This window comes from Ammospiza nelsoni, chromosome 1 (genome assembly GCF_027579445.1).
Source record: "Ammospiza nelsoni isolate bAmmNel1 chromosome 1, bAmmNel1.pri, whole genome shotgun sequence".
Lineage (NCBI taxonomy): Eukaryota > Metazoa > Chordata > Aves > Passeriformes > Passerellidae > Ammospiza > Ammospiza nelsoni.
The window spans coordinates 18,776,153-18,898,048 of record NC_080633.1 but is presented as its reverse complement, the minus strand read 5'-3'; the positions used below and the strand labels follow the sequence as shown (position 1 = coordinate 18,898,048).

The window sequence follows — 121,896 nt, the reverse complement described above, 5'->3', positions numbered from 1 at the left end:
TCTGCTCACAGCTTGTGCCACTCATTTACTCCCTGACTTCGGTTCCTCTGATCCTATTATGTCCCAGCTGCATTCTTCACACTGTCTGCCTATAAAGCATGGATTAATTCAAGCTGATAATTTTGATCTATAAAGCATTTAACAGCATAAAGCTTGGCTGTTTGAAGATCATCTTCAGCCTTCACCTTCTGGGTATCTGTGGTCAGCCACGGTTCACTGTGTAATGTTTCCCAGCCTCTTGCTCTGAATTACAGATGTACACTTCCTCTTACTAGGGTGCAACCTGCTTTGTTTCTTTGTTTGAAAAAGCTTTTTTGTTTGAGAATGTAATGGAATTTGATTAGTTCTGTAAATTCTTTCTCCTCTGTGAAGCCATGTTTGTCTCAAGAATCCAACAAATCCTGTTTCAGTAATAATCTTGGTAGTAAATGTACAGTTGCTCAGTGGTCCACTGTGCATTTGGAGAGGGTCTGGATTATGAGCCCTGTTCACCAGCACAAGAAAATATATGACAGCAACTCTTCTCTGGATGTTTTTAAGTACAGAACCCCATTTCAGGAAAGCATTTTTTAATTTAAAACATTTGTATTCTAATTTTTCAGAATAACCACACATTTAAAGCACGAGCCTTCAGTTGCTCTGTATATATCAGACTAGATGACTTCTAGGGTATGAGCTGTGATCTGCTCTTCCACTGCAGCATCATCCAATGAATTGATGAGACACATGATGCACCTTCCCCGAGCAGGCAAGTCAGAGCCCTGTTTGCTACCTTAAAGGCTGAACTGAGAGTTCAAAACTAACTCCCAATACGTGAGAAGGAAGAGCTGCTTCCCAGTGGACCTTAAGAGAATGACAGCCTTTTCAAACCCATCTTCTCATCTTAAGACTGTTCCTCTCCTCTGTCTGCTCTCCCTTGCCCAAACGTGCCCATGAAAACAATTGTGCCAGGCCAGACAACTCAGCACTCTAAAGGAAGCCACAAAGTGTTTGTGGGGCTGTGTCTGATGGAGGGGCTGAGTTAAAATGGGGGGAGATGCAGCTACACAGGGCACGAGGAAATGTTTCTGTCCAAAGAACATCCCCTCCAAAAAAAGCATTTCCACAGCCTGGTTTGGGTCACAGAAAGAGCTTATTTGGATGATGGAAATGTTCCATGTAGCCATCTTCCTGCTCAGTCTTTTCTTTATCACCATACTATAATATGACCCAAGTCCAGAAGTTTAATTATGTTTTACAGGGGTATCTCCTTGAACCTTTTACTGCATTGCTTTTAAATATGCTGTGGGTTTAGGGGTTTTTTTTAGGGTCGCTATCATTTGCTCTCTAGGCTGATCAGTTCTCTCTACTGCTCTACTTCCAACCTTACACCACAGCACTGTTCCCATTATTTCAGGTGAGAAGGTAATTATTGTAAAATGCTTTTATGGTGTTGTCAACATAGTAATTTATGCCTTTCCTTTTGCATCATAATCTTTATGGTCTGAGATTTTTCTCTGCTCCCATAAGGGACTGTCCTCCCTGACCCCAGAGCAGAAGCAGACAATACCAAACCCAGGGCTGCTTCTTTGTATTTTGTTTCTTATTCTCAGCTTTATTTCTTTACCAGCCTCAATACTGTCTCTTCCTTGCCACTTCAGAAAAGGTTTTTTAGTTTGTGCTCTCCTCTTACCCTAAACCCTCGTTACTGCAATCTGTGGAACCCCCCTAGTGACAGATCACCAGTCTGATGTCACTCCATGCTCTGTAACCCTTTGTGCCTGAGCCATGAGCCAGCTGCTCACCCATCACAGGATGTGTTGATCCAGCTGTGAGCTGGACATCTTGTGCAGAAGGGCTCTGTGAGAGACAGCATTGAAAGCTAAACTGAAATCCAAAAATCTCATTACATCAACTGCCTCCCCTTGATCAGCCCCATGGGTTACCTTGTCACAAAAGGAAACCAGGTTGGATAAGCAGGACTTTCCTCTCATGAAGTTGTGCTGGCTGTGACCAGTGAGTGTGTTGTACAGAAAACACGTTTTCCTCCCTCCAGACCAGGACCTCCAAAAGCATCATTGTACTGCTGGGTGCAGTTTCAAGGCCACAAACACACTGAGCTTTCTCTCCTTCCACTGACTCAGTGCCACCCACTCTCCTGCATGCTGGGGTGACAGAGCAGCCCAGCACAGAGATGCTGCAGCCTGTGGCATGGGAAACACAACTTGCAAACCTCTGAGCCAGAGCCCTTCACAGTGTAATCAGGTCAAACACTGCAATTCCTGCCACACAGATCTTGGCTGACTGAAGCTACAGAGCAGTACCAAGCAGGTGAGCATGCCTATCACTGCTTAACTAAAAGCAGATTCTTTCCAGTCTACCCTATGAAGAGATGATCAGCATTGCACAGTACAGTTTGATATTTTAATATCTTAAATACAAAGTCTCTGGTGCAGCTGATGTACAAATAAATTTCTATCTAAGACTTACTTGGTTTTGTTATGCAATTCCACAGGTTGAAAGAAGATGGGGACCTGACCAGAGTGTAAAGTTCAATTTAGGATAACATGCCTGGCTGAAGTAGGCACTAATTAATCAGACCTCTTTGGCAGAAAGGATTCTTTTTGTATCACTTGAATCCAAGGTGCTGGGATAAACAGGCACATCTCAGGAACAGAGGACTTTCTCTTAAACTGATTCAAACGTGACCCTGTTATCCTCAGGTGATGGAAGACAAACCAGAATTGCTGCCAGCCCAGCCACTGCAAGAGGGAAGAGCCCTTCCCTCTGCCTTGGGAGGACACATGCTCTCTAAACATTAGAGTGACTGAGAGATTCTTGTAACAAAATAGCTTTATGCATCCACTTAAAAATACATAAAACTGAAAAGAAAGTAGAGTGCTTTGGCCTTGGGCAAGGTGAAACACCAGAAATGTAATGAGTTAAATTACCTTCCAGGCTTGTGTGGAAGTGCTAAACCTCTTCAAAACACAAGGTTCTTACACAAACACCATTTATTCCAATAGGAAACACATTGCTAAATAAAATGAGTCACTATGAATGAATCAGATTGAGTTGAAACAAAGTAGAAGCATTTTATGAACTTGAAGCATATGGGGAATAACTAAAATGCCTAAAAATATTCAGAGTACTGGGTAAGAATGAATTTATGCTGCCTTGCAAGAAGTATTTTTTGTACCTTAATACTTATGGCCAAATAATTATTTTATTTGATTATCACTAATGGAGATGAGACAGGAAGCTGTGAAAAGGGAATGCGATGAGAAAAAACTAAGATTGTGATATTGCTTAATTTGGGAAAAAGGAAAAGAAGCATTTTATTGCAGTTATAGCCACAATTACAGCCAAGGATTAGCTGTGCTCATTTTGAAACTGCACTTTGTGCACACAGCAATTATGACAAATTTTTTTTAGTAGATGGTAAATGAATGACTATGAAATTCTCAAATCAGAAATTCAAGAAGCACCATTTTAACTTTTTTTTTTTTAAATTAGGCATTACAGAAAATGGAATAGGCCATTCTGCCTTGCTCAAACCATTCTGATAATTTTGTTAAATAAGAGAGTGAATATTCAATTTAAAATGTGCAAAAGCTAATATTTGCATTGTTCAGTACACAGAGGCAGGATCACATTAAGAGAAACTGGAAGAGGAAGAGAATAAACTGTTCTTAGAGTCCTCTGTAGATAGAACAAATATTAATGAGCTTAAAGCATAGTAATGTAGTCAGGTAAGATTTTAGAAAAAAAATCTTTGTAATGATAGAGCTAGTGAGGCATGGGAAGAGAAAGCACAGGGAAGTCATGGAAGTAGCTCCCTGGAAAAGATAAACCCCATTCTCACCAATGTTTATTTACAGCTGAACTGCTCTGGGACTGACTATTATCAACTTTTCAAGTCCTCTCCAGACCTGTTTTTTAACAGTTTTAATAAAGCAATTTTTAAATTATTTAATCTCACACACAAGGCCTTTGTCACTTGGCATTGTAAGGGATGTGCTGACTGCCAGAAACAGCTCCTGCCATAGAGGAATCAGGGCAGACAGAGACGAAACAGATTTCTCCTGTAAGTTAACTGCTCTCTATTCTTGTATTTTTTCCCCCATTAAATACAAGAATTAGAGGGAGACCAAAAGGACAGCACATATAGAGAGCAGATACTGGATAAAGGCAGGCTTTGCATGAGAATGCAATGGTCCCACTTGATGCAGGGACTTGCTAACTAGTATTACTTTGGAAAAGAAGTGTGCACAAGGGAGGGAGCAGGAAATACAGATTATACATTTAGGTTATATAGTTAACATAGAAAATTATTGTTCAAGAACTTTAAATTTAATTATTTATTTTGTTGCAGTCCTTGCAGTGACAAGCCAGCTGGATCTCCTATGTGGAATATCATCACTGCCTTAAGGAAAGATAACATTTCCTTACACATTGCCATGTACACACTTGTGCCAAAGGCAGGGTCCTGCAGCTGCTTGCTGCCCACCGTGGCTAATGGTCCAGTAATCTGAGCAGCATTCCTTGGGCACCATGCTCACTCCAAACTCTCAGCAGCTGCAGCAGCTGTGTGAAGTGCAACCTTAAATTACCAGAGACATCATTAAGTGAGTAATTAAGAAGCTGAATCTCTCCAGTCTCTATCGTTTCACCTACTTTTAATAGAACAGCTCCTCAGCCCCTTGTCTTTGGGGTATATCTACTTTATCATGAATTCAGACATGTATTTTACACGTAATACTGCTGAAAATATTGTTGTGCTACATCTGTGCAATAAACTGAAAAAAACAGGAAGTGACAAATGTATTAAAATAATTAAAAGTTAAGTCAGAACAAAGACAAAAAGACACTTTTCTGTCACTTGCCCACAATGTGTAGCACAAGCTGTATCATGCACTGAAAGCCCCAACAATCAGTGTCTTGAAATTCGAGAATAGAAATCCCTCCCTCCTTCCCATGAAAGTTTGGACTTATTCCCAAATATTTTTAAAATGATTGGTTTAGTATAAGATCACAGCTAAAAAAGTTCTGCCAATCCTTCTATCAATTAACTATCATGGATGATCTTGCTGTTTTGTTATTAATACTAGGATTTAGACCACAGATTTGCCAATTACAAACCTCAGTATTTGTTCTCAGAGCCAGTCTCAGCCCAAAACCCCAGAGAGTAAATGTTGCAAGCCCCTTAAAGTAAGCATAGAAGAAGCATGTTAAAATCTAGTGAAAAATCTCAAGTTTAAATTTTGTCTTACTTTTTTTCCTTTGTGATACAGGCATTTAACATCCAAAATTCATCTGTAAGCAATGAAAACCATAGGTGAAACACAAGAACAAAGGATTTACCTAGTGAGTCATCAAAATGCTTTATTTTATAAAGCCTTGCTCATGTTTGGAGTGTAATCTAAGCACTAACATACACAATAATGAGTCTTCCTTGCCCTGTCCAAATAAACAGTTTATCAACAAGAGTGAGTGACAAAAATGCTACACAGACAAAAAGAATGCTTTGCTGTAAATGTTTAAAATGGTCTAAAATGTACACTCGTTGGCCGTAATTAAATATGTACTCTGAGTACCTTGTTTTTATTCCAGGGTCTCCCTGTGGCCTCATACCTTCAGAAGCTTCAGAAAACGAAACTTGGGTGAGAACATAGACAACCAGGGTGTTTAGGGAGAGGAGAAAAAAAAAAAATCAAGCCACAGTACCAACGTATTTAAATACATACAATACAAAAGTATACACATACATTACAGTGCTGCAGACATCACTAAGTCAAATGTAACAAAAATCCCTGTGGGAATGGTTGGGGAAAGGAAGAAAAATTAGTACACAGCAACAGGGATAGTATTGCCTTTGGCCACTGGAAGTGTAATTAAGGGGCTGCTGTTGCAGGGGCTCCTCTGAAGGGAACCACAACACAGGTTATGCAGAGTTGCAGGCTGAGCAGCACTGACACTGGTTATGGAGAAGGCATGCTGGCACTCCTGATCCCAGTTAGAAATGATGAGAGGGAGGTTTGACTTCTCTTATGTTGCCTACAAAATCTAACAATTTCAATAAAGAAATTTTAAAGGCACAGCTTTAGCACAGTGTATAGTGTATAAGTAGATAAACTTTTAAGCATATGTTAATTTGTCTCTTTCAAGCATGGAGTCTTTCAGGGAAAAATACAAGAGGAGAAGGAATACAATGTTGTTTAAAAATTTTAAACAAGTTAAACATGATCAGCACAGTTTCAGGCAATGTACTATACAATCAAAATTGAGTAAATGGTAGGACAGGTCATTTTGATGCTGAAAGACAACCTTGGGAAAAATCCCTCCAGAATATCCTTTCTCATTTTATTGTAAAAGAGTCTATCATGGAGGTGAGCGAGACATTCACTTTAGTACACTACTGCATATTACCTCTTGGAAGATGACAAACATTACTTCATTTGTACTGCAAAATAACTTTACATGTAAACTCAAAAGTCTTATATTGTACACGGCTCTGAAATTCAGAAATATCCCTGCTTTCCTAATAATGTAAACAGTAAAATTCAGGGTTCATTTTTCAAGGGATAATCTATAATAAAATACTGCTATTTCAACAGTACAACATAAGCATTTAAACTTCAAATTCCCAGTATATTACAAGGGAATGGAATTTCTATCAGTGTGCACATCTTTCAGGATGGGTAGAAGATGGAGCTACTATTGCCCAAAACTATGCACTTCTTCAGATAAGCTACTTTTACACTTGTAACATTATTAGTTCCTATATTGCAAGAATATAAAACAAATGAAAACTTCAGGTAACAAAGAGAAATAGCAAAGTTTTCCCTTAATGTAAGTTTACTATAGCAAAAATGTACACATAGCATGAATGATGTTAGCTCTTTGTAAGGTAAGAGATGCCAGCTCTCAGATGTCTGAGAGGCTGAACTTCCTGATGCAATGTGCTGAAAAAGAAGACAAAAAAGAGAGGGAGGAAAGAAAAGGACAAAACCCAACTGCTAGGAACCAAATGGGAAAAGCCTCCGGCACCAAGGGCTGTTGCAGCTGTGTGTTTAAGGAGTGCCAGTGTGCAGGGTGTAACATTCGCAGTAAGGTCTTCATTATTATCACCATCACCATCATCATGAAGAATACTGTCATGTATCCTTTTTCAAAATATAAACTGATCCACAGTTTACAGTTTGATATCAATATTGTAGATTTAACATGCATTTACTCTTCCCCACCCCCACCCCACACCTCTTTGCTCATTTATTCCATTTCAGCTGGTAGCATCAGAGTATTACTGTCACAGTGCACTCTGAGTAAGCTGTTCTATTTATTTAAATTATTTTAAATTTTTTTTGCACACACAAAAGAGTCAGAAATAGCTAGAACTATGCTGGGAATATCAGGCAGCTGTTAAAGCGAGTACTCCACCCCACTTCAGTCATCTTTGCCAGCAGATGTAAACAACGGGGTTGCTTTCTGTAAGATGAGTGCTTCTCTGAGTTCCTTTTTTTCCCTACAATGTAGCCATTGCTGCTGTCCCCAGGTCTCGTGTCTGTCCTATGTAACATGATAGGTTACGTCAAGATGTTGGCAATAAAGTCCAAGAAGCGCTTTGAATACTGTTCTGGATTAACAGTTGAAATTTCTGCACCAGCCTATACAGAGAATTGGGATAACAGAAGAAAGAAGGAAGAACCAGTGTTTTAGTTGATGTTTTTGTCATTGAAAATGTTAATAAATTTCATGTTTCAGTTTTCTAGAACCAGAGACTAGAAATGCAAACTGTAAATTGTGACCCACAAGCAGAATCTCACTGGTGCCTTTTTAGGCTTCACAGCAGGACACTGATAATCAGTGCTCATCCCTGTGACAGCTATCATCCATTTCTGAAAAATTTTCTTTTTACTTTCCATGCTTCTCTTTACTTTCATTGTACTTCAGTCTTCTATATGAATTTTTACAGCACATTAGCCATGCTACCCACTGATTCACCAGCAGATTCTGGTCCCTAGAGCAGCAGTGCCTTCACACAGAGAAGACTGAATTGCCATCCTTACACCTGGCATGTCAACAGTTGTGTAACACATATTGTTATCTGAATGCTACACAGCCTCGTTTGAAATACATGGTAAGAGTAACACTTTTTCAATGTTTATGCATTTAAATCTGGTCTCACTGAATAAGCCATACAATTGTTATTTCAATGAAGTAATGATTTCATTAATATTTTTATTTGAGTTTTTCAGAGCCTTACCCACGTTTTTATTTATATTTTTCCTGTTTTAGAAAAGAGACAAGTTGCATGCATGCAATTAATGAATTAACTTCAGTGTCATGTGGCTCAGGATGAAGACAGAGAATTAAACAAAATGAATGTATGAAAGTAATGAAGTTCTGCAGTAAGTTCTAAGCACAATCAGCTTCAATAATCATAGCTGTTGCTCACAAAATATTTCTATCTGTTATTTAAGCCAGAAGTGTGAATTTTTAAAGTCTGCTACTTTCAAAGTTCAGTAATAATTGCCAGATAATGGCTGCATATGATCTGCATCAACCTTCAGCTGCCCAGAAAGCAGAGAGTAATGAAAGCATTGCTTTAGAGAGACAAAAAAATACCTCCTACAGGCCTTTGCAGGTCATATCATTCTCTACTGTAACTAAAAAGCCCAGAGCCCTTTGCCTAAAATTTCTCACAATGCCCTGACCCTTTAGACACTTAGACACAGGAGGGATTTAAGCCTCATGAATGAATATGCTCTTTTTAAGAAGTTTATGAAATTTGAATGTTAAACACCACAGGAGTGATAACAGTAGACATAAATCATAAATCTGGAAGACTGGGCTGTTTCACCATGGTTCTTCGGTGTCTGCTGCTAAGCAGTAATTTCAGTCAAAATTAAATAATGGCAGTCAAGCAGAAGCCTTCACTGAACAGTCTCTGAGTATTTAATATGTAAATGAAATTTTCATGCCTGATTTTGTAAATTGCACTTTTTTTTCTGAAGAAGTCTTCTAGAGTGAGCCATGTTATATGTTGAAGAAGTAACTTTCAGCAGGCTGTACCAAACAATGAAACCATCACTAGGGCCCTGCATCTGAAATTAGATTCATGACAGCTTTCATAGAGTGGTGAACAGCTTTGTTTGCAAGAATAAGGTGCAAATCTCACAAATTTAGGACAGTCTTAAAAAGCATCTCACTAGAGTTCTCTGTGGGTGAGAAAGCTGGGCACACAGCTGAAAAAGGAGTTCCACTCTCAGTATGTAATGTAGGATTTATTTCCCCTCTCCTAGCTTTACTGAACTGTCGCCTACCAGGGCACTAAACAAAAACAGGAATATAAATGAGTAAGAGGAAGAAACCAACACAGATACTTACCCCATGCTTTACTGTCTTTGCAGCATGGGCAGCTTTCTTTTTTGCATCATAATGAGTAAGAATGTCAATAATGGCCATGAAGTACACCTCCTTCCTGGGAGCATCTGCCAACAGCAAACAGGGCAGTAAGAAGGACTTCCTAAACATCTTAACAACGAGTTCTAACAAAGGAGACTTGGTACAACTCAATCAGCAGCTAAGACAGGTCAATGTCAGTCATAATCAAGATGTGTAAAAAGCACAAGCTTAAGCTGTCCTTAATTCAGAGTTTAACTGAACTCATATATAATGCAAAATCCCCTAAAGGAGTGTAAAACAAAAAGCTAGCATACAGAAATAGAAATTATGGCTCAGTTAAGGTAACATGGATTTAATCTTTGTGGAAAAACTATGAAGTTTTATATGAAAGGTAATGCTTCTGTGTCAACAGAGAATTACAGAATAAACTAGGCTGGAAAAGGCCTTTGATATCATCAAGTCCAACCTATGACCTAACACAAGGCACTGAGTGCCATGTCCAATCTTTTTTTAAATGTGTCCAGGGATGGTGACTCCACCATGTCCCTGGGCAGACAATTCCAGTGCCCAATCACACTTTCAGTGAATAATTTTTTCCTGACATCTAACCTAAACTTCTCTTGGTGCAACTAAAGATCATATTTTCTTTATGAATCAAACCACTCTTTGTCAATGCTTATAAACAAAAAGAAAAGGTAACTTTCCTATATTGAACAGCCACAGGTACCCAGTTATACTTAATTTTACACACTAACATTAAACTCAGTTTTAAGCTTCTTACATACTCCTTATGAAGACTTTCTTAGTTGCAACATAGAAATTGGGTATGACTGCACAAATTTTCAAAAAGCAGCCAAAAAAAAGAAATATAACTTGGAACACTGCTTTTCTCATTCTTTTTACACTGTGTTTAACAGTGTTATCTGCCAGAAAAGACCAATTATAGTTACTAGACTTTCTGAAAGGGATGAAAACCCCATGAATTAAATGCTGAAGAACTGGTGAACCAGAACAGCTAAGCATTATGGAAATCTTCTTCTTTCTGCTACTACCAAAGAGCAAATTTCCTTTTCCACATAGTCAACCTGTTTTTCACTTTATATTTGCCTTTACATGTTTGTGAAGACTTTAGAATTCTGATGCAAGGATCAAACCACCTTAACATAGAAATATTTCTTACTGCTTACTTTCATGGGATTTTATTCCATAAACATCAATAGCTGGATCAAACTCCCCTGGCGCCAAAGGCAGTGAGCTGTTCAGTGTATTTCCTGGACTGTCTGGAGGGGTTCCAATAGGGTGGGTCCCATCACTTTCACCTTCCTCTTCTCCATCATTCTCTTCACACTCTACTTCTTCCTGTTCAGCTCTTTCAACATCATGAATTCCAACCAGCAAGCTGTAGTCCATGAGTTTTAACTGAGCAAGGAACTAGAAAGTGATAATAAGCATTCTATCAATATTGCTGAAAAACATAAGCTCCACTTACAAAAAGGTGTCACCAATTGAGAATAACTTCTAAGACAATTCTGAGAGAGAGCAAAGGGAAGATTAAATGATAAAGCTGGCAAAGAGATAAAGCTGGCTGATTTTACTAAAATTTATTAGCAGCACAGAAATTACCCGAAACTTATTCTGTAGCCCACTCTTCCAAAAGCCTCAGGGAAAACAAATCTGTGATTAGTGAAGACCAGTGTGCCTGCAAGCCAACAACTGTTACTCCAGACTCATGTTTCAGTTCAATTAGATTCATAGAATAGCCTGGGTTGGAAGTGACCCCCAATGACCATCAAGTGAACTCTTGGCCCTGCTGTACAGAAACGTCCCCCAGAGTCACACCTTGTGCCTGAGAATATTGACCAAATGCTTGTTGAACTCTGTCAGGCTTGGTGCTGTGGCACCCCCCTCTCTGGCCTCCTTGGACAACTGCCTTGTGTTGTGGGTGTCCAAACCACACACAGCACTTGAGGTGGGGACTGCTCTGTCACTGCTCAGTGTCCAGAGCAGCCTCTGTGCTATCAGGTGTAGAGAATGCTATGATCTGATGCTGAACCCAACCTCTTAATCCCTTTTAAGTCTTATTAAAGAATCATAAAAAACGTTCAAATATTCTTGCAGTGGAAAGCCGTGAAGTTTCACACCCTGAAGACATGAAATGATGCTGTGTTCTCTTCACAGTGACAGGCTCATGATTCACATCATGAAAGCAAAACATGTATGTGAATGAAAGGGTGGTTTTGAATAAAGAATAAGGATGGGAGATTTTAGGAAACTGAAAGATAAATTCAAACAAAGAGTATGTACAAACAAAGAGTATGTACAAAGAGATATGTACAAACAAAGAGTAATTTTAGTTGAGGAGAACAGCATAAGGCAGAAAGAGGGGGATGGAAATAAGGAAAGTATAAAAGCAGAAAAATGGGGTAAACAGCTCAAGGGGGCAAAGGACAGGCAGCACAGAGCTGTGCTGCAGCTTAAAAGCAGCACTGTGATTTCAAGCTTGTGAAACCCATGCTTATGGTATGCAGAGAAAGTGGCTGAAAATAAAAATTGCTACAGTTTTTATAAACTCTAAGTGGTTACAAAAAGGAAGTCAGAGCAGACCAGGACAGAAGGCATTCGAGCTAGACTTTGGCACAGAGAGAGTGATAGGGACGAAAAGGTAAAATACTGGGCAATGAGAAACTCCAGTTTGTCAAAATCTGATTCTGAGGAAAGAGATGAGCTGGAGATAACTGTAAATTCAAGTGCTGGAAGAAATATTGTGAGATTGAGAGGAGGTTTTAAGAAGAAGAAGAAACTGATTTATAAAGATTTCAGTATAATTTGTTTCAATATAATGAAACAATAGATTCTCACAAGACTGGAAGAGATCTAAGTTTGAAGAGATAACACACAACAATATACAATACAAACAAATGAGACTGGCCAAAGGCAATGGGGTGGAAGAACTCCAGGCATATTATTCACTACTTGATAAATACAGGGAAAAAAAATCTACTAATAATAATACAGAACAGTATGAAAGAGAATGGACTCTTGGGAAAAAAACAGTGAGTACAAATTAGAAGAGAATGGCTCTTGGAAAAAAAATGTGCTGCTGCTAATAACAAAATGACTTAGGGAGATCAGCACAAGGAAAAGAAATCTGATTTTAAATGGAAAATAAATATGTAGTTTTGCTCAGGACACCTGCAATGGAATAAGGAGATGGGAAAACAGACAAGGGAACACCAAAACAGCAGTAATGACTTGTGTTTGAACATAGGAAGGGGACACAGGACTTGATTAGGAGAGAAATATTGAAACAAAGATTAATAAAAAACAAGAACAGATATAAAGCTATATAGCTGAGAATGGTATCCCATGATATGTTTAACTATAAATACTGTCTGATAATCATATACTAAGTTTTGTGCATTTCTTCTCATTGTAGTGAAATGTGAGCTTTTACACACTGGTTACAAAGTGTGTCTATCTGTTATCTAATAAGGGCAAAAAGAACCAACAAAAGAAAAGCAAGGTTAAAGAATAGCTTGCCATTGTCAAAATCAGGAGCCAGATCACTTCACACTAGTGGTTTACATGGATATTAAACATTTCTCTGTATAAACTTCAAACCCATAAAACCAACCTCTCAAGTCATAATCTGGAATCTGCCATTATATTCCCAGTCTGGTAAATGATATAGATCATACACAACCTACTTTTCAGGGTAAGAAAGTATCTTACACATTCCTTCCACACACTTAAGATATTATCTACAACCTACTTGCTGTAAAAGCAGTAGTCAGCAACAGCAGTACATGTTAAAAGAGCACAAAATTTTAACCCAAATAAACTTATCTCTAGAGCTGTGAAATCAGTGGAGCACAGTATTTTAAATATAAAATAAACACACATTGATATTTCACAAAGTATTTATGTTTTCATCATCCTCACCACCATAAATTTCCCATTGTTACTATGACGGGAAATTATATTTCCTCAGAAGCAAATTATTAGGTAAATTCTAAAGTAACAGTATTTTGTTTTGTACAACTAATGAGATAAAATCTGAAGAATTTGGAAAGTCAATTCACAGAGCTCTTTTGATATAAATAGCTGAAAGTCTTATTAAGTCACAGACACATTTTGCTACCAAGTCTTTTCCAAATCTGTCTTTTTACTTGAAAACAGATTTTAATTTTTGAGTATAAAGCTGCAAAATACTGTGTTTAGGAAAAATATTTTAAATTATGCAAACTAATGGCAAGTTGTGTGAACAAGTTAGTCTGATATTTATTATTTGAACAAAATCAGTGAAAATGTTTCAATAAATTCATACATTAACACTTTTCTTTCAAGTATTTACTATATTCAGCCAAGTAAAATACAAATTTATATGAAAGACTACATTAGGGTAATGAGAATCCAATTACTGTATTTAGATTATCGAAGCACTCTACTGTTGTGATACTTAGAATTATTTAAAACTGGATTACTAACATGAAACAAAAAGGGCATGCACAGCTGTGAGCAGGGCAGATGCCCCTCCTCTGTTATGGACTACAGCTCACATTTGGCCTTAGCTCTGGTGGAGCTCCACCTGTAAAATACAACTAACAATACTCACCTCTCTCTCAGGGGCATTGGGAAGCACTAGGCTTGTAAAGCATTAAGTACTAAGCAGTACCAGCGTTTTAACATCACATCATCAAGGCAGGAACTATGGCAACCAGCTATGGCAGCAAGCCATTTATCACATCAGCAAAGCAGTGATCAACTCCTGAAAGTTTAAATTGTGTTTCATTTAAAACAGTCAGTTTTTACAGTTTTATAAACAAGAGCTTTTATTAATGAATTACAGGTATGATTTCCTGGGATATCCATAATTTGCCACACATTTTAATTACATGTAACTGAACAGGCACATTCTTACCTCAACATCCTTTTTGAGTTTCTCAAGGAACATCTTTTTGTTATTCTCATCAATATGAATCTTTTGGCCATCATTAATAAAATCATTGTCTTTGAACGTCGGCAGCTCTTTGGCCTGAAACAAACCAAAATTCCTGTATGAGCACAATTATAAAGAGGAGTGCAGTGAAGCTGCTGGCCCGGTGCCTCCATGGCACACAGCTCTCCATAACTGCACCTACAGAGCTCTTTGCTCACCTTACCCCTCCTGGAACGGCCTAGAAGGAATATGTTACCTGGGCAGCAAATGCAGCCAGGAAAAAAGCTCCACTCAATACCACATTTACACCAAACACTGATTTGCATCCAGCTTCTTCCAAGATGTCATTTGTCAAAGGAACGGGCAGTAAGTGAAGTTAAAACAATCCCTCATAACAAAGGGCCTGCATCAGGTCTTACAGAGGAAGTCAGACAGGATTGCATTTTGCACAACCACTGTGAATATTCACAAGTGCCTAATACCAAATAATCATTGGAAAGCATCAAATGAATATTGAATTACGAAATTCTGCTTAAAAGCAGCAAATGCCAGAGAAGACCACTGCCTCTTCAACATGTAATTAATAATCCTGATGTTGGAGCAACTTGATTACCTTCATCTTCAACTCCCTCATGAAGTGATTAGCAACACCTCAAACAGGCTCTGTTTTTAATGGACAGTGACTGGAAGTCTACTCAGAAAGCCCCAGCAAACTGACAAACAAAAGAGCAGTTCCTTCAGGACATTTGGTCAAGCAAGCTAGAAGTAATACTTACTCCTGCAATCAGAGCTTTTAAAAAATTGGCCCATTAAGAGCAATGAACAGCCTTTCTCCCTGCCCCACCTTTAACCAATAGTATGGAAGAACAGGTTTCCTTTACAAGGAAAATGTTACAGAACAACCGGTGCTGCAATTCCTGTGAACTGTCAATGGTCAAGAACTAGCGAGTACCCTGAATAAAACAATTTCCCCTTAATCTGAAAGTCCTTCTCCTAGGAATAAAAGGCAGCTAACAGCCTGCAGGAATGTCCTCCATAAGTTTAACTAGTCAGACATTGCTTATAATCTTACTGGAGATGGTATTTTTCATGAAGTTTATTTTCTTCCTATGAAACAGCAAGGAAAAGAACCTGAGAGCTTCTTTCCTCTACTCCCAACAGGTATATCTTGGAAAGCACAGCATTAAAATGTGAGCACCACAGCAGACTCTGGGAGGTCCTTATAGATCTTCACAATGGCTAAAAGTTTTTTTTGCTGTTGGGCTGCGTGCACTGAGGTGGCCAAAATATTCAGTTCCCCAGCTGTCCAAATTAATTTTTTTGACCTAGAATTTGTGAATTGCTTGAGATCCCACAATGCTACTTTTGTTTAGAAAAATGATCCTTTTCTTCCAATAACTGCTCAAAACCACTTGAGAAATTAGTAACATTGTAACAGTTACAAATCCATTATTAAATTCATAGCATCCCGATATCTATGAAGTTTGAAAAAAAAAAAAAAAGGTCCTAGTCTGGCTGAACTGAATTATTATTGTCTTGCATTTAGAACACTCTGATACATTAAAATACCCTCTAATAGTGATCCTCTATTTATATTTAAAAAAAACCCAACAAAGCAAACACCTAAGCTGCTGAGATGGAGCTAGAACCATTCATCTGTCCCAGAGTCATTCAGCAGTTCTCTCCTGCTTTACTCAAAAACAGTGCTGGACACTTTCTGAAGCTCACAATGAATTGTTTACCACAACTGTTTACCACAATATGACTGCACAGTGCACCATGATGTTCTTTCTGGCCTACTCAGTAAGAGGTTTAGGACAAAAAGGAGCAGGGGTAACATCAGATAAGCATTCCAGGCTAACAGCTGTAGAGATTACCATACTCAATTGAGCAGAGTGTCCCATGGACAGGGCTAATTGCACAGAGTCAGGACTGTGGATCCAGGGATGTTGCCAACACTGGAGGATGGAATCCAGCGCGTGGGATGCTTAAGAATGGAGAGGAGATTTGGATGAAATAATTTAAGATGAAGCAATAATGAAAAGAATGCAGGAAACCAAGCTTCCTTTATTTTTAGCGCAAAATCGCTTTAAAAAATCCCCCAGATTATTTTTCCACCTAGTATATCCAAGTTATTGATTAAATTAGGCAGAGGTTAAAGTGAAACAAACCCATTAACACAGAACCCCCCCCTGCTAGTGCTGTAGTGCTGTTTAAAGCTAGAGGGTGAGCACAGAGGGAGGATGTGCTGTGGTTAAGATGCTGAGATGCTTGTTTGCCTCCAGGCTGTGCCGCAGGCTGCCCGCAGAGCACAGCACAGCCACACCGCGGGGCTGCCAGGGGAAGCTGCCTCGCCACTGAGGACAGTCCTGTGGTGGCAAAAATAAACTCAAATTACAAGCAGCGTCTTCTTTGGAAGATGCTAAGGCTGGTAAGCCAGTTGTGCAAGTGCCATACTTCACTTTAACCTTGTCTCTAACCTATTTTTAATAGAAGTGAACTAGTAAAGCTGATCTGCTGCAGTTCTTGCCTGCCAAGACCCAAGGGGCACTCCCAAGGGCGTTCTGGGCAGTGAGTCAGCACTCCCAAAAAGCCAGACTTCACTGCCATGGATGCAGGTTCCCCCAGACCACGATCATCCCTCTGACAATATTTATCTGAGGTAATCTTTATTCACCCAAATACCCATAGTTATAAAGACTTGGCAAGTGTAGAACCATGCAAGTTAAAAGGCAGTTCTGAAGCAAGTGAAGAAGAAGGACAAAGTAAAAGCAGTGGATCCCATCTAAGCAAATGAAACTAAAAAGCCCTGTGTCAGTGGTTGCCCTCACTACATTATTGGCATGATGCCTCCCAGCCTATTCTCTTCCCTCTTTCTAGGTGCTACTAGACAAACCCCTTTTTCTGGTGTACTAGGCAATATTATTCTCCTTATTTATTTGAAACTGAATAGTCCCAGGATACTGGTGAAGTCCCACATATTACTAATGACAGACACTGGTAGAAGTGCTTCTAGTAGCACTTTAAATGAAATTTGTCTTAAAATTGATTTGTGAATTTAAGAACCAAAGCCTATGAAATATTCAACTAGGAGGGGCTCTTGTAGTTATGCTGAATTAATAACACATTCGTTCATGCTGAAAAATCCCACTATGTAATTTCTTACATGCTGAAATAAACACAAATAGAATCACATTGTGGCAGTTTAGAGTATTATCTGAATTGAAAAAAATTGAGGTTTTGCTTTAATGAAACAATTGATATGGTTAATTTTTTATGATGTCTCAAATATTTCCAATGAAGCAAAATCCTTGTTGGAAAATGATTCTCCTAGAATGTAATTCATTATAATGAACATATTACTGTCATTAAAGAACTAAATATTTTAAGAGCTGCACAGGAGATGAGCATCTAACTACTTCCACTAAATTAATAATAGATTTTCTTTCTGAACCACCTCCACTGTTTTTAATCTCCTACTTAAAGATGCAAGAAAGGCACAAGAGATTTTACAAATATAAAATATCTATTAAAAAAGCATGTTATCAGCACACTTCAGGTTTGCATTCCAAAGTTTGCCATGGTCACAGAGAATTTTAATGGCAGGAAGATTTCACTGCCTTTGAAAGGCTGAAAAAATCAATAAAGATTTCTTAGTAACTAAGATGACAGAATGTGCAAAGCCTCATTCAAAATAAAAGTATAGTGTAAGAGCTGATACTGTTTTGAGTTTAAAAAAAACCCTTGAAATGTAAGAACCAGGTGAAGTTTTATTTCTATGAACATGGTAACAGTTTTTATTTATTTCTTAGGACATCTCAATTCAGCATTCTATCCTAATGAGTTGAAATGAATATTAGCAGTTTTGTTTCCCCCAAAGAGATTTTGCATACCTCATGACAACAAAAATAATGGTCACAGCTAACATTAATGCTGGCAATTTTGGAAGCAGCTTGATAAAACAGCTGTAGGTCAGGTAAGTTTCCAAATAAGTGATTGAAAAAGGAAAAAAGACTAATTGTCCTCATGATTTGGCAGCAATTTCTTATCTAACAAAGACAAGATTTAGATTTTAGGAGAAATGTTGCATAGCAGCCTTATTTTTTCCTCTGGAACTAGCCACAAGTCACATTATTCATGCAGCTAATCATGGAAAAATTTGGCTTACAACTTATAACTTTTGAAAATTATGTAAAACATCTGCCAAGAGTGAAGGTCCACACCCTGGGCTTTTTTAACAGCAAATTACCCACATACACCTTTGTTTTTAAAGTACTGGGCTCACCAGCAGATATGGAAGGCAGTGTTTGGGAAAAAAAGGCTATACTACTAAATATAGTTTGTAATAATTTGGAACAGGTGATTTTGAATTGAATCAAAACTCTGGAGTCACTAGATCTACAAGAGAGAAGAATAACTTCCTTTAGAATTACTCAGTTTCTTGCCTCCAATAGTTCTGTGAGCTGGATCCCAACTTTCGTTGTACAAATTGCCTTGCCCTAGACAGGGGCTCCCATATGAAGTGTCTGCAGCTCAACTTACAAGTCTGTAAAAGGCAGTGGAAATACAGCTGTAACCCCAAAATAGTGTTTGAGGGTAAACACTGGAATGACTTTAGCCAGTACAACAAGCATTTTCTGGAGAAAAAAAAGAATTGTGCAGGATGCTGTAGAAGGGTTAAGTACTCAAGCATGTACCAAAATAGAAACTGTCTTTTCAATGCTCAAGGAAATGCATCCAGAATTATCCCTAGCATTAATGTCTTCCTGCTGCAAAATGAACATGTAACATATAAAATGCAACACAAAATTCCCCTGTTATTTTTTTAAATTCTTTTAACATATGGAAAGCAGACTTCTAAACAAAAATGAAACAAAACACTCCCACCCCTCAAAACCATACAAGGGGAAACTAGTGATTTATTTTGAAAAACTGTAATGGGGTTGGTGTCACAATAAGGCTAAATGCTGAAATCAAAACCCTGAATGTCTCTCCCTATCTTTGGAGTATGATGTTTTGAAAAGTATAATATCTGTACATTGCAATGTTTAGATTTATTTCACAGATAAGTGTCAGACACTTCACAAGTCTCTTGTGTGAGATCAGCACAAAAAGTGGACTGAAATCACTAATTAAAGTACAAAAATGTTCTGAAATTAGTAATTCTAAAACAGCAGGAAAAAACAGGTCAGATGTTGGAATGATCTCCCTTAAATAATGTTTTACATAGTGACACGAAAAGTAAAAAAACCTGAGTGAAGACTGAATGATCTTGTTCCTAACTTCCTCTACTAAAGCCCCTCTTCCTTAGGTTATACTTTCCTCTCAGAAATCAGTTAATTACTATATGCTGTAATATATAAAGTTAAACACAAAGTTAACATCCAGTGATAACTTCCAATCTAATTATCACAGCTATGTACTTTGCATACAATTTAATTTAGATGTAACATAGCTATCAACTATGGCAATCTTTTTCTCAAAAGAAACTTGAATAGAAAATCCTTTATTTAATTGTATTGACTATAATTTTACTGCACTTATGAATGGTGATTTATGAAACAGCACATACTACAGAGGTGGCAATGCAACCAGTTTTAGATTGATTTAAAAACACATGATAATCTCTGAAATTGCTTGAGAAAGATGAAATGTGGTGGGCACCAGTTCAGTTAGGATTTATTTTTCTTCTTCAAATTTCTTTCTGAACTGCTCACTCAGAAGCAAGAGCTTAGATTCTTTTATCAGTGCAAGTAGACTCAGCTGTTACTGCTAATTTGATCTTGTACTGCAAGTATGGCATAATTGTGAGCAGCTAGACTGCCTGGGGAGTTCTGCATTATCCTCATTTCACTTGAGAGGGCAAAATTGTCCCAAGAATGAATAGAAAATGTCCACTGTTAAAATAATAAAAATTTTAAAAAGAGTAGTAAAGCCCTAAAGGTCAAAAGGAGCAGCTGTCAGAATTTGACAACTGTTGAAACATCCTGTTCTTTTAAAATCCAAGGCATCTGTACCTGTATGTTATGATACATGTTGCCAAGAAAGTGATGTCTTTATTATTAAAAGTATCATTTGTAACACAAATGAAAGGCATTGTGTGTTAAGGTGAAATTTAAGGGATTGGTGCTTGTTTCTGCACTGATTATCACAAAACATTGAAATGACAGTTTTGGAACTGCTCATCCATATGTTAGGATATTAAACAGCTGATGACAGTCAAACAGAAGGTAAACTGCAAACAGGATGGAAAAGTACCACTCTCAATCAGGCAACTTTTCATCCTAAAAAACTGATTTAAAACATGTTTGAATAGTAATATCTCTTTTACACTACTAAGCTAATGAAGAATTATACTATTTTCTCTGATTTCTTATCCATTAAATCTTTTTGCATAATGTCTCTTCTTTATTAATTGAGTAAATAACTTTTAGTTTGATAGGAAGAAGATTCAAGTACAGAAATTTCACCAAATTTGCCTTTACAAAGTAATTTATTTACAGTCTGCATTAGAATGTGACTGAAAGACTTGCTCTTCTGTTTTCTGTCTTTTGCAGCTTTAAGAGAAGTAAATATATCATGCTTAATATTCTGAAAACCATTTGATTACTTGAATGTTGTAATTTGAAACTTGATATGAATGACTTAAAAGCCCATTTAAAAACCAGACATTGACAGACAATTTAGCCATACATTTTAGTACCAAAAGCTTCCTTTATTACTCTCACATGTGAATAGCCATACAGTTACAATAACTAATTATACTGCCACTAATTGAAATTTATTAATAGTAATGTCATTTCAAGATAAAAATAATAAATTGATTATTTAGCTTGCATCTGGCTAAAAATTAGCTAATAATTTACTACACAGCTCAGGTTTTCAGATTGTCTGGTTTTGTTTAATCCCTATGGGCAATTTGTTCTATGATAGGAGATACCAAAATCTCTTTGGGGAATTTGTTAAAACACCTTCCCTCCTTCCCTCCTTGTCAAACCTTTCTAGTTGTTTTCAAATCTTAAGATTGATTTGAGATTTTCACAGATGACAAGAAAAAGTTTGAAACACTGACATCTATTTAAGAAAAAAATGGAAGTAAAAAACCATGCTACAGGGCTCCACTTGCCACTCAGGAATAATGGATCATCTACATATTCAGGTCAACAGAGTCCTCAGGCCCTGGAATCAGTGGCACATGTGCAGAGATACCTCTCATGACAGCAGCTTTTTGGCACTGCTCAGAGTTTCAGAACCAAACTTCCCTTGTCTATTCATATAAATATACAACACCCTTTTTATCTAAACCTAAAAGCTGTGTGTTAGATTTGAGTACTCTAAGTGAGTAAATCTGTTGTCATGCCTACTGCAGGAGATTCAGATCATAGTGATGACAAACCTTCTGAACATCTCCAATGCACAGGGAAAATGTATCCTGGCCCTTTCAAATCAAACAGCAGACTCCAGAACTTAAACAAAACCCATGAAATAAACAAAATACTAATTCTCCCTTGTTTGAATCCCTAAGAGTCTCAAAGTCTAAAATGATGTTCCCTCTATGAATGTAGAAGGCTACCCAATAATTTCCTTTCTTAGCAATCTTTTTTTCTGAATGCAAGCTTGTCACTTCCATGCTGCATTGCACTGGCTTTGAGGGGAATGCTGAGTGACAGAAAGCTGCTTCCAAAGTCTCAGACTGTGTGCTGACAACATCCATAGCCTTTGTGCAGCTCCATCCCCAAGAAATCACACCATTAAAATAGCGCAATAAGAATTAGGGGGATAAGGCTTTTATACATTATTTTCAGAGAAGTATTCACAATCAAAGGAAAAGTTCTAGATGTGAAGTTGATAAGAATTTTTGTTATCTGCCTCATGGAAGTTATGATTTCACATTAGATTTACAGCATAATTGTTTTATGCGGTTATATAAAACAACACACATTTGTTTCATTTTATCTATAGCAAATTCTATAGTAATTCTGCCATGAACTTACAAAGGAGCAAAATTAAGGCACTGTTTCTTTAAGGTTCTCACTCAATGTATTAACTACAATATACATGTACTATTATTAATCTATCTATTATTATGAGCCATATTCCAGAGATTGCTCAAAACTACTTTGCTAAACATCTGAATAGTATCAGATCCTGTATAGTGACCACACATAATATTTTTAAATTTTTATGTTACTAGTCCAAGCATTTATGTTGCAACCTGAAGCAGTCCAATCCAAATAATTTGTCGTCATCCTTTCTATCAGATTATTTTAATAATACAGCAGAGGTTTTCAGTGACATGAGGTATTGTTTCTAAGACACTGAAGGGTTACTTCCTGCACATTTAAAACACTACAGTTGCCACTAAACAAGAACAAAAACAGATGACAAAAGAAAGAAAAGAGAGCATTCAAGATATGATCTCGAGGGCCTGGTACAGCAGAAGAGAGCTATTGCTGGCAATGGTAACTGCAGCTCACAGGTGGGGCTGTGGTACTGCCTAATGCTCAGAAGAATTTTAAGTGTTCCATCATGCCTTAGGAAAGGTGAAAAAACCTGCACAGAGTTTTTCATGCAGTGAGAACTGACAGCTACTGCACGTCCCTTACTCCTTTAGTGCAGCTGTGTGAACTGTAGAAGCCTCAGAGAGGCAGGTATGGCAAAACTACTGCTTAGGAGAAAAACAAATGATCTGAATGAAATTTGGGAACAACAGAAAATGAAGTCTCTTAAGAGAACTATTGAATGAGCTCATGCTAATTCAGGAGGAATGTGCTTGAACAAATTAGGAAAACAAGGGCCATGGGTTGTTAGAGCTTGCCCAAATTTGAAATCTAAAACGTCTCAGATGATGGAGACTATGTTACACTTCCAATTATCTGTAGAATCTCCAGAGAAACCTCTCCTAAAATGCCATCTGGCTATTTTGCTAAAACCACAAAGAAAAACTGAGAACATTAAATTTTCCAAAAGAACTGAAGTTGGAGGTGAAGAAAAATAAAGCAATCTATTTCTGTTTAGAGCAAAGTTTCAGCCCAGAATTTGAGGGAGACTGTCTCTCATTACAGCTACATGTACATCTAAGTCTTCAGTCACTTGCTTATTTGTATGAGCTTTACATACCCAAGGGTTCTTATAATTCAAGGTTTGGTTCATCCTTGCACTCAGTTTAGAAGGGGTGTCCCATCACATAATTCCATTACTTCCATTACTTGAGTATTCATAAATCTCAATATTAAATAGGAAGAGAAAGAAGATGAAGAAGGAGAGAAGGGAACATAGTTCAGATGTTTTCCTAGCACAAGGCAGGCCCTGAAGAAACTAAGAGAAGACAAAAGGAAAAGGAGGAGGTAGAGGATTGGTTCACTTACCTCTGAAATTACAACACCTTTGCAAACCAATATTCAAAGGTCTGCAGGAAATAGAGGACAGATAAGGGAGGGATAAGGTAGAACTCAAGAGGGAAGAATATGGCAGAAAAAAAGGAAAGGATCAGAACAGCACTGGTTATGTTTGTTCTGACTCTGGCTAGAAGGTTAATTAATTGAAAAAGAAACAGAAATGCACCATACCTTTTCTTTGTCACTGGCTTCTCGAGCCACAGTAGAGCCCTGAAACAGAAAAAATGGATCTAAAAATGTGCATATGTCAGAAACTAATTTGAAAATGTTATAACAGGTCAAAAAGAGGATGAACTGTATCCTTTTGAACTTGAGAAATGATTTAAAGAAAGGTGATATGGTAGGTAGAATGTCCAGGACTGCTGAACTGCTGCAATTATATGAAGAAGATGAGAGAAGAAAGATGGATTAAATCCTAAAATGCTCTACTTCTATTGTCCTCCTAATTCTTGGAGCTTTTCCTCATCTCTCATCCTCATTTTGAGTGTACCATGCTGGAAGTTCAGTTTGCTTGGCAGACTTCTCATCTTTTTTTTTGGTGCCAATTTAGCTGTATGGGTATGGACTAGCCTATTCAGTCTAACTGTCTGAACATTTGTAACACACATTTGAAAAGGATGTCACACAATATAAACACAAAAAGTATTTAAAAGATCATAAAGTACAAACAAGAAAAAAAGCATCTCACAGCAACATGGAGTAAAAAGAGAAGAGACCAACTGTGCATTCACAGGACTTACAGTGTTTGCCAAAGACATTTTGGATTTTCTTTTTAAATTTAGTTTTTTGATTAAAACTAGTGAGCAATATGGTGCTTTCTGAATGACCTGGAGCTGACAAAAAAGAAGACTGTATATGTTTCCTTAAAAATTTCTTGGAGCAAGACCACACTTTTAAATGCCCAGCACGTGTTTATCACGTAACAGCACTGCAAGAAATAACTACAAATATGGTAACTGGGCATTGAAGGATGGGTAAATTAACTCTGCTGTTTGTTAAAGGGTGAGCATTGGGTAAAGAAGTGCTGGAGTGGAGTCCTAATACCTTAAAGAATGTGAGGATCCCCAACCACACCCTTTTATAGCATGTTTTATTCTGTTTATAGAAAGAAACTTAGAAAACTCAGAAGTGATGGAGAGAAAAGATATATGGGCCAGATTATGTATGGCCCTGAAGCAAGGACTTCATTGAATTATTCTTAACTGATAATAAAGCCTGGTAAAAGCCTAACATTTCACTTTACTCAGGAGAAATCTTTTATATTGCATTCTGTGCTCCAACAGATTATTAGGCCAGAAAAAAGATCAAGTGAAAACCAAACTGAAGGAAAAGGAAAAAAGAGTCACAATAGAAAAAATTAGGGAGGATGTCAAATTTGACATTTGGTAAAAAAATTACATTGAAATAATTTTAACAAAATGCATCCATGGCCAAAAACCCCTTGAAATCCTATGCTAATTTGTGGTCTTTTTTCCTTGTATCTACAGAGGTAAGACTCCTGCTACAAAGTGAGTTCTAAACTGGTGTCAAAAATATTAATGTACAAAAAAGGACTCTGAATCTACAACTGCAGATGACATAGCAAAGAATATCAAGAAAAAGTAATTTATAATAAATTCAGTGTCACTATAAATCTGTTCAGTGAAGGAGTTTGTTTTGAGGAATATGATATTGATGTTAAATTTGAATTGCATGAGAAGTTAAAGCAATGCTGTCCAGCTGGACAAACTGAACAGACTACAGAAGCATTCACAGAGGTAAATAACATAAAGAGCTGTTGACACCAGTGTTAAGAACATAGTGTATATAATTATTTTTTCTTTCTGTTGTGCTTTCATGCCCTTTTTAATGCATCTGTACATTATGATGCTCTAAGTCACAGTTCTCTCAAATTAAAAAAAACAAACTTTCTCTGCTAACAACTGCTGCCAATATTACTGAACATCAGAAAGTAAATTGTTGACAATCTGGAAATCAGTTCTTATAAATCAAGTTCAGTCAACTATCTAAGCAATGCTAAGGAGACTTGACAGTAGGAAAGGATGGTCCATCACACAGCATTACAAATCTCCTAATACAGAATGATAAATGAACATCTTAAAGCAAGCCTGCAGATGCACTTAGTGGTTCAGCACATAGAAATTAAACATATTAGAAAGAAGTAGGTTTCTAAGGGGATACTTTGCAGAGGAAATTAAAATACCATCCCTTGGGTAGAAAGACTAAGACTGCATTTTGGGTATTCGTTGTAAGCCCTGTATACTAGCTACTGTCAAAATTACAATGATAGGTAAAACTTCTGAAACAAAACTAAAACAGATCTTATGATAAAAGCAGATGTTTTGGTTTTGCAAAGACTCTTCTCCTTTTCACTTGAGGTTTATTTTTTAAATATTGGATAAATTATTAAGCTTTGGCCATAGTGGTGTGCTTTGTTAGCAGCATTTATTGAAATGATGCTATTTAATTGTTTTATAAATGCCCTCTGCAGAATCAACTGTGGCTTTCCATAATGTTGATAAAAACCTGTAAGAAGCAGAATTATTATCGTACTAGTGTGAAGAGTTTTACCTCTAACTACTAGCAACATTTAGCAAACATACCTGGCTAAATTGCTGCACTTAAAAATGCACAAAACAGATAAATTTCTATAATGTCTATAAAAACACCCTTTAGTTTTGCTAAACCTAGGTGTAGAATGAAATAAGTTACGCAGGCTCTTGCATGACACAATTTTAAATTAATTAAAATTCTGAGCAATATTCAAGCATCAGCATAATCTAACATTTATAGTAAAGATTTTCAGCTACTCTGTCAGTTATTTAATCAGCAGTTATTTCTCACCTTTAAATCATATTTTCTATAAACAGATAAACGATGGCTGAACACATTCCTTGTAACAACCATATATACTTCAACTCCATCCACAGTAAGCCGGTACATGCCCAAAAACTGGGGAAGAAGTGTATTCCCATGACACTCCACAATAAACTGCAGAATGAAAAGAAAACAGAAATTAGGATTGACATATATCACATAAATATATATTTAGATTTTAGATATAAAATACTAAGAAACAATTTTTTTTTTCGTAATATTTGTGTGGCGACAAACTTTCAAAAAATTATGCAAAAGCAAACCCCATCATGAGGAAGTTATTCTGCTTTGAGGCCAGTGTTTAAAACTTAAATCATAAACTACTGAACTTATAACTCTTGACTTCCCCAGACAGTCTCCTAGAAAGAGGAGACTCCATTAGACAGACCTTTTAACCTTTATGTTAACACAAAAAGCAAACCTAAGCAGACAGCATATATTTGGTTGTTATGTCAAAACCCAAATATTTTTTGAACATCACACTGCTGTAAACCCATACTGTGTTGTCCCAGATCATATTTAAATTGTATGTGTCTTCATTCTCAGTATTTGCTTATGATGAACACTCATGGTGCTGTCACCAGCAAGGGGTATTATTTATTATCACCAACTTTCTGTCAGTTCCTATGTGGTGGTTGCATTTTGGGGTCAATAGAGGACGTGCAAATTCCCTGTATTTATGAATCCTTATATTTCCTTAAGGCCACAATACTCCATTACAAATGGGCTATTAACCTTGAAAAAATTTGCCACCTGCAACCTGCCTTTTTTAATCTAATCATTTGCCTTACAAGTAATTGTTCTATTAGAAAGACCACTGGAGGAAGCAGTAAAAGCAGACACACACTGATGATGAGAACTATTGAAGGATGAATTTTTATTCCCAGAATAAAAATGCCCATACTATATTAATCCTACTCAGAAACATTCACTCATATATTTTGTGGAACCAAGGAAAAGTTAAGCCACAATGATACAAACCAGAAAGGACTTGCCAGCTTTCCTCTTTCTGTTAGTACCAAGTCTCAAACAGGAACTTGGAGAAAATGTAAAAACCCAAGGCCCACATAGGAAACATGAAATCTAACCAACAGCCAGCTTTTAAACATTAATTGCATTCTGAAGCTGCTGTTCCTTTATGCCAAAGTGACCCACTTATTAGAAACACAGATTTTAGAAGAATTTAAAACAAGCCAACTGAATAAGCAATTTCATTTGTTTAACAAAGGCAGGTAGTATTTGGTAACAAATACTGTAACAAAGCTCTTGAAACCCCTGAGATTTTGCAATTTTAGGCTCCTCTGCTAATTTTAATGAATTATTCTCACTAACTTTATACTGGAATCTGCACATATCACAGACCTTTTAACTGGCAAAATAAAGACTGACTTAAGAATCCTGAAAACAATCCTGTCCACCAAGAAACAAAGGAAATGAATGACAAATATAGAAATTGTTGACTGTCAGTTGAACCCAATTTTGACTGACTGACAAACCCTGTTAAATCTTGCTGGCACATTTTGGGCTGTAACTCTGCTTTCTGCCTGCCCTGGAGCTGTACTGGAGGTTCAAACCCTAAAGCACAGAACACAGTCACCAATGTAGTTGTGCCACTTCACAGCAAAGCACTTTTAAGCTCCAGCTGCCTATGAATAGGCAAATTATCTTAATGTGCTGCAGAGACTCAATGAATACAAATAAGAAACTTAGGAAAGGAGTATGATTGTATGCCTCAAAACATAAATAGAAGTTTGGCAATAAAAGGCCACAAAAGCAAGGTCAGTCATGAGCAGTGCACAAAGATTGATCAGTTTGCACCTGAGAAGATTTCTGTATTTAAAAAACACTGAAGTTTTAAGTTGAAATTCTCAGTTTGGAGGATTTTCAGCGTCATAGGGCTGTTAACAACATCACAAAACAGTTATAACACATTACAGGATACACAACCTATTTTGACCATCCTTTCTGTTAAAGATCCAATCACAAAAGTACTAATCCATACTAGCAAAAATATATTGATTATTTTTTAACAAATGTTAAGTACTTGGCATATATTCTAAAAGTAAATACTTTTTAAAGCTTTCTATAAAGTAAGAAGGGTTGTTCCTATAAAACATTTATTAACTGACTTCTACTTTAAGATGATTATGTTCTACAAGATGAAAATGAATCTAGCTTCCAACAAGAATTTAGTGTCACAGAACTTCTAGCTACTCAACTCTTTAATAGACCCAGCCACTCCTAATCTTATGGCTTTTAATTACAGAATTTGAATTAAAATAAATACCATTGTTCCAGTTTTCCATATGGGCATCTGAGATGCAGAACCTCTACCTGAGATAATACAGAGAGCTTGTGCCATGTGAAGGAATGCCAGCTAGGCATCTTGAGCAACAGACTAGTAACCCTGTGCCCTTCCTCTCAGCTGTGACAGCCACAGTACTGACACTTAAAACTGTCTCTTCAACCCTAGCTACTGCTAACACTCCAATTTTAACCTTTCTGGTCCCAATTGTACCCATCTGTAAAATGGCAGTGCCATTACCAGAGCATGAGCACCATGCCCACTGTAACATCACACAATAAATTACTTGGTTAGCAGTATACAGCCCCCTCCCAAACTGCTCTGTACTACGTAACAAGGACAAAAAGGCCACTAGTGAGAGTTGCTGCAGTCCTGTTTGTAAGTTAGGGCTTGCCCTTTGCCAGCACTGTTGTTTCATTATCTTAGTGTGCAAACAAAGACATCTGAAAGGGCAGTGTTACCAGCATGGAACACAAGACATGAGAAGCTCTGCTAGTATTGCTCCCCTTGATAAAGAGGGACATGGCCATGCCCTTTCAGACTTCTAAGAGACCCTCTCAAAGCAGGCCAGGTACTGCACAGTTGTTTCCTATCTGCTGCTGACTGGACACTCATGCCACTGCAATTGAAAGAAAATCCTCTAAAATTGTTTCAGTGTTTCCTATGACAGTATTTCTTATCCTGATGGGGAGACAAAAGAAAGAGGGAGGAATGCCACTTGCTTTCAGTATCTACAAGGTTGGTCTAGAACTTCCTACCTTTGCAACTATCAATCCCCCATATCTGCATCACAGAGGAGGCAAAACGTGTCATCTGTTTGGGTGGGAGTCCAGCAGGACTTGCACTGGTGACTGTGGTTGGCAGATTTTCAATTTGTCCATCTTGATATAAAGGAAGTAGCAATTTAGTCACCTCAAGGTGCTTTTTAGGAATGATTTCCTGAAGTTTCCCACTCACAGCTGGAAAAAAAGTGAGCCTAGAAAATAAGCCAGTACATGCTTAACAGGACTGCTAAATTTCAGTGAAAGAAAAAGACCTTCACTCCTTTAATTTTTTCTAAAAAGAACATTAAAACAATTTTGCTAAGCAGACTTGCTAAATAAAACTGTAATACTCAGCTAATACATTTACAAGTCTATATGCAGCAACAAAATAATTTTTAAAAATGAGTGTTGTAATAAACACTCCATAATTTCCTTTTGTTAATTCAGACAATTTTCATGTTTGTGCACAGCATGAGGACAATATTATTATTAACACAGTAAAGTAACATCAGCATATTGACACGTTTTATCAGCTGTGCAGCACATTGCAAATAAGGAAATTTCTGAACTCTCTTGAACCCCATGCTTCAAGTTGAAAATTAGTAAGAAATTCTTTATGAGTCTATTTTCTCATTAATGTTTGTATAAATACAGCTTCAAGATTCTTAGTAAGAATAAAACTTTACCAATCTAACTAGCTTCTTGCTTCCCTATGGCAATGTTAGTAAGGTATCAGATACATAAAAGGATAACATAATGCATACCATTAATTGGCAAAGAAGTTATACTACTTTTGGCTCTTTTTGGAAAAACACAGAATAAAATTTCTGTTTCTACCATTTCTCCTTCTCCACTTGGAGATCATCTGTGGAATGATTTGATATTGGTGCAGATTAAATCATGAATTATATCTATCTTCATTCTATGTGAAAAGTCAGCATTCCTATTCCTCACAGCCCTATTTGGCAAACATTAATCCAGAAATACACAACATGCTCATTCTCTTTTACCCCTTTATATATTATTTTCACAAATTTTGGTATCATGATTGGTATCATGATTTGCTATCCAGACAAGCATTTGATAATTCAAGCAGAATTATGTGACAAGTCTATATGTTCACCAGGATACTTCCACTAAAGAGACTGAAGAGCAAGTTACATAATTATTTAAAACTATTTTAGACATTGTGCAGGCCTAGACATTGATAGTAATTTTTGTGCTCAACTTGTTATTTTATATCCTCTTGTTTGCAGTCAGAAATATCCTTCACTAATTTTGTGTACAAGCATTTGTATTTTGTGTACAAGCACTGACATGTGGATTCATTCCCCCCAAAAAAGACAAAGAACTTGCTCAGTTATAAATATTCAATTTATTGCCATTTTCCTGTACCCTAATAATTCCACAGAATATTATGCATTGGGTACTTATGTGATACATTGCAAGGATAAATTAGTCAAATTACAGCATACACCAGAAAGTTACAGACTTTCAAGGCATATAAAGCTGTTTTCTTCAAATAAGCCATGTAGGAAAATAATTTCATTTAAAGAAGTAATCAATAAATATACAGGTTTTATATATAAGCCTTGTGATTCACAGCCTTACACGTCACATTGTTTCAGACATGGCCAGTTATTTTTACTTCTGAGTGCAGTGCAATCTCAATGTTACCACTACACGTGATTATCTAGGCTGCAGATCTGTTACCAGGAACATCATACCTCATACTGCTACAGCTGACTCACTGTGGGGATTGATCTCTTCTGAGAAGTGCTGTGCACAACATCAATAACTTATATATACAAAAAACAATAGAAAACACCTGCCTGGTGAAACCCAGGCCTCAACAGAGCCAGTGCAGCCAAGACCATTCTGCCATTTTGTCTAGTTATTTACCTATGAAATGTCTTTCAGGGAAGACTTTCAATGTGGTTTTCTTTGTTACAATTCTAGTCTGTGTGGTCCCTTCGCATATCAGCCCTCTGCAATTCCATCTGACAACCACCCTAGTGAGTTTCCCATTTTTAGGGTCACCTATAAGCAGAGTGGGCCTGTTGGGGGCAGGTGAAACACAGACTGATGAGAACACATACATTCTCATGTCTCCTTTTTCTGCCTCACCTGTTTTTTCAGATCAAAGGTGCTTTAAGTCAGTTATCTTAGCACAGAGCAGAAGCTGTGTTCTGTGCTGCCTCTGGATTCTCACACAGAACTGCTGAAAGGCTTTTTTCACTGCATTTCTTTGCAAACCTCCCAGAAATCTTCACCTCTTACTATCTGAGGACATACAGAGTCAAGGACAGAATTATATCTTTCCTCATTCGTATTTGTGTTTAAATAACATTACATTATACTGCCTTGCTTTGCCTTTTTACCTTTTTCCTTTTTCTGTGATACATATGAACAAAACTCACATAGCAAAAGCAGAGATGGGGGTTGGGAGGAAGCCACTGATAACCTGTGCAGGCACTGATGTGGAGGGAGGATGACACAAACTTTAATGTAGCTGTGATTCAGCAACCTTCCAGCTTGACAAGCCCATCTATAGCAGTGCAAATTCCTAGGCACCCAGTCCCCACTTTGTTTTCTGGACTATTCTCCAGTCTATGTTGTCATCAAGTTTTGGTCAAAAATGGTTTTTTAACCTACTATAATGTTTCTCTATTTCAATATTTATCTATTTATGATTTTAATTTTTCTCCTACATTCCACACAACAATCTGCTGCTGTTCCTTGATTCCTGTGTAGCCCTGAACACTGTTACTGGTGCAATTTCTCCTATTTTCACCTTATTGCCTACATTTTCTTCCCTTTAATTTGATTTCTTCTTTCTTTAATATTTTTCCCCCTCCAGCAGTTAAGGTAGCATTTTCCTGCTTTTGTTTTGTCTTTCATTTCTGCCTGTTTATGCCTGTCATTTCCTCTTTTTTTGCTCATTCTATTCTTTCTTCCCATTCACTTCCCCGTGGCTGCACCGTTTGCTGTGTCTGGTAGATGGGCAGTCCCTCTCCTTCACCACTATCCACTATTTCTGCTGGTTGCCAGGGAGACAGGCAGTGCAATAGGTGTCAGTCCTGCATACAATTACCTGTGCAGGGAAGAGAACTGTGCCTTCAGCAGGGACAGCTGCCTACAGAAAACCAGCACTCAGGTCCCTTTTAGGAGCTTTATGCTGGAAGGTTTGTATGCTAACAATTCTTTCCTGTTCACCTGCTTTGAGATGGCTTCTCTTTTCTCTACCAAAGTTACTTGGGTGTAAGCAATGAGAAGTCATCCCTTCTGAAGTAATTTTAATGAAAGAGTTTGAAGGAGACATTAAAATTGCTTTATTTTATTTTTAAAAATTTCTAACCTGCCCATCATCTGTTTTCAAAGAGCAAAGGACTCCTTTTTTACACCAATTTAAGATTTAAAGCAAGTTAATGTCACTGGGAAGGGCAGAATGTCTTGATTCTGACATTTCAGACACTATAAAATCTGCCTTCAGAATTTTACTCAACTGTTACTGATTTCTGCCCTTGAAAATAACATTTGTACTTTAGAAAATATCTACAAATACAGTAATATCTGCAATAGATATTTTATATAAATTCATAAACTTTTTGCACAGGACAAGATTTAAAATGTATATGTATATGTATATATAAACATAATTTGAATATATGATGAAACAGAAAGTTTTCATTTAGGAGGAAGGAGGGTATTACCCATTCCTTAAACACAGGGTGAAATTCTGACAACACAGTTATCACAGATGACTATGCTGAACTCTTCCTTAACAATGCCAAAGGTAGCAGTAGCTTTTAAAAGCATTTTTCTGGTCCGCGTTCTTGGGGTCAGGAGACTAGGTTTAAAACATGATTGCACTAGATTTGGAGCTATTTCCAATGAATATTTGATTTTGCTCTCAAATACTATTTAATATAAACATATTTGATTAACTTGCACAATTTTAAGTAGTCCAACTACATCTATGAGCCCATACAGCAGTAGTTTCCCTAACACTTGAAAGTCTGACCATTTTGATCATATCAATGGTTCTACTGCATTTGAGAAGTAAATGACATTCAGCTGAGTAACACTTAAGAATGGTGAAAGGAGTTCGAGTCATAACTGACAATATACCAATAATACAAGCAGTCCAAACTGATTGCAAAATATCAATAAATGTGACTAAAAGCAGTATTTCAAACTATGTACCAAAAATTATGACAGTAGTTAGAAACTGGTTAGAATGGCCAGTCACAACATAAGAACCTAGCAGGTCATATATTTGTATTTGCCCTAACACTTCAAAACCTAGCTCTAGGCCATTTTGTCTTTCAAACATAGATAGAAGGCTGATCCATGCATGATGGTCTTTAATAGTCTTACCATAAAACACAGGATGCTTTGCTGCTTTAAACACGGTGAAAAGTATAATTCCTCCTATTTGCTTAACGGTATGTTTTGCTCAGTGGTTTTTGTTTTGTTTTCTTTTTGGTTTTTTTTTTTTTAAACTTTGGAAAAGAAAATAATTATCTCTAATGTTTCTACTCAATACTAAAAGTGTCAGACTCAACTGATGAGTTGACAGAATGTGTCAGTGTTTAGACTGAAGTGTTCACCATCTGTCTGAGGTTGTGGGCTTGACTGCTACATAAAAAAAAGGCATCATAGGGTAAATGAATTTGGAAGCCCACGATTTTTGAAAACTCATGATTTTGAAAAGCAAGTATAATTTACAATTGTCAAGATTATTTAAAATTCAGCAATTTTAAGTTGGAATCACTACATATACACATACATGCTGTTTCTATAACTTCTAACACTCCTTCAAGCCCAGTTCACTTTCGGTTATTTACACATTTCTAGCATGTAGCCCTGGGCTTGGAACTTATCTTTGATCAGATCATCTTTGATGATTTAAAAACACCACTCTAGATTTGGGATTTTTAAGCTTACAAGTGTCTACAGGCTACGCTCCTTTTGTAAACTCCTACATGTACAGACTGTGTAATTAGAACCTCATCTCCTCTGAGCTCCAAAAAACAGACAGGTTATTACACCTTCACACGTATGGAGAGAGGAAGGACTAACAGAACTGCAAGGGCTTGTGAACTATGCATTTCCATGATGGCCAGTTACTGACAAAATAACCTTCATTTCTATCTGCCAATGGCAGTGTACATGTCTGTATCAACCCTCTGGTGACTTTCAAAAAAAATAACTGATACCTGGAATTAGATTTTGGAGGTTCATGGGAAAAGCTGCTGTGCTATATTCCTCTGCCAACCACACAAACTCCTAGATGTCTCATTGGTAGCTCTGTAGTTCAAAAAGGTGCAAGGAAAACAACAGCTTTTTTACAAATGCCAAGATCAAAACTCTTTGGGTGAATGAAGGACACATGGAGTCTCACACTTCTGCCTTGTGATGGCTCTGTCTCAAGCATTCTTTGTTTCAAGATAGATGTCTCCTCTGGTATTTATTGTCAAGCAGTTCAAGCAGTCATGGAAAATATTTGACAAGGCTTGTTTGGTCCCTAAGGAAAGACAGAGGTGCTTTCAAGGTCTAGAATGATTCTATCAGCCTTAATATGGAAACAGGTGAGTAAATATTATGGTTTAAATGAAACTCATTCAGAGTTTCAAAAGGGAAAGGAACCTGGAATGAATTTGCAGAGGGGAGAAAACAAAACCTGAAAGAGATTGTCTGTCATAAATGGCATGAATTTCACTCATACTTATGTCAGAAGAAATGGCAGATAATTACTGCCTTCTTGGGCACTTGAAAGAGGGTGCAAGATAAGGGTTTACACAGTTCTCAATGGACAGATGATCTAACTTCAGTTCATTTGGGGGAACAAGGGAGAAAAAGCCTAAAATTCACATAAACCACTTCCCTAGACTTCATGCACCTGAAAAAGGCTGCCCTTTCCAGGATGATCCCTGTACTATTGGGTATACACACTCCCTTTCTCAGAAGGCTGAATCTTTCAAAAACAGCCCTGCTCTCAGGGCAGACTGGCACAGGGTGTGCTGCAGGTGCATGCCACTAGAAAAGTTCCAAACCATTCCCAATCCCACTTGGGCTGTAGAACACAGCTCGGCCAGGAATTTTCATGTATGTGATGAGTGATGCTGACAATCAGAGAACTGAAACTGGAGAAAAGCTAACTAGCAGACTTCTCCCTAAGAATCCCATATTTGGCACTCTAGTGTACAATTATTAACAATCAAGAAAGATATTAGACTGTAAGGCATGAAAATCAATAGAGGGAACTTGACAATTCCTGTATTGGCAGAAGAGAGTATGCCAAAATAAAACTGAACTCATGAGAACTTGTTTTATCGACAAAGATTTCTACAAGGGTACCAGCACAGCATCTGAAAAGTCTTATGCCACTGCAACTGTGCCATCCTACAGAACCATACAGTTATATCCACACCAGTGAAACAGACAGGTCTTGGAGTGTCCTCAGGCATCAGTTCCAGCTGGAATGGAATAAGTCACATCTAAGTTATTAACCTCCCCTCTTAAAAAAAAAGGATGCTTACATTCAAACTCCCAAGTAGGAATATTAACTCATCTTAATTAACACCTTTATTCTTGCCCAGAATTATTTGGGAGACAATAAGCTGGCCCAAATGAAAACCACAACAGGCACCACTAATGAGCTGAAGTGCCAGTGGATGGTATCTGGCATTGCACTGCTTGCTAGCAGAAGGCCAAACAGTGCGGAACAACTTGGTCAAGGGAATAATAACACCTTTCCACCAGGACAATGGGTTTGCTAGACTTTGAAAAGCAAGTGAAGATAACCTTTGCATGCCTGAAAAACATCTAGAGAAATGGGAGTTAGATACAAGCTGCTGTATCTAGTGATCCCAAGCATTCAACATTCAGCAGCAGAGGACACTGTGTCAGCTGTCATTAGAGCTAGTGGATTTAATTTAGATCTTGTTCAGTACATTGCTGAAGATACTGAAATGAATTTATTTAAATTAAAAAATCCAATTATTAAATTGTCTTTAATTTACTTTGTACTTGAGTGCTTCTGTATTTAGTTTTGTACAGTGCTTTCAAATTCTGAGACAAAAAGAAATACAAGTTGTATCTTTATGAATCTCTTGGAGGCATCAGAGAGAACTATTTTATATGAAAGATTTACTAATATAAAGTGAAATTAGGTGCCTGCTAGAGATAAATTTCAGATCATTATTCCTTGTAACCTAGCCTAATATGAACCCTGATGTTAGAAAACATTAATGAAAAAGATTCCAAATTATTAAATTCATTAATGTTAGCACTGTCTTCATTGATACTCTTGAAAAGCAAAGTTACTGTTTGGAAAAGCAAAATGACTTTTCAGGTAGATTAAATCTCAAAATCTGTATCATTAATACTAGCTTCTAATGCCAAATATGAAACAGACTAAAACTTTAATTCTGCTGTACAGTTTCAAAGATCAAACCCTTTCAGATGAAAACTAAAAAACTAAATTGGAAAATTCACATAAAAATAACCTCCAAAATACAATTAGATTTAAATTAGTTTTAAATTTTTTTGTGGTAAAACTGTCATTAGGAGAATGTCTTAAGAAAATTTTTGATAGTAATACTTATTCATATTAAAACAAACACATGATGGTCCTACGTGTTGTTTAAACAGAGGAACATCACAGGAAGAGAGAAAAGAGCTAACATCTAACATCCTGAGGGCTTCCCAAGTTACTCTGGACTTGGAAGGCCTTCAGAGGTCTCCCTTTGAGATTTACAAAGATGGCTAGCAATATTTTCAGTTCCAAGTACCCTGAAAGAATGCTTTGGCTGCCCACCTCAGAAGTTAAAACCGGTTTTACAAAAGTAATGTATTAAAAAAAACCTACTACAAACAAGAACATTGCACAACAAAAAATAAAGCACCTAAACAACAATAAAGAAGCCCAACCCCAAATGTCCTTAAGTCTTTACCTGGAATTCCAACCCACAGAAAGGAGAAGGAAGTGGAAAGAGGGACAAAATCCCCTTCCTATTGCATAGCATATTTCAGGTGATTTTTTAGAGGCTTTCGCCTGAGTTCGGTAGCTTTAGAACTTATTTAAACAGATGTAGGGCTAAGAAATCTAGCACTAATTTTAATAAAGCCTTTTGTAACTCCCAGGTGCTGCTCCCCTCTGTGTCAGCCACACAAACTATGCATCAGCACAGTATGGCAGCTATCAAGGATGATTGGAGGGATCTCTGCTGCTCACTTTTAACTTCACAGTTGTGTATGAAAATTCTCATTATCAAAACCATTTTTTTTGAAGAGTAGGACTTTTACATTAATCATATCCAGTTTTTAATTTCTTATATAATACAACTTTAATCTTTGAAATCTGTTGTGAACACAGAACATTCACTAACTAGATCAGAAATAGAAGGTCACCTGCAGCACTTATACACCGACATCTTCAAGCAAGCCCAGAATAAAATACCTTCAAGCTTGGGAGCGCACCAGCCAAAAGAAAGGCCACCTTTTTAGTAAGGACCTTACAGCCTCCAAGTTACCTCTATAATGTAGACATTTCTTTTTTATGAAATGCTAATGCAGGTATTTAGAAAAGTCCATCCTTGTGAATTACAGACATACAGTAAATTGCTGATGCAAAAGGGAAAAAGTCTGAAGTGACTTTTTCCATAATAATTAATTTAAAACTTTTAAGCCTCTAAAAAAGATCAGCATTCTAATATTTAAGAAGACATCCCACACCTCAGTAGAGTTTATTTATTACCTGATGGTACTTCTTGAGTATGTTGTGCATTTCTGCTACATCTTCACTCGTTATAGTTTTGATGATATATCTTTTGTCGTAAGATGTGTGAAAGCGGGCACCACTGCGTGCTTGGGAATCATTGGCAAGGGGTGCGCTTCTTGTCAATGAATTCTGTCAATTGATTTAAAACAAAAAAAGCATCAGGTCAGACAGAAGTATTTAACTTTTATTTAGAGCACATATAAACAATTTACACTTATTTTAAAATATTTTTCAATACATCTGCACCAAGATGAATTCTGAAAAGCACGTATTCACAGACTACATTATCTTGAGAAAACACTTCAAAAAGAAAAGCATGAGAAGAAAAGTATGTTTGAGGAGGAAGGTATTGCTCATCAGTGGTTCAAAACCCATCCTCAACATTTAATAAGAATTTATTGGACATTGGTACACATATATTATCAGCTTTGGGGAAGAAAACATACACTAATTAAAATCCAGAAGGAACACTGCATTACACCATAATAATCATAAAGAGATAATTCATCCATAGTCATAGTTTCACTTAACATAAGCAGGATTTGCTCCTGAGACAGTGTGATCTGGTACACAACCAAGATCACAGTTACATTTCTGAGTTCCAGTACCAGGGCTATTCCAATGATTTCATATCTAGATTTAGGCAAATAACATTGTACAATACCTCCATACTATCCCAAGAGGAGAAAATTAGTTAATGACTGCACAGCATTTAGAAGAGAGATCAAGGACGATTTTTAGAGTGAAGTTTAAAATTACTGGTGCTTCAACAGAAGAAAGAGATGCCCTCTGCTTTTTTCAGAGAATAAGTAGTATCTAGGTTAGATTTCTTTATACTTACAAAAACATCCCCCCAAAAAATTAGAATAAGTATAACAACTTTTTGCCTGGAAACATCTTTCTTTACCAATAAGAACATATGCCAATTGTTATACACTTGAATTGCACTAAAAAAAAAAGTAGTAACAGCAGCAACACAGGCATGAGAAAACAATGATGTTTTGGACCCCTTGTGTATTTCCATAAATACAAACATATTCTGAAAAGATTAAACAAGTTAATGATAGACTACTGGAACACTTCTATGTTTATGAAACAAACTTGCAGTAACCATCTGGTATATCCCTACTTGTAGTAGAAAACCCCAGCTCCTGCTATGCTTCCTCATTGTACCATGCTACACAAACAGCTCTTGTTAAATTGAAATGTACCTCCCTTCTTTCCACATTCACATAGCATAATCTTCTCCCTGCTAGGCGAAAAGCCATTTTACTTTCAAAGATAATTTTAAAAAAAGTTATATATAAATGCAAACATTGCAGATTCCTAAACAGCAAAATTTCAGCTCCAAGTCACAGAATAAATGTTTGTGTGGTTCATGTTGTGACCATGAACTAAGTCACAAAACAGATTTGCACTAGAAGAACAATGATGCTCTGAGAGAGTAATTACCAATGCACTCCATCTACCACATTCAGGTACCAAAACCCACACAACCTTATTTATGTAGGACTTATGTTTTATTTGGAAGTTTTAGCCATTGGTAAATCTGTTTATATGCTCTATGGACTTCAGCAGGAGCTGGACATGCAGATTCAAGCCCTGTAACAGAAGGTCAGTAATTACTATAAAGTAATAACCCCAACCAAGAAATTAGGGTAACCATAGGCCCCAGTTTAAGAAGACATACAATTATGTCTTTGTATTTTGGAGATTCATTGATTTCAATAGGCCTTCAAGCATTGTTTAATTTATCCCAACTGTGGGGTGCTTTCTGAAATCAATTTAACATGAAATAAAACCATTTTCCCACAAGGTTACCTAGTTCAACAGAAATACTCATGAGTGGTGGGAATAACAGTAAATCACGTAAAAGCACACAGCTCTACAAGGGCTTATTAGAATGAAAACCTTAATTATGACATGTAGGAGAAATAAATCTTTTGCACCTCTTTCTATATATTTCTAGGCTTGTACAATGAACCAGAATAATTACTGATGTCTATGATAAAAAGTGACACCTTTCTCTATTATGCTCTCTCCTCAGTAATGAATAAAAGGATGTGGGTGCTTCTTTAAGGTTTATAAATCAACATTTTTTCTAGACTAATCAGAAGAGAGCTTTAGGGACACCACTACAGCTCCTTCTCTACACTGGCTTTTGGACAGTGAATTTCAACAAATACATGTCCTGATACAGCATCACCTCACACAGTATTGAGATCATGGAGAATTCAAGTATTACAGCAGTTTTCTTTCCTGTTTTCAGATTTTTTTCTGTTGAAATTGATTTCCCACCACTCCATTACTGAAAAGTTTTAGTGTACTGAAGTCTATTCAAGGAAACAAGTATTATAAACTGATTAAATTTTCTTAATGCTACACTTGATACCAGCACTCCATTAATTTTCAGACTGAATTGTGGAGGTGGTGGTAGAAACTCTTTGTGCTCTACAGTCAGAAATTAGTTTTGTTTCCAGGCCTTTATTTAATAGTTCAAGATGAAGAGCTGATAATAAAAGTTAAGATCAAAAAAGAAGCACAAATTCAGTTGCCTTCATCACAAATTGAAAATATAATGTAATGTAATGATTATTTTTAATTTTAAAAAGAAGTGAACACATGGGTAACCATTAGTGTATGTAATGAATTAAACTACTGCTAAGTTATTCAGCTATAATTCAGTTAGTAATAATAAAGGCTACTGAGTAATTACTTGTTATTGTTCCCAGCAGAAAAGGGTACATTATTCTGAGGTTAACTATTGCAATAAAGCAGTAACTACAGAATTCTGAATGTATTTTTCCTACAGAACTCTAGTCTTCAGACTATAATCCATATAATATAAACCTTGAAAGCAATTAACCTGGCAGGAGACTTAAGTTGTTTAGCTATAAAAAGCTGCAAAAGAGGGTATTGGCTGGTCAGCCACTAAACATGTGAAGGAGGAGAAGGAGGAAAATGTGAAGTACATGAACTCAAGGTTTCAAGCACTCTTAAGGTGTATTTTAATATCCTTCATGAATAGATTTTCATATTTGAGTGAAACACAGGCCTGGGTTGTACTTGGTATAAAAGAGATGCTAGTTGACTGGACATTAGAAAATGTGATGCCCACCTACAAGAAGATCCAGAAGAAGGATCCAGAGAACTACAGGTCTGTCAGCCTGACCTTGGTGCCAGGGAAGGTCATGGAGCAGATCCTCTGGAGTGTCATCACACAGCACACACAGGACAGCCAGGGGATCAGGCCCAGCCAGCACAGGTTTGTGAAAGGCAGGTCCTGCTTGCCTGACCTCATCTCCTTTTCTGTGATGAGATGACCACTCAGTGGATGGGTGAAGGCTGTGGATGTGCCTACCTGGACTTCAGGAAAGCCTTTGCCACCACTGCCCACAGCATCTCCTGCAGGAACTGGCTGCTCAGGGCTTGGCTGGGGCTCTGTTGCATGGGTGGGAAGCTGTTGGCACGGCCGGGCCCAGAGGCTGCTGCTGAATGGAATTGCAGCCAGCAGCGCTGCCCAGGGCTCAGTGCTGGCACAGCTCTGTTCAATGTCTCTAGCAATGATCCACGTGAGGGGATCCGGGGCACCCTCAGGCCCTGCAGACACACTGAGCTGGCTGGGAGTGTTGAGCTGCTGGAGGGCAGCAAGGCTCTGCAGGGGGATCTGCACAGGCTGCGCTGATGGGCAGAGCCCAGAGCTCTGAGGCCCAACAAGGCCAAGGGCCTGGGCCTGCTCCTGCCCCTGGCTCACAACAACCCCTGCAGCTCCAGCCTGGGCAGAGTGGCTGCAAAGATGCCTGGAGGGAAAGGTGCTGGGGGTGCTGCTCAACAGCAGCTGAACATGAGCCACAGAGTGCCCAGGTGGCCAAGAGGCCAATGGCATCCTGGCCTGGCTCAGCAATGGAGTGGCAGCAGGGCCAGGGCAGAGATCATCCCCCTGATCATCCTCACTCAGCACCGGTGAGGCCACACCTCAAATCTGGGTTCAGTTCTGTGCTCCTCAGTACAAGAAGGACATTGAGGTGCTGGAGAGAGTCCAGGGAAGGGCAATGGAGCTGGGGAAGGGTCTGGAGCACAAATCTGCTGAGGAGAAGCTGAGGGAGCTGGGGATGTTTAGCTGGAGAAAAGGAAGCTCAGGGGTGACCTTATCACTCTCAACAACTGCCTGGAAGGAGGGTGCAGCCCGGTGGGAGTCAGTCTCTTCTCCCAGGTAATAAGCAAAAGGACAAGAGGAAATGGCCTGAGGTTGCCTTCATCTACACAGATCCCTGTTTTTCCAGCAGTAGCTTTTTCTTCCGCTAATGAAAATTTATTCTGCCTGATTGCTAACTATAATGAAAATCAATTTGCAAATACAACTATCATACCAAAAATGTTTCTAACAAGAAAATACATCTCTGGATAATTACTTAGCTGCACTTTATTTTTTATTAATGCTTTAATGGGTTACAGATAGTGATGCATTTATTTTTTAGTAGATGGTTATTTTATTAGTAGTTATCTATATCAAGATTAATTAAGAATGCACATAGCTATCATTTTACCACATGCATATTAATTTGTCAGAATAAACCAACCAACTTCATGCTAAGCAGCATCTTTCCATACATGCACAGATAACCCAAGTGCCCTCTCTACAATTCTTTGTCTACTAATAAATTAAGAGCAAATGTTTAAACATTAAACATGTTTAAATAAAAAACAACTTCTACTTAAACCTTTAATTAAATTAAAGTCTTTGAGGCTTTATTTTTACTAACTCCCCACTCTTGTGATAGCTCTCTCAATACAATGAACTTTTCAGGTACAGAATGCAGTTACTTGGAACTTTAAAAGCACATAGAACATAGAAGGCATTTAATATTACTATTTTCTGTTTTCTTTTGATACTTGCCCAAGTTTGTTAAATAAGTGTGGCTTAAAAAGCAGAAAAAAGAAATCTAATTATATCATATTGTGCAGATTACTAGTAATTGCCCCTTTCTTGTGTTGATAAATACATAGGTGAGTTTTGTCAGTAGATGATTCTATTTGCAATGGCTAATTCTCTCTTCTGTGAATAGAGAAAAGTTCAAATTCCTTCTCAGGTAAACTTTCCAGGTACCTTGCAAAATACTCCATCTCTCAACTAAACTAGTTATACTTGTTTATAGATAGAAATCAGTCTTCAGTAAAACACATCTACTGTTGCCTGGTGATAACAAGGAATCTTTAGAGCGATAACAAGAATTGGCTTCACTGGTAAAGCATCATTAACAAGTAAGATCAAGAAACAGCTTCACTGAAAGGATCAAAGTAGGAGATTTTAGGGTCCTCAAAGAGGAAACTCTATGGCTTTTAAAATCCACTGTGATTTTTCCCTTTTGATCTAGGAGAAGCTAACTTACCTGTTGGACTCAGACTGTTCAGGCATCTCACTGAGCTAAATACTAACATTAACACTATAATCATTAACACCACTAATAGTAACTAAGTTAACAGGACATGTTTTGGAATTGAAGAGATTCTTCATTAAAAAATGTTTTTTTTTTTTTTTTTTTTTTAATATTTAAGACACTAAATGGCCAAGAAGGTCCTACACTTAAGCCACTTTGAAGCACAGACATTAGAAAACCTGTAACTAGTAGGAAATATTAGAAACACCACATGTGGTATCAAATTTCACTTTTAAGTTAGACTTCATATATATTCAGATAAGTTAACAATTTTAACTTACTCGGGGGTTATCTTGTGCAAGTTTTTGAGATCTTAAGGCAGACAATAATAAGAAAGTTACGCAGTTGTGCTCATTAGACAGACTAAAACCACACATTTATTTGAGTTGTACTGCCTTGTTGTTCAGACAGCTTTTGGTCACATTGTATAGACTCTTCTCTTACTGTTGAATGCAGTTTTGAGATACAAATGGTAGCTTCTGGGATCCAGACAGCTTTTGCCAGAACACACAGATAAATTTCAGCGATGACTTGTACAAAAAGTAAGAAAGATAAGTTGCACTGTAGACATCTGCTCACAAATTCCTTGGAAGCAAAGTTGATTGAACCTGTCTCAAGAGAGCAAGCTGTAGGCCCCTTCCTCTGCTTGAATCCTGGAGGAAATTCAGCTAAGAGAGACCCACTGGGGTCCCTGGCAGAAATATCTCCTTCTTAAGTAAGGCTTCTCTAGTGGACTAGGGAGGAAATAAATAATGAAACATAAGCATTTCCCTTTTCCAAAAGGAAAATATAAACGGGGTTGAGGGAGGGGGAGAGACACAGAGAGACAGATCATGGCAAATACCAGACTGAATTCCCTCTGGCTCTGCTTCTTAATTAGGGGAAGTCTAAGTGGAATATGAACAGATGGGAAATGAGCCACTCCTCACTTAGCACAGACAGATCTATGAGCCACAAAGCCAGAACAGGGAGGATATCCTTTAAAAAATGAAGAGACACAAAAAATACCCCAGTCTTACCCTCCAAGAGACACAGGTTTGATGCTGTAACAACCCTTGCACCATCACTTTTCTAGGACACAGCTCCTCCCTACTGCGCCAGGAGCCAGCAGAGCATGTCTCTAGCTGTACAACGTTGGAGGTATTAACCCCATCAAATTAATAAAAATCAGCTGCTTATACAACAGCATTAGTGAGCTCAAAATTCAATGCAGTAAGGGTCAGACTGCCCTGTACCCTTCAGATTTTCCCAGCCTTCTCCAACTCTTCCACAGTGTGCCTTGGATCTCTGTAACAATTAAAACATCTGTCAGCCACGCATACCCTGTTCCACTTAACAGCTTCACTTAGCAACTCCCTGCAAGTCTCCTGCTCAGTGTGCCAATTCCCCATCCACTTCTCATTTGTGAAGTTTTAATCTTGTGCCTGCTGGTTTTTGGTCTCAGGAGAAAGAAAAGGTTTTGTACTTTTAAAGTGTGAATACTTTCATGAGGTCATTTAAAGACCTAAATTACTTGTGTAATTACTTATACAACTGAAGACACATTTAACGTGCCAAACTCACAGATACCTCTACTAGAAAAATTTCTCCATACATTCCCCTCTTTCTCAAATAGTTTCCCTCTGACAAGTCACTGTCTGGAAGCTTAAGTGCCCTTACATAAATGAATATATAAAAAAAAAATCATCCATACTGCATCGACTAGCAGGCAACTAGAAATATTCATAACATCTTCAGTGCTGAGAAGCTACAAATCACAAAGAATTTGTCCCATACACATAATTAATTTCCGATAAAATGATAAAAGTAAAAAAAAAAGAAAAAGCTTTAAATATAAATTACTGAAAGCTACATCATTTACTAGCACTTAGCTTCCCAGAGAGTTCTTGAGAAAAAAAAGTTAATGAGTACACCCAAATTACATGTCATCATTTCACCCAAAACCAGGATATTGTTCAGCAAATTACATAAAAGGTTGTTTAATTTCACTATAGACTCACTCTCCTTTCCCAAACCCTTAGCAATCTGCACAGAGTTTTATTCCCTACAACAAATATCTAACAGGTAAGGTAAAAGATTTTTTCCATAGGTGTTTTTAGGAGCTGATCTACAATTCTTTGACATTCACAGGAGCTTCTTCTGGAGATTTCAAGAAAATTTCATAAATTAGAATCCAACAGAACTGCTTCAATCAGAAGCTATTTCATTTCACCCAGCACTTCCTAATCCAATCCCTACTTTTGGATTAGGTAAATTCCAGAAAGGCAGTCCTGATTTTTTCTATCTTCAAAAGACCGAGATCTACACAACAGTTTTTCTAATATTTAGAAAATATTTGCACTGCTGGAAAGGTGAGTTTAATTCTGAATTTTAATTATTTTCTTCTCTGGTCATTCATATTTATTCCTGAAGTACCTAAAAATACTCACACACTACTTACTTCTTAACTCTAATTTTTGCAAGTGCAGCAGGTCAGACTGTCACTCCCAACCAAATGGCATTTTCTATGTTCTTAAATTCCTTTGACACTTTTCTGGTATTTTTTCTACATCCAAATTTCAACTTCCTTTTTTAAAGACTACTAGCATCAAAACTATATATAGTATTAGCTTCAGGTATAAAACAAACAGATATCAAAAAGAAGTTAGAACACTTCCGATCTTCTTTTTATGCCTTCTAATTTATCCACCCCAGGGTGCAGTTACTTCTAATCTGAAGGTCCTCCTAGTACTAAATTCTCATCCTCTTTGACCTCTTGTTCCCCCTCAGAGCTACCACCTCCCTGAACAAAGCCCTCATCTCTGTAGTTCTGCACTCCTTTTTTAATCATATAAGCATTCATCTCACCATATTAACAGGATCTCATTTGGACAGGCTCAGAATGCCAGGTGATCAAAGTGGGTTTTGTACAAAATCTTTGACTTTATTCTGCTTCAACATTTGAACGGATTTTGCATCCTCTGCAAGATTTCACTACATGAAATGTCAATTGCTTGTTGACAATTAAATTTTGACTTTATTTAATTATCCATTATTTATATAATTTTTTTTGTTTTTATTCTAAAGCTCTGCAATAATTAGCATTTTAAAAGTCCAAGACAAAATATCACGGCAAATAGTTTGTAAGAAGAATCCTCAAGAGTCCTTAGACACCAACTCCTCCAAAACTCTTCTAATGCTTTATCCTTTGGAAATTTATTTTTACCTTACACATTGGTCAATAAAAATAGCAACCTATTGTAATTCAATAACAATAATGATCTGACACAATATCAGATATCAACAAAATTAAGCTAATTTCCAGAAAGGCTTTGATTATTTCTAATAGTAACAAGTTAAGCTTGTTTGGAGCTATTTTATCTAATTGAAACTATTTTTGTGAAGAAAACACATGGAGCAAAGCCACTGAAGTACAGGAAGAACTTGTCCCCCATCTCACATCATAACTGCAAGCTATATTTATAACTGGCAAAGCATTGCTCCCCTCTTCAAAGACAAACTGCTGGTGAGGCTCTTCTTCTCTACCCACTTTGCTTAAAATGTTCACAGCATGAATTTTTATCTCCACAGTGGGAGGCCAAGGATTAGCCCCAGTCTCCAAGAGGGTGGAGAGATTTAAAGGTCAATTTAATTAGCTCATTCTAATCTCTCGCACGCCTAATGTAAATGTCATTGTTTTCTAACTGCTACTTTAGCAGACAAGATCGTATTTTAGAAACTTTGAACACATGAACTGAGTGTTGGATGTAATACAAAAACTGTGTAACTAATTTTAAAAGGGATCCTAATAAAAATTGCCATTGAGCCAGACCTTTTCCTAAGAAAGAGGAAAAGGGCAATAGGAAAATTCTGGTGGCAAAGCATAGAGAGCTTTAGAAGAACAGTAATCTTTCAAACTGACTGGCTTAACAGCTTCTCATTGATTTAAATCTTCCCCGTTTCAAGACGTCTGGACAAAGGCAAACAACAGTTACTGGTGCTGTGATCTCATCCAAAAGCTGTGGAAAACTAAAATGAGCTTTACAAGCTCAACATACCCTAAAGACAAATCAGATGACATCCCAGACTATTTAAGAGTGCCTCTGTGCAAGCGTTGCATGAACAAATAGGCAAAAACAAGTGCACAGATGATGCTCTGCGATGACTGAAATCATAGGTCAGTGGAAAAGCCTGACAGTGGCTCATGGCTGTTGGAGGATGATGCACACACTGTCTGGCTGCTCTCCTGCAGCACCAGTCACAGTGCTGCTCTCTGGCCCAGGCACAGCTCCCCAACAAAACAGACCTGGAGCTTCCCCCAGCCTTTTGTAAAATTTTTTTACAAGACTTCAGGAATCATGGATATGGAAATTAGACGAGGATTACTGATTAAGAAGGACATCAGAGAGACAGTGTCATACAACTGACATAGATGCTCCAAAGTGATGTGCTGTAATTTGAAACAAGTTTTATTGTCCTGATTTTCAGGACAATGTTTTGTCAGTGACTTGTAGAGGGAAGAAAGGCAAAGCACTAGGCTTTTTTTAAAAACGGAAGCACCAAGCCCAGAGATATCTGGGTGGTCATACAGGGACAGGTAGGGATGACTTGTGGGTCTATTTTGTATGGTGACACTGCTCTTGCCATTAAGCAGGTGTTTACCTGGAAGTCCTGCTGCAGAAGCATGACCAGGCAACACTGATCTCTGACACTGGAAGGTCTATAAGGAATCTGACATGGAGAAAAGCATACCTGACCTACCAGTCACATGCTACAAGCACATTCAGGGGTGTACCCTCCCCTGCCTTTGCCAGATATATGGACAATTTTGCACAATGATTTCTTGTCAACTCATACGCATGGCTCTCAAAAGGCCTATGGTGAGTGTCATGGCACCCCCAAAGGATGAAAACAGGGCACCACTGGTCATGTGCTGCACCCATCAAAAATACAGAGCTCCTTCTATGATCTGGATGCGGATGCACACACTCCAAACACCTATGAACATTAATAAAAAATTGTATTGAGGGAGTGATTACTATGGAGAAAGATGTGAAAAACTTTGACAGAGAAACACAAACAACTTATTTTTTGCATTGAGCTATCCTTCCAGGAGAAAGGTGATGGGTTTCTTGACTTCCTTGAATAAGAGTTAATGAATAAACCATGAGAGTCTTTCCTAAATCAAGCTATCCTATTGAGACTATAGATCTGGATTTGGAGCTGTCAGCTTAAGGCGTGCTCTTGCTTTGGAAAGAGTTGCGGCTCTTTTTCTGGAAGCCTTTTCCCTTTAGCCCTGCAAAACTTGGCTTAATGCCTTCCTTTCAATATCTCTAAGAACTCAGGAGTACCTATCAGTTTGTTCTTTTGATGTTGCCAGCACATGCTAAATTACTATTTTCCAGTTTGAATGCCCAGTCGTGAATGATACTCAGTTTAGCAAGGAACAGCCAAAAGCAAGGCAAATTAAATGTTTTCTAGGGAAAATTGAGAGAAACCACAAATTAGAATTTCTGTTGCCATAGGTACTAAGGTTAACTCCCACCATCACTAAATTATTATTTGGGCTGACACTTAAGGCACTAAATCTTAGAACATTAGATTTAGATTGAAAACTTCATTTTTTACATGCTAGAAAGACTACAAACAGCAGAGGTTTTGTTACTACAGCTGGTTCAACACTTTACTACCACCACTGCCTATACTCACATCAAACAAGATGTCAGCAGCTCTGAATGGTGACAGCAATGTCTTGGTGTCAATGTCCATTTGGGATCCACAAACTGCATATTCTGCTATAGGAATCTCATCTGACAAACAAGCCCAGGAACATTTCAGGCACTGACAGACTTACCATGCTAAAATAAAATGACTAGCACTGGTATTTTCTTTACAAGACAGTTCTTGCTTTGATGATTTTTAAAGCACTTTATGGAATTAATTGAAGAGATTGTCTTAGGAATAAGCTCCAACTTCTAACATGGCTACTGCTGACCTTGCTGTGTGTAGTTTGATGCTGGAGGTGGCTTGTTCTTTCCCACACCAAGGGCCAAAAAATAAAAGCATGAATTTAAGCGCAGAAGCACCAGCTGAGAGCATTGATTAGTATTTGTTTGTCTGAAGAAACATCTCACCTTGGATTGCAAAGTACTTAAAGTTCTTAAGATGATGTCTTAGGATTGGATAAGTCATGTAAAATGAACAAAAATATTTAGAGATTGAGGATCTGAAGTTTAGATACCTCAAAATAAAATTATATTGAAGGCTGACATCTAAAAAACAAGCCTGGAATTTGCATTGTTTTCCTGATGCCTTGCTATGAGCCTAGACTACAAATCTTTCTGCACAGAAAGCTCTGGGAGATACTGAAAAGTATCCTTAACAGTTTTATCAGAAAAAGTTGGACACAAGTTCATATGGTTTGTTATTAGAGAAATTGCTTAAAAGCAGGAATTCTCAATTATTTTGGATTTCAAGCTGTTATATGGAAAAATGTTCAGAGAAATATCAAGCATAGGTAAATGAAAAAGAACTTACAGACCCATCTGCTAAAAGTTCTTCATTAATTCTTTGTCCTGTACAGAGAATCTCTATAAACTGCTCCTGCAGACAGGAAAAGTCAGCTCTGAGCCTGTCTCCTACTAGCCTGAGTACCAGAACGTGCAGGGCAGTGAGCTGTGCCCTCCCTCATCCCCAGCAGAAGGCTCATCAGGTACCCTGGGACATGGCTGCCCTCTGGTATCAGCAATTGCACTTTACTGGGCAAGAACCCAGTCTTCCTCTTCTGCCTGGCAGAACCCAGATTTAGGATTCAGCAAGAGCTTTAAGCAAAAACAGATGTGTTGGAGCACAATAAAAGAAGTTTCCCTTCCCAGAGCAACAGCAGCAGAAGCATTTGTAACAGTAGTAGATCCTATTTTTCTACAGATTGTTGGGGGTTGTTAGGTGAGCTGTCTGCCTGTTAATCTCTCATAATTCTGAAGTTCACATAAACTAACCCTTTAATTCTTCTAACAGAACTCTACTCTTGGATTTTCTAAGGTAACAAAGTATGCCAAATGACTTGAGAAGCAATCCCAAAGAAAAACAGCTATCCCATTAATTGGGGGAGAACAGGGTGGGGGAGTTGGTAGAGGGGGTAGAAATCTTTCTGTAGAATAACCTTTGCAGTGTCTAAAGCTGAGGGGGAATGCAGAAATTAAAATTTAGTGCTTAGTGAGGGACTTCTCAATATCTGTTTTCTAATCACATTTTCTGTTCTACTAGAAACAGTTAATGCTCTCAAGTATTCTCCCATGAATAGTAGAAGGATTCTTTTTCAATTAAACAAGAAAACACTAACAAAAATACATCATTTACCCTATCAAGGCAAAATCTGTCATTACTTAATAATTTGGAATTGACACTTTAAAAAGTAATCTTCAATCAGAGAACCATGTGCTTGTAACATCCAGCAGTACAAAACAAAACAATAGTCTCTTTCCCTTTGATAATTTAGTCTACGTGGTTAAAATGGTTTTGAAGTTTTTCATCATTCAAATGCAATTTTGATTCTGACTGATCAGCAGTTGTGTTCCCCCTTTTAAGAAAAAAACAGCCAGACCACTTTTTAATTTAATGCAGTAACTGTTTTAGAATTTTTTAATAAAACAAAGTTTCTTAAACTACATTAAGGACCTCATTTATCACAACAAGTTTGTATAGGAAATCTTTGAATGAAACTCAGTATTTCACTAACTTCATACTATATTTTCTACACTGCTGTTCATTATAAATCATTAAGCACAAAAAAGTCCACACTGTATTAGCAGCTGCACATGTAAACTTCACATGTAAACCACAAAACTTCAATCCCAGTTCAGTACTAAATATCTCTTGGAGATGCCCAACTAGCTAAGAAATATAGACAGATGCAGGACAGATTACCAAAAACATCTCAAAAAAGGGAGTTGGTTTGTGTCATGTCAAGGAAGGGAGTTCATTCCAGGAACTGTAATTGCCATTACTAGAAATGGCTTCCTGTAAGGCATGAACCATACACAACTTAAGGAATTCCTCTGACTTCTAAGTCCAGACTACTTGCAGGAAAAAGCCACGTACTTTGTGAGATTTAAATATCTCTTCAGAGACATAAGGAGATCTCTGTAAGACAAGTTCTATATATTATTTCACTAAGTGAACTAAGTCTATGTGTTAAACAGTCCACAAAATTACTACAAAATGAGAAACACAATGTAAAGAATTAAAATTAGTATAGCCCACTACTTAGAACATATGCTACCAATTTTTTTCATAAGGTAGGTTTTGTTTTATTAGTGCTTACTCATAAGGAAAGACTATTTGCCCTCTGGAACAACTCATCAAGGATAAAGGATATCAGCAGAACATTCTGAAAACAAAGGCATTTAAAATGAATGTTCTTTGAGACTGTGACTGATGTCTGACTAATGAACAAGGTAATTGGTTTATTTATCTAAACCAATCCTTTCTGGCTCAATAATGGGAATGATATTGTTCACAGTTGACCAGGACTCCCTTCCTGAGAATCACTATATAAGAAAAACTATCAAAGAAAGTAACTCAATATTTCTTCCATAAGCTTTCCCTTACTTTTACACTGCAAACAATTTTTTAGTTCCAGGTTTGATTCTAAGAAATCATTTTAACCAACAATAATTGGAATAACTTCCTTGGAGATAAACGTTATCTGAAAAAAAGTATATATATTACATTCCCTTTTTAAGTCACAGAGACTGTAACATTAAATTGAAAGCAACTTCTACTTTTAATAGGGATAATCCCTATCTTACACATGAGGAGACAAATTTTAAGTTTAGTTCTGTAAAAAAATTTAATTTTGAAACTGAGTTTAAAATACATTAATATTTTAAGCATTTAATTTATTTTCTTTTTAATCAGATTAGTCCAGTAGAAAAAGAATTCAGAGTGATAAATTGCTTGGGCAGAGGAAAAAAGCAATAGTGAATTATCTTCCCTTAGGTTAATTTTAACTATCTTCTGTTTTTCACTAAATATGCTTTAAATACTAAAAACCATGAGTTTTTTTTCCTAATACATAATTTTGTTGTATCAAAAACCAGGATGTAGTTACATGTTCTTATTTTGGGTTTTTGATTGCTTACATTACCAAAACACATAGCTACAAAGAAGTATTTTTGGGTTTAATCTGAAAATATGGACAATTTATCCAGTGACAGTTACTTAATACTGCTTTATCATTGTTATCATTAATAAATCCAAACAGTAGTATAACATAGTTACAACAGGAATTTCTGCTGCAGAACAGCAGTGCATTTCACAGTGCTGTGGAATGCAGCATTTTTGATTATGCCAAGTTTGCCAGTTTTAACTCATTGTAGCATCTCAAGTGTTCTACCATTTACTGAACTCTACCTTCCACTGTCTAGTAATGTCAAAATGCTCTAAAGACAGCAAGCATGAATTGACATCACAATTTTAAGAGCAATCATGTCTTCCTTCATTGTCAAGAAAAATTAAATCTTCATATAAAGGGATCAAATAACTTCTCAAGCAGTAGGATCCTGCTTGGTCCAAGAGCAGAACTGAACCAGGAATGCCATTTGATACATCTATTTAAACCGCTGGCCTCAGCCTCGGTGCATTTCCTTTTAAACAGTTCTTCATAAACAGGATAATGAAAAATCACGGAACATGGAAAGATCATGACAGCTCCAAAAATAAACCAACAATCCTCTTCTCCACTGACTGGCAAAGTGTCTTAGCAAGGCTACAGTGGCTGTAAACTGAGATTCATAACCTAATCTCTGTCTACACCCCTGCACATTTTAAACCACCTATCCATTTCTAACACATTGTTTGATCCTGAAAAGGGGCAAATTGGTAAAAAGAATTGTTGAAGGACTCAGATATAGATTTTGGCTGCAACATTCAGTTTACTCCATGGGCAAGAATGGGAGTGTTATTGTACAAATGCATTTTGTACCATTTGTTTAGCTACTTAAAACCATTTCTTAAAAATTCTCTTAATATATCTTAGTGACATTATAAATATAACTGTAGCTCACATCAAAATAGCTTAAAAAAGCAAAAAAGTATGAGAGGAAGCAGTTACACAGCAAGCATTCTTTAGTTCAGGACATCTTGCAGTGTGACTGCAGAAGGAATTATCCTGTGACTGAAATGCTGTGCATTAGGAACTGTTAATGGAAAAGGGAACTATCAGTGAGAACTGGCAAATCAGGCTGAAGCAGAGTTCAGGGACTTTCTTCTGCAAAGGCAGAAAGAAACTCTGACTGCATGGAACAACCCTGCCAAATCTAGAGCAATTTCTTGGTTTGCTGTATCTACTTTACACAAGCAATTTGTTTCCAGATCCTCTTAACGTCAGGAAAATGAGACATGATGAAGTAGGATGAAGCTGGCAGGCCATAGGTCACTGTCCTGTAACCAAAAAAAGCATGAGGGAAAATAAAAAAAAAAGAAAGAAGGCTGTGGTCATTTCAGAAACCACATCTCATACAGACAGAGCACTGAAGAAACTGTTATCTAAGCCACTGGGCTGAATACAGAATCTCTTGCCAGAGGTGTCCAGACATTATTTTTCCTCCTTATTGCAAGAAGTCTTACCCTGCAGCTTCAATAAATGTGGCTTATATGGAGGCACTCTAATGAGGAACACAGAGGACTAAAGATGGCACAAGGGCAGGAATCAGAAGAAAGCTGGGGCAGGCTGAAAGGTTAAACACAAATGTGCATTTCACCAGTCTAGGCTTTTTCAAAGTGAACTTACCTGAAAGTCTTGATCATCAATTCCAAATCTCTCTCTCAGATTCCGGAAAACCATTGGACAATATTCTTTAAATTTGAAATGACTTGGCATGTTTTCTCTGAAAGAGAAAACCAATTCAACTTCATTACTTCATTCATGCATATACAATAAGCAATTTGAGAATTTTGTCTCAAAGCTGCTCATAGAAAGCTCAGGATAACAATCCTCTTACAATTTCTCTTCTAATGCTTTATTTTTTTCACTGAGATTGGGTTATCTTGTTTTTTTCCACAATGCTTAATGAATGTTTATTAGCTTACTATAACATCATTATGTCATAGCTAAGGAACTACAGCAATGATGAAATGAACACAAACTGTATTTTGACAATTCTGAAACATGGACTCAAAAGAAGAAAAGAATGCTTTCCCACTGTCCTAAACTTACTTCAAAGGTGAAATCTTGGATTCTACAAGAACTACTATACCATCTGCAACATCAAAAAATACTAACAGTGCCAAACTTCAAGAAAATTTCACTCAATCAATAGAGAACTAGTTTTAATATCCTAGTGTTCATTTTAGACTTATACAATAGAAAAGTTATTTTCACCTTTGTCACTGAGCTGAAGACCCAAAGTAGCAGAATTTTTCTTTTCTACCTATATTCTTGAATAAAATTCACGTTATACACACATCAATATTAACAGTTTTGTATGTCTGTACATACTGTTCATTAGGCATTTTATTTTTAAGAGACAATAGATACTACAGGAAATTACCATAATGCTTTTGAAACATCTATATGATGGGTATGATTTTGTATTATGGAAAATAAAAAGCTGAACATTATTCACATTTGATACAGGCTTTAGATTTTCATTCTTATTCAAATAGAACACTTAATAAAGAGCACATGAAGTTATATTTTTAAAATATACAAATTCTTATACAGCCATAAATAATCACACCAAGAAAAGATCACCTTCAGTATCTAATGTACTCATAAGGCAATAATAAACCATATGGAGGAAAAAATTCTACCCAGCAGCCTTTGCTGTTGCTTTTTAGAACAGCACAGACGGTTATGTTTATCTCAGGATTAACTTAATCATCAAAACTTCAGTTCCATGCACTGAAAAATAACAGAGTTCATAGTACTTCATAAAAATATCACTACCACTATCCACTTCTGCACAAAACTGTTACTTGTACTTACTTGTTGAAAAGGTGATTGTCCACCTTTATCTTTGAGTATGCTTTGAAATCATCTGGCATCAACATAACAGGGATTTGAACATGGCTCAGTTCATTGATCTAGAGAAAACAGAATATATTTAGTTGCTGCTGTCTTTGCAAAGAATGCTACATATATGTCTTAATCCTGAAAGTCTACTCTTTCCTGTGTATATATCCAAGGAGTAAATGCAGGTAATGGAAGAATGTAGAAGCAGTATTATTCTTTCCAGATCAAACACAGTCTCAAATTCACTCAAGAGTGACACTTTGGAAGAGAAGAAACAGCATTCCATATTTAGACTTGTTTCAGAAATAAAAAAGTGCTTTAAAGCACAGCTGGAGCGTACTTTTTATGGAAGGTCAATGACAATGCCACCAAAATCCTTTCCTATACCAACACATTGTTCCTATTTTGCCAGTCAAGTTATGCCTTCCAAAGATAATTCAACTTTTTATTTCCAATGACTATTCACCCCTGCAGCTTATGAAGAAATTTTATATGCCTGTGTCTTGAACGGTTTGTAGAAAGCAAAGTGAAATTTTGCATGCACGTGAATGTATGTATTTTCAGTTCCATAAGCAGAAGTTTGTTTCTTACAGTAGTGCAAAACTCAGATGAGTTTTTGTAAGTCACAGTATTCAGGGTTTTTTTGATTGTTCACATTAGACAAACTATTTAATTAGATAAATTTTGGCTTAGAAATAAAGGTGCGCGTTAAGTCCTAAGGTTTTCCTTATTTTCTTACATTGATGTGGACCACCTACTCTCTCTAGCTTTGAAATTAACATTGTCAGTACTCTCCAGATTAGGAATTTTCCATTTATATTTTTAATTTACTTCTGACCACATCTCCATTATAAAATGTAGACAACTTTACCATGACCTAGTTTGTAGGTACGTTTTTGGTATTGCATGTATTAATGTACCCTTACTTGACTTAAGTTTAAATAGAACATGATAAATACAAGACAGAATTGTTAAGCTTGCAATGGTCCTTCCAAACCAGGAATGACATACCCATTATAACAACAGTCACCAAATACCCATGACATATGTTTTATCCATGTTTTTATGGCACTCTACACTCTGGTCATGCATCTTAATTTACCCGGTCAAATCTTTTTGCTCACATAGAGCCCATTTTTCTCAGCAGCTTTCCACAGGGTTTAGAGAAAAGTCCCACTCTATAAGAATGGAAATGTACACCGGGGCTGGAGGTAGCAACACAGGTGTGCTCCTCTGCTCATCCACCAGTGTTTTCCAACTAGGAAGATGTTAATTGCCTGTAAATGCTACCCTGCTTAAGAGAGGCTTTTGGAGAAACCTTCACTGAAGCAGCTATAGGTTAAAAATACTGGAGAAAAAGAAATGCACTCCCTGCAAGCATGACCTTTAGAAGAGCTGAAGTTAAAGAAAACAGGAGAAGAGTGAAGAGTCCTCTAGCTCTTAAGCAGAAGAAAGAAACCTTCCTTCTGGCAGGAAAGTCAGGTGGTCTCCTTACCTTTCAATACTTTAAAGCCCCAGTGATGTTCCCTGCTATGTCTCATTTTTGTCATTCTGATCTTGCAAGCCCACATGAAAAGTGCAAAGAAAGCTTCTTTGGAAAGACCTGAAAAGTTTTTGATAGAAGGATGGCAGCTCTCAGCAGAGCAGGGAAAGGAAAGGGAGAGATGTTGGGGATGAGCTCAAAGAGCTCCACTCCTTGGTGTTGTAGGGAGAATGCTCTTTTCTCACTCCAAAGGGAGAGAAAGAAGAAACTCCAATAAATTTTAGAAAACACAGCTGTACAAGCCTAATAAATCATGATGACACCTCATTAAATACAATATAAAATAACAAAATGCTGATTGAAAAATCACTACACCCAACATACAGGCCCTTTACTGAAGCTGATACTGCTGTACATCAATCTCACCCTGAAGCCACAAGGCAGCTCACGAGTCTGCAGAACCAGTCCAAATAAAACTAGGGACATGTAGATATATTACATAGAGATATGAAATTCTGAATTTGTTTTACAGAATTACCATCTCTTTCAGACTGCCAGATCACACAACAAATTTCACACTTGAATGAAGAGTAGCAGAAATGTACACACAGATACACTACAGACAAAAATGATCCCAAGAACACCTTCTGCTGAATACTGTAAAAAATCCTCAACTATCTACAACAAAGTTTGCTTGCAAAATTACATTTTAGGTTATCAAAACTGCATTGATCAAATTTTTATGTGTACTTGCTTTCTTAATTTGCTGATATGAAGTTTCTCTGCATACATCTACAGATTAGCTTTCATGCTGTGAATATTTAAATTTGTGCTATGTAATGGCACAGTTTTACTTGTGCCTGTAGGTAGGCTTTGCAAGCATCACCTACACAGTGGAATGAAAAAGCCTTTGTATGTGCATACTCTCAGGATTCTTTGATTTTAAGAAAAAGAATTCCAAAATACTTCTCCTAAGATGTTCCCTGCAAGATATAAATGTACACTATCCCCATTCCCCAATCAGCAGGTTTGATGGTTTTGTTCTTTTCAGGGGGGATGAATTTTTCAGAGTGCTTTTTGTCTTGGTTTGTCTTTTTTTTTTTTTTTGGTTGGTTGGTTGCCTTTTTTTTAAGATTCATCCAAATCTGAGGCAAGTAAAAGTAATTTCTTTAATATTTTGGGGAATTCCTCTCTAGCAGAGCAGGAAAATAAAAAAGCAGGTGATGAATACACAGTAGAAGTGACCTTTGGTGTAGCACACCAGCTGAGTAATGGCATATCCCAGCAGCACAGACCATTAATTAACTTAAACCTTTTGAAGTATAAGGTCTGGCTCTCTCTGCAATAGGACATTTCTGGACAGATTTGATGAGGCCAGACTGGAAAATGTGCACAAGAGAGAATGGAACACTCGTGTCATTAGATCTTGGTGGAAACTGGAACCACATTGTGGGGGGGAGGGAGAAGAAACAATATCCAAAACACCCCCCCAAACAGCTCTTGAAAAGCTAAAAGAAAAGGGAAAGGTCAGAGGGATCAATTCTCTACTTTGCCATCACTGTGTGAAGAAACAGTCACATCTGAAAGACACTAAATGTGAAATGCAAAGAAAACATTTTGAGTCTTCCAACTTATCTCAGATGAATATTTTGCTTCTTTTTCTGTTTGAAAGTTCAGCACAACAGAAAATGTGTTAAGATGCATGTGATACCTTGGACAAGTATCATGTCCATCTCTTCATTAAATACAGCGAGCTCCCTTAGCAATAGCAAATGAGATGTGTGCATGAGGATGAAAGTTCAGCATTCCAAATTACAACAGAAACTGTAACAATAGCTGTAATAATTACATAAGAAATACTTATTTTCCTCTAAGGAGTGCTTTTGAATGTAATAAAATCATAACCAAGAAACAATTGCCCAAGAAATTGAGGTAAACAAGAGATAATTGCAAAGCATAAATGAAACAAAAAGAGCTCACTGGACAGAGGACTGCAGGTTTGGGATCAAATATTCATTTAACTGGAATTACTTCTGAGAATCTACATGTACAGCATCTCTATAATAAATACATGTGCATCATATTAGGAAAATTCTTTTAGTCCTGCAACCTACATCCTTTAATTGCCTTGTATTATTGTTGCCAATGCAAAATTTTGCTCCAGTTTGTCCTTTTTTGAAAGGGACAATGCTTGCTGCATCTTTGAGGAATTCAAATCCAATAAAATAGCCTTAGAGAATGTATTACTTTAAATATGAATGACTAAAATTTTAGTTGCACAGTAACCATGTATATTATGTATAAATACCTCATGTGTATTAACAACATTTGTAAACTCACGCACACATGATACTAACAAGTGACCCAGAAACCTCCATGAAGTAATTCATTCAGTATCTTTTGTGATATTAGTATAAACACAGGTAGTTGTGACACTTGGAAACATCTCCAGACAACTTACAAGCTTTAGGACAGAAGAATGTTAAAAGTCTTAGACTGGCATTGCCCCTTTAAACACGGATGCAAACAATTGTGGCTCAGAGGGGTGGCTTGGCCATGGGAGGTGAGAGAGGGCCAAAGCAAAAAGAAGTTTTCAGGCAAAAAACTACTGATTGCAACTCATTTTGCTCCTGCAGGTTTAGCATTGAATTCACACTGTCAGGATAACAGAGGTTGTAATTAAACTGCAAATAAGGGAATAATAAAAGCCTACTGGACATTGAATAAATAGTAAGACTCAGCTGGTAATGATTTTGAAATTAGCACACAGAGAGGTGTTCCCACAAAGTCATCTTATATTGGTGACATTTCAAACAAGCTTCTCTAATTTATATGATTTCAAATCAAGCAATGACTATAGCATAAATTGTTAGGCATTATTAATGGCCCTTATTTAATTCAGATACATTCACCCTAAACACCACATTACTAGGGCAATGCATAATTAAGCATTAGTTTTCCTTCTGTCAGAACATAAGCAGCAATAAATTGCTTGTATGCAAAGCAGACAATGAGATATTTAAACTGCATATAATAAAGGCAATTTACAGCATATATTGCATGTTTAGCTACAAGAGGCAGAACAACAATCCTGTTTTCCAACAGACACAAGCTGTTGCCCATTGCTACAATGTTACAGCAAGAAACCTGTGTAACACATTACAGCTGGTATTACTCATTTAAAAACCCAAATCAAGCAAACCAACCAACCAAAAAAACCCCATTAAAAAAAATAAAAAATAAACCATGTACAACATCCAAAATTTAATCCCAAGAAGACCACAAATCACACTCAGACTACTTAGCAATGCCTGGTTTCTTTTGAAACTCTCTTCCTATTTAAAGCCTTCATACCCTATGGAGTCGGTTTTTTTAATTAATGTTGCAGCTTTAGTATACAGCATATATACTGTTTCCTTTTATTTTAACATATCAGCCCACCAGACTCACTGAAACTATGGAGGGATGAGGTGTTTTCACACTGAACAGCCTGATAAAACATCTCAATTGCAGTTACAGCTCTTGGCAGTTTCACAAACAGGAAAATCCCTGCTGCTCCTGATGCTGGATGTGGCACAAGTTGTGGAAGTGCTACTTCTTTTCAGCTGTTTATCTCCCAGCTCTCCTTCTGTACTGAAAGCTAATTCACAGCAGTCTGATCTGTTGAGACAAACAAGCTTCAGCTGGTTTGTTACTCTAGGAGAAAGTCAAGCTCATTTTTCACAAATTTGTGCATTCTTAAACACTGATTTTGGAAGAAGTGGGAGTGATGGAGACTTCAGAAGAAAGAAATTATTGGGATGTAAAAATAGAACTGAACTTTTAACACCACCAGCAGTACTGAGATTTTTATGTTCAGGGTTTTACTTTCTGCATTGCAGCTTCTACTTTGGCAAAGAAACTTGCACAGAAAACTGAAGAGAAAAAGATATCAAACCTTTTTTTGGTTCAGACACAAAGTCACCATTTTGAACAGGCCACAGACTTCCTCAACAGCACAGTTAACTCATTTACTGGTAGGTTAATGCTTATGAAAGCAAGCCTATGGGCTTCTGGTGGATTGTTCATACAAAACAGGGCTGTAGAACAAGAAGACAACAGAGGAAATTCTTTGGAGTATAAAATTCCACATTTAGGGTCTCTTCCAGCACCTTCTTGATACTGAACACCCGGCAGGTCTTACCAAACAGAGCCTTTTCCTGCTCACTAGAACAGGCACCTACAAGAGAAAGTTTCTTTAACTTATTCATTCTATTGTCCTGTAAAAAGCCCTTTGCTAAGCTGCCCCTATTTTGTAAGGAGCAGAGGTTTAGGTTAAAGCAGCAGGCTGAGTGGTGACAGGCAGAGCTACAGGCAGCATTTACATCCTCTCCTTCCCAGATGTGGAACACACTGAGGTATTGCTACCAGGACAGTAAACGCCTTGTGCTGAAGTATAAACTCAAAGTGAAGTGATTATTTTACAACTCTTTGAAATCTACCTTGAAGGGTCTGAAAAGGGTGGATGAGGTCAGCAGCTAATCAATTTTGTGGAAGACATTTGCCTGTTACAGGGCAAAACCATCATTTGATAAATGTCATTTGACAGTTTAAATTACACTCAAACCCATTCTTGCAAGAGAAATAAAAGATTAAGTTCTGCTGTAGAGAAATAAATCAGTTCAGCAAAATACACCTTAATATGTTTTAAATGAGGTTTTCATCATTTCAATCACACAAAAATTCATCTCTTTCCCCTACCTCTCCCTGCTACCCTGCAAGGTAAAAAATATCCAGGTTTTTTTTTTTTTTTTTTTTTTTTAATTTTGCAATGTGTTAGACTTTAAAGGGCATAGAAGTCTTCTATAAAAGGAATATCCAGTTACCTATTCAGAATCATGTCCCAAAATTAATGCAATTATATGAAAATTAAATAATGCAATTATAGGAAAAACAGGGTAACACATTTAACTTTTTCTGAGTCTTTGGAATCATTGCAATTTAAAGTACATGAACAGAAAAAAACTCTAAAGTAAAAAAACCCCAAAATCAAACTTAAACCACCCTGCTGCCAGGCAGCTACATAAAAGAATCTAAATTTTACATGTCTCAAAACATCTACCAACAATTACCAGAGCAGTTTTGTAGTTCAGGTGATGCCTATCATTAGATTTCTGGCTTTCAATAAAATTCAGTAATTTACTATTAGAAAAGTATGACAAACTGAATCAAGAGTATTCCAAACTGCCTTAACATATACTTTTCCTGAAGTACTAACCACAGAATATCTGAAAGACTCTGCAAGAGTATTAAATATGGATCATATTTAGCAATACTAAAAAATGAACAGCTCAACAACAGCTACATTTTATCAAAAAGAGTAGCAAGACCTTTGTTAAGTCTTATGATCTGCCTTTGAATTAAAAACCAAAAGAAAAAAATTCACAGCAGACCCCAGATACTTTCATGAGACTTCTTGGCTGCTGTTTTCCACAGGAAAAGGATCTGTTTGGGCAGGGTAGGTCTGTAGTACATGCATCCATGTGGAAAACAGGATATTGTGACATACTCAAAGAAAGCTCTGGACAGGATATTGTCCAAACACAGTCCTAAAATACAGCAAAGAAATGGTTTCCAAAAAGCATTTCATGCTTTTAAATTTGGAGTATCAGGGTCCAAAAATCCAGACAAAGGGTTTTATAGCTTGGTTATCACTCCTGATCAGAGAGTTTGGAATGACAGGGTTTAAGAACCTATAACAAAAGCACTTAAATTTAATTTCCTTCCCAACAATTTTGATTGCAAGCTTTTAAATCTTTCAAGTCTCTTGGACACTTGCACAGTCTAGAATATCCAGAACAGCTGCTGTACACTATCAGACAAGCATTAAGTCACATTTCTACAGATTTGGTTAAAGTTCCCATGAATCCCCTTACACATTTCAATGAGTGCAAAAACTGACACTTCATAATGTGCCAAATAATCAAAGGCCAAAAATAAATTAAGCAGCTCAGATACAATGTCTGTCATGATAATCCCTCATTCTCCTAAAAGCTAGGTCAAATGCCATAATATGTACAAATACATTAATGCCCATTAATGAACTGGGAAACAGAATAATAGAAATACAACTTGTTTGTAGTGGAGATTCTTGACAAGCTAAACACTTCCAGTAGCAAACATCACACAAGAAGAAAGTCCTGTCTCAGACCAAAAAGAAAATTGTAAAGGACTGTAAGCTCTTTGTACTTGGATGAGTTGTGAGGCACACTTTAGACATGAGCTCATCCTTCTTTGCAAATGCAATTGTTAAGAAGACAACAAGACAAGGGACACAGCTCAGCCAACAATTTGCAAGCTATTAGCTTCCCACAAATCTGATAAAAGAACATTTTATTTTTTGAGCAAAAATATCAAGTCATCTGCTTGAAACTTAAATTTGTGCTGGGAGGTTGATGTACTTTGACAATCTTTCATATCAATGGGCATCCTCAATTATTGTTTGGCATAGTGATTCAAAATACACACACTTGTCACAAGGTCTGATAGCCATCTGGTCTGTATTTTTCTAATTAAAAAACAAAATGCTTATCTGGCAACAGATAAACTTTTAGCTCACTTGGCTTTGTCCTAAAAGCTTCACAAAAGAATGACCAAAAAGAGGAAGATGATAGGAGGCACCAGGTATTTATTACAGCATCGGGAAAGGTTTGAAGAAGACAAGATCAATTCTATACACAAAGCAGAATTACAACTCAGACAAATGTTCTGCCAAGTCTCTAAATTATCTATTTATTGTGGATTCTAGAAGAAAAATTCAACAAGGAAGAACACAATGAAATAAAATTATACTTATATTCCATGAATCCTGTTACTAAGATCTTGGGAAAAAACAAACTTGCCAACCAAACAGAAAACAAACATAAAGGATTCTATTAAATAATGCTCATCTCATAGTAGCTTTTAAGATTATATTTTTCAAGTATATATTTCTGAATAAGAAAAATGAGGTAATGAATTTAAACATAAAATTCCAGCATGCAGTTGAACAAAAAGGGAGATGTTGTAGCTTTACCTGAATGCTGTAATTGAAAAATGAAAATCAATAGGAAAAACTTCTCTTCAATACAGAAAGGCAAAGTATAATGGGAACAGAAACCTAAGGAACCATTTTGCCTATAATACTCATCCGCTTAATGAAGAGAAAGGCTTTAAAAGCATCCTGCCTAAGAAAAACAACCTAGGAAGTATGCAGAACAAATGCTATGAAGCAACAATTTAAGTCATGAGATGGGCCTCATTAATTTTCACAAGTTATAACAAATGCAGAAAAGCCAATTTTTTGCCTATTTTTACACTGGTATAATGAAAGTAATGCATTTCACATTATTATTAGTAATAGTAGTAGCAACAGTATTAAAGAAGACCAGTTGTGAAGGGGGTTTAATGTCCTCTCACATATTCCAACCTCACAAATATGTTATTTAGAAAACTGTTGACTTGTGAAAAGATGACATTAAAGCATGATTCCTTCTGGCCATTTCTGACTATGCATTAGGTGAAGGCTGGAGCTGTGAGGCAAATTTTCTGCAAACAGCAGCAATGCTATTTGCATTATATAAATCTAATTTAAAAAGTTAATTAACTGACCAAGAGTGACCCTGGAAGTACACGAAGGTCACACCACCTGTATTCCTGTGCTCTGTAAGGTGATGCAGCAGTTGCTCCCGGTAACATGGACCAACAGAATAATTGGAGAGCACAAGTGACAGAACTCGCTCTGCCAGCATGTCTTAGCCTGCAGCTAAACGAACCTTTTTTTAGCCTCAGCCTAAATCTCCCATCCTTCAGGAGAAGTAATAACTTTACATGTAAGCACCATGCAAAATATTATCCTAGAGGTCCAATGGGTAAGAATTGCATTTCCTCGGTTTAGCAGAACTCCTCCATTCACCTCTCTGATGCATCTTGGTTGTGGCACTGTATTTGTCTTGCATTTACCATACAGTCTTTCACTTCAAAGTAGTGTAATGCCTGATGCTGGGCTAACAGGTCTGTAGTCACCTATGAGGGTTATCAGCTTTCCAGGTTTTATCACTATTTGAGGTGGTGCGTTCCCCTCCATACCCTTGTCAGGCTGCACTGTGATCTGAGAAATGCTCATTAGGCTTCAGCCTTGAAAACAGCACCTGGGCTCAGCTCCTCTTGAGCTTATCAGAAAGGCTATCTGCTCCCAGGAATGGCTAACGAGCTCCTGTTTCCCTTATGAACAGCCTTGGAAAATTCTTCTTGCCTGAATGACACAACGTTCCTGTTCTTACACTTTCAAAGAAAGTGCTGACCCAAACTGTGGCCAGGATGAAACTGAAACAAATTATGACCAAAAAAAAAGTTTCAAAACAAATGAATTTGTTTTGAAAACAAATGATGACTAGAGCCCACTCTCTTGCAACCCTATAAACAGTAGTCCAAAATGAGCTCTTCTGGGTTGCAGTGGGCAGTGACCTCCCTCTGATTGGGGCCTCTCAGAGCCAGAGAACCCTCATGGTTTGCCAGACTTGGAGGAGTGTTGAACCAGGAGTCCTGGACTTACACCTCCACTCCTCGAGGCTCAGCCTTTCACCCAACAGGAGATGTAGGGCATTCAAAGCAATTCTTTCACTGCCCTCCAACAGGAATTTTCCACAGGTGCCTTGCCTGCACTGACTCTTTATGTCTGTGTGCATATACTACAGCAAATCTGAGAGGAATGCTGCTTTCTTAGATGTTTAAATACCTGGATATTGAAGCAAGATAGGCCTGTAAGTAAGCTTGTGACATATGACTTAACCTTACTTAAATACTGCTAAGTGTTGTCCTTTCGCTGAGTTGCTAAGTATAACTTCAAAGTTATAAAGTAAGGTTAAATGCTAGTAAGCGTTATTCCTTTGTTAAATTGTCATGATTAAGTCATTATTTGGTTTAAGATAAAAGTAAAGTACTGTTAAGTTTGAGTGCTGTTAAATGCTGTTTTAGGCCGTGTTCTCTTTTATCTCGCTCTCACTGCAATAATGCACACATCCCTAGACAGTTCACAGTTCATTTCTGTTTTGTCTGGATTTTGTTTGGTTTTGTTGTTGCTTGTTTTTCCTCGCTGTCCCTTCTGTCCTGTAAGTAGTAGAGTGAATCTTGCCAATGAACTTTGTCATGGTGTCACTTAATATAAATCTGGCTTTTGCTGATACCCTTGCCAATGATTTTTTAAGCCATCTCAAACACTCCTTCATATCAGGATGCCATCCAGACAGTTTTTGCTGCATGAAGCCACTGTATGGGCTTCATTTAAGAAAATGCTCTCAGAGCAATAGCAGAAGCTCTTGCTGGTCAAGACACCATGACATCTGGAAGAAGACATGAAAGGCCTTAAAGTCCCAAGGAAACCCAAAGAGCGCCTGAGCTGAGTAGCAAGCTCAGAACAGACATCTGGGATTGTTTAAAGGTTGTTTTAGCACTTTCCTGTCCACCTTGTGGTCACTGACTTCTCCTGTATATAGTTTCTAAATATGCATTAACCTCTCCTTCTCACAGACAGTAAAACACACTTATTTGGATGTAAACTCTGCAGCTTCTGGCTACTGAAGCAATGAGTTTATGTGCCACTCCTTCAGAGTTTGGGAAAGACCAGTATCCAGGTATGGTTATAAGGAGTTGGGTTTTGCTATTGCTCAGGATATCCTTTCTCCTCACAGAATCTCAAATTTATTTTGGCAGTAATACCACATACAAAATTTCATTAATTTATTATCATTACTTATGAGATATTAACTGCCCAGATATAACAACTCTAATGTTGATTTTGCTGAAGGCCATGTACTGCACATTATTTCCAAACCCCAGAAAGCCTTCCCAGCCCTGCAGAAGAAGGGTGTAAGGGGAGGGTGCAGCAGAGCCACCAGGGGCTCATTGTCTCCCAAGTCCTGTCACCCTCCTAGTTCAACTAAACTGTGAGTTGAGATAATTATACGACTCAAGCATCTTCTTTATCCCTTGATATGAAATAAAATATAATTTCTTAAAAGCAACATAATATAATTGTGCAACCTTTTGCCTCTGTTTACAGGTCAGAATTTTGCTATCAGAGGATTTCCATAAGCTTAGGGGGACAATAGGACACATTCAATGGGCAAAGATGACACAAATCCGCTTTCTATTTATACCTTTTATAGCCCATAAATAAAAAGTAACCCCAGTGGTTTTAGTGCTGTTAATCTGAACATGTACCAGGTGCCACAGTGCCTCTGAAAGGAGATCAAACAGAAATGACCAAACTTTGTTATTCAGTAAGCACGACAACAACAAAACATCACTTCAACTGTAAAGACAAAACCAAAGTGTAATGACACAAAGTTTTCTGCAGCAAGTTTCTATTATGCTAGCCATGGTAACACTGCTCCAAATCCAGTCAAAAAGCATTTCCCATGATGAGGTGGCTGGTGACAGTATTTGATCAGCTGCCACTCATTTCCTCTCCTGAACCCAGGAATCACATTTCCACGACTCGGAGCAGAACCACCCCACAGAAACTCTCTCTCATCACTGGCATTTGAGTCAGGTTATGTATTGCTAATGAACAGTATGAGAAAGAAAATCTACTTTTTGATTATTTCCATATGTGAAAATCCAAATTAAAAACATTTAATGATTTAATTTATCCCTTAAGCAAGAATTTAATATACATACATACATATTTTATATATACACACAAATAATTTAATAAAAAAAGCCCTGAGCTGCCAACATGCATTTTCAACCATTAATGCTAATCTGAACACAGCAAATTCTCCAATGCAAATTAAAAAAACGAAAAAAAAGCAAAATGAAGAGTTCTGAATAATGCACCCACAGTGAGCACAACATTGCATTTTTGAAGAGCTGAAGCCACATGGTATCAAACCAAGCAATATTTTTGGGACCAGAGGCAGGAGCAGGCAGCCTGCACAGCACTGGGGGTGGTTAACTGGACTCACAGCTGCTTTGCATCACTGCAGCAGCACAGGCGATCTGGAATGTGCACCCTCCTGCCCTCCATGTTCCTCTGAGCACACAGACTCATTTTCCCATTTTCAGGGTAAGAAATATTTTTTGAAAAGCAGCGTTAAAAAGGAAATACTGCCCTTAGTTTTCATTTAAAGATCTGAAAAACATACTTGATTTTTTTTTTGAAAGAGAAACTCACAGTAAGAGCGGCTGCCATTTTTCTCAAGAAGACTCAGACCACAAGCTGCCATACTTTGTAAAATACATTGTAAAATGAGAAGTAACAGTAATCTGCACTAATGACAACACAGACACTGATTTCCACAGCAGCAGCAAAGTGAAGGGGCTGCAGGGTCAGGTGTGATGTGTTGGCCCTCCAAGCCATAAGGAGTCAGAGGGAAGTTCACATGCACCAAGTTAAGCATCCTGCTTGTCACTTTTAATCCATCAGGTAACATACAAAACCCAGGATGGATTTAAAGTATCTACTTCAAGCTTGTAAGCTCAGGCTTTTATTTCTGGTATTTGATACCCCACCATTATTTATGGAAATTTAAGATTTTGCGCAAATTCGACTGAAAATGCTCAGTTAATACTGGGGCACTTTACAGGAAATCTAGAAGAAACACCTCTGTGCAGTTACAAGAAAGCTTTTGAGAAGAAAACAGGCTCAGTGAGCCGCAGGTGTTCTCAGAAAAACACACAAAGGCCTATGCCTCAAACCAGTCAGTGTTGCCACCATCACCACAAAAGAAACATTTCAAATCTGACCCATTTTTTCCTGCTGTTGCACCAAGATTTTTCCCCTTCTGACATGCCTGGGTGTGTTGTCAGTTGTGTGATAAACCAGAGCTAGAACCCAAACTAAACCTGCGAAAAAAGGATTTTTGTTCATTTGGATGACTTGCCAAACCTGCTCACTGCAAGGCTGCAGGAAGTGGAGGCAGCAGAGAAATGTTTCCTTCTGCAATTCCTTACCCTAAAGTGTTTGGACTATGAGCTAAAGCCCCTCAAGCTGGGAGCACTGCTTGCAATCTGAGATATGATTATTACAAAGTGAGGAAAAATTAATCCAAAAATGTACTTTAAAAGTTAAATGAAATTTTAACTTCAATACCTTGTACAACATATGACAAAATGAAAAATAACAGTAGGCAAAATTAACCTCCTGCACATAAACCTATTTTGACATTTGATTTTGTTGCCAACATTTAAGTACTTAAAAAATCCCAAGTTTGCTGAAACGCAAAACTAACTTTGGGTAACAAACTTTTTTTTCAGGTGAAGACAGAATATTTTCTTCATTTTTGCTAGCAAAGTTGAACAGATAGGTCATTCAGAGTTGAGAAACCAACTGGGACTCAAAAAAAAAGACTTGTTTTCCTTTTCTGGTCTCCTAATTAAAAAATGTTGTGGAAGATGAGATGTAGTTTTGAAATCTTAAAGCATTTTTGTGAGTTGAACTGATTATAGTCTTCAGATAATACTTCCTTTGTTTTAAAAAAAATATTACGATGTCAAGTATAAAACTTGGTTTGATTAACTTATTTTCCAGTTTGTGTATCCAGGACATTTAAGGCTGCTTTATTTAACTTAGGAAAAAGAATGCTGGTTTAGTGCATTGCTTTGCAATTTATCAGATGGAGCTTGACAAAGGGATTTTAAAAAGGATCTCTCTTAAAAAACAAACTCTTGCCTGCCAGTCCACTGTCAAGAATCTTCAGAGGAGACTGGCATTCAGTTGACTTTCCTATTTAGATAGTACTGACTTCATTAAATACAAATACAAAACTGAATTAAAATTAGTTACATATCAATACCAATCAGTTGCTTATCAATTTAAGCTTCATTTAAACTTCTGCTTTAGAATTCACTACAGTCTGCTGAGAGTCACTTGAGCAGAGCATTGTTTGACATGTTTTTTGTCTCATACTATCTTTTAGAACCCGAATGGATGAGATTTCTCTAATGCCCAAGTAAACAGAATTTCATCTACTCACAGTAAGAAATTGTACAATTGCAAAGCAGTTGTCAAGAAAACAGAATAATCCTCAGTTCTTGGCTAAGAACTGCCATGCCTAAACATCAACTAGACTGAAAAAGTATACATAAATTGAAAGAAAAATATTGTTTTAAAATATTGTTCTTCTTTAATTCAAGTCTGTATGACAAATTTCCAATATTTATACATCTTTCCCAGGTAAATTTGCTCTCTCAGTATAAAAAGATTTGTAGAGACTTTGCATATTTGTCAAATGCAAGACAAACATATCCTTTTTTGGACAGCCAGATATTAGAAAAAACCCATTTACTCTATTATTTCTGAAGTTCTACAAACTTAGTGTTAAATTTTTCCTTTTAATGTTTGAAGCAACAAATAGCGACACACACTATCTCTGCCTAGGCTTGCAGAAACAGTTATGTCAATAAAATCTTTATCAGCCAACCAACTTTATACCACAAACTCTAAAACTTGAATTCAAACGGCAGTGAGGCCAAAAGCTCTGCTGAACTTTTGGCTAGGAAGATTATCTTTCCAGTTCTTGTCTCTGTTTCCCTTAGACTGAAGACATCTTTGCAGGCTTCAAACACAGGAAGGCTGCCAGCACTGTAAGGACATCTTCCTGTCTTCAGGCTCCTGTATTGTCTCCCTCCCACCTCTACTGTCTAGCAGTAGATAAGCCCAGAAGGCACGACAGATCAAGTAAAGCCAATTTTCAGAGCTGCACTTGGCACAACATGAGGAATATCTTGTTTTTATAAGGTCATAATGCAGGGGGAAAAAACCCAAGAGAAAAAGGAAAGAAAAAAAAAAAGGTAAAAAAAAGAAATGTTTTGGACTACAATGTGTAAAATCAGTCGGATAAAAATGACTCATACAGCCTGGCTAGCTCAAGTGACCTCAAATACTAACACAGATACCATTAAAGAAAACACTACATAAATACACATTCTAAAATAACATACCATCTATCTGCCAGTGCTAAGAATAGCCTTGTACTAATCTTTTCAAATACTGAATGATGGATAAACAGATGCTGTCGTACTGTGATCTCTCTAACCACAGCAGTGACTGTGCTTACCCGACCCAGGACTGAAAGATCTAAAAGCAAGCACAAGGGTTTTGTGCATGTCTGCCCACTGCCTAAGAGAAAAGGTCCTCCATTTCCTCCAACACAAGGGCTCCTGAGAACCTCCTGCAGTGCAAGTGGGCTCTACAGGAACCACTGCACAGGTATTCACAAACAATCAAGGCAATTTATCTCTCTCTGAAGAAGCAGAGGTTTTATTTCTCAGAGTTGTCTTCATGAAATAAAACATGGCAAAAAATACAACTAGCTCAGATGAATCCCACAAGGAAAGCAGCCCAATTTCCTCAACAGTAAGGTGGAATTAAGGACTAGCACCAACCAAGAAGGCATTTGAGCTACTTCTTTTGAAGTGTTAGTCCACATGAAGCATATATACAGAATACCATATTCTCATATTTCATTTTGGTTTACCATCTGGAAATTAGTTTTATTCAGGTTGTAATGCAGTTATAGCTAGCTCTGCACTTGACAGTGTCACCAGAAAACCACAAAGTAGGCCTAATTTATGCCAGCATAAAATTGCACCTTTGCCAACATAGCTTACTTCATCTCACGTGAGCTAGAGACTAGAGACATTGGTACGAGCTGTTTTGGAAGGAGTGCAGTTTCACAAACAAATCAAAAACACACAACAGCTCTTGTCTATCTACTCTGCTTGTCAGAAACCAACTCCCTTTGAAAACATGGCTGGTGCACCTGGGTCTTTTACATCCAACCTTACACAGATTTTTGGGTGTCCACTTTAGAGTACTTCTCACCTGGTTTTCAGGAGAGCACAACAGAAACAGCTCCCACTGACTTGTGTTCAATTTTGGGAAGTCTGAGCTTCCAAGAATTAGCTTGATGATGTTTCTAATAAGGTTTGAACATGAAAAATCAATCTCTGCAGATGAGGTTTAAGTCAGAGGTTTCAAACTGAGGTAGAATTAATTGCTATTGAAATGTCTCTAAATTACAGTCAAAATAAAAATCCACTATGGACATAAGTTAGCATTAAATTATGAGTTTACTACCGGCTATTGGTACTATACAAGCCATGTTTTCTGTAAAATATACAGCTCTCACAGCCTAAAAGTAATAAAAGGTCAGTGACATAAAACAGGAATAACTTTAACTTCAGAAAGTATGAATTATGCTATTGAAAGAATCTCCTGATAAAGCAAATGCTGGAGAGTGTGATATGAAAACAACTATTGTCCTATTTCCCTTTCAGAAGTGCTAACTCACAAACTGTCACCAGCTACACATTTTCTTTGTTTTTGAAAAACCAGGAACAATTTTTAAAACCAGTATCACTGTAACAACCTCTCTTTCAGCTCCTGACACCATCTCACACACCAGACATTTTAGCTCTATTTTAATGAGTGCTCTGGAGGAAGCAAAACATCCAGAGGACTTAAGGCTCTACTCAGAGATAAGAAATGCATTTGCAGTAAAATTATTGAAATGCTTATGTGACTCTTTAATAGCATGTATCCCGTCTTTATACAATTAGTCACTTGAATTTTTTTATAGTAGATTCTTTGAGAAGAGGGTGTTTAAAGGAAAGATGTTCCTGAAGTCACAAATTACTGCAGATTTGTTGTTTTATAGAACCTAGGGGAAAATACAAGTATAATTTATCCTTAAAACATCCACTTCATTGTTAACACTTTAAAAGTATATGGAAAGCATTTCGAGCAATAAAGAGGAAAACAATATTCAAAACATTAAATAAATTGTTTCAACAAAGAAGTTTATGCAACTTGCTTTTTACCTTAATAAGAATTAGAGATTGCCTTCTTTCCTTGTGCCACTAATGTATTTGAATAGCAGGCTGAATTTGGCCACAAAGTGCTTTTTAACAGTATGCTTAAGTGCTCTGCTTACATTAATGCCTTCGGGCAAGCAGTAAAGCCAAAAGCAAATCTGGCTTTCACTAGCTGAGGTGTAGGCACTTCCAAAGCAGTTTAGTTGTGCGCTTTTACTAAAAAAAGCCCAAACACACATTCTGCTCCCAAAACAACCCCCACGACACCTCGCTAGCATCTCCTTACCTGTCAGATGGTTGCTGTTCCAGTTGCTATGACACACTTCCCATTCACCCGTGTAAATCACATCCAAGATCCAGCCTGCCAGAGCCTGTTACCAGCTCACAGCTATACAGTGACCAAGAGCACCTCAAGTGTTCACACCAAATTGTTAACAGCCTCTTAACCTCCTCTCTCTTCATCCCATCCAACCACAATCATCTTTTAACAACTCCTGATGTACAGGAAATACAGCAAACACCCACATAATTTCTCACTTGCTTCACTTTCCTTCCTCTATCATCCTTCAACAAACTTTGGTCTTCTCCAGATAGAAATTACATTGATTGAAGGATTAAACTGTAGGCTGCTTAAAGATTCAATGCACTCATTGAAGTTGTAAGTAATTAATTTTGCAACTATTAATTAAGCAGAGTCCAACTGAAAATGGAAATAACAAGAGATGAAGCACAAGTTGGTAAGTGCAGCTGGGCTTTATCATGATGGTGACCTAGACAACAACAAACTGGGTCCAAAATGATCTGGCTATGGTCAAGTATTTAAAACAGGAAATAAGACAGAATGACCTTAGTGCAGAGAAAGAGGTGCTTTAATTCCCAGTGGAGTTGAGAGTGACTAGACAGCTCTAGACATCTGCTACTGTAGAGGCATGGAGGACTGATTTCATTTATCATTCCTTTGCTGCTCTGCTATTCAAATATTTGCAAAGCACCTACTTACTGGGAACTCTGATGTAGTATGAACAACTTTTGGAGACCAAGGATAAAGACTGTTGACTCTTATGCAAAATACATTTTACCTCGCAGAGAACACAAATACACACAAGCAAACAGCCAGGGGGACATGCAAAGGTGCTAGGAGAAAAAACCCAAAGCACACACACAGCAAGCAGAAGGTCTGTGAGCAGCTGCTCTTTTTGCAAGAACCAGACCTCTGCAAGTGCTCTGAACCATCAGCAATGCTCACCGCAGGCTGAGGAGGGGAAGAGAAGGAAGGAAGAAAAAAAATACAAAGCCTTAGTTTTGGTTTCTTAAACTTGATTTGATGAGACTTTATAAGCATGTGTCTTGTCAACACATTTCAACATGAAATATGCAGTGTTATTGACAGAAAATATTCTCCTGGCTCCAAGTCTGAATTATCCATCATTTACATGTAACTAGTTTGAGATCTGTTCTCTTTTTAAATAAGTATATTATGCTTCCTGAATATTTTTCTTATGTTTTTAAGTTGTATTTTGCAATTAGTCACAGATTATGAACTGTTTTTTAATAAAAGTACAGGTAGGGAAAAGAGGGGAAAAAAAGGAAGTCATTAGTTAAAATAATCCTAGACTAGAAAGAGCAAGTAGCAAACACATTTATGCCACCAAAAATTGTTTACTCTTTTTTGAAGTCTTAACCAGGCCAGACTTTCCACCTTACATGGAGTGAGTCTAATTTTGTGATTAGTATATAACCATTAGCATATGTAATTTCCATGTGGAATCTTTCTATTTCATGCACTAATTTGCCCATATTTTCAACTGTAGAAAGACTCCTAAACACTTTAAATATAAAATCCTGGGTACACTATTTAACCTGTAATTGCATCTACTTGGATTTTGTGAGATTTTAAGGTAGGAAATCAAAGTTACTAAAAGCCAAGAGTGCTGCAATTCAAGGACAAACTATGCTCATCTTATCAGTCATTGCCCAAATGACAACATTTAGTTATAGCCAAAGCATTGAGAAATGGTTAATGAACTGCAGGTGCTTAACTATACTTCAGGAAAGAGCTGACAGGCCTTAGATCAGCTCTTACAAAATGCAACACACCTTTATCCCAAGAGCACAGAGGGAAAAACCTGCTGCCACGTTGGTGAGGAGCCATTTAGCAATGTGGTGACGTCCAGCACCCTGGAAAGCTTGTGCTAAAAATATCCACTTTTTCTTTTTCTGGAAAAACCAAAACATGCTCAACCTCCACAAGCAGTAATCTGCCTTATCAGAAAAGGAAGACTGCAACAACAATAGAAGTCATAAATACAGTTTCTACATGCATTACAAATCATTAACTGATTACAGGATGGATGTGCTTTTTGACAGCAAGAACAATCCCAGGAGGATGCTCTGTTCACAGTAGCCATTTACCTCCCAGTGTTACAGTCCAGTGAAGATCTCTGCCTTTGGGCAAAGCAGCATTTAAATCCAAGCATCTTCATTTCCTTCTCCCCCTCCCTCAAACTGTGCTCTACAAGGAGCCTTAGACCAGGTGTGACGAATCTGTGACTGCAGACATAATCAAGTCAAGTTACTATGAGAAGTGCATAAAAGTTTACAGTCACAAGAAAGATTCCTTTCAAACACTTTTCAGCAGTCAGGAACAGGGACTCATCTCAATGGTGTCTTTGATAAATGCATGTCAGGGTCTCTTTCAAAATAATCTTTGCTTTCTGCCGAGTCATCAATAAAAAAACAACAACCCATAACAGATTAAACTAGTTTCACAGCAGGTTTTTTGTGGGTAGCTTTCCTCTCTCTCTGAAATGCCATACCACAACACTGAATTCATGATAAAACAAGCCAGATCCTCTAAAACGGAAAGAACAAAACAATTCTTTTATCTAGAATAGGAAAAAAGAGCCACCATTGTTTGCACAACAGAATGAATGCTGATGGCAATATTCAGCTTCAAGACCAACTAGTACTGTATGGAATCTCCAAGGTAGCACAGATACCTTAAAGACAAGACATTTGAAGTGCCTTTGACAGGAGCCTTAAGTGTTCAGACAGATAAGCAGTGCTAAAGGGACCTTCAGTGTTTCTGCCTTTGACATAACCACTGCCATGAGTGTCTCAGCCAGTACGTAGCAGCCTGGTGTCCCCTGACACCAAACATTATGCACAGACATCATGTTATAAGCTGCTGCTTGAATTTGTATCCCAAAGGCTGTGGATCAAAATCATCTAGGATGAGGTCTGTGAAACAGTCTCCTAAAACCACTGAAATAAAAAGGTGAATCACACGCTCAGTGCCTGTCTTCCCTATATCCAAGAGAATGAGGGCTAGGCTGCAGAATTGGAACTACAGTAACTTAATGGAAATATCCACTGACACTGACGGGTTAAGAGGAAGAAAAGCCAAGAGCTGTGTAGAAGGAATCTCTCTCCTAAATGAAGGAGAGAGAAACTCAGTGGTAGGAAGGAAGAAACAAAAAAAAGAGAATCCAGGCAACTCCCAAGGTATCAGCATGACGCTAACATAAACCAGCTATTTTTGGAATTACAAGTTGTTCTGGGCACATCACCTGCCCAAGCATCTTTGTAGTTGTGCATGTTTCTAAAATAAACAAACCAACAGAAGGTTACCTGGCCTTTCATACACAGTGATTTGGAAGGGAAACAAAAGACTGAATAATAATATGGGTAAAATGGCAATTCTGCATTGTAAGCAAAGCACTGCAAGTTCATCAGTGTTATTCTTGTCCCAGCCTTTTCTGACCCAGATCTTGTTATTGCAAGGCAGAGCTAAGTTGCAGAGCTAAGTCAGCTGCTTCCTGAATTAAATTTAACTGCTTTTCTATAAGCCGAACAACAAAAATTGTAAAGCCTCAGTAAGAAGAAATAGCAAAAAGCCCTCAAAATGGTATTTCCTTTTTTCCTGGAAGCCACTTTTCGTATGAATCCTAATGTCAAAGCAGTTTTTGGTGGGGAGCTACAAAGAGCCTGACACTCTAGAGCATCTCATCTCGTGCCTCTCCCCTTGCTGAGCCACAGGAACAGCTACAGAGATTCCTCCTTCTCCCTTCAGTGGTCAAGCTGCTGAGGTGGCTCATCACTGCACCTCATCAGTGCCACAGCCAGCACAAGACAGCAGGACAGGGTGACACAGCACCATGGCAAGCAGCAAATTAGGCAAAATATTATACTGTTGTACAGTATTTCATCCTGAGCAGTGCCCAGCATGACCCCATGACAGTTCTGTCCATATCAAGGCTTTCCAGTCATTTGTGCCAAGTTATCAGCTGGATCTAAGCCTCTGGTGTCTTGCCTCAGACTGAAGGGGACATTGCCAGGAGATCAATGGGACATGACTGTGGCAGTCTAAATTGCTGGACCACAGATATAAATAAGCAAATGATATAGCATATATTCTGAAGCTCCAGCAGTCTGTTGAGCTTTCCAAGCTTTCAAAGACTGAATTAGAAAACGAATTCTTCTCATATTAGCCTACATTGCTAAGCTAGCAGTAGGTTCTAGCATCTGATTATTCCAAGTTATCTTCAGTTAACCAAGAAATCCAGATGCTTTTCCCCGATGTTAAAAAAAAAACACAAAAAAAATTTCAAACCCCCAATAAAAACCAGTGTTTGTAGTAAATCCACTCCACAGCCTGCTTAAACAGGGGTATTTAGTGCTCACATGGAGTCTACAGTTCACTCGATTTTTACTTCACCCCTTTAGATAACCTTTGCTTTCTTGAACAACAAAAATCCTTATGAACCATCATATTTATTGGCTGATATTAACTCATGTAGTAACTCCCGTTGTATTACATACATGCAGCCATAATAAATTATTAGTATTATGAAAATCACATCTTTTTAAACTGTTATGTCTCACTGCCTATTTGGAGAGCTTTAAAACCAGTGTGAAACAGCACTTCCCAGTAGTAAGCTACCACTATTTCTCTGGAAAAAACCCAATTAAATCAGGGATTCTCATGAGAAATTATGTATTTGATTACAGCACTCATCTTTCTGGAAGTTTAAAATTTAGTTTAAAAATACCGTGCCCCAACTTGAAAACATAAACATGCATTGAAAGCCCCACAGGTGGCTGAGATCCAATAGGTCAATCCAAAGCACATCTTCAAGATTTGGAAACACAAGGTAAGATTTTCGAGTTTTCTCTAGCAGCCCTTAAGAAGGCAAGCAGTAAAGCTGAGAACACACATCTAAGTGATTTCAACCTTATGAGACCGGCAGTTTTACCTAGGTGTACACAGGGGCAATAGGAACTCACACAGGTGTATATTTAAATAGGCCCCACCTGCACAACAGTGAAACCCTGCCCATTAGAGCCTCACCCAGGGCACAGAACCCATCCCTGAAGCTATAAAGCTTGCACTTCTGGGAAGCACAGAATCTCTGTTGCTCCTGCAGCAGCAACAGGTGAGTCCAAGTAACACCACTCTGCGTGTCTGTAACAGCATTAGAAGTCCCTTACCCAGCAAGGAGAGGTCTTGGAGCTGGATGCTATAAGCACTGATGTTAAACCTCAAAGTAAAAAGAACTGGGACAGAAATAGAAGGGTTGAGTCTGCCTTCAACTATTGCTATTTCATTATTTTAGCACATTAAAAAAAACAGTAGAACTCCCTCCAACTCAAGAACTTGAAACTACACCACAATTTTGTTCTCATGATAAATATTTATCAGTACAGATGTAAGAACTTTAGAGTGGACTATTCTAACAAGCCCTTCTAGTCTCAGTCTTGTTTTGACTTTTTAACAGGAGTTTCTTATCTATACAAATCACATTACATTATCGGAAGATTAATGAATAAGCTAGCATGAACTCAAGACCAGCCTTTTTCCCCCAGAATTGCCAGAGATGATAACAAGCTCACTTGTGCAAGTGTACTGGAGCACACTGGCACACACACTGCCAACTCCTGACTTTTACTCATCCCTACTGTGCTTTTGAGAACTACAGGGTGCTGCAGCAAAACATGTGCTCTGATTGAACTAAAGGTTTAAGGACCTTTTCATAAAAAAGAACAAATGCCAAGCCTTGGTAATTATCCCAAAGACTTCAAAATGACAAAGATATAATTGAAATAGGAATAGTAAAGTCACACCACAAAATACTCTTCCTCTGTCCTTGCAGAGGTTAGGATTAAAGAAGTAGTGCAGGTCTGTACTCTGCCTATATTTTACTCAGTGCACACTTCCAAACCAGTGCCTGATAAACAGTAACTTAATGGAAATATCCACTGACACTGACAGGTTAAGAGGAAGAAAAGCCAAGAGCTGTGTAGAAGGCATCTCTCTCCTAAATGAAGGACAGAGAAACTCAGTGGTAGGAAGGAAGAAATAAAATTAATTACTAGTTTTAATTACTGATAAACAGAAAATCAAACATCTAGAAAATCTCTATCTTACAGATTTTAATACATTGATTTTGAAGATCAGTTTATAACAGGCAGGCAATATAACAAAATACTGCAGACCTGGTTTTTGTCCTGTCCTACCAAGTAAGTGTTAAATATAATAAAAAGAGCTTCTGTAACTCCCTCACACACTTTCTGTTTGGTAAGGAAACTAGACAGACCAAATGTAAGAAGCTGACTGATCATTACATGAATAATTTCTTCTACAGAGAGGAAATTCTTTTACTCCTTCCTGAAGCCCATCACCACTGCAGTTTGGTATCCCAGGCTTTGCAGAGCTCCCCCCAGTCCCATCTCTTTGGCTGAGTTCCCTGCAAGCACAACAGCTCAAGGCAGCAGTTGCCACTCCAGTTATGGGCTATTGGTCTGATCTGTTTTTATTTCAGAGGAGAAAGCACTGCTGTCCAAACTGCTGGGCTGACTACAGACAAGATGCCCTTTCCTCCTGCAGTAGTGATGACACAGAAAATGCAGGGCCTGTGCAGCTCCTGTGAGGCTGAGGGCAGTTTTGGGAGATTAACTCCCACACCACTGGGCACTGCAAGCTTCTGGGATTGTTTTAGAACAGTCAGGACCACTGTCACCTGCCTTTCCACTGTCTTACAGCTTGTCTCGGTACAAGAAGAAAGTGAATCATGACAAGGACAGTGACAGTAGCCAGAAATCACCTTAAGGATGCAGTGACTTTTTTTTAAAGCATCAGAGATGAGCGTGGGCTAAGAGAAGCAGACAATGCCAACTCTGATCAGCTACTGTACGATGCCAGAATGAAAAGGAGTATTTTTCTTCCCTTCTGCACAATCCTGAGCTGTAGAGATCACACAGTACCACAAGAATCTCTGTTCTGTTTCAAGCCAACTATCATCAGCTGACAGCACGGCAGAAATCAAAGGATCCATTTAATTGCGAACCACTTGTTGTCAGATCAGCTGTAGATGCTTCTCTGACAAGGGTGCATGTAATTTAGAAGAGAGATATCACAACAGGAATGAGACTTGATATTTCATAGTAGGATGATGGTGCTTGTGTACAATTTTTTCATTGATACTACTGAACTTGTTATTTTTGATACATCCTTCAGCCCATACAGAGGTCTGTTTTGTTTGCTCTGGTGCTTGACCAAACCATCACACATTCCAAACTCTTCCATGGAAAAATGCAGAATGTTACAGAAGCCTTGCCTAATTTTCTTTGAAAGTTTACAGCTCAGTAGCAGCTTACAGCAGCATTCACATGCTCCAGTATTCCACCTTTTGTCCTTAGAATCTCCACTTACGTTCTGCAACCAGGTAACTAAAGAAATCTCTTTGCTGGTTATTTGTATCACATGAAGAAACTAACTTTTACAGTGATACAAGTGTATGGAAGAGCAGCAGTAGCAACAAAAAAACAAGAGGCTTGAAACCCCGGAGGTCTAGCTGCAGTGAATTATAAACACCATGTTATCCCAGCTGTATCTCAAAATGTGAGGAAGGTGTAAGTAATCAAGTCCTAAACAATGAACATCTGCTGAAACAGAGACTACCACTACCGAGGGAGGTTCTTCTCCAGAAAGCAAATTCACTCCTAAAACATCTACTGCTGGTAAAGGGAACAATATCTTTTGTCATTTACACCCTCTTTTTCAACATGCATTATTTTTTGTCAGCAAAACATCACAAAAAAAGATTAATGTACTGATTTTTTTCCCCCCTGATTTCACACAAAAAGAAAAACTATTAAACACTTCACTGATAAAACTTCATAAGTAAGGAGAAAACAGCACAAATATCATTACTGAGACATACCACTTAGCTAATGTTTTTAAATCCTAAGGAAACAGTAAAAGTGGAAATTGAGTGCTGTTTCCAGCGCCAAGAGAGCTAGGCACCAAGTTTTTCTTAGGTGCTCACTAACCAATCTCAATCTCCAAGATGCTTTAAAAAATCCAATTAAAAACACCTTATCATTCGTCTAATTCAGAAGTAGTCAAAGCCAGATATCAGAACAATTAACATTCCCTTTATTCCTTTTTTAAATTATAACAGACATTTAGGATAGAGAGCATAAATGCAACCTGTTACCAAGATAGCAAACTGACCTGCTCTCTAGGGTACATCACATGAGTACAGACTCTTTGATTAAGGAAAGTCTTGACAGCAAGTTTCTTGGCTGGTAACAGCTCATTCTTTCTTTCTGGAGGTGTTTGAAGGAGTAAGGAGGGAGTGAGATCCCATGTAGTGCAAACCTGGAATCCTCCACTGAAATCCCCTGCACGTTGTCACAGCTGCACCAACTCCTACTGCAGGAGCCCCCGCTATTTACCTCAGAAATGTGTTATCCTGAATACAGTATCCAATTCTCTGAGCAAGCAGTAACTGATATTCCATTCCATTTCCATCAGACTTCAAGTCTCTACAAGTTACTTTGAATTTCACATTCCCTATGTTTTTAAGTTTCCACATAAACTTGTGAACAAAGCACTACATGCTAAAAACCAAATAACTGACTGATAAAGGTTATGCTACAGCTGGCTCATTATTGTTTCCTCTGGGGGCTCAATATTTAGGGTTTAAAGTGAGATTTCAGTGGAAACTGTCAGTTTGATTTCTTTCATTAAATCATCAATTGCCTCTTTATACAAGGATGTTTTTTCACTGTAGGAGGATCTGTACTAGCCATTCCCATCTCGGGAGGAACATGGTGTCATTAATTGTCACACAGTGCTCTGAGGCTGCATAAACACTGCCAGGCTTGGCCAGTTCTTGCTCTTTTCTCAGTCAATACAGAGGCAACTGAAGGATCTAGACTAATTTAGCTGTGAAAATATTTAAGTGTTGGTCTGTAAGCTGTATTTCTTCTTATTTTCCTGTCACAAAAGATGTTATTCTAAACATTCATCACTTGCAAAAAGCATTTAAAAAGAGAGGCATGATAAAGTTGCTACAGCTGCTATTTATGATGCATTTAAAAGACTAGTAATAGTATTTTAATTGAAATAGTACCAAAAATGTGAAGATCAAATTCCTTTTAATAGCTCAAAGGCATGCATTATGAACAGTCAGTAACAAAATTAGATTGAAATGTTTTAATGGCAACCATACAGACTGTAATCCTCCAGTCCAAAATGGCAAATTCCAGAGTAAAGTGATTACAATCCTTAGCAGAACCATGGTACAGCCTGACTTTTTCTACTGACAGAGAACATCCCCAGCCCCACAATCCAGTCCTGTCAGTTTGGAATCAGATGCCATCATAAGAACCACCCTGCACAGACAAGAATTTGCATTAAAACTTGGCTGAGAAAGTGAGAAACTGCTGCTGGTGTCAAGATGCAAAATTTCTATTCAGAAACACCTTTGGGTTCTAATACTTGTGGATTAAGATGTACAGCTTAATCTTCACGGCAAGTGAAGACACCAGACCCACCCAGACTAAGCATTTTGTACCAGATCCTTCCCTGAGGTTAAGAGGTTAAACTCTGCCTTGAGCAGCAGCATGAGGACCTGAGCTGCAGTGCTCCTGCAGCACCAGCACAAACCCTGCTTCACCTGCACACCAAACACCTGGAACTGGCAACCATTGCAAGAGCGGGAACTCTCCTTCAGCTGGGGGAGCAGCTTGAGCCTGATGCAGGTTGATAAACCAGCCCTGTGGTCTTTCAGACTTTTTAATAAAAATGCATTACTAACATGAGGAAATGAAAAGTGAAACTTTCACTGGGTGGTAGAGAACAATGGCTGATGGTCTTGTTGGAGAATTTTGGGTTACCTTTTTCTTCTCATTGCTTGACCATGGTGGTGGTAAGTAAGAATTATCTATGTTCATCAGCCATGAATAATTAGCTACACTTATAAACCATCTTTACACACTTACACAGTAATACGAATGTCTTTGGTTTCACAGAATAAATACTATTAAGTCTTTGCTTTCAGCAAGAAAAAAAAGGTTATTTCCTAGAATGAGGTGCAGCTTTCCTTTCTCCCTGTCCTTACGTGTGGCCATAGAGTGTCTTGCAAAAGCAGATCCACAGATAGTGTTTGCTCACTGTCTATCAAGAACCACCTCTTCTCCTCTGCAAGTCAGAGCATTTTTATTTCTCTGGAGCTGGAGGTTTTGCAAGTTCCTGTATCCACTTTAATTGGTTCACAGTTTAATGTGGTAGCTTCACATGCCAGTACATCTGGCATATCTCTGTGATGCCCCTTGGCATTCCTCACTGCTTCCAGCAGCCTCATGTAAGGCTGAAACTATGAGGGCAGAAGGACACCACAGAGCCCTCCAATGATTTACTGCAAATTGTTCCCCAGAAATCTTTCAGAGCCCACATACTCAGGCAGCAACTTAGGTGCTCTTATCCTCAGTTTTTCATCAGAAGTGCTTCAAGACAAATGTTGGAGATTCACCAGGAGCACTAGGATAGCCCATTCCTAGATAATGATGGCAGAGAAGGTGCTACTTCCCCATGGTAAATACAATCAGTATGACAAGGAATCTCAAATTTACGATTATTTCCCTTTTTATGTATAATAGACACTACAGAGTTCTTAGTTAACCTCCTGTATTATCTACCTACCTCCATGCAGAAAACTGGATTATAGGTAAAGATACCTGATACTGTATTGCTTCTCTAAGTCCAGGGATCTTTCAACCCATTTTTAGCAAACTTAAAGTTCCCTAACAACTTCAGAGGTCAAAAACAGTAAAGTAAAATAGTAGTAAGTTAAATACTTATCTTACAGAAAGCTATTGCAGGGGAATTCACACCATGCAGCCCAGTATAGGACTACAGGAAGGATAAAATAAAGGAAAAAAAAGCAAGTTGATTTTACACCTTCACACTTTCAGATTTCATTCACTCCTACATAATTCAAAGTACCAAGATGCTGTTTCCACTACAAGTTTTGACAGAAGGAAAACAACTAGTCTTAAAATTTTTGGGGTCCCCAACTGGTGATAAAAAAAAAAAAAATTTAGGCCTTTTTTCCCCCTGTATTCTTTAAGAGTCACTGATTATATCAGGTAGTTCTTTGTCTCAAAATCACAAACGACAGCCTCAGTGAGCATTAGATCAGGTTGTCAGTCCATTATCAGGTTTTCCTTCCCAGTTAAGAGGAATGGGGAGCACATGGGGCATGCTGCTCCTTCGTAACTGCTCTCCTGGTGCTAGGATACAGCATCCTCAGGGCCTTCTTTCGAGCCTTTTGGTCTTGACAAAAACAGCACACCCCTCACATTCTACAGCTAGGAATGGTGACCTTGGTTATCAACACGGGCCACATTCTGAACCCTTTTTTCTGCAGTTTTCTAAGACCCTTACTATGCACACTTCTATTCATATTGCATTTGGATCAATCTTAATGTTTCTTACACAAAACTTCAATTCCACAATTTTTTCAAATGACCACAGAGTTCATGCCTACATATCCTTAAAGGATCTCTAAGAGATCTTCAGGCTTTTCTGTGCTCTAGTTTTGCTACAGAAAACACAACGTATCTTGTTCTTTCTCCTTTTGACTCTGCATGTAGATGCCCAATAGTATATTAGCACTATTTCAAGCTGAAAAACACGGTTGGGATGTCACAACTAACCACTTGTAGCCTTGAAGCTTGTTGTTCAGCAATAAAACAGTAAGAGGTCAAAGGAAAAGCTTGTTTCAGAACAGAAGACTACTGTTGCATGAAACAGAATGGGTATAACATGAAGGGATGCACCACCCATGTCAAAACCCCCTTGATTTATATAATACCTATTAATCTTAATGCTTGGGCTTTAACCATTATTTTAATTTACCAGTGACTACATATACTTTCCACTGTATTAAGTCTATTTTTATGTTTTGCTGAGTTGTAAGGTATGTGCAAGCACACATGTAAACTTGTAGAAAACACAGAAAAACTAAATACTTCCTTGGCTTTTTAGAATATTAGAAAATAGCAACTGTTTATCATAAAATAGCTTTTTAATTCAGAATTTTTATAGCTTACTGAAAAATAGCTTTAAAATGGAAACCAGGCCATGATAACTGCTTGAACAGTCTTGACTAGTGACTGTAGCAAAGCTGCTTTTTACAAGTTATCTGTGCTTTTCTACTCAGCCTGGTTACTTTTAATCACTTTCAAGACTTTGGAGGCAGCATATTTCACTCTCTTATACCTCAGTTTTATTCACATGTAGAGCAAGAAAAGAAAACAAAAATCTTCAAACTTTAAATTACCAAGCTAAATAAGTTTAAATAAAAAAAAAACCCTTTTAACACCTACTAATAGACCTCTGCCAGACAAAGCTAATTTTAGCAGTCTGAAGTTTTAATCAAGGTACTTGCTGTACATGAGGTTTTATTCCAGTTTAGCATTCTGATCTTTAAAATCTGAAAAAAAATACTTGAAAATTTCAACCACTGTAGCACTACAGCACTACCACTTTCAGCTTTAGAAAATGACTGACATTGTTGCCTATTGAACCAATTAAACACAAACCCCTATTTAAAATGCAATTTTGACCATATTGTGTAAGAGATGACTGCTTGCCTGAGTAACTTATTGGTGCAAAGGCATTAAGATGATGCCTTCATTGGCACCTCCTTGTAAAGTTATTTTCAAAACCCTAGACAAAAGCTCTTGTTTTATTATTGTTATTCTTCAGTCATACCTTTCACCTCCTGAAGCACCAGGACAAACTCCTAGCTGGGGAGATGTGGTGAGCACTAGGCTTGAGGAGGAGAGCCCACCTTCCCAAGGGAGATGGGAGCCACAGGGGATGAACCTTCACATCTCTGCTTTAATTAAAGCCACCACACATCCAAACCACACTTTGCTTTTCAGTCCAAACTCTGTGTCCAGACAAAGCAGCTGACAGTCCATTTGGCAGCAGAGTCAGATCTGGGATGAGAAGGGAGCGTCAGAAATAATTTTTACATTGAGTTGGGAGGAGAATCAAGTCCCTTGTGTCCCCAAAGCCATCAGCAAATGGACAGAGTGAGAATCAGAACTCCATTAGGATCAGTTAATCTTATTGATTAAACTGGAAACTAGATAAAGCCTTAGATATCTGATTTTATAACAATGCTTTTCTACTGTGCTTCAGTCAAACCATGGGTTGTCCCACTGGGAAGCCATGGTACACCTTCTCAGAGGAATCACTTTTTCTGTAATTTCAGTTCTTACTGTATTTTTCTCCAGTAATGGCCAATGCATGTCAAATGAGACTATAAATGCATTCGAGAAAATAAGCCATATTTATGGTCTTATCACATTCTTCATTCTCCTACTCAAAAATTATTTTATGAGATTATTTATGCGTTCAAGAACATTTCTTTAATATTAAAAGCTCAGACTCTACTGCTACACTTTAAAGCTGATGGTTACCATCGCTAGGAAGAAGACCTGGCAATCAAGTGACCATACACCTTCTGCCAAAACACACCCATGGCAGATCCTGGGCAAACCAAAAACCATTGTTGGTGCAGTTTATTCCACTGGTGTTTTGCCATGAGCTCTTACCCCTACCACCTGCTTTGTGAATTCATCTCTTGATAGGTATCTAAAATTATATAGTTACGATAGGTTAAAAGAGTTATTGTCTTCAAAAAGTAAGATACTCTTTTCTTTCCCAGCAAGGAAAAAAAAAAAGTGTTTACTATCCAAAGATCTAAAGAAAAAAACATAGTAGCTTCATATACTATAAATAAAAATCCTTACTTGCTCAAGTTACATACAGAAATCCATTACTACTGAATGTTATGGTGCAACAACATTGGTTTGAAGTTAGTAACTCCTGCTAATTTATAAAAAGTATTATCAGAAAGTTCCAGTTTCTAGGATCACTGCTGGCTGTTTCTATATAACAGCAAAGTTAATATCTTGTCCAAGTGCTTGAGAAGCCCATGTATATAATATAACCCACAGAAGTTTGAAGCTAAAAACGACCACTGAATGAGTTTTAATTTTTGTAATTTCTTCCCATTTCACATTTTTTAGACAGAGCTAGCCAGTTGACACTGCTTTGTAAGTAGTGGAGACATGAACTGAATTTACACCCTGGGACAATCTCCTTCTAAATTTTAAAGGAGCAGTTACTTAAAAACCAATCTTTTAATTTTCAAACAGCCTCCTTTACCTTTTACAACTCAGTCTCTCCACCAGGAAAAAGCCTGAGCTTCTGCCCATCTTTGCCTGGTGCATTCAATAATCAGCTGGATAGAGCAGGATTAATTCTGACCCTCAAAACAATACTACTATGTTGTAGTTTTAGAGGAAAGGATGTCAGGAAGAAATAAAAAAGTCCCATATTATCCCCTCTCCAGCTTCATCTGCTATCAGTCAGATTTGTCCAAATCACCCTTTAGAAATATGGCATTGGGGGACAGTTGGGTTTTTTTGTAAAAAGGGGGAGGAGGAAATGAAAGGCAGGAGAAAGGCAGCAGTGGGTGGTTTGTTGCTTGTCTCCTTTAAAAAGAGCTGCCCCACCATTCTGCTGGATGGATTAGATGAGACCTTTTAATGTATTTTCCCATGACATATGTTTAAAATCCCTACATTATGAACACCAGAATCTAGATGTTTATAAATATATTTAATGCACTCTCTAAAAACTGAAAGAAGCCATTCATCCATCTGGGAAATGGAATGGGCACAGTGCTGACAGGTCTGTGGCATGGAGGGCAGAGCTCACCCTTGGAGAGAAGAGATTCTCCTTTACATCAGCACCTCAGCTCACCTGGTTCTGACTCTGTGCAGTTCAGGAAAGTTTTAAGACATTACAAATCTCTTAAATTTCCTTTTGTTTTTGATGTGTCTATTGTTTGCTTTTCCCCTCTAAACAAGGCAGAGTTATTTTTAATTCTGGGGGGGGCACTGACAGCTGTTACTGATTAATTCAGGCTGCAAAACATTTCAGGGAAATTTTAATTCAACAAAATCTCAATTTTGATACTTATCAAAAAATTTCTGAGAATATTTGCAGACATAACATCAGGCTTAAACCTTGTAATTGCACAGGTCTTCGTACTTGTGTCAGGGACACAAAAGACAGGAAGATAACTTGCTTCAATATCAGGAACTTAGTTTTGAAGTTTTTGCCAGAATTTGTTGGTGTGATTAAATTCAGGACTAATTTGACCTCTCTCACTCACTGCAACAGATGTTTTCAACACACAACAGTCTGAAACAGGTGTGCTTCTCCACATCCCCTCTGGCCCCTGCACACAATTACCAGTAACTAATGGCTGAACACATACATGGAATCCTGAAGAAGGCAAGAACAGCCTTCTTTTTCCTTAAATTAAAACACATTTACACTTTTAAGCTCAACATTTTTCCTTAGTACGGAAATACTTGCTCCTTATTGAGGCCAGTTCTGCTGAGGAATCAGTCTTACAGTATCTTCTCCTACCACCCAGTGAGTGCATTCTACTCAATCCAGCACTGTTAAAAAAAATTCAGCCTCCTGCTCCTTCTTCCTTCTAGAGAAGACATCAGATGCGACTGTACACACAAATTACTCTCTTTTCTTGATTATGATAAATAAACCTGCACTAGATTGCTCTTCCTTCAAAGCAGCAGAATTAAATTAAACACAGGAATTCAATACACTTTTCAGGGATGATAGTAATGACTGGAGCAACTTTGCCAAGATAGGAGTCCCTAACCAGAAAAACAGAACTGGTATCACTTCTACCAGATATTGGTAACCTTATGGATTTTTAAGTGTATAGCATCTTCTAAAGGTATTGCTAGAATTTGAGACCAGATGTCTATTTTTAAAGATGACTCTACTTTCTTATTCTTTCTTTCTGCATGGATGCAAGAGATAGAGACAAACAGAAAACAAAACAAACAACCTTCTATGTGTGGAAATTATTATAAAGACTTAATGTTACTGGAGCTAACAAGATGCCATCAGCATATGAGTAAACTACAGGAGTTAGAACTGCAGTCCAAGTTCTTTTATATACTTTGAGGCCTTACAGCAATTTACATCAAAGAGCAGAAACATTACCAGCTAACAGCATAACACATCAGACCTGTGTGAGGCTAAGGTGTTGTACAACCAGAACTGCCTTGGAATATTCATTAAGGTCCAAGACAAAAGGATGAGACTCTAATGACCCTAAAACACACTAAATATCCTCAAATGACTATAAAACACACTCTAAATACCCTTTAAATCAAACTACAGATTACAAGTCAACAATGCAGACAGTATTTTTCAGGACCATGAAATTTTTTCAGGAACAGTTTTGCATGTTTCAGTAACACATTGTGACACTGCTTCATCAAGGAGCAGAACCAATGCTGTCCACATCCATGAAGCCTGATGCTGAGGAGCTTGCAGATTCAACTGTTTAACTTGCAAATAAAACAAGTGAGAAACACAAATAAGGGAGAAGCTATCACATGGAGAAAAACTTAGGTACAGTTTTAGCCTCTATCAGGCACAACAATTAGATTGACAGGCTACTGAGAATACATGCAAGATTATTTATAACCAAGATGCATATAGTCATGTCAACAAGATTTAAGAGGTTTTATATCAAATTATGTCTAACTATCGGCTGTATTAATTTTTTACAAATCATCTTTTCCTGTAAGCTCAGTCTAAGCAATTTAAATTATAATCTTACAGAACACATGAGATCTGCTTTATAAGTGGGCAAGTGAATCTGATCACAAACTATCCAGAAACTGCAAGTCCACCAGAAATGCAAGTCCACACAAGGCATTTAAATTTCATGTTGTCATATGAAAGCCTTTTTTATTACAATATTCATCTGAATAATAAAAAAACCTTTTCACATTAACAAGAGGACACTGAACAGAAAGCCTTTAACTACACATCATGTAGAGAAGTAGGTAAGTAGTCATTAATTGATTTCCTTTAATGCTTTGATGTTTTGTCATAAAGTCATGTTAGTAGCTGCTTAGATCCTGTTAAAGCCAAAGTAAAAGCATCAAAGCAGTTTTACTATTCTTGTTAGACACTGTAAAGAGATTGCATAGTTTTCACCTTTGACCACTCATTGTAGTTCCTCTCTTTCACTTCATCATTACATTTTTTTCATTAAGACTCAAACAGAACAAGCAGCAACCTCAGACTTTGATAAAAGGTCACCTCTCAAAATTTTCTATTTTATTAATCTCCTAAAAGTTGTATGAAAAATTAAAATTACAGCTCATATCTCAACAAAAAGTAAATAATGATATCACTCCATGCAAGACCAGATTTTAGTTATGCTTACAAAAAATGGTACCTGGTGAAACTAACACAGCACAAATACACATATGCCAAAGGAAACCAGTGGTCATGGAAGCAGGCACTGCTGCTCCTAGATGATGCAGCAGTGAGGTGAAGTTTTGAAACTCATCAACTGTAAAAATCCTGTGTTTAAAAAAGCTATTTAACCAAGCTGCCAGCTACACGATTTAAATAAAGAAAGCAATCTTTAATTTTAGCTGACATGGTGTGTTGAGGACAAGGGCAAGATTTACTTCTTATAATCAACTCTTCAGCAGAGCTTTCCCTCCATCTGTCCCTTTAGAAGGGTCATCTGTTCAATTATTCAGATGTGCAACTGAAAGCATCAAGAGTAGATGGTGAAGCAAAGACTAAACACAGGTCTTGATTATCAGCTACCTTGCTCCCAGTGATGAGCTTTTTGTATAGTGTCTAACAAAATTCATTAAACTCCTACAACTTAAACTGAGGAAGAGAACATTAGGCTTGATCAGAAGAGCATTCCCATGTAAACTTGTACAAGCGACTACAAATCACAACTACAAACAGTGGTAATTTTTCTTTGGATTTTAATAACAAATATGAAACATAACCAAGTTCAACTCATCAGCTAAGAAAGACTTACAGTAAGCAAAAGAAACATTAAAAACAAAGGTAGCCTTATTTTGGATTGGTTTCAAATTCATTACAGTAAAATCATTAGAATCCAGTTAAGTTACTACTGTGCTATGTTTAAGAATGAACACAGAAAATACACATTATTTTTGAACTGGAGGAGCAGCAATAGCTTGTCATTGACAAAGTAGAAGTCTGTGATAGTTTAAAATTCAGTCCTTCTCTTCCAATGTAGACAGCAAGTCTATTGTACATCACAACAATTTCTGTTAAAAACCAACAGTCTTTATTTCATCTTTGATCTTCTGAAGTCTCAAATTTGCTGTATGAAGAACCACTTGGTGGTTTTCAACCTGACTTCTACATCTTTAATGGAAAAAGGTAGAAATCACTTCCTGTCCAGTCCCCACTTTAACTCATAACTTTTGATACTTCAGATCTCCTTCCTGACAACTCTTGCTGCTTAGTCAAGCATCTACACCAAAGCTGTTCGGTATTTTTCATCATCCTTCATACCCTAAACTGAGCTTTAAGCTCTACTATACCTTTTAGCAGAAGGAGACCATACAAAGCATTGCAAATGCTGATTTACAAACTGGATTTATACAGTAACACAGAAACCTTTTCTACTCTACTCAATATTCCTCTTCTGGTAACTGACAATTGCTTGTTGTACCTACTAAATAGTAACAGCACTAAGACCTTGCTCCTGCACAGTTATGGCCAGTTTAGCATGCACCACTAGATGTAAAACTGGGGCTGTTCTCCTCAATGCAGCTCCCTGTTCTCCTGACAAACAACAGCACTGGAAATTCAGTCATATTACTTTCTCTGTGGTTCTTCTCAGCTCTACCTCCCCCTTACTATCCCCATTAATTTGATATCAGCAGCAAGATTTCTTCCCCACTGGTCACCAGGGCTTTTAAGTAATTTAGCAAAGTCTTATATTCCTACAGCAATTTGCTGATACAGCCAAGCATTTATTTCCACATTATTTTCTTTACAAATTAAGGAATTATTTATCAGCACAAAGACCATCCCTTATTATGCTATGGCTTATTAACTCCCTTTAAAGCTAGTGCGGGACCCTCTCAAAATTCACTCAGAAACTAGAGACACCTAAATCACTTTTATCCACATGCCTAATGACCCTCCATCAGCCTCCATAAAGTTAGAAGACAGGTTTCCTTACAAAAGGCACATTGATTGTAAGAGAAGGCAGAGACTACAAGGACAGAAGTAGTGGATAGCTGCATAAATAACATTATTAACTGAACTGTGTCAGACACTTGCACCAGAGCCTTACAAGTGCTACAGTCTCCCTTACCTAAATTTTGGCACCCCACCTGCCATTCTCTATAGCACTGGCTACACAGCAGATTTATAAAAGAATTTCCACATCAGCAGCATTCTGCTATTTCATCTCTGAGTATTTAGAAGCAGAGTGAATACCGCCCTGTCCTTGTGCTGCACTGCTGATAATGCTATCAGCTACATCAACTAACTCTTCTCCTGCCTCCATCATGTCAGACACAGCAGTTGAGGAATCCCTCACAAAGTTCCAAAATTGAAACCTTCCATTTCCTCCCCACTGAACTAAGACACAAGTAATTTATTTCCCTGCAAAAGCTGTATCTACTATATATGCTTCATTTACATCCTCATCCTGAATTCCTACAGGCAGTGGAACCTTTCTGATCTGTAAGAAGAAAGCATCATTATCGGTTTTGATGCCTTTTGTTAACCACAAACTTCTCAGTACATTTCTAGATTAGATTACTAGATTCATGATTTTCATACATTTGAACATTCCTTCTGCTCTTATGTTTGTTTGTTTTGAAGGCAGTTGTCTCCATGCTACCCAAGTTTCTTCTGCTCTCTTGTAATTCTGCTAGATGGCACACACTGGCACTCTGTTCCACAGTCCATCTCCATACTGTACCTACACCCCCTTCACTGTGCTCTAGGTAACCTTGATAGATTTAGATTTAAGACCTGTCTGGTTACTTTCTTTTTAAGAAGGCTTTTCCCCCTATTTTTATACCATCTCTTTGAATGAGATGGACTTTTGTACATCATCAAATACATGTATCAAAGACTAGAATGACTTAAATCTTCCTTTAAAAATGCAAATTAGTCTGTTCTCACCTACCATTTGTTTGAAACATGCTGTGTGGTGATAAGTGTGTAATAAGAACAGCTGGGCCACATCACATGTGGTGTGTGCAGTTACAAAAGCAGACACTTCCATTGACTCAAGTAAGGCTCCAATATCCTTAAAAAACCAAAACCAAACTAGGGCAGGAAGGACAATACAAAAAAAAAAAAAAATCCCCAAACTCACAGAAGCATGGATTTGATAAAGTTAGATTTATGGCTCTCCTAAATCGCTGCCAGATTGTTTTTTGTTTTGTTTAAAACACAGAGTGGTAACTGAACTTTATTTGCTCACCAATTTATACTCATATTCCAAGATATTAGCACTGGAATAAATCCACTTTCCATATAAGTAATTCATATGCACTTATAACATTACATTCAAGTTATAAAACAAAATTAACAACAACAGTTAAAAGTCTGTAAGATCTACAAAGACTGAACAGTATTATTCTGGCTTAATTTTGTTCATTTTCCACCCACAGACTGCAGACTGTGCATAACTTCTTATAGAAAAGAGATATGAATAGCTATAAGTTACACCACAACATTAAATTTGCATTAGCTATAGAATCAGTTCTCATCAGTTTCCAGAATAATGGTGTTCAGAATGAGACTAATGCATTTCAAAACAGTTTACCTTATAGCTCAAGATTGCAAAGGCAGGACCTTGATCTACCCACAAGACAAGGTGGAGGTTCAGAAATATTATATCACAATGTTTAAAACAACATTTTAGTACTTGGCATATTTAACATGCAACTGACAGTCACTTCCCAATATTCAGTATTCCTTCAGAGTAGAACACTTGCTTTAGAACACACTGAAATAGGAGTATCTAATGCTCACCACATCATAGCAACTAACAAGTCACTTAGCTATATTTTTTTCAGTGAGGGACAGAAGAGCTCCCTAGTTTCACCTCCCTTAGATTTAGCCTTAGTCTCAAAATAATTTTTCCAGCTCCTCTACACAATAAACATTCCCATTTTTGTAAGAATCAAGGTACTACCCTGCACATAATGCCTCCCCTTACTACAGAGTCTTGGTTCACCTCTTCAGCATGAAAAAAATGTATAGTGAAGACAAAGGAGTCTTGCTTAAAGATTTAACACAGTTAAGTACTGCTGGAGTCTCATTAAATTTTGGGAAGTTTAGCAGAAGCTTTGAAGCCTTGCTACACACTTTCATCTGTTCACTTCCAACAATTGCAAGCTAACCAGCATAAGTAACAAAAGTAAGACTGGAGAAAGAAATACAGCAATAAATCCGTTTGGTTTTTTTTTCAGAACCAGAAAGTAATTATTTAAAATTCATAGACCTCTATATCACATGTAATGGCACCCTAAAACATTGCAAATATTAGAGAATTTAACAAAACCAAAGGCAAGAAAAGGCATTTCAAATATACTAAAACCTATCTAACATCACTGCAGTTACATCACAGTGGTATGATATATTATTAACTGGGAAGAAAAATCATTTAATTAAGAACCTAAAAAGTTTCTCAAGTAATTCACATGGGTGGCTTCTCTTACAGATACAGCCTTCCTTGAAGGTTTCTCATCAACAATCCTTTAAAATAATTTTATTGAAGCATAGCTATTCATTTTTGTAGACTAATGCAGTTCTTGCATTAAGATATTTTCCATGAAAAGTATTACTTCACCTTTTACTGCTGACTTCAATTAGATTGATGCCTTGACCTGAAAAATTCATAAGGTAAAAAAAAATAAAAATCTAACACACTTTTATGTAGAGAGCTGAACTAATCCAATAAATGGCCACCTACTCTGTAGGACCATAACAGCACTCACAAATGCTACAGTAATCTACTTTCCCCGTGTCTCAAACTATTGGTGGTATTGATGTAAAAAGCACTTGTAGCCTTTTAGCAGGAGTGCTCCTGCAGAACTGAACTTGTCTTGGCATGAGCCAGGCAATTCCTATGAATTTACTCTTTGGGGTTTAGGTTTAAGATACTTCCCATTTCTTCCAAATTAAAAGAATAACCTCATCCTAAAGCCATCTTACTTTACTATATTCTTCCTTTCACTGATGTATCTGGAAGTACAAGGGACTGCCCTACGAGTCCAGTTCTTTGCAACATTTTCAGCTACAGTAAAATGGAAAAGCAGCCAATCCAGCAGGCTCATGTCCAAACTACCACCCTGAAGACTTGTCAAAGACCCCATTGACCATGCCACAATTCTACTATATTAGATTTTATTTTTTGTAATCAGTTAATTATGTCAACTATAGAATGGATTTCACATAACTAATGCAGCAGTGTTCTTTGGGAGGCTGCAAGGCTGCCAGCACAAATATTGCAAGGCTTTTACAACAGCTAGTTTTTATGGTAGGGCTTCTCTCATGCTGCTGGAGTTTCAGTCTTCATTGTGCTTAACATAAAGGAGAGATCTATGTCGTGAGGATACTGTAAAGCTGCTTTTGAGTATTAAAACAGATTTTAAAATTAAATATTAATTGTTAGAAAAGCGTACATTAACACATACAGAGACAAGCAGACCAAGACTCAGTGGCCACAGTAAATTTAATCAGAACCCACACTCCATTAACAGCTGGAAGAGTTCCAGAAGCCGCTTGTGCTCTTGGCCATCTGCCAAGACCACTGATTGTGTTTTAAGTCCCCTGAAATTACAAGGATTTACTCAAATATGCCATTCTCCACTCTTGGTGCAGTATTTACAATTTTCTTTTGTGGCACATATAAAAAGTAGCTGTCAACCTCCCCACCAGTACACTTGCATGCTACAGATGTACACAGTCAGACATTCTTAAGGCCACCTAAATTGCAACTCTGGTACATTTTGCAAATGAACTGTAGAAAAGGCACTAAAGATACCTAACATCAACAAACCATAAGGAGCATCTAAGACTTGAATTCAAGTATGAAATTTAATCTATTGAGACAAAAAAGTGAAAGCTTTCAAGCATTTACCAGAGCTGTCTACAAGTATGTTAGAGACAGGCATCAAAATGCTCGTCTCCAAAGCTTCATTCACGTCTGCTGCTCATTAGTCATGGCATGCACTAATACATAGCTCTTACAGTAGTGTTGTGCAGAGAATCCTGAAAGGAGGAGGAAGTGTTAAAACTAATCCCAATACCTGAAAGTCTTTAATATCAAAATGAGAAGTCAGTTTGGCCACAATCCAAGAAATCTGGCAAGTATATCTCCCAAGAACATCTGCCATGCAGTCACAAATCTCTTTAATGACCTTCATATAATACAGTATTTTACTTAGGTAAGATACCAGAACATCCAGGTTATGAAAAGAAATAAAAAACAAGGCAGGTAGTGATGACTAAAAGCTCTTGCAGAAATAGTGATAGAAAGGGAAGCAGAAAACACCCACAAAGCACAATGGTGTTTGTTCGCTTGCAGGTCCAGAGTACTCTGGAAGTATTTGATGCACATGTCGCATGTGGGGTCAACTCAACTCTGAATTCCTCAAGCCCACACCAGGGTCTGCCATCATTAAAGGAAGAGCTAGAATATTTGCACAAAGGGTGTGCATTACAGCTCACACAGACTAGAAGCTGCTCTTGAAAGCACATCAGTGCAAGCACCTGAGTACTGCCAGGTACCAGGTTTGATGTATGGAACCTAACAGCATAAGAAAGGGAAAACAGTCATTGTCAGAATGACTCTTCCAAGCCCACTGTACAATACAATGCAGCCCCAGAGTGCTAACTGTGCTCACTGCCTTCTCCAGTGCAGCTCCACAGCAGTGACCCAGCTTGTCAGCCAGATCCAGCCTCCCACCCCCTGGCATTCAACATGCCTTTTGTTGAGCTCAGCTGGTGACCTACCCAGACAGTAGCCAGCAGCAAGACCAGCTCAGGCTGTGGTTTTTCCAGCCTTTTGCTTCCCAGCTAAGCTGAATTACATGATTTGCCACTTGGCAAGTGGGAATAGTCTTGCCTCCTTTTCCCCTTTCTACCAATAACCCCTAAAACCAGAAGGCAAGTTGATTCAGCCTATGAACCCAACAAAAATGAGAACAAAATAAAAGCCCAAAACACAGACTTTTTGCCAGATTAGTCTCTGGTCTTTTAGCAAGCTGAATTGATTTACTGGATCATCAGGCAAATACTAGAGCCAGCATAAACTAAGCAGTAGGAACTCAGCCTTCTTTTATTGAAGCCACAGCCACAGCTGAGAAGGGCTTGATCAGAGTTATTTATCCCTGTACCTTAAGCCACAGGTAGCACTGCTGCTCTGCTGCAATTCACACTGCTGGGACACAGCCTAATAGAAAGACCACGGGAGAAAATACAAATAGGTCACTCAGGAGAGAAAGCACTTGAATCTGAAGCATGTCTTATTGAAGCAGCAGAGAGAGGAGATGTCAGTCTCTAAACAAAGGGAAATTAAAATGGTATGTTGGACCAACAGTAGATGCTGAAGGTCTTTTTTAGTAAGCCAGTTAACTGTTAGATGCATCATGTAAAACATATGGCAGTGCACAGTGGCTACACAAACATATGTAATTACAATTAGAGTTCTCTCCCTTTTTCACCCATGTAGATATTATACCTGCTTGCCAAGGCACCCATAGAGTGGCACTGCTGTGAGAGTCTACAAGTGCTCCCAGTATGGGAAGTTAAAAGTGGGATGCAGGACACCAAGACAGTTTGCTCCTATCACAAGGGTACAGACTCATTGCTCCTGCATCCCACCAGGCAGCTCTGCCTGTCCCTTTTCCATGACTGCAGTACTTGTCAGATCCCACCAGAAACTAAGTGCTCAATTTCCTAAAAATATTTCCTCCTCTCTATAAAACAGTTTGGCCAAAGCTACAAGGTTGGGGGTGGGGGGTGGGGGGAAGAATAGGACCAAAACCCAACAACTGTTGCTGAAAGAAAGTAAAAGCAAAGCAACACCCGAAAATGAACCACAAGCTATCACTTCCAAGCCTCCTACCAGCATACAGTCAGGGTCCCTAAGGACACAGAGATGCAAGCAAGCTAATACAGCTTTACCTATCTGGCAAATGGTTATTCAGAGTAAGCATAAATTGTTTCTCAAGGGAAAGATTTACTAGAGACACAACCCTAAACTGGAAGGGACACAGCAATGGAATGATGTACATTCAAAAATAGACAGGAAGAGACTCTAGGCATGGAAAAAAGGATATAATTTCTGTGAAGATTTCCAATAGTCTCATATAATGCCAGGAAGGAGTCTCATCAGAGGACTAACTGAAAGAAGAATGACTTTTCCATTTCTTGGCAAAGAGGCAGGAGAAAGGTTTGTTCAGGTTTCCTTATCATTTACTCCAAAACCTACAACATCAAAGACAGAATACTACCTTTGTGATGGATGAAGTCCAACACATTCATTTTTAGGTTCAGCTGTAGACTAAAACTGGTGTCAGTGCCTCCCACTGGGACAAGCAGAAGCACTTCCAAGATACCACAAGCTACCATGGATATGGACTATCTGTATTCCAAAGGGATTTTTACAAAATCACATACCAGAGACTTTCATTACACTTTCATTTCCTTTGCATTTTAGTTGCCTAGCATTTCTTGTACATACATCTAAAAACATCTCCCCTAAAAGACTGATATTGAAACTGGCAATATCAAAGTTGTCAGATTTTAGTGCTTCTTTTCTTGACACAGAAAGCAAAAATTGATTAAGTGTTAAGAGACTTGGTATCTGTTGTTAGAGGACAACAAGCTCAAGAATAAAGAGGCTTATTAGAATAAGGCTGCTGGTAAAGCCTATGGAAGCAGTAACTTCAAGCAGCAGCTGACAGATTTCACTTTCTCATCTATTGCTCCTCCTCTTGAGGATCACCATTAAACTTTCCAAGTTTCAAAATCACTACACTCCATGCAGGGAGAGAAACCAACAGAGTCCCAAAAAGGAAGTATGTGAACTATGCCAGTTCACAGCTGGCACAGATCAAGGCTCAGCCTTATCTCTGCAGCAAGGCATCACACAGCTCAGCTCCCAGTGTGCCCTCCTGCCCACTGTTCCCAGCAGTGCTTGCATCCCATTCCTGTCCCTTCTGCTCTCCCCTGCCTGCCTTCACACAGAGTTAGTTTCCAGCAGGCAGGCAGCTGACCCAGCTGACCAGACACACACACTGCTGGCAGCTGAGCTCACCCCTGCAAAGGACAGGTTTCAGGGAGGCCCACACTCACCATGAAGCCATGCTTTTATATAACAACTTGGCCAGAAATCAGAGAAAGACAACTGAAAGCCACGTAAATCCCCAAACAAAATTCCCCTCTAGTCTGCAAAACACCCTTCCTCTTCCACTTGTGGAGAGTGAAAGTGCAATGCCAGCTTTAGAGCTTTGGAAATCTTCAGGAGTGAAGGTATTAAACTGCAGTATTCCTGGTGGCAGGTTAGGTTATTTCATACTTCCTGACCTTAAGTACACCTTGGAAGGGGGTGGGGGGGAAGCCAATAAATAATTGAAATAGTTCATTAGTAAATCACCATGGAAAATTAACAAGATTAAATGTCTTCAGTTTCATATTGCTGAAGCTAAATGACAAGGAAAGTGTCACTTAGGCAGAAGATTTTTATACTAACACAGGATATATTTCATATTTACAACAGAAAGTCATGCAACAATTTTGCAGTCATGGCCTGGATAACTGAAGATGACTAACAATGTTGTGGAGTTTTCATTGGTGTTTAGCTTAAAAAATTGTGCACGATTACTTCAAAACCAAGTTATTTCATCCTAATTTTTGGTGGTGATTACCATTCCAAAACTTAAGACATCCACAGCATGGGCACCTCTCTCTGATCAGTCACCCCGGATGCTTTAAGAGCAGATTTCTGTGTCCATGACCTGTGCCAGCTTGACTGGCCCAAAGGCAGAGCTGCAGGCTGGATTTGTTTGACTGCACTTCTGTCACTGTTCCATTTACCATGCCCCTCCAAGGTGGCTGCAAAGCTGTCTGCTCGCTGGGGGAGCTGTGAAACAGGTACCTTGTGCAACAGTGAGCGCTGCCAACTCCACCAGAAGCCCCAGTCAGATTCTCCTGAGCACTTTCCTTTGTGCATTACTTATGCAAATACATGTAAGTGCACAGGATCTCAAAGCTTTAGGAAACATTTCAGAAAGCAGTAAGTTAATTAGGCAGGAAAGCAGCTTATCTGTCCTGGAAGATACAGTAAAATTCAACAATACCAGTCCTTTGGACAGTCCATTAAAAAGAAAAAAAAAATTATAACTTGCAAGCTCCCCTCAGTTATTTAGCAGCAGCCCTGTGACTGACTGCACACTGTTTATTTTATGTGCAAAGAGTCCAAAAGCTGAGCATTTTCACTCCTGGTTTGTCTGGTCCCTTTTATCCACCCTACCTCAAGCTCTGAGATATTAGATATATCTGAAAACTTAAATAAAACTGCATATTTTTTAAAGAGTGGTCATGAAGCCTAGCACAAATTGTAGAGATTGCTATATGGCATAACTACATCAACAACTATGCTGTAACAAAGTTTAGCATTCCTGGACAAAACAAACTTCAACAACTGAGAGAACATTTCCACAAACTAAGTACCCTACATGGTTACAGCCCACAGAATTGTATTTCAAGTAGTTGACATACTCAAGGAGTATTTCTCACTTGAGGAGAGAGACAAACACTACTACCCCAACAACTACTATTAGTCCATATTGCACGGTGTGGAAAAGCAGGATGCATCAAAACCATGGAGCAAGGCTCCACATACAGTACCCAGAAAGATTCTGTATCCCTCAGCAGAGCTGCCTAGCATGGGAGGTAACACAGCAACTTCTGTGAAAAACTTATATTCAAGTAAGGGGAAAAACACAGCAAGCACAAATCTGACAAACCAATTCTGAGCTCATACTTGCTAGCTAGTGAAGCAAAGGTAAATAAGTAGCAGAGAAAATGTAGCTCAAGGATCATGCTTTACTACCTTGGCTCTCAGTTGCTTCTTGCACCTACTTGAAGCCATAGTGTTAGATTTCATCATCCAAATGATCCATGCCAGCCCACACCACTATTTGAGCCTGTTTGCAATAGCAGGTGACAAAAATCAGGGAAACCTTTGCAGTAAAACTTTGTCTTTACAAGTAGCTATATAACTTGATCCTGAGAACTCCACACAACCAAATCTATGTTCTTCCTTTAATGAAGGCCTAGGTTTTTATTATTTAAATACAGAGAAATCAGTGTGCCCCAAATTATCTCATTTCAAAGCCTTTCACCAGCAAGTCAAACGTTCATAGAACATTTCACACTCAGCTGCTTTTTTATTCCTTTTTTTTGATTAATAGGCTAGATATATTTTAAGACTATCAGTAAGACACAGAGGATCCAAGTTCCTTTCCATTTTGCTTATCAAAAGGCCACTATTGTTCAACACACAAGTCTGACTGAAAAACAAGTAATCCTGAAATCTCAGTTATGTGCTTGTATGTGACACAGATCTCCTGGATGATGACTTCAATTCAAAAGGGGCATGGCAACACAAATAAAAGCAAGCCAGCTACTTCAGTTGTTACTTTCCACCACCTGAGGACACTGATGTCTATGCCCTTGTGTCCAGGTTCCACCTGACATCTTGGCCAGCTCAACTACATAAAGTTGCACCCATTAAAATGATGGTTTAAATCAATGTCACCTTGTACATAAAAACCCCACACAGGATCTCTTAAGCTGTGGAAGCAGTTTTAAAGTGAATTTTAGCTTTGCTACTGAGATAATCATATGCACATAGTAACAGCATGAATTACTGTCTGCCAGCTAGACATATTTCTATATCCCTCATATGTTTTTCATTTCTGAACTTTGCAGCATTGTGCTGCCACAAGAACAGTATTCTATCTAGTGACAAAAATCAAACAGTGTTTTCATGACACTACAAAGTCTTAAGGCACAGGGATGAAATAAGCATTTTTACATGTCAAATACTATAAGGGTGGCTTAACAACTTACTGTAAAACAGTAAGAAACATGGCTTTCCAGGAAAGAGTCTCTACACCTTGAAGGGCATTTATAATGGGTTGAAGAAGACCTCAGGCACATTGCTCCAGAGCAGTGAGCAAGAAGCAGCCCATTGTAAAAGAGTCATCACCCATCAGAACCCAATAAATCTTCATCTTTCAGGTGACCAGCACATCATGCAGGAGCAATCACTACTCTCAGGCTCTTCCAGTAACTTCTTAGGTGCTTAACCTTTGATTGTGAAGCAAGTCACATTCAGCCAGGAACCTCAGCAAGTCACCCACTGGAAAATGAAAAACTTGACCTAAAGTCTGGGAGATTTCCTCAACAAGACAGGAATATTAAAAATATCCTATGGAATGGCATCTTCAAAGGAGAAACTTGCAATATACTTCTCTGATAGAGTCATTGAGTACAAAAATAAAGTCTGAAGAGGAAAGTGCAAAAAAAAAATAAAAGCACCAATAGCAACACTGGGTTACTGTTGTAAAATGGGAAAAAAACCTTAACAGATGGGAGATATTGTGGAGAAGAAGAGAAATCCACCACACTCACACCAAGAAAGAGGCATATTGCATTAGCAATAGTCAAAATACTCAATATTTCAATACTGTTTTGCTTTGATGTTCTGCAACAGAGCAAGCAAAAGAGCGACAGGGGGTGCAGGATTCTGTGAGCTCACCGACATCTGAACCCTATTAACATCCCTGAGCCAACATAGCCTGAAGGACATTGCTCACTCAAATGAAATAACCAGCCACAAGCGCCTGCAGCTATAGGTAGAAAGAGAAAGCAGCGTTGTTGAATCAGCTGAAGCCCAAAATAACAGCTGGAAAAGCTGCTATATCAGGAACAGAATGGGCAAGAGGTTCCAAAATCAGTGGTTGCAGTGCTTTTTGCCTGCAAGCAGGTACATAGGTTTGTTAACAAGTCACTGTGGTTTTGTTTCTGTAAATGACTTTTACCACTTGTCTCCTTTAAGCCTGAGGAATATCCAGAAAGCTTTTCTTGTTTGGTCCTGTCCACTGTGTCATCACAGGAGAAGGCTGGTTAACATACCACACACTGCAAAGCAAATCATGAGTCAGATGAAAGTGCAATGATCTGACAATTCTGCTTAGGACCTAAAAGAATTATTAAACGAGAAAATTTCTTTTCAATTCTCCTCTGTACTAAGGGCAGGGGGAACACACACTGAGAGCAGCAGGGACACCCTAATTAGCATCAACCCCAAGGCACCGCACAGGAAGCTGTGTCAAGCATCTGACACCACATTTCAGTTTGAGTGAGTCATTTCTAAGTCCTCTACCTGCAAGTTTGCAGTGACTGTGGATGTTTGGAATGGACTTTGCAGAAAAGTCAGCTTGTCTGAGACTGCTGTCTTTCCTGAGAGAAAACCAGCTCTTTTGAACAGCCAGCTGAGACAGCATGTGTTGGTAAGTCCTTCCTCTTCCAGAAATAAAAATAGATATCCCATTCCTCAACTCAACCGTTTTCTCAATTTTTGGTGTTTTGCAACTTGGTCTCCCAAAACTAGCTTAATGCTAAGCTCAAAACACAAAAAGTCAGAAAGACCAAAGCAGGAGCTCAGAGATTAGCAACCTTGCTTTTGTTATGTCAATCTTCCAACTTTTGCTCAGCTCCAGGAAACCATAATACATGAGATTTGCACATTGTAAAGGGCCCCAACAACCACAAACTTTAACAACTATTTCTCTCTTAACTCCTCTAGAAAGTTTTGTTATAATCACTCAGAACCCAACCCACAAGGGTCACACCACACCACAACACCAATAAACACTAACTACAGAAAACTTACATTTCTGAGAGAGAAAAGCATACTGAACAAATAAAAAGCACAGCCAGCAACACTGACATCATAACCTGGCGTACCAAAAATGCTTTTGTTACCCACATGATCTAGCAAGGGTCTACAAAACACTGAACAACATACTTATTGAGGTTTGGCACCAGAAGCTAATCAGACATTTCTCAATTTCAGTTCAGTACAGTTAAACTATAAACAAGCCACTTTCTTTTAACTGGTCTTTGGCTAACCAAGCTGGGTATTTTTCTCCCTTTCCAAGAAAACCCCAAAATACTCCCTCCCACCCCCCCCCCCCAAAAAAAAAGTCAGTGACTGCTACAGCCACACACTTGATAGGCTGCAGGAGACTATTTAAAGGTAGGATTCTCAAGAATTACTATTGTTTAGAAGTTCTTCCAAATGTTGGCAGTCACCTCTAAAAGCAACCTCCAAAACTCCAGCCCCTAGGAAACCATTACAACTTTTCTGAAGACATTCAGTCTCTAGATATGCAAGTTATGAAGTTAGAGGTTTTACCATGTTCTAAAAACAAAGACTGTAGAGATAACCAGAAACCAATGGGTGCCATATAGACAGTTTTGTCTTTTTCAAAATACACTATTTCAAGAGACTAAAATAGTTGAGAAAGGTCTCCTCATTACAAGTGCAGAATCCAGTGAGAGTTCTCTACTCAAGTGGGTTTTTTTACTGTGGACAACAGTTTAACTTGAGTTATTACACATGAAACTGAGCTATAGACAGGAGACAAGTGGTCAGCCAAACTGCCCACTCTAAAGCTGTACAAGTCCCTCCAACTGTCCTTAAGCTGCTATAAAACTCACCTCTAAGTATACATACATCAGACTCTTCCCTTTATGCTCCCTGCAGTGTTGGCAATTCCTTTTTTAAGCTGGGACTGGCACTTAAAATATGGCCTTTTGTGGTACACAACTCCTACCCCATTCACTTTTCTGTATTTCTTTTTCTGTTAGTGTATCTCCCAAATGAACCTGCCATAGGATCAGACCAGCACCAGAGAGAATGGAACCAGTCCAGCAGCCCCAGCTTTAGCAGGCCTTATTATTATGGAGGTTGTAGTTTGTCTAACCTTACACTAGCTTAAACTGGCACTTCCTTACAAGGAAGTTACTTTCCTCCATCCCTTCTGTTTTTGCATTCAACTCCACATTCTTTGTGCTAGCACAGCTGTATGCATAGCTGGACCATGAACTTCAATGAATTATGGTCCATCTAAAAAACCCCTCAAAATGTATTATTTTTCTGGATTATCACTCTGGAGCTGAGTAATAACTAATAAGGAAAGCAGATATGGCTGAACTTGTTAACCAGGAAGACAGTAATGGCAGAGATTGATAAAATGCAAACACAGGTATGGCCGAGTTGTGAGACAGCATATGACTAAGATATCAGGAGGGAGATGAGGAAAAGTGAGACTAAACAAGTTAGCTCAAGCAGCTGAAAGGTGGTTCTTTAAGTCTCAATCTCACCAAGGAGCTCCACAGGCTTTCTAATAATGGCACATAAGGGAATGGATTTTTTTTTTTCAGTTTTGTCTTACAATCTAAAAGTATCATGCATATACTCACAGTTGTGTTAAGAATGTTAGGATTGCCTTGGGAACTTAAACACACACTAAAGAGCTGGATTAGACTGATAACCTTGCTTCAATACACAAGGTAGCTGTTCACCAAACCAGATTAAAATCAAGTACTCTAACAGGTGTAGGCCATTAAGTACTTTTACTGCAAACTATTCAACCCCATCCCTTGAAGATAAAGCCAGCGTTTTCTTTTTGGTTTGAGATCCATCACTACAGCATTCAGTTACTTCAAACTATTTTCACAACACCCTTATTAAGCAATTTCTCAATACAGAACTAATTAACTTATTATAGAGGCTCAACAGGAAGATCATAAGACAGATGACCACGTAGCAAACCACATGCAAGACGTCACTATCTCAACAATTCAAAGCTAACCCATTTCACCATGCACCAGGATGCAGACTATGAACACTAACAAGGTTTGTCAGTCATTACCATCCACAGCAAGGCAGCCACTTCTTAGACTGCTCCAACTATTTTGCTAAGTGCAAACACACGAGTTAACAATAGCAAAAATGAGGAAGGGAAATCAGAACTTGTGTTAGATATTGCATAGTTGGTACCAAGCAAAAGAAATGGAAACACACAGAAATATGCCTTGGAAGTAAAGATAAAATAATGAATTCATACTGGAGTATGGAGATGAATATGCACTCACTCCCATTTCAAACCTTTAAAACCTCACAGTTAACAACTAAGATGACTAACCTCTCAACAAGTCAAGATATCCATAAGCCAAAACTCCCAAGTGCTAAGTTTTGGCAAGATTACATCAAAGACCTGTAAATAATGGGTAGTTTCACCTTATTCTAAAGTTGTCATGAGGTTGCACAATGTACAGCCAGTGTACAGATTCCTAAGGCACAAGATGTTTTCAAGGAAGAACAGAAAACAGGACTGTAGAACAGGAACTGAATAATGGGGTGAGTCAGTTATTGTAAACAAAGCTTGCCACCCTGAAACTACAGGAGGAAAATGAACATCTACCAGGCCCTGGCAATGGGCATAATGCAAGTGTCTGCTTTAATGAGCAAGGAATTAAAAAATAATACCCTAGAGACTCTTAAGGCATCTGGTGCAGGCTACTCAAATAAGACAACTAAGTTGAGCCAACAAAACCAATTCACGCTGCCTATTTGCTTCATGGAACATTGTCCAGCCCTTTCTGCTGGGGTTAATGAAATTCAGTTTCAAAAACCCACAGGGGAAAAAAAATGACCCTAGCCTTTGCAGCACCTTATCTTGTAGATTGGAAGAAACTACAGAAAGTAGTTTTGAAACTGCTATCAGAGCTCTTTCGTAGCTCTCCCACTCTCATCCTTAACAGAAGCTATTGTATGTGTCCCTTTCAATAGTTTACAGAAGGACATGAAATATCACTCCCATTTGTACTCCACTGAGGCATGTTTACTATCCTTAACCTAACCACAATATTTACAATTTATTTTTATTAGTCCATCCACTCAGTTGCAAAAGCAGTATCAAATTAATTTCTTCAGTACACAGAGCTTGACACCCAAAAAAGAACCAAGTTTTCAATAAACAGCTCTTCCTGCTCTGCTTCCTTCTATATGCAAACATCTGGGCTGAGTGCCCAACTGACTAGTTTAAAATAGTTTTAATTGCTTTATTATCTGCTCTGATGTAATCAATGCTTTTTAATACATTGTTTCTTCCGGCTTCTTAGAAAGAGCCTTCTCCCAGTCTAACAACACCTTCGTTAAACAAATCAAAATATGCTTTTTTTCCAAACTCATTGTTGAAAATCTTGATTAATACCTTTAGGTTTACTTTGCCTTAGTTTTGAAAAGCCACTTATAACACAGCTGCAGCAGTAATGTTTTGCATTAAACACAAATAGTAAGAACACACCTGACAAGTGATGAGTAGCCCTCTCCACCCTAAGAGAGTTTCCAACCAACCTGCTGTACTGACAGCCAGTGCCATGAGTCAATATCATGGTTCCATATCCTCAGGGTGCCACCAGTCACATCATCATTTATGACTACATTAAAAATATGGACACAGAAGTTATCAGTTCCTGTAACTTCTGAAGGCACACCACCAGGAGTAAGTGCTATGGGCTTGTTTAGGTCAACCAATCTCATCCTTTCTTTAATGAAAATTAATCATAAACATGGAGGTTGTATTCCACAGGGCATCACCTAGTTTTCAATTACTTAGGTTTCATCTTCCCACAGAACAACTCAATAACAGCTTTTCAGTGTCATTTTCCTATGTGTACCATGTGTCAGGACAGAAAGTTCCTAGGAGAGATGCTAGGTAAGTCAGGACTAAGAAAAGTGATTTATGCCACAACCAAGATGTTCCACTTAACCTAACAAGCTCTCCAGTGGCATGTTAAAATATAAGGACAAGTATTAATTAATAAGTGAGCTACTTGTGTGTTTGTCTGGATGGAAGTTTGTAACAGGAAAGATCAGTATACTAGCTGAGAAAACCCCCAAACTGAAAACTGGCTAGAACAGACATTTTTTTAACTTTCTGCAGATACAGAAACATTCTCAAAGGGACTACATGAGAGGGGAAGAAAGATGCATTTACTTGTCATGCTTTTTTTCCCCCCTCCCAGTTTCTAACTCTAAGGTGAAGGAACCCAAGAGGTACACTGACAGACTGGAGTCCCACAGCTCTCTTTGCATTAGTCTATCCTGGTGTTGTTGCACTTCTGTAAAAGTATCAAGCAAGAATACAAGGAACAGTGCAACAGTAGCATGAAGCTCACAGACCCTCATGTGAGCAGTTGAAGAAGGTCATCGAGTTCACTGTGTGTTGAATTCTTCAGCCACAGAAAGTACACACCTTCTGATGTACTCCACAAAGTGCTGGGGGAGAAGTAATTTTATCCATGTATTCTTGTTTCTCCACACTTGCTTATTAGGCAGCAAGTGCCATTGAGAAGTCAGGCACTGTTAAATTTTTGGATCAGCTTGTAATCATCCAAGAAACAGATGGTGATTACAGATTCCAGGGGCTGGGGTTGTGGGGGGGCCGGTTTGTTTTTGGTTGGTTTTTTTTTTAGCTTGTATAGTATGCTCAATAAATTCATTAGGCAGCCATGCTCTTCTCCTAAATACATTTGATTTAATGGTTGACACAGTAGGCAAGCTCTCCAGCAGTCTGTTCTTCACCTCAAAATGAGTAAGAAAAAACCCACTTGTACTAGTTTTCTGCCGTCTTTCAGGGTGACGTTTTGAAGGACCTAAGCCTACAAATTCCCAGCTTTCCTAAAAAGCTCCTAACAGAAGCAGGCAACCAATTCTAGTGAGAGCAGACCATCATTGTGCCTGGGATGATTATCAGAGGATGCAGAAAACACAGAATGTGCGGCTTTCATTTTTAGGCACAGAAAACAAGTTATATACCACCTTCCTTCCCTCTCCTCCTTCCTAACATTATTGGAAATCCAGCAGCAGTGACAATAATAGAGGCAAGAATGTTTTTACCACATCAGTTGTAAATTAAATACAATTATGGTGCTAGCTAAAAATACAGCTGTAAGTCATACTAACCACTGAGTTTAAATATTTATTTCAGTAGCACAGCCAGATTATCTTTGACACAGGGTAAAAGACCAAGATAAAATCAACTGTTAATGATGCAGATGCCTGCAAGATCCAAGCACTGACAATTAGTCTTTGCTGCTACAAGTCATCAGTATTATAATCAGATCTACAAAATGGGACACAGTTGCTTTCCCTTTCACTTAGCAGCAAGCTTCATTCTACAGCATATGTCAGAACACTGAGAAATGAATTTACAGTTCTGAATGTGAACACATTTTTTTCTTGCTTCATAAGACATTGGGTAATGTTCGTGTGTTCTCCTCTCACATGCCCTTTGAAGTTTACTGAATTTGACTGTACTACAGGCAGGATTTTACATTAGGTATCTCTACTTCTACCTAAACAGCAGCAGCAAGTTGCTTACCGTTTCTTGAATGTGTGGGAAATTGATAAGACCCTTGTGTAACAGACATGCCTCTGCAAATTTTTTTCCCCCCATTAAGAATTCACACCTCTGCTGTCAGCCCTCAGCTTTGTGACATCAATGTTTAGGTTTTCCCTTTAGAGTCATGTTTCCTTCTAGGACAGGAGAGTTAAGACAATAGTTTGTTGGGGTTTTTTTCTTAACTTCTTCACATTCAATTTCAAACTCTGAAAATCCTCCAAAACTCAACAATTAAGTGTAGTCCTAAGATTAAAAAGCTAATAAACCTGCAGCAAAATATTTTTCCTTTTTTATCTTCACCAAGTGTTTCCTTCCAAAACAGGCGGCAATGTCAGAAACATAGTAACTGCATCTCAGCTTCACTGTTTCAGTATATATACTCATTCCACAAGACAGTTAGTAAGACCGAGACTTCTACTGTCTCAATAATTGCCAGGCATTACAGGCAGTCTTAAATATAATTTTTCAGATGATTACTGTGTTCTAAGTTTAATTACTCCCATAATGAACTATGATGTATGCTCTGTTCTTAGTCTAGCCTTTGCTTATGGATTTCTGTTTATTCTGCTAAGAAACCTAAGGATTCCTAATTCCTCTTCTTAATTAATCCACACACATTGTTTGCATTTCTCCCATGAGAAACTCTTATCGGTGATAACAGAGTTAAACCATGCTGCACACTTATTTTCATTTGCTGGACATTGCCACATGAAGCATTACAAAATGACAGGAAAACCATCTAACAGAGGAGCCTGCAACACTTCAATGCTGCATTCTTGGCCAAGAAGAGATGTTTAATTTGGACACATCAAATTAACTTTTTTTCCATGCTCTCTCATTCAGCAGGATTTCACTTCCACAGGGCCTCCAAGCATTACTCATGACTACATTTTGCAGAGGGATGAGGAAACGGAATGCCATCTGCAGAACACAACAGATATTCACACCTACAACCATCACCTTCCTGCGAACATGAAGCCTCTTTTCTCTGAGCCTGTAGTGTTGCTGGTGCTGTTTTTTTTGAGCCTCTTCAAAGAGAGGATTTCAGTTCACAATTTTACATCTTCTGTGCATGAAGCAACACACTTTGTTACATTTTCTACCGGGGACAGCTATGCACACTACAGCACATGATTGCAGGATGGTGAGGATCTCACATGGTGCTGCATTAGTCACTGTATACTTGGTTATTACTTGTAGTGAAGAGGTCCTTCCTCTTAAAGTAGTGGTATTTCCACTGTGAACTCACATAGCAACGAGCTGCTGCAACAGGAAGATCTCTGCTTCCATCGGTGATCCTCTCCCTCTCTGCTCAGGGAGACAGTGAACAGCTAGCACATGCTGCCATTCAGTACAAGTCTCTCACCCTGTAATTACCAGCCTGCTTTCTTTCATTAAAGAGGCCTGTTTGGGAATTTTCTATAACACTAGCCACTACAAAAGGAGCACAAGAAATGTGTGTATTTAAGCCCAAATCAGGCAAACAGAGTATCACACACTTACACAATGAAAGATATTTCTGCTTTGTAGATAAATAACTACTGTCTTATCAGTTTGTGACATAGGATGTCACTGCTCAGAACTGACCTACAGAAAACTTGAAATCCTTTGTCACCATTTCCTACCGACTCACAGTGCTACCTTAAGCAGGCTATTCAACTTCACTGAAGCTTCTCCTCTGTCTGGTACATACAGCCAAAGCATTTCCCCATGATCCTCACTTCAGGCACTGTGCTGTTTAAAACAGCTCTGACAGAGCTCAGTCTTGATGCACAGACTCCAGGCTTTGGGCAAAAACTACTGAAACATCCACAGAGGTCAAAAACTCCCGGGATATGGATGTGTGGGAAACAAAAGGAATAGTGAGTAATACTACAGGCTGCTCTGTCGGTTTCATGTGGCCGTTTCAAAATTTGTAGTCTGATCTCAAATTGCACACTGACATTCTTACAGGCTCGTTACTCAGCAGCAGACGTAACCCGCGCAAACCCGACACAGGCGTACAGGCTCCGCTCCGGCAGCAGTAGGGAATACGCTCTCTGCTCAACTGCCCTGATACCCGATTTTTGGCGATGTTTGGCTCTACACTTTTAACTTGCCATGGTGGCTATTTAAAGATGCAAAGCTGCGACCTGAACCTCGTAATGCCCAAACCATGTGACATCTTTATCGGGCTCCTAATTTTAATGCAGACCAGCGCCCGGCCGGGGGTTCTCCCGGAGCCCGGCCGCCCGTCCCCGCAGGGTGATGGAGCACTTCGCAAATGGTGCAGTTCTGCCGCCTTGCCACACCAAGCCCTTCCTCTTCCCCTCCCCCGCGCACACCGGCAGCGGACACTTGCCGAAGCGAACTGCACGGACACGGGACGAACTTGGCCGGTTCCCACCGAGAACCGGGATTTTTCCCAACTGCAGCACATCCACGCACCGCCCGCGCGCGGCCGGCGGCAGGAGCGGAGCTGCTCGGGCTGCGCTGGCAGCACCGTCCCCTCCCGGGCACCTCCCGCCCGCCGCCGCCGAGCGGAACCGCGGGGCCAAAGGGCGGGCACGGGCTACCGCGGGCACCCCGCGCATCACCCGCGCCCGGCAGGGCACCGCAGCCGCTCCGCGCCGCACAGCCCGCGCTCGGTACCGCGCTGCCGGCCCCGCCGGGCGAGGGGCGGCAGCCGGCGGGGGCTCCCGGCGGGACGCGCCCGCCCCGGTCCCGCCCGCGGCCCCGCAGCCCCCGGGTGCGATGTCCCGGCGAGGCGGGCGGGCTCGTGCGGGTCGAACGGCGGCGCTTACCGAGTGGTTGACCCCCCACATGAGGACGCTGAGCAGCGGGTCGCTAGCCCGGAACAACTTCACTTTTTGCGCCACGAAGTGCTTTTTCTTGGTCTTGGTTTTACTCGCCATGACGGGCACGATGCTGCTGGGGGCCGCCATGGCGCTGCCGGCGACAGAGGTGGAAGGGGCTGGTGGGGGGCAGAGCGGTGGGCGGGCAGGAGAGAAGGGCAAGGGCGATCAGCGCCGCAGCCCCGCGGGCGAGCGGGCGGCGGGCGGGCAGCCGCGGGACGCCGGGCGCATCCCGGCCTGGCGGCTGAAATGGCCCCGCTCGGCGCGGCGGCCCGGCCCCGCCCCGCCCCCCCCGCGGGGAGCGGCCGCCGCCCGCCCGCCCGCCACGCACTGCGCGCCCACCCCGCCCCCGCGGGAACGGCGGAGCGCCGGCTCTGCCGCCCCACTGCGCATGTGCCCCGCGCGCGGCGCCTGCGCGGCCGCGGGCAGCGAGGCGGGGGCCCGTCTGCGCCGCCCGCCCCTCAGGGAGAGTGGGGGGATAAGGGGTGTTGGTCCGCTGCCCTCCGGCCCTCACGCCCGTCGCCAGTCCTCTGAGAAACCGAACCTCCCTTCGCCCTACTCTTTAGCTAGCCAGTCGCTCACACCCTAACTTCGTACCGTTTGTGTGATAGTTACTCGGGTTCCAGTTCCCTCTCTGTGAAGGGATCTGTAGGAACGAGAGGGATCTCTGCGGCACGGCTTTGCCTGCTGCTGCCGCCCCAGCTCGGCTCCCTGAGCAGAGCGGCTCCTCACAGCCGCCGTGCAGCAAATACAGAAAGCTCGGTCCCCTGCGAGAGTACTGCACCCCCGTAACCTCACTGTGCTGTTACTCCCCCAGCAGAATGTTTTTTGATTGCCTCCATGACCACCGAGGATGTGGTCAGTGACAGGAGACATCCTGCAAAGGCACATCTGCCCAGCTCAGAAGTACCAAACACCACACACGCTCTGCTCCGCTGTATGATGAGGAACATCACAATGACATCTGCCATCACTGTTCGGGGTCAGTACCCACGGGTCACACAGAGCATACATCTGTGCCTTTACAAGAAGTCATACGTCTGTCTGCTTCTGTATAATACAAACTGACCTGCCTGCTGTAGATCTTGCTGTTCATTGCTCTATATTCTTCACCAGATCCTTAGGGAGAAGCAAGAGAAGGGCAGCTCCATGAGGTGGGCAAACCACAAGTGAGGGTCATCTCACTGCACCCAGTGCCTCAGAGACAAGGCATGTGCCCACACTCAGTGGGCAGGGTGCTGGCAAGAGCACACATCACATCAGCAGTCCCAGAGAAACTGAGGAGATGAATCAGGTCCATCCAGGAGGGCACAATGTAGGCACAGGGTCCATCCAGAGCCAGAAACAGAGGTGCAGGCAAGCAAGAGAGAGGTCCAAGGTATAACCAGAACACAGAGCTGGAGACAGGTATACCTACAACATAGCTCAGGCAAAGACCTAAACTGTGCCCTGCCTGAGCTTAAGTGGAGGTCCTGGGCAGAATGTATTCCCAGGGGTGGTTGTTCAGGGCAACTAAGGTCAATACATGAGTCTGGGTCCCCAACACAGGCTTACATAAATTTAGAAATGTGTTGCACATCTCCATTTCTCTTTTGCCATTGTGATCTCAACAGCAAAGTTATCTGTCTTGCTGGAATCCAAAGCAGTAATGTTTCATCTCCTCCTGCATAGCAACAATTACTGGGATTTATTTTATGGTCCCTTGCCTTCATCTTATGGAGAGTAGGACAAAACAGAGATGTATTTAATTTTCTGTCCTTTTTTTCTTCCCCCCAGCAGAATTACTTAGGAGTTACAAAGGTCTAAACTGTAATTTTTGTTCTTGAAAATAGGTTCAACAACAAAAAAATCTCTTATATTCTGCTGCAGTCAATGGAAGCAGCTGAGTAGTCAGCACCTTTGAATAAAAGCAGGTCACTTATATGCCTAAATATAGATTTGAAGTCAGACTTTTGGAAGAGTTCAGTACCCATTTTATCCCTTACATTACACTTAGAACATGACATCTGAGCATTGTGCAATGCTGCACACTTCAACATGACTGACATCTGCCACATGTGTCTTTCTTCATCTTTCCAGAGTAAATCCATATAGTGAAGCATTTTGGTTTATAAATAATAAAAGTAGCAAACATTTTAGTAGGTTTTTTATAGGGAAGGCTGAAGAAGGAAGTTGCTCTTTTTTCCAGAAGACTTTTTTGTCATCTTGGCATAGATTCTAAAGAGCTCTTCCCTGCAAATATGAGCGCTCACTAAAGAAAGTTATTTTATCAGAAGAACAAAAGATCTTGGCCATAACAATTACAGCAAAATCTAAAAAAAATTCAAGGGCCTGGGCTGTCTATACGACAAAGTCTGAGGCAAATATTTGTCCTCTTCAATTTCAAGTACCACAAACAAAGATGGTTGCCTGTGCCTGCCTTTCCTGTAGGAACCACTGAGGGCACAGGTTTTCCACTGAATCCACGATACAGGGGCCACTTGAAGAGACAAAACTTGATTACAGTTGCAGCCTACACTCCTCTTGGGATGTTTTTCCCTCAATTGTAATCCTATCCCTTAAAACAGAACAGAGGCTGAGGCCCTCAAGCCAGTGCCCACAGTAAAGATTTTCCCAGTCTACTTCTTGCAGCCTAGACTTCTCTTTCAAACCTCATTTAACTCACCTTCAGCTGGAGCTCCAGGGCTCTCTTTTCCCCAGTTGTAGCACTGACCCTGAGGGAAAATGTAATTTTGTGCTGAGTCACAATGCGGGGTCCCCAGGGATTGACCACACCAAAATGTTGTCACAGGCACTTTCTTCTCACAATCTACCCTTTGACATGTTCCCTTTCTAAGCTCCTTCCATCTGCAGCTCTAGGGTCTCTCTGTCCAAATGCCCACATTAACACTAACAGATCTTCAGACCAGAACTCCTAGCCAATGCCCTCAATAAAGTATTCTCCTTGACACATTTGCTCTACCCCACACCTTTTTTTTAAAAGATCTACTTTCTAGCTCCACTCCAGCTGCAGCTCCAGGTCCTCTGTGTCTCATAGCTCTAACCTTAAGCCTCAAACAAACCATATGCTGGGCTTTGGATGTGGTGCCAGTGCCCGCACCAGGAAGTTCTTGCTGCCAAGTTCTTCTGGCAGCAAGAACTTCCCTGGGGCAGTCACTTTCTAGCCCTGAGCCAGCTGCAGCTGTTGTCTCTTTCCTTCTGTCAAACATCACCTCAAACCTCACCCTACACCTAGAAGTTATGTTGAGCCTTGGACCAGGCCCCTCAGCCATTGCTTCCACCACCAAGCTTTTGCAGGCAAGCTATCCCTGTGGCCCAACCTTTTCACTATCAGCTGCTCTCCAGCTTCCCTTCATCTGCAGCTCTAGGCTCTCTTTGCTCCCAGCACCAGCCCTAACTCTCACACAAGCTGTATGGTGGACTTCAGACCAGGATTGGTCTGGAGAGTACCAGTCACAACAAAAAGTTCTTGCAATGAAGTTCTTCCTGCACCCCAGATGTGCTAGGCCTGTTCTAACTGCAGCACTACACTCTCTTGTCAAAAATAACCTCAGCTGTAACTCCAACCTTAAAAGTAGGCTGGGCCTCAGACCAGGCAACCCTGCCAAGTTCCTTGAACTTAGACTTCCTCTTAAAAGCCCTTCTCTAACTCTCCTCCTGCTGGAATTCTAGACTGTCTCTTCCTCCCAGCCTTAACTCTAATCCTGATGTAAACATAATCAAATGCCGTCACCCCCCTTTTAATTCCCAAGCCAAAAGAGTCTCCCAGCCAAGTTCTCTTAGCAGCCCACCTCCTTTCTAACTCAGCTCTCAGTTGCAGCTCTGGCTTCTCTTTCTTTCATCCCTAATTTTAACCCTAGCCTCTATTGGATTTGCATGGCAAGGTTTTGGTTGTGCAGGGGTCTATAGGGGTGGCTTCTGGGAGAAGATGCCAACCCACACTGGAGCAGTCTGCTCCTGAAGGACTTGCATCCTGCAGAAATGGGCCATGCTAAAGCAGTTTGTGAACTACAGCCTGTGGGAGTGACTCATGTTGGAGAAGTTCATGGGGAACTGTCTCCTGTAGGAGGGACCTCACATTGGAGCAAGGGAGGAAGAAGGAGAATGGAGCAGCAAAGACAGTGTGAGATGACCTGACCACAGGCACCCATTCCCCCACTGGGGGGAAAAGATTGATAAAATTGGCAGTGAAGTTGAACCTGGCTAGGAGGCTCCCCCTGTCCAGTTGAGGAGGGGACTGAGATGGGCACCTGATATCCAGCCAAGGTCAACCCATCTCAGCCATATCAATAAACCCAACCCAAGGCTGAGCCTTGGGCTAACATTTACCTTGGGCTAGGTCAAACGGAAAACTTCTGGGAATGAAATTCTCCTTGCAGCTAACACTTCCAGTTATTCATTCTTTCACAGTCCCACTACAGCAGAAGCTTGTGGCTCCCCCTCTCAACCTAAGCCTGACTTTAACCTTAGAGGCTGAGCTTCAGACATGACCCTCAGCTACTGCCCAGAACAAGAAGTTGTTGAAGCCAATTTCTCTTTGCAGCCCACCCTTCACTTTGAAACCCCTCTTCTAGCCTCTTCCAACTGTCTAGCCTTCTCCTAGGCTTTCTCTTTTTCTCAGCCCTATGACCACAGGGTGAACCTTAGACTAGGACACCCCAAGAATACCCACACCAAAGCACTTTCCCTTCCAAATTCTCTCTGCAGTGTGTTTTTCTGAAGCTCCTTTGTAAACCCATTCCAACTGAAGTAGCAGGCTGTCCTTCCCTAGACCCTAATTCTAACTAACTGTACCCTAATCCTTGCTGTAAGCTAAGCCTTGGAGACAGGCTCTGCACAGAGAGAACAAACACACAATCCAGGTCTTTTCTTTGTTCTCTTATGCCTTGGGGACAGTTTTGTGCAGGTGGGAGGGAAGTTTTATTCATACAACCTGTTATGACATGGAAGTTGTATTTCAGTCCATTCACAGAATTTTGTATAGCATGACACGGTGAGTATATGTTGCAGTCAGCATTCACGGTGCCTATACAGAAATGGGAGATGAACGACCTTTGGGGTCAGAATTTTCAGAGCTAGGACTGAACTTGGTACCATGTTGCCTGTAATGCCCATGTCCATTAGGAACCTGGTTTTGTGATGGACTTGGGAGTGCTAGGTTAATAGTTAGACTAGTTCTTAGAGGCATTTTTCAACCTAAATGACTCTAGAATTCTATCTCTTGGATCACATATCTCCACAACTGCATTCATGCTGCATTGCTGCCAACACTGCTTGTTTCACTTCACAGATAACTGGTCAACAAACTAACTTAAATGTTGTGATGATGGTCCAGACACTAACAAAAAAAATGAAAGGCCAAGATGTGACAGTAAACCTCTTTTGAAGTTTCCATGAGTCCTTAGCTGCATCTTAGAAATCTAGTCATGATCTGGTTCCCATGTAAAGCACTTAGGAAAATGGAGGAGGAGATTAATTCTCTGGGTTACTGTGCATGTCAAATCCTGACTGGAAGTTCCTACTCAAATTTAAAGAAATCCATCCCCAACATATACTAATGTTTGAGACTTTGAACAGTTTTTTGATAACTGAATGTAAAGCTTTAGTGCTCCACAAGAACTGAATAAAAGAGCAAAACCAGAACAAACTCACAATGCTTGGAAACCTTATTAAAGAGGTGTGATGCCACCAGTGGACTAAGCTGATCTTTTTGCAAGCACAGAATGTACTCTGCCTCTCATGAAGTAGTTTACTATCTTTAATAGAACAGTGTGTATGTAGGAGCATCCATGGAGACCAAAAGGAAGAGCCTCTGGGCTTGTAAAATGTAACAAAGTAGGTTTGGGGTAAACTATTTATTTTGCATTGTCCAGTCTGCTCCATTTGTTCTGCCATTAGTACTAAAATTCCTGCTTTGTCCCATTTTTTGGTGCAAGATAGTCCCAACTGGAAGCTGGTGGACAAGGGAGAGAGAGGAATCATAAACAATCTAGCAAGACTCTGCTAATGAATGGCTGTTCTTGACTGGCTTCATCAATGGTTAGAATAAACTAAAGCAGGAGTGCGAGCTCTCACCTTCCATTTTAAGAAAGGCCTGGGATTAACCACGATTTAGAAAGCTTGCTTCTAAAACCTATGTTTAGCTCTTTTTGGTGCTTGCCACAGAGTTTTGTTTAGCGTGGTTGTTTAAACATAAAACTCATTTGTTACTTTATTTCAGTATGAAAAAGTATATGAATCACTAGCTTTTTCTCTCAGTGGTCACCCAGAGCATTTCTGCTGGTGAGTTAGGGTCTCCACTTTGAAGGACAGGGATATCACATAGTTTGTGAGGCTTTGCCTAGCTACTGGAAGGTAATATTCCCCTTTACAATTATTTTCTGCAGCTGCAAAGAACAGAAGGCTCACAGAGTTTCCCTGGGCCAACTGCCATAGAAACTAATTTCAGCTAAGGCAGACTCACAAATTGTTCCATTACTCCATAAATTGGTCTGGGCACATGTCACTTCAAGCCAAGCTGGGTTACTTTAAAGCTACCCTGTAGTTCTGAAATGCTGCTGCTTTTTTGAAAGAGCATGTCTTAAAGAGATGATGAAAATAAATAATGTCTGAAATCAGTTAATATGCTACAAGAGCACAAACCCTACAAGGATGTCAAATTATTAACCGTTACCAATTTTTTTTTTTTTGGAAATACAAAAAGACCAGACCAAATATTTTTAAGACAAATACTTTCCTTTATTTGTAGAACATAAAAGGATAAATAAAAATGCAGACTCCTTAATTGCTCCATATTCAGAAAAACAAGTCAATCTGTATGGGGGAATGATTACTGGATACATATGTTTACAGGCAGAAAGCATTGCCTGCACTTTTCAGATGGGCCATTAAGAGCTATAGGATTCACAGAATTTCATAGTATTACAGAAGATTCCAAGTGGTCTATGGAACAAAATTTAAAATACAAATTCAATTTTGTTAAATTTAATTTGCAAAGATAAATGTAATAGTTTCTTAAGCCAAAAGGATTCTGACATTTCATTTTAAGCAGTAACCAGTTTATTTTTGTTCCTCAACAGGAAGCACAGTACAAAACCAAAGCCCTGCAAAGAGATTATCAGCTCCAAATTGAGATCAGGCAATTAACGTAAGTGATGCTTTTTCTTTTTTGTTTGGTTGTGGTTTTTTTAAGGGTGAAAAAATAACATCCCACTTCAGTCTAGGCCTGGGAAATTAGTACAGCCAGGTGCAGATCCTGTATTCACAATCCTAAAAACAGTGGAAGCCAGGACAGCTGATTTTCACCTTGTTTGGCTCTCCATAAACAAACCAACTAAGTGTCCCTAGGATCGGCATCCAGCAGCAGCAGCGTCCATTTTCATTCAAACAAAGTCAATTCTCCAAAGCAGAGAAATGCAAAACCCAACTGTCCTGCTCCCTCTGGGGCCCTCTGCTTCCCTTTTATGACTTCCCCACTTCGGCAGCACAGCTGCCAGTTCCACCTCCCAGCAGTTTAACAAGCCACAACTGCCAGGTTTTGCAGCTTATATGGTTTTTAAGGGCTAACCTCTTCCTTTTTCTGTAGAAAAGGCTTTTAACCCTTTTTAGGTTCGCAGGGCCTACAGTTCAACCTCGTGAGCTGTTTGTGTGTAGCTTTCTAGAGTAACTGAGATTTTCCAGTATCACTCTGGAGATTCAACTCCTGCTTTATCGGGTCTTATCAGGTGGGAAATTGCAGAACTGTTCCTGTACATTGTTACTCCAGCTGGGGGGTTAGAAGGCAGTATATACAATATATAAACCTTTTATTCCCCCAGCAAATTCCTCAAACTTATAAGACTTCACTATTAAAATAATTATATTTTACAAAAGGCATAAAATATTAGCTTAATAAGGACATTCTGTATATACATTTTCTTGTTTACTCTTCAACTTGAAAGGTGTTTTGCTCAACATCAGGTAATAAATGTAATTTTGAAAAATCTATTAATTGCTCTCATGCCAGTATAAAAGCTTTCCTTTTTTTTTTTTTCCCCCAAAATATGCTATTTATTGTATTAAAAAGATTTTAAGCTGCTTCTATCTGCTTTTAATAACCCTTAAAACATAACGGATTGAGAAACAAGATGTAGTATTTAATTCTTTAAATGCACATCCTTTAATAAAAAATGCTTGGTGCACAGTTTATCTAATTTTGTAGAAAACCCCAAATACTGTAGGTTCCATTTTCCTCTAGCTGTTATATATATAATTTTCAAAATTTTGGAAGAATTTTCAATTCAGAGCCCAGAAATACAGGTTCCTTAGCATCTGCCATTTTAGCATTTTGTGCTTACTGTGGTTAATCACAGGAACTACAATAGCTGAAGAGCTGTCACAGAATTACAGTTCTAACATGTTCAAATTAGAAACAAATTAGAACATGTTCCCACATGTTCTAATTTGGACAGTTGTCCCTGGAACTGCAGGTTTTGTTTTGAGAAAAGGTTATGCTTGTGCATTCTTTCAGTGTTGCTTTAGGACTTTCTAGCATTCTTCTGCTGGAGACCTTGAAATGCTCCACTGCTAACAATTAGGTCAGCTCTGGAAATTCTCCTGAAAGTTTTGGAAAAGTAAGATACAGAGTATATTCAAAGCTCAATTTACAGAAATATTCTTTTATTTTGAATGCCTCCATTAAAAACCTCAGATACCAAGACCCAGAGTGCTGACAACAATAACTGGACTCTGAAGCTCTAGTAGACCTTGTGAAAATCAGGTCTACCATGTATCTAAATAGTATCTATACAGTATAAAACAAAGTAACAGGTAAACATCTGCCCAACTTACATTGAAAGAAATCCCATGGTCACCATTGCACCGCCGACCAGTTTGATCCATTCCAGTTTTGAAATCTCCAACATTTCCAGTATTTGGCCACCTACACAGGGGAAACATTTTTCAGTATATCTAATAAGAATTCTAAATTATTCAACTTGTGGCTGCTGCTGCTTGTCCTGTCACTGGGCTCTTCTGCAAAGAACCTGGATCTTTGTGCTCCTCTCCCATTAGGT

General features: G+C 38.7%; 1 protein-coding gene across 2 annotated transcripts; it reads right to left on the bottom strand.

The window, feature by feature from the left end:
• Window positions 1-5,338: 5,338 nt before the first annotated feature.
• PIP4K2A (phosphatidylinositol-5-phosphate 4-kinase type 2 alpha) lies at window positions 5,339-113,105 on the bottom strand. 2 transcript variants are annotated; one of them, XM_059476547.1, is made up of 10 exons: window positions 112,793-113,105; window positions 55,865-55,962; window positions 54,668-54,764; window positions 38,435-38,587; window positions 26,569-26,715; window positions 23,896-23,934; window positions 14,309-14,422; window positions 10,575-10,818; window positions 9,370-9,473; window positions 5,339-7,646 (listed from the first exon to the last, which is right to left on the bottom strand). In XM_059476547.1, the coding sequence occupies exons 1-10, from the start codon at window positions 112,931-112,933 to the stop codon at window positions 7,566-7,568; spliced, it is 1,218 nt and encodes a 405-aa protein (XP_059332530.1). In that variant the 5' UTR covers window positions 112,934-113,105; the 3' UTR covers window positions 5,339-7,565. The 2 variants fall into 2 exon arrangements, with proteins under 2 accessions (XP_059332530.1, XP_059332533.1); XM_059476550.1 differs by lacking the exon at window positions 112,793-113,105 and adding an exon at window positions 60,825-60,981.
• Between the last annotated feature and the right edge of the window lie 8,791 nt (window positions 113,106-121,896).

Bases quoted from the DNA above. Each gene is read 5' to 3' on its own strand.
- PIP4K2A (XM_059476547.1), bottom strand. From the start codon at position 112,933: ATGGCGGCCCCCAGCAGCATCGTGCCCGTCATGGCGAGTAAAACCAAG. The intron at 55,963-112,792 runs GTAAGCGCCGCC...TGTTTTCTCTAG, and splicing joins TGTGGGGGGTCAACCACTCG to ATCAATGAACTGAGCCATGT. The intron at 54,765-55,864 runs GTAAGTACAAGT...TTTCTCTTTCAG, and splicing joins GACAATCACCTTTTCAACAA to AGAAAACATGCCAAGTCATT.